Source organism: Schistocerca gregaria, chromosome 3 (assembly GCF_023897955.1).
Source record: "Schistocerca gregaria isolate iqSchGreg1 chromosome 3, iqSchGreg1.2, whole genome shotgun sequence".
NCBI lineage: Eukaryota > Metazoa > Arthropoda > Insecta > Orthoptera > Acrididae > Schistocerca > Schistocerca gregaria.
This window is the reverse complement of record NC_064922.1, coordinates 785241966-785386144: the sequence shown is the minus strand read 5'-3', so window position 1 is coordinate 785386144 and position 144179 is coordinate 785241966. Positions and strand designations below refer to the sequence as shown.

Genomic DNA, 144179 nt, shown 5'->3' with positions numbered 1-144179 from the left:
TTGTAGGTTCTAGGTAAGTTCTAGTGAGTTAGATCATGAGATGTGAGTAAGCTAGTGAGCCAGAACTGAGCTAGAGCTTACTGAATGGATCTACTTAATTATGGAGTCAGCTTCCCTCAGCCCACTTTGGCTCCTATATACAGAACACTAGGCGCTTTTGTAACTGCAAGACATCTGTTCTTCACCACACACCAATTCCCTGTGCTGCTGTGATTGCTGTAGAACTGTATACAGTGCCTGCTGGGCTGAAGCTTCCCAACTGTGAGCAGTGTTTCAAATCTGCCTCACAGAGTCTGCAAAATATCAACATTGCCCACACCTGTACTCCAATGTGCCAATTGATCCTTTAACTACTACATTTCAGCTGCAGCTGCGCAAAATTTACAGAAATTCCCCAAATTCATAGTGAGGACGATCTTCTCAATTCACCATACAGGACTTCTGCTCACTCTTTACTATTATCAGGTAAGCCTTATAATACCATTATACACTATTTAAGACCTGAACACAAATTGCTTCCCTGACCAGTGACGGTCAGCAATTCTATTGGTAAATGGTGTGTTTGCAAATCCACAGCCTATGCCCTCTTGGGCGTTACCCAAAAGGAAAGTTGACAAAGGCTTGCTAGAAATACACCACAACTGGTGGTCAATACACTGTTAATACTTCGTGCTCCTGGAAATGTTTCACATGCTGCCACATTTGCTCCATCGAAATTCCCCCTTGCCGGGACTCTATTAATCTGACCAATGACTGCAAAAGCTCTGGATCGAGTATGTTATTTAAACACATTAAATTCTGAACAGGTAATACCCTCAGAAATCCTTCTGACCAAGACATTGCATTCCACTACAATGTCATAGCAGCTGAGCATGAAAGCGTAGCTTGAAGACGAACATCAATCTCATCTACCTCACATGTTGAGCCATCAATGCTAATTTCGCTTTCCTGAACTTCTAATTTCTTTAACCCTACTGGTCTGCCTCCTTCGTGGCAATTCAACTTGACAGTTTGCAGCTTGAATATGGACTATAACCAGTGAGTACCCATCCTCTGTAGGTACGTTTGGGCTGGCAGAAGCTCCTTCCCACAACTCGTCCATTTTACCTTCCCCAGAAACAAACTCGCTCCACACGTCCGCATATCAGTCTGTACATGGCCGCCTGATAGATCACAAATTACTCTATTACTCTATCACCCATTCCCTTGTATGCATAATCCACAAAGAAACAACATCAGTAAAATGGAATGAAAACTAACAATTCTTAAAAAAAACAACAAATAGTCCTATGCCAATAAATGTATCTGCTCCTGATATACCTAATCAAAGAAGTAGTAAAAGCTAAAAAATTAGTATTATACAACTTATGTATGTGACCTTAACCTATACAGCACATCATGCACCTTATGTTGCTTACCAGTTGCAGGCTCCTTCTTAGAAACTTCTATGTCCTGGTTGGTCGTTGACAACGGTGGTATCCCCTCCACCATCCCTTTAAACGCTTTTAGGCGACTGACGTGTATAATAGACGCTTTGTTGGCAACTGTATCTTCACACTGACTGGTAAAGGCACTTCCACAACCTGTTATGGTCCCTGGTATTTTGTTAAAAATTTCTTTATTTTACCATTTGGTCTAACCTTTGGGTTCGCCTATTGCACATTCCTCCAGACCTCCATAATTCTTCTGTCAAACTTCCCCACCGACTCACCATCTGGCCCGAATTTGGGAATCAAAACATCTAAGGGAGATGGCATTTTGTTGCTGTACACCACCTCAAATGGTGACAAGTCCAACACAGTGTGAACCTTCGAATTATAAACACACTGTACATATGGTAAGTAGGTGTCCCAATCATCGTGCCTGGAAACTACAAACAGCTCAACATTTTTGAAATTGTCTTGCCCACAAATTTCGTTCGCTCACTGGTCTTCAGATGAAATAGTCTCGCCTGTAACTTCCATGTACACAACATCTGACATAGTTGCTTCGTTAAATCTGAGACAAAAGTCCTAGCTTGGTCCGTAATTACGATCTCATGCATCCAAACCTTGATATCCATTTGTTTATTAATGCCTGCACCACGGTACTAGCTCACTGGTCTGGCATCAGTACCACTGCCAAAAATCCAGAAAAATGATTGATGATGTTGATAACGTAGCTATTTCCAGCAGGTGTTCTACATCTACATCTACATTTATACTCCGCAAGCCACCCAACGGTGTGTGGCGGAGGGCACTTTACGTGCCACTGTCATTACCTCCCTTTCCCGTTCCAGTCGCGTATGGTTCGCGGGAAGAACGACTGTCTAAAAACCTCTGTGCGCGCTCTAATCTCTCTAATTTTACATTCGTGTTAAATGGCTTGAGGACATCCAGCCCTACCATAGAAAATGGACTGGATGTCTTTGGTAACTTTTGAAATGGCACTTTCAGATGTGTAAAGCCAGCCCTTTCCACACATGGTACACAGTCCTTAACATACGTCATGCTTCCTGTTCCTTCACCAAAACTACTCTGTTACATGTCTGTCTGTCGCACATCGCTGGTGAGATCACAGGTATTTTCTTTGTCTGCTAAAAGAATTTATTTAAGAGGAAATAGTGTCAAATTTAAATTTTCTTTGTTTTGTATACTTCCTGTCATACAACTGAATATTAGCGTCCCAGCAGAGCTTCGTTTTATCTGAAGTCCCGATAATTGCGACATAACCCAAAATTTTGCATGACAAAAACACAAAAATTCTATTCCAGTTTTCTTGATATCGCGAAATTCGTTAAAAAAAAAGACAGCTACCAGTTTCATCAGTGTCTATTGTCACAATAAAAGTGTAATTAAACGTTTCTAACGTATTTAACTAATACATTTCGTAGTGTTTACTAGTTAGATAGACGCCGCGATCTAGGCCTAAATCTTCCGAGTTATAAACGTTTAAAAACCTGACCAAACACGCTTTATGACGTAAATTCTCTGAAAGCAAAGTAATTACTAATTCATTCTTGTGTCATTGTATCACTAAAGCATTACAAAAACAGCAACAACTGCACATAAGACCCTTGTCTTTTTTTGTTACATACAGCCAATCTCGCGTCCTTAACAAATTTAAAACATTCTTTAAACTTATTTCTTATAAACTGACCATGAGTGAGAAATGTGGGAGCTGTTACAGAATGGTGAGTAGAGGGATTTGTTGCCAATCTTGTAGGAAGTGGGAGTGGGGGAGTGGGGGGATGCAGAGAATATGCAGTAGGAACATTTTTATTAGGGAACAGGAAAGGAAAATGTGTGTCCTTCAGGCACAGTTGGCAGAAGCAAGGAAAGAATTGGTAAGGGTCGAGGGAGTTTGGGGGATAAGAGGGTAGTTGGGAACTGGCACCTGGTAGGAGGATAGGAAGAAAGAGAACACGATCTGATAGTTTTATCATCAACACCAAAAACATGTATCTACCACTGCCAGAGGTAAGTGGAGAACAGCCTCAGGTAGAACAAGGAGCAGTAAATGTGCAGCACACTTCAACCGAGGCCAAGAAGCCTAGGAATGTACAAAGTGTTAGGAAGAAGAAAGTGGTGCTGCTAGGTAGTAACCATCGGTGAGGTGTAGGCACTCTGTTACAGGAAAGATTAGGGGCAGTCTACTAAGCCACCAGTTTCTTCAAGCCAAATGCAGGACTAAGTTACATGATAGAGAGCATAGGGTCTTCATGTAAGGGCTTTACAAAAGAGGACCATGTAGTGATAGTGGGTGGGGTGGGAAACAGTTCGGATAGGAATTGGGAATATGACATAGGTGGTGACCTGGACAAGATAGCTACCTTCACTCATGGCAACAACGTACGCTTTGTTGAGCTGTTCTGGCGTCCTGATCGACCACACCTTGATGGAACTGTGAGACAAATCAACGTGGGGTTATGGATGGCTCTGAGGACAGCCAACTTGCTCATGTTTCTCTGGTGCCAGTTGGGACTATCAACAGATGGGCTTTCACTAGGCATAGCCCACACCTAAACAGGACTGGAAAGGGAAGATTGGTACAGTTGATTCATGAAAGTATAGGGGGTGGGTCTCGGATCACACATGTTCAAATACCTGTTGTTATTGGTATGTAAAGTGAGACTTTATAAGGATAAATCCAGGCAAAAGGTTCCGCTTTCTAAAAAGTATCTCCAGCAGTTTAAAAAATACCAAAACAATCACTCAGGAGACAGATTTTAATATTCCAAAGATCACACATACCAGATGTCACAAAGAAAAACAAACAATTGGAAAGAGTAACATGGATTTAACAGTCCTCCATCAAAACATGTAATCAATAAAAAATAGAATAGAACTATTGGAAGTTGAGCTCTAAACTTTGAACTGCTCAGTAGTTTGTGTTGCTGAGCACTGGTGTAGAAACACAGAAATTTAACATGTAGTATTACCATTGTATGAAAGAGCAAGCTCTTACTACAGAACTGCTTCAAGGGGTGGAGGATCATTCTTTTATATCAGAAAAGGAACACATTTCAAATCAAGACTTGACATCAGTACTGTAAGTGAAGACAAACTCTTTGAAATATTAGCAATTGAATTAACAGTGCTTGATATCACGAAGTAATTAATAATTTTGTGTGATTATAGATCACCCAGTGGAAGTGTGGACACTTTTTTCAATAAATGAACAGACGTTCTAGATAAAGTCTCAAGTACAAAGTTCAACATAATTCTGAGTGGGGACATTCACATTAATACGAATATCATAAATGAATCTAGGAGCACCCTCACAAATGTCCTTTAAAGTTTTGGAATGTCCCTATTGGTCAATAGTGCAACAAGGATTACTACAATGACTGCATCAGTAATTAACTATGCGGCCACAAATATGGACAGGGAAAAATGTGATGTAGTTGTAAAAGATCTCGGACTATCAGACCACCTGTATCAAATAACAACAGTTAAATCAATCGAATCATTCCCTAAACTACAAGCCTACAAATGACATCTACCAGAAATTAAAATAAAGATTTTTCAAGAGAGCTAGCAAAACAAATCTGGGATGAAGTGTATAAGGAAGCCAATATGAATATGAAATTCTCTAAATTCTCCACATCATTTAAATTGAAGTTTGAAATGACATTTCCAAAAGTATGCATGTCTGTATCAACATCTCACAAAAACAGATGGATAACAGCAGGTATTAAAAAGGCCTCCCAAACACTTAAATACCCTAGTTCCATGAAGAAGAGCCACAACGATCCAGAATTGTTAAATTTCTATCATAGATACAAAAAGATCTATAGGAAGGTACTGATTACTGCAAAAAAGTCATTTAATGACAAAATAATATACAATGCAGAGAATAAAAGCAAAGCAGTCTGGGAAGTTATAAAAAAGGAAATGGGGAGAGGCAAAGAAATGTAGAATAACATACAGCTAAGGGAGGGGGACAAGGTAATAAATGATGCACAACACTTAGCAAACTATCTAAACGAGCATTTTCAAGTACTGTAGAGAAGTTACAGCAAAAATTCCGCAAAACAAACACCTGTAAATAGTTTTGCACTAAATACAATGATGTTACTTCCACCTTTAGAGAATGAAGTCAATTAAACTGTTCAAAAACTAAAAAATAAAAAGTTAGTAGGCTTAGTGAAGTACCAATGTATGTACTGAAACAATGCATAGGGATTATACAAGGCCCCTTAAGAAATATGATAAATGAATCCTTCACATCAGTGACATTTCAAGAGGATTTAAAAGAGGCAAGAGTTGTACCTTTGCTTAAGAAAGGTAATGTTGAGGACATAGAAAATTACCAGCCCATTTCCCCGCTACCAGCATTTTCAAAAATAATAGAAGCAATTATGAAAGACAGATTTATGAATTACCTGAATAAATACAATCTTTTAAGCAAATCACAGTTTGGTTTCCGAAGTGCCAAAAATACGGAGTAAAATACGGAGTCTGCCATAGTAGAATTCACAAAAGTTGTACTGAATGCTTTTGATAAAGATGAGTGTGTCACAGGTATATTTTTGGACCTTAGGCTTTTGATACAGTCGACCAAAAGATTCTATTAAATAAATTAGAAACATTAGGAATAAGAGGGGTAGCTAATAACTGGTTTCGATCATACCTAGCAGATAGGGTACAAAGAGTAGAGATAAACATACTTCAAATAGATCTAAACATTTAGTAAAACACCTATCAGAGACAAAATACATTAATATTGGGGTTCCACAAGGTAGCATATTAGGACCAATACTATCCCTGAAATACATCAATGGCTTTACCAGTAGAGTTAATCATGGTGAAAAAATTCTCGTCGCTGATGACAGCAATATTATAGTCACTGAGAAAAGAAGAGAACTCCTTATAGAGAAAGCAAATGAAACTCTTAAGAACGTTTATAATTGGTCAGTAAGCAATAAAGTGACGGTGAACATAAATGAAACTAATGCCATGAATTTCAGTTTGAAGAGAGAAAATGACAATGTTAAGTGTGTAACACGCAGTGTCTTTTAGTTACATGCTATTCATATGTACACCCAATTCATAGCTATGGCATTCTTGTTTAGGGAACAAATGCGCAACACATGAGCACAATTTTCAAACTCCAGAAAAAAGCCATACCAATAATAACCAAAAACAGTGGTGGGGCTCATTGTAAAGATCCGTTCAAAACACTTTGGTAATTTAACTGCACCATGTGAATACATTTACCAGTCAGATGTACACATCAAAAATAACATTGGTAATTACTGCACAAACAGCTCTGTCCATGACCATGGAACAAGAGCTAGACTCAACTTACATTTACCAGGAAAAAATATACATAAAACTCAAAACAGCGTTTTCTACCAAGGAATAAAACTGTACAATAAATTACCAAAAGAGATTAAAGAAATTACAAAAATATGCTTATTTAAAAAGGCAGCTAAATAGTACCTGTTATGTAATACATTTTATACATTGAAGGATTACTTAGACAAAACAGAGTAGGGGTTTAGCTAAGAAAAGTTATACAAGTAAATAATAATAATGACTATAAAACATCCAACATTCGACATAACACCTTCACACTATGTTTCTTTCCTTCTTTTTTCCTTTTCTAGAAAAACTTCGTTATAGAGGGATACTGACTCAGTTTTACAGGATAGCAAATGGGAAATTATGGGGCAGAAATGGCCAAGAGGTCACCAGTGTGTGTGTGTGTGTGTGTGTGTGTGTGTGTGTGTGTGTGTGTGTGTGTGTGTGTGTGTGTGTGTAGTGAGTGAAGTGTTATGAAACAATGTGTGTATAGTGCGTGTAGTGACTGGCAGTGAGATATGAGTGAACAGTGTGGCATTACATTATGTAATATGTTGTTTGGAAAAAAATGATTGTATACCAGGAATATATCTAACGATTGTCTCTACCTAGATGTCTGTAAGTGTATGTGTATTCAAATTAGTTTATTTTAAATTGGTGTAAACTTGTAAATATTTGACATGTTCTATTCCTCATAAAAAGAGATTTACAGATGAATAAAGCTACTATTACGACTACTACTACTACCGCCATCTCACAAGATTTGGTCATAGCCTGTTGCAAACCTTCCTTCCAAAAGCCCTCTGGAACCATCACATGTGGTCCACACCTCGTCATTGTACACAACAAACCCTTGTGCACAATGAAATGTGGTTGTGACTTACATGCCTGGCACTCCTTATCCCTTGCTGTGCTTGCTGCCACTATTCAACGCTTTTCCCTAGTGTACTTAACATCGCTACCCTGCAGCTTAACGAATCTGCATTTACATGTGATGTCACTGGCTTATGGGTTATCTTGTACTCGGATTCACTAAACATAGATGCTCAACGAGTTAATCTACTAGATGGATCTTTCAAATGAAGCAAACATTTCAGTGAGGTATGGTCTGTCACGACCTTAAACTTCCTGCCATACAGATAACACCGAAAATACGTAATACCATATGTGACCGCCGACATTTCTTTCTCCATTGTTGAGTAGTTACGCTCCACGTCGTTTAACTGCCTTGAAGCATAAGCTAATGGGTGCTCCTGACCGTCTACCATCTGTCCCAAAACACAACCAACTGCCTCATTTGGAGCATCACACGAAAGGGTAAACTCTTTCTCGAAATAATGAAAGCCACTACTGGATCTGAAACTAATTCCTTCCACTTTTTCATATGCCTCCTGATATTCTTGCAACCAATGGTATTTCGCCCCTTCTTCAGTAGCTTGTTCGAGGGTCCGGCTATTTCCGCAAAGTCCTTTTCGAACCATCTATAGTAATCACAGCGGGCAATGAAAGATTGTACCTGCTTAGTTGCTTGACGTATCAAATAATGTTGAACCTTGTCTTAAGATGAGGATCAGTCTGTACACCACGCTCACTTATAATGTGCCCACCCCCCATAGTTTACTGGAGTTTGTGCAAAATAGTACTTGTCCACTCTTAACGTCAAATGTGCCGATCGTAGTCTACTAAAGACATCCTCCAAACGCCTCACGCGCTCCGTTGAATCCTTTGAATAGACAGTTACGTCATCGAGATAAACTAACCACGTTTTTAGCTTTAATGCTCTCAGTAACCCATCTAACAACTGCTGAAATCTTGCCAGTGCGTTCTTTAGTCCAAGTGGCACACATTTGTAATGAAAATGTCCTCCAGGGACGGTAAACGCTGTTTCCGGCCTATCTTCAGACCTCGCCTCAAATTGATGATATATACTTCCGAGGTCGATAGTTGACGCAGATTATAGAAAGATTCCGTGTTGTTTGGAATTGGATAAGCATCCGAAATGGTTCGTGCGTTTAGATATATGTAGTCACAGCAATATATTTATTTCCGTCCCGTCCATCGACTTTTTTTGACATGGTAACAATATTGGTGCTCCAGGGACTAACACTCGTTTCTAGTTGTTGTTCAATAAATTCTCCTAGCAATGGCTGCAGCTATACGGTATGGCTTCCTATAAATTGGCACTTTATCCCCTGTCGATATAAAATGTTGCTTCTGCGGTTGCTAGTAACCCCTCATTCGCACAAAATAAATCACTAAACCTCAGCAACAAGTTTCCCTAGCCATTCGGTTCCTGCCCTTCAAATGATGTACTTTCCATCGCAACAGTTTCGTACTGATGGTTTGCTTGTGGCTTTCCACTATGCTCGACCTACCGAAGTCCACATCTTCCAAGAATTGCAGAGAGGCTATTATTGCACCCTTTGACAGTGGCTCCTCCTGTCTGGCAAAGTTATTCACACTAACCGGAATCGTCTTTTCCCCATTAACGCCACTCACAGTACTAAACCCCTGCGGATGAAACAATGCTAACTATCCAATTATTCACTGCTTGTGTAAGAGCGGATCAACCACTTATAACGTTTTCCTTGGCAAATCAGTGTCCACTGAAACACACGCTATCTTTCCCATACTGTTGGTATTTGATCTTGCTGATCGATCTTTACCGAAAATGTATGGAGTTTAGCTGGTCTCAACACAAGATAGGGGAACCTTGCGCCATTGTCTCAGATGAAACCCTTTCCCCCAGTTGAAACATAGTCCCACTGTGTGTTGCAAAGATCTCCCCAAGAATCACTGAATAACCTTTGCCTACACATGACAACACCTCCCTGTATTCGCTGAACGTAGTTTTCCTGACCGAAAATTTCAGTAGTGGTTTACCCAATGATTTCACCCTATTATCGCCAACCTCACATACCCTTTACCACCGTGGCCCCAGTCTTCTCTTTCCCATGAGATCCAAACTGACAATGGACTCATTCATACCTGTGTCCACCAACAATCTCTGTTTCCTGCGACCCACTAAGCCCACTAAGAAACGTTCTATCTGTACACTGACTTGTGCCATGTTGCGGTCTACAGGTACTGCCTCTGACAGCTGAAGTAATCCTGTTTGAGTTTAGTGGCCGGTTCCCTTGCCAGTGCTTTCCACCCTCGCTACCTCTACATTCAAATTCTAGGTGACCCATTATGCCACTTTTATAGCACTCCGACTTCTTACCCTGTTTCCTTACATACTTCCTTCTGACCACATCTATAACACTTGAATTCAGAAGTGAACACGAGATGGTTCACTCCCTTCTCGTTGGGCAAATCCGCCTTCTCTATAAGTGTTGCGACCCTAATTAAGTCCTCTGGGTTCCCCACTCCTACTCTCTATGACAATTCAGCGGGTATACCACACAAAAGACATCCACCGCTCTACTTCCTGTCTCCTGTAACAACATCCTGTTAGCTTCTGCATGCCAGGTCTGTACATAAGTGTTTGCGTTTAGCTTAAGCATTCCATTCAGAAACGTTCCACAGACTCATTGTGCTACATTGACAACATACTTAATTTCTCCAAAAATGTTGAGCACTGTTCTGTTTTTGGTACCTTTGGCACAATCCAGCAACCACTCCTGGAACAGGAGAGCTCAGTGTCTCGTGTTATACGACATATGCTTTGACATTCCCCATCAAACACATATTAGCAACATGTTACTTCATCTGGCCACACATATGCTTCGGCAGCGTCCTTTATGTCCTTAACGAAAATTGTCATGTCCTCTGTTGCCGTGCCCAAGAAGGGATTAATCAGTGCGACCACTGCTGGGTCATATGGAACAGAAGGCACTCTCAATCCAGACTTCGTCTCCTGTGACAAACCAGTTTGTTACAAATCTCTAAGCTCAGGGCTGTAGCATGTCATAACGATCGAGAGGTATGATTTGGGAAACAGGGTGACTCACGACAAAGCGTGTGAAGATACATAGGCAAGTGTGTCATTTACTTTACCACACTGAAGGTACACAACGGGACTTCTGCTGAACTCAACGAAACGCCGCATACCGGCAATGTGTGGGTCAGCACGTGTTAATGCTGAAATCTACAGTCTGCAGCATCGGTGCCCGATCGCTCAGCCTTGCAAACGTAGCGCACCAATTCACAGCTAAGTAGCTGCCGTATGTGTTGCTGCATCCAATAGCCTGGAACATGTCTGAATGCTTCCTCAAGCGCAACTCGTGGACCCCATGTAGAGTGCCGAAGGGAAACAGCCGATCACCGTCGTTGTGCTGAACCATAGCAGCTCCGTTCATCCACTAAGGGCAGCTTGCTCAGTGACTGCAGACAGCTCTGCACCAGTAACGCCGCGAATTTGCGCCCTAGACTCGCCGCTTTGGAAGGCAGCTTCCAGTTGCCAGACAGTGATACCTAGAGTGAGGAGGCCAGTAGTCCTCTCACTCCATGCAGCATTGCAGCTTCAAGGTATGGCACGCCCCGTCACAACTACGATATGTCCGTGCAACGGAGATTGGAAATAGCTTCAGCAGGCCGGTTGGCTGCCGATATCCATCACCAGAAGGTCAGTGTAATTGGCCTACAACTTAAACATTCATCATTCTAGCTGGTTCTAGATGCGGACACACTGGTGACACTACTGCCTGGTTTGAGCCTCTGGGCTTGCGTATTTATAAGTGTTTTAAGTCTTTTCCCTACACCTATGATGTAGTTCCTCTGGAAGGGACAAGTGGCGTGCTATTTAATAATTACAACGTCAGCTTTCAACAGTCCGCTTCAGTCCCAAGACACAGGTCACCAGTTGATTTTGTAACTGCAATGTATTGGTTCTTCACCAGACGTCAGTGCTCTGTGCTGCCTTGATTATTTCACAATTGTATACAGTGCTTTCTAGGCCTTGCCTTCCTGCCTGTGAGAGGTGTTGCAAACCTGCCTCACAGAACCGCTTGCAAAGCATCAACATCGCCCACGCCTGCCATCTGATGTGCCAATCTGTCCTTAACTACTACCTTCCAGACGCATCTGCGTGAAATTTACAAAAATTCCCAAATCCAGAACTTTACTTATTCTTGGCACAGCAGTACAACCGAATTCCGCCAACCTCAAATTTAACCCCTTCTCCTTCACATTTTCTCTCCTATCAGACCCTCCACTACTCCGTGCTTTAATATATTGTCTGTCTAACACATCTTCACACTCACCCTTCAACATTCACTCAAAATTCATGTTTTTGTCAAGAGCCATCTGTTCACTACCACCACCAGCTTGTATTCAAGCACACACTCCTTCCTCCGAATAAATGATAATTAAATTAAACCCTCAGCTGCCGACAGGTGTTGTTGATATACCTCAGTGGGGACAACTGAAAATGTGTGTCCCGACCAGGACTCGAACCCGGGATCTCCTGCTTACATGGCAGATGCTCTATTCATCCAAGCCACTGAGGACACAGATGAGTAGCGCGACCGCAGGGACTTATCCCTTGCACGATTCCCGTGAGATCCACATTCCCACCTGTCCACAATCTACATACGTATTGTACCTAATAGATATTTGCCCATCCACTCATTATTTGTGCATACTACGGTGATGATTCCCGTAAGAGTTCGAGCAAACCAGTGCGTATTTGCAGAGATGAAGGTCAATGGCTGGGTAGCCTTTAACTATATATACGACGATAGCAACTGTTCTCGAAAGAACAGATACCATTGATGACTGTGCAGCTTCTCTAGAATAAATGATAATTTATTGAAACCCTCAACTGCCGACAGGTGTTGTTGATATACCTCGAGATAACTCCGAAATGACTAAATCAGTAGCTTCAATCTTCACAACTTCAGAACCTAAAACCTCATCTTTATCTCCCTTTAACAATAAATAACCCAGGTCCATCGAACACATACTGTATTCTTCACCAGCTGACGAGACTGTTGCTATAGCTTCTCCACAGATACCTTCACATACTTCTGTCGATATACCAAAAACTTTGTGTCCAACTGACGAAACAATAGCTTTTCCGTGTTCACATATAGCTTCATTTACTTCCTCCAACACAAAACCATCTACATTACTTTCACTTACATTACTATACCAATTGTTAATGTCTAATACCTCATTAGAATTCGTCATACATTCCATCACCACCAAATTCTGTTCTGAATCAGCTTCTCTTCTGATCACAGGGTATTTCAACAAACATACATTCAACCCATCATTCAGTTCCCTTTCACAAAATAAATTCTCCAGCCATATCTCGTCATTATCAAATATCTCTACATCTTTTACAACATTTCTTGCGCCCTCTTCATGGTTGCATTGCTTAATATTATCCTCGATTTTAATCTCACTTCTTATAACCTCTGTCTCCAACATTTGTAGCTTCTCTGCTGAATTTTCGACACCCACAGAATTTTTGAAATAACTTGTTGTTTTTGAACTCAAGTTTATTTCACAAAGTCCGGACCTGAGATGTGCGATCTCTTATTTCCCGACCTCGTTTTCTGGCGTTGCTTTTCGTAAGGCTCCCCACCTACCCCTCTCAAATATTTGTCCTTGATTTTGGTTTCCATTGTAGGAAATTCTGTTTCTATTTCCCCTTTCAAAATTGTTATCACCATTGCGTTGAAAATTATTTTGGTGCTTATTATTTTTCCCATTCTGGTACCCTCTTCCCTATGTACTGTTCACATTATGTGGCTTGAATTTCTACATATGTTCAAGTTTCTCATAAAAATCAAATATGTGTCAGAGGAATTTCCAGAAGTCGTCTCTTGAGTGTCGTAATTTCCGTCATCAATCCCAGGAGATGATTTATATGCATCAGCTTAGCCAGTTCACACACTTAAAAATACTGCATTGACCCACTTCCATGTTCAAATTTGGTCTTTTCAGGAACTCACGCTCATGTCGTGTTTGTTTCACTTCACTACAGAATTTGTTCAGGAAACAACTCTTAAACGCTTCATAGGTGGTAAATGGAGTACTCATTAAATTTGCCCATAATCGTGCACTATCCTCAAGATGTCTTTTAGAGAACTTAATTTTTGCCTCTTCCAACATATCTCCCACAAAAACATCTCTACAAGCAGCAACAAAATCAACTAGATGACATTTTCCATCATCTGCAAAAAGTTTGTAATTCCCGAATTACCCCGTGGAACACCTGTCACACTAGTAGCCCAACTTACTGCCATATATATATATATATATATATATATATATATATATATATATATATATATATATATATATATATAATTTTATTCTGAAAATTGCAAATTTTAAAATGAGAAAAAAATCCGAAAATGTGAAAATAAATGTTTTTTGCATTCTGGCTCCCCTTGATGTAGCTACCCGACTTGTGCCATATCTGTTCGACCTTTTGCTCCGAATCTTTTTCTACTGTATCGACTCTGGTGATAACAAGACCAACTCCCTCAGATATTTTGCCTGCATCTACTACTATAATTTTTAATTTTTTATCAATAGCCCCTACAACATCTGATTTCAGTTTTCCTCCTGTGCTGTACACTTTCGATATTTGAATTGAGATCGGAATTTCCCTGTTCCATTTTTGTAGTCAATGCCCCTATTCTACCACATTCAGATTTAGGACTAACTGTTTCACTAGCATTATAAAAACTGCTCAGACAAGGTGGTTTTTCATTTGTTGTAGGCTCCACACTGATGATGACTCAGTTAGTTCACATATATTAAAATTATGGGCAAAGGACTTAACTTATCAGTCATGCTGGCTGCTGCTGCTGTACTGCTGCTGTTATATGCATAGTTGCTGCTAATGGCGAGGGAGATGAATGAAGTCTCCCCCAGTGGCCCATGTAACTGTTGCCACCTTCAGTCTCTAGTGCTACTTGTTACTGCAGACTCGAACTCAGCATGTCTCTGAATAGGCTTCCTTCTTCTTTCTTGAAGCTCTGTATCTAACTTCTCCACACCTAAATTCTGTTAGCAGTTCTCATGCATGCAACTGCTCCAAAATCTTGTGCTTAGAGCCCCAACACAGACTACCTATAATGCAATAGATTTGGGACCTGGATCACAGAATACTGTGAAATTTCAGAATTACAGCTGTAATTCTAAATGAATTAAATTCATATCACAGGTAACCCCCTCCCCCAATTGAGACAGTACATAATGGCTGCCAATTCTGTGTTGCATATCTCATATGAACAAACCATTTGTTTCTTTATTCATAGTTTTTACTCATAGTTAGGGTTTGGGCTATGCACAGATCTGTTTGAAAAGAATAGCTTGATATAGTCATGAGGTACAGCTGTACATGTTTGCTCTCATACCTCATGGCTAATTCGCTGCAAATGATAACCTGTGGCTGTGACCCCGCAGGCAAATTGCCTATGCGTTGAGTAGAATTGCGAGTTAATAAAATATCTAGAGATACAAAATAAAAGTTAAGTGAATAATTTTTGTGAACAGGGGTTCTATTCTAATGTCTGAAAGTGGTGTAGATGACAGAAAATTATATTGGATAATATTTATTCAAGAAAGGACCTCTCAAATAAACGGTAGTCCCAGAATATTCAGTTAAAATGCCGACAGAAAATACACTTATTAAATGAAATAGAGTTACACCCAGAACATTACAAGAATGGCAGCAAAATCCTCAAACTAAATAGTCATTGAGGAAGTCTATTTCATAACTGTAATACACGAAATACTCACCAGTTCAACAGTTCATCATATGATTTACAAATTATTACATGTGATACAAAGAATAGTAACTCATATTCTGCCTGTTCTCAGTTCTGTATTACAAGAGGAAAAAATAGAGCCCTGCTCTTTGGCACATTCAGATTGCTCATGAGTTTGAAGCTGTTCAAAAGTTAGAATATTGTAGCAGTCATTCACCTCCCACAATGAAGCTGTTCAAAAGTTAGAATATTGTAGCAGTCATTCACCTCCCACAATCAATCACCTATACAACTGTATCATGCATGTTATGATAGGCAGGTCTGTCTTCTTCCAGTTCTTCACACAAAGTACCCAAATTGCTCCCCTGAGGTCTTCACACAAAAAATCCCAGTCTCCACTTTACTCCTGTTGTGTTCTGCTATTATCTGTTTTCCACTGGCTGAACGCTATCCTTACCAAAACTACATTGTTGTTAAGCTCTAAAGACATGATTTTATTCAATGTGACCACTTCCCAGATTAAACTATTAGATTACAACAATATTTAAAAAAAAGAAATGTTATAAATATTCAGTCACACTATGATCATTCACAACAATTCTGTTTATAAATAAATAAACTAGTATTTTCACACCATGTGCTTATGTTAAATGAGAACGAGTTGTCGTTAACTTTTGTTTAAAAAATTATTTATATCTTTTTGCCATAAGCATCTTGTAATTCTCTTTTGAGTTGTTGTGTATACTGACACTTGTCACTGACCACTTTCAAATTAGCACAGTTATTTAATAGCACATGCAGTCAGTTTCTGAATAAAGTTACTGGCAAAATAGTAAACTGCTCATTAAATAAATACATGAGTATGACAAAATGTGAGGTATTCATGCTGTAATCATTTACTGTGTAATTGTGGGATATATGATGTTCTGACAAACTTTACATAATGAAAAAGATATGACGACGAAAATCAATAAATAAAATAGATATGTGCACGTAGCTTTCAGGGATGGTAGCTATAGTGCAAATCATCATCTGTGATATCGTATGCTTCAATGGCATGTAGCGTTTAAAAGTTGTTGATTCAGAGGTTCATTGTGAAAATGTTTATTCACTGTTAAACATTAACTTCTGTAGTTTTAAAGAAATTGAAAATATTGTTGTGTCATCAGAAGCACCTCTTTTGTTTTTGAGAACGCAGATGTGTTCAGATTCCCATTAATATTTAACTGGAGTTATTGTCGAATCTCAAAGAGCTGTAAGAAGCCATCTTTCAGTTTGTCTGACACTCTGCCATTTCTTGGACCATCGTCTCCTTCACAAATGCTGTGTAAGGTATAGCCACCCAGAATCCCTGCTTCGGGATTTATCCATTTCTGGCGATGCTACTCCTCTCTACACATGGCTGGCCAGTACCAGACACAACACACCCACAGTCCTAGGGCCACACAGCTAGTCCTTAGCTGCACAAGCGAAATTCACCTTCTCTTAATGTTAGCCCTGGGTGTATGAATAGCTCAACTACATACTCTTAATGTTACAAGTCCAATGGTATCATGTAGGGTTAGAAATTTGGCGCTGGACTGCATGGCAGTAGCTAAGACTGAGTTTGCCACCATACTAAAAGAAGACATTATCCAATCAGCAAATGTTCCATGCTGAGTGCCAGAATCTGTTTGCTAAGAAGAGTGGAGCATGTCGTCCATGTGGTGATTATAGTGTGCTTAATGCGAGAGCCATACGAAACCATTGCTCAGTTCCATTGTTATGAGATTACAGTCATTCTTTTCATGATGCAACAATCTTTAGTGTGCTGGATTGTGCCAAGGCTAATACTCAGTTCCCAGTGGCAGAAGGAGATATACCGAAGAAAGCGTTTATTGCTCCATTTGGATTGCTCAAGATCCTGTTTATGACCTATGGTTTAGCAATGTTGCCCAAACGCAGTAGCGATTTATTGATTTTATACTACAAGGCCAACCATTCTGCTTTGCCTACCCTTGTAATACCTTACTCTTTTCGACTATAAAAGAAGAACATTAACATCACCTCAGAGATGTGCTCAAATGGTTGGAACAGTATGGTGCCATTTTTAACACAGTCCAGTGAATATATGGACAACCTGAAGTCTATTTTCTCCATCATCATATATCTCCTCCAAGTCCCCTTCCCCTATAGGATAATGTAAAGCAATTCTGCGAATACAGAAGCCAAGCATGAGGAAGGATTTATGACCGTACCGTCAGGATGATAAATTTTTATCGTCGACATCTACTTCAGGCAGCATAACAAGAACCGTTAACTGCAGCACTTTATGGCCCTAAGATTAACGGAAAATCTCTGGTGAAAACGACTGAGGCAATGTACTTCACCTTTGACGCTGATAAACAATGCATGGCGAATGCTGCTTTCTTAGCGATCGTTGTTGATGTAGGTGCTGTACTACAATAGTGGACAGACTGCTCATGGTAACAGCTAGGCTTTTATCCACATGAACTGTCACAGTCACAACAAAAGTGAAGTACTTCGGCCGAGAACTCGCTGTGTATTAAGCCATCTAACATTTCCGGCCAAAGATAGAAGTGAGAGACTTCACTATCTATGCATATTGGATAAATAGCAACAACTGTTCACCATGGCAATATAAACACCTGCAGTTTATTGCCCTATTTACCACCATCAGAAACGTGCCTGGTATGGAGAACATGGTAGCTGACTGCCTTTCACAAGTCAACAGCGTTTCGAGCTACACTAACTTCAACACGCTCAGCCAAGCACAACAGACTAACCAAGAACTTCAAGCTATTCGTAACGATGACAACTTGGCATTACATCTGCAACTCGTTAGTGGCTCTGGCGCAGGTGTTGAAATATATTGCGACGTCTAGTAAGAACAATCCTGATGATTCCTGCCCACTCAGCTTTTCAAGCAAGCCTTCAACAATTTACCCAGCTCTTCTCATCCCAGAGTCATCCGATGTTCTGTGTGACGTCATAATGTTTTTTTCCGTCCAGAATGGAGGACTGCTGTGAGAGGAAGAGCACATGTCTGCCGTGCCAACTCAGTGAACTTTCTCACCACGTACCTGCAGCAGTGGGCATATTCCTCAACATCATCTCACGTTTTTAGGATGTATGTTTCGATTTCATGGGACTGTTACTGCTGTCAGATGGTCAACAGTACCTGCTGACTATGTGTGGCGCAATACCATTGGACATCTCCACGGAAAACATTAGCCTCTATCTTCATGTCCACATGGTTGTCAAGATTTGGTTACCCACTACACATTAAAACAGTTCGTGGTAGGTAGTTTGAATCAGAGTTATTCGCTAAGCCTGCAACTTTTTGTGGGTATGTCCATCACAAAACCACAAATTACCATCCACCAAGCAAGAGTCTGACAGAGCGATGGCGCCATTCACTTAAAGCTACTGTCATGTGCCATGAAACGATTTGGACGACTATTCTGCTGATCGAGTTACTTGGTCTATGAAATACTTAGACACCAGATTAAGGCCTTTCATTGGCAGAACTGGATTTCGGCGAAGTGATACGTCTTCTGGGCGAATTCGTCAAAACCGATTCTCTGCAGTCGGCCAAGCAAAATCAGCCACACTTTCTATGTCACTTGTATAGGCGCTCGCTTGATTTTGTCTACATCAAGGTTCGAGATGTGGCACACCTGTTACATGTATCATGATGTGGCAAGCTGCTCACAAATAATGCCACAAAAGGATGGTGTGAAATCTTATCTGCAAGCTCTGTACACAGCCTCACACCATCTTTTACGAAGACATACTTGGACATTAGATATTTCCGTTAATGACAAGATGATGACTGTCTCCACTGACCGCATCAAACTCCATACATCTTTCACGATGAATGGACGGCCGATGCTTCAAGAGGACGACATTATCGCTCTATTCCAGCACCGTCATCGCAAACATGGCCTCTAACTCAACTGAAACTGCAAGCACAACAACCATCTTACTCAGTTACAAATCCAGTGCACACGACTCGCTCTGGTTGGTATGTGAATTTTCCTGCACATTTCTGGCATGATGCTCCACTTCCACGACGAGGGCTGAGACAGCGACGGGACACCATCATCTGCCGTCGTCTACTGTGTATTGTCGCGTATCTCACGTGGAATTGCGTACATTGCCACAGATCGTCTTGCAGGAGCAGTGCTCTTTTATTCCTTGCTTTTCGCTAGGACTGTACTTGAACATGACTCGAACTGTTCGACAGTTTGCCGGCAGCGGTGGTCTCGCGGTTCTAGGCGCGCAGTCCGGAACTGTGCGACTGCTACGGTCGCAGGTTCGAATCCTGCCTCGGGCATGGATGTGTGTGATGTCCTTAGGTTAGTTAGGTTTAAGTAGTTCTAAGTTCTAGGGGACTAATGACCACAGCAGTTGAGTCCCATAGTGCTCAGAGCAATTTTTTTTGTTCGACAGTTTACTTCACAGTTCGATGAATCCACAGACATACATTACTGGACTGGCAAAGATGCATTTCCTACTGAAGCCTGGTCTTTGGTCAGGTAAGATGGCAGCGTCAGCAACCAAGATTTTCTGAAACCAAATGATGTTGTAGCCTTTATGAGGTGATCTAATAAAGTTCTGCAGCTGAGTTAATATTTGTGCACTAGTTAAATAATACATTGTAGAATTGTGTTATGAGAAGAACATCAAGTTGCATATACATGCCTTTAAAGCAGATGGTAGTTTTCAAAAGAACAGTCAAATGAATAAAGACACTTGTTCTCAAAGACAAATAACATGTTCTACTTATAGGAGCACTTTCATAAGGAGCATACTATTCGAAGAAAAGTCAAAGTTGATGAAAACTTGTTAAAGGCATATCATTAAGCTATGTCTGTTAATACAAGATTTACGTAACCCCCTAAAATGGACATAAACTATTTAATAATCACCAATATTTCAGATAAGACAAAATGTAATGTAATTATTTAGGATCACACGCAACACAAAAGCAAAATAGGGAAGATGTTTCTAGTTATTCTTACATTGTGACATGTTCCTTTCCTTGTATCTTCCATCTGCTGTATAAGAAATTACAACCAAACACGACACATGTAATAAGCACTTTGTCAAAACTCTTAAGGTAACATAGTTATATCAGTTTATCCCCATTTCTTACAACTATTTTATGAGTAAATAAAAAGATTTTTAAGCGTCCTTTAAGCCCGCCGCCATATTGTTGTAACACCTATGATACAATATGCAGTATTGCCAGTCTATTAATGTATGTATGTGGAGAAATCTGAGGTTCTGTTCGATCTTTTGACTGGCATGCAATCCAATGACTTTTGTTAGTACTATCAATGACCTGTCTTAGCGCTTTTAATGCACTATGGATTTCAATGATAAAAATAACTGAGAAAGATGGACTGAAATATCTTCTAGGGTGCAGATCCTATATAATAACACCAACTAATAAATAAATAAAAGATAGCCATCAATGCTCTGTCCAATTCTCGAACTTCCGCTCGTCCTGCGGTCTAGTAACTTATGACATTGCTATTTCCAAGTTGGATCTTGCTGCTGTAATTCATTCTCACGAAAAAAATTGCAGTACTTTATTACTATATATTTCGTTCAGTTAGCATTTGATTCTTGTTCAGTTTTCCAGATTCTTTCAGCTAGATGCTGCCATCTTGTTTCAGTCCAATTAAAATATGATAACGTTCCTAACTGTTGTTTTAGTATGCAAAAAGTAACTTAACTGCTTACAGGTAACCTGCTTTGTAAATCATTAGAGTCTCTCATATACAAATAATATATTGTCCTGGGTTCAGTCAAGTTAAAAATTTTGGTGGACAACTTTCTCATCTTTGTATTTTACCTTCATGTAAATATCAGCATGAATGTTTAGCCTACATGTTAATACCTACCGATGATGTAAGAACCCTTAAATTTGTTCAGACCCAACAGTTGTGCTGTAGTAGAATATAATGCGATTTCGTCCAGTGGTTCATGAAATAGCTAAATTTTAAACAGAGCTATAGAACAGTGTTGCTCTAGTTTGTAGCTTCTTGTGTATCCGTTATATTCGCGGTGTATGAGTCAAATGTCATGTGATTGTTTGAACAAGTTCGATATTGTATCGAACGCTGTGGTGTATCGGTAAATCTCGAGGCCATTCAAACACAAATATCATTTGCTCAGCCCTACTTTTCGCTTACTCTCAGAGAGACGGCTATAGATACATGCAGTTTGACTACTGATTCATTGTCAACAGTTTCAGCCTCTTAAAAGAGGATTCTACATTCATGTAAAAGTCTCTCAACTTTTCATAGTGAGTTGAATGCAACTGTACACCTGTTCTATAAATAAAGTTACTGTTCTACATAATTCAGAAAGTGGCTAATTTACACACTGTAGCAGGCTTGAAAGATACAAACATGCCTAACAAAGTCGAGCATTCCCAATCCAACTCTTTTAATCAATGCAATTATTTCTTTGCTAGTGGTATTTAAAAAACATTTCAAGCATGAACACTCAAATCATCGGCAGTACTGGGACCCATATACTGAATACGTTTTGTAGCACTTGAAACTCGCCCATGAACATTCCTCTTCTTCGAACTAGTTACAGGTCTTGCAGTAGAATTTTCACCACAAATACCTGCTTGAAATTGAGTAAATTTTCGATCACATCTGAACATGCAATTACAGCACAACTAACAGTGCCTTGACAATGTTATTCTAAGTCTATGTTTCCTACAGTGGAAAACAATAAGGAACTATTAACGTCTGAAAGTGTGGACTCTGATCAGCCTTCCAAAGGAAGAATGTGACTTTGATCATTCTTCCAAAGTACACAACTATGAGCCTGAATTAAGTGAGCATCGGTCATTTCTGCAAAGCTGCAGTTTTACAGTCAGGAAGTTCCTCATTCCTACTACAAAATTCAGGGAAAGCTAAAATTCGATCTGGGATTGACTTTTATCATTATTCCCATGAACTCTTCATATATGACTGTAATGAAAATTAAATAAAGTTATTGTTTTACCCTATGTACACTGGTACAATCTACTATGGGACGTACTCTCTGCCACACATCTCACAGTTGCTTGCAGAGTATAGATGTAATTGTAGAAATGGAGATGAACACTTTGCATGGCCATATGAATACAAGTCAGGACCAACGAACTACCACATTCTAATAAATACAGTCACGACACTCTCTGGTGCGAAAGTTGGTACAGTTTGACAGCTGGAGCGACAGTAGTGCTCCAAGCAGTAAGAAATTAGATAATCGCCTGTGTTGTAAGTATAACGTTTGTTTTTAATTATTTTCTGCTTAATAAGCTCAATAGTTGTTATATTTTTGGGTTCCAAGTGTCAGTAAGTTACCAAGAGATATGAGTTATCGTGAAATACATCTAAACCAGTCGAATAACAATGATACAGTGAAATATGCTACCACTCATTCGTGAAGAAATACTTTATATGTATCTACACTCATGGAAATTGAAATAAGAACACCATGAATTCATTGTCCCAGGAAGGGGAAACTTTATTGACACATTCCTGGGATCAGATACATCACATGATCACACTGACAGAACCACAGGCACATAGACACAGGCAACAGAGCATGCACAATGTCGGCACTAGTACAGTGTCTATCCACCTTTCGCAGCAATGCAGGCTGCTATTCTCCCATGGAGACGATCGTAGAGATGCTGGATGTAGTCCTGTGGAACGGCTTGCCATGCCATTTCCAACTGGCGCCTCAGTTGGACCAGCGTTCGTGCTGGACGTGCAGACCGCGTGAGACGACGCTTCATCCAGTCCCAAACATACTCAATGGGGGACAGATCCGGAGATCTTGCTGGCCGGGGTAGTTGACTTACACCTTCTAGAGCACGTTGGGTGGCACGGGATACATGCGGACGTGCATTGTCCTGTTGGAACAGCAAGTTCCCTTGCCGGTCTAGGAATGGTAGAACGATGGGTTCGATGACAGTTTGGATGTACCGTGCACTATTCAGTGTCTCCTCAATGATCACCAGAGGTGTACGGCCAGTGTAGGAGATCGCTCCTCACACCATGATGCCGTGTGTTGGCCCTGTGTGCCTCGGTCGTATGCAGTCCTGATTGTGGCGTTCACCTGCACGGCGCCAAACACGCATACGACCATCATTGGCACCAAGGCAGAAGCGACTCTCATCGCTGAAGACGACACGTCTCCATTCGTCCCTCCATTCACGCCTGTCGCGACACCACTGGAGGCAGGCTGCACGATGTTGGGGCGTGAGCGGAAGACGGCCTAACGGTGTGCGGGACCGTAGCCCAGCTTCATGGAGACGGTTGCGAATGGTTCTCGCTGATATCCCAGGAGCAACAGTGTCCCTAATTTGCTGGGAAGTGGCGGTGCGGTCCCCTACGGCACTGCGTAGGATCCTACGGTCTTGGCGTGCATCCGTGCGTCGCTGCGGTCTGGTCCCAGGTCGACGGGCACGTGCACCTTCCGCCGACCACTGGCGACAACATCAATGTACTGTGGAGACCTCACCCCCCCACGTGTTGAGCAATTCGGCGGTACGTCCACCCGGCCTCCCGCATGCCCACTATACGCCCTCGCTCAAAGTCCGTCAACTGCACATACGGTTCGCGTCCACGCTGTCGCGGCATGCTACCAGTGTTAAAGACTGCGATGGAGCTCAGTATGCCACGGCAAACTGGCTGACACTGACGGCGGCGGTGCACAAATGCTGCGCAGCTAGCGCCATTCGATGGCCAACACCGCGGTTCCTGGTGTGTCCGCTGTGCCGTGCGTGTGATCATTGCTTGTACAGCCCTCTCGCAGTGTCCGGAGCAAGTATGGTGGGTCTGACACACCGGTGTCAATGTGTTCTTTTTTCCATTTCCAGGAGTGTATATTTGCAGTTTGTTCCTCTGAAGCATGAGAAACATATATTTATGTTATTGTCGGTTGTTAGTATCATAGGCCCTTTCCATTTCGTTTCAAATTTGTTTCATGGAGTACAGTGAATCCCTGTTTCTTACACTTCATTCAACTTTTTTAATAGACCAATGTTTCAGTGAATGTAATTACTTTTGCTTAAAAAAGTGAAGATTTTTGGCGTTTTTGGTTCAGGTTTAGCATCAATTGTAGGATTAGTTTCTCCTTTTTTATTTTTGTTTTACACATCTAGTTCTGTAGAACCAAATTGAGGAGCAAATCTCTAGGGCCATGGAATTGTCAGTACTTGAAATTACAACATAAAAGCAATAACAGATAAAATAAAATGTTTATGAAACCAAAAAAAGACAAGCCATAAGTTTATGTAGGCGCAATCAACAAAATAATACAGGAACCATCTTAATTTTTCAAGGAACTCCTCAACAGAATATAAGGAGTTGAAAGAAAGAATATCATTAATGAAGTAAAGGATCCACACAGTGGACTCTAAGTGAAAACGCTACTCCTTATGTTTCAGAGCTAGACTGCCATAATAAAATGGGAAGGAACTGTTAACTAGAACTTGGGGAGAAGTTGTAGTCTAATTGACAATCGATTTATTGATCTTAAACATGACAAGACAACAAATTATTAAATATGCATCACAAAAACAATTTTATTTAACAAACGCCTTACTAACAAGGGATCTATAGTGGGCAAAGTGGTCTGCTGGGGATCGATACACAACACTAACTAGAACACCATTCGCTTATGTGACTTCATACACATGAAGCCAGATTATGGTATCAAGCTACACCACCACCAAGCATCTATATTCAACTATACAAAAAATGGTTCGAAATAACAGGGTGCTAAGAAATATATATTATTGACCTATGTCACAACAGCGACTGTAGTCGTGGACAGTGGCAATCTGTTATTAAATACGCAGTCCCGAAAAATGCAAGTACACAGTTTCGCGTTTGGTTAATTCAGAACACAGGTACTTCCATATGAGCCTCTGAAACCCCGATGGATTCCAGTGTGCATTTGGACCCGTTTGCTGGTCTGCCAAACCAACTTGACTCTGTGGCACGAATGTGTGTGTCAGAATACGTTAAATGTTTAGACGGCCGACTCAAGACAAATCAGTACATGCACATGTCACTTGTTGTGACCATGATGATATAAGCAGTACCTCTGATGGTTCAGAAGGTGACTGGCACAGGCTCTAAGTCGCACTCTAGCAAAGGACACAAGTCTCACCGTTTAGGCAGAGACCTGAAGTTCTTTACTAGCGAAGCACCAGTGCAAGAGACTTGTACAAGAGTGATCATTCTTCCTTTCTCACCACTTCCTCCTCAGCTCGGTTCCTAAAGCACATTTCTCATTTTTGACTTCACCCACTTTCACACAAACCAATCACGAACTGGAGCCCAGCATTCTAAGTTGGGAGAATGGTCTTTGTACTGCAAACCGAATTGACCAATCAGAGACGTTAAAGTAAATTGGCAGAAAACGGAAAAAAGATTCAGCTTCACGGCCTCTTTCCTGGGTGGAAGAACAGCCCTCCATAAGCAGCTAGTTATCTCTCCTGTTGCATCCATTTCATAGTTTCCAAGGAATGGCCATAAACTCTTAAAAACATCTTTTGAAACAGAGTCTGGACGTCTGGACGCCAGTTTCCCTGTTCCACGGACATTTGCAGAACGTTTACATTTCTATTGGCAGCTTGCTCCCTAACAAGGTCCATCCTCTGCTTTATTCCCTGCCTACAGTGCGCTGTCGGCGACTTTTCGTGGCTACGTCGTATACCTGGACGTCAGCCTCCGGTCCAGCCAAGTTAAAGTGTATTGCACAATGCGACCAAGGCATGCAGCTGTCTGGAAATGTCTCCTCATAGTTCCCTAGAAAAACGCGCTTTGTCGGCTCACCAACGCCGTGCTTTTACGGCAGTCGTTTAAGTTGGCACCCTGTTCCTTTGAATACAGGTAAATCTACCGTATTTCATTCCCTAGAGCACGCAAACAAGACCATAAACTACTGCCCACCATATCATCAATATGTATGAAGTCAAATCACAGTAAAGATCGTATTTCCTAAGAACATGAAGAGGCATAACACTGAATCAGAAGTGAGAGTGCCCTGCAATCTGACAGAGTGAGCCATGAAGAGAATCTTCAGTTTCGATTTGAAAGCGCGTGAATTACTTCTAAGATTTTTGAAATCTTGTAGTAGTGTATTGAAAATGGATGCAGCAGTATACTGCATGCCTTTTTGTAGAAGAGTCAAAGAAGTGCAATCCAAATGCAGATTGGACGTCTGCCTAGTATTAACTGAGTGAAAGCTGCTAATTCTTGGACATAAGCCAATATTGTTAACAAGAAATGACAATGATATAGGACAACGCCAGTATAAAGAAACTAATGAACAGGGGTCGACAAGAGATTTGGAAACTTACACCACTTATTGCCCTAACTGCCTGTTTCTGAGCCAAAAATATGCTTTGAGACCGAGCGAGGTGGCGCAGTGATTAGCACACTGGACTCGCATTAGGGTGGACAACGGTTCAATCCCGTCTCCGGCAATCCTAATTTAGGTTTTCTGTGATTTCCCTAAATCGCTTCAGGCAAATGCCAGGATGGTTCCTTTGAAAGGGCATGGCCGATTTCCTTCCCAATCCTTCCCTAACCCGAGCTTGCGCTCCGTCTCTAAAGACCTCGTTGTCGACGGGACGTTAACCACTAACCACCACCACCACCACTATCCTTTGAGAATGGGAAGAGTTACTCCAAAATATAATACCTAACATCATGAGCGAATGAAAATAAGCAGAGTATATTACTTTCCATGTCGAACTATCACTTACATCAGATAGTGTTCGAATAGTAAAAATGGCAGCATGAAGTCTCTGAACAAGAGACTGAACATGGGGTTTCCACGACAGTTTGCTATCTATCTGAACACCTAGAAATTTGAACTGTTCAGTTTCAGTAATCATACACCCATTCTGTGAAATTAAAACATCAGGTTTTGTTAAATTATGTTAGAGACTGTAAAAACTGAGTCTTACTGTGATTTAGCTTTAGTCACTTGTAATACTAGAGAGCATATGATTTATAAAAATAAGGAACAAGTGTGGCCGCAGCACTGATCCCTGGGGCACCCCCATTTAACTGTGCCCCTCTCAGACCCTACATCATAGCCATTCTCGACATTCTGGAGAATGTCCTTTTGCTGTCTGTTATTGAAGTAAGAGGTGAACCGATGTTGGGAAACAGTTTTATTGCTTTTGATGGTTTATTATTACGTTTGTGTGTTTTTCCCTTAAGCTAAAGTTATCGTGGCTGATTCGATATGTTAAATAATGTTGGCACCAGTATTATATTCCACATAGATTTCCACATTCACGGATTAGGCTGAAAGTGTAACGAACCAAACTCTGCTTTGTTGGTTTGATATACGACGTATTTCGGTAAAAGGTCGGTACACCTGGTGTTTACTAGCAATTTAGTGTTCTTAAAGGAAAACGACATTATTCAGTAAATGTCTACGTTACAAGAGAATCGTAAATAAACTGTCCTGGCGTGCACCGTTTCGTATCTCCTAGGGTCCTTAGGAAACTAAATACTCACAAATACATTGTAATTTTTTAGTTTTTGTCGATTTTATGGCACTACCTGCATTCCCTATCATAAAAAATTGATGTTACAAATCAATCTAAACATTAGGTTCGCCCTCATTCGATCTCATATTCTGAAATGTTGCTTGCTGGCCGCTTGGAGCGCTGCTATCGCTTGGGTAAAACGAGACGTGTTGCGACTGTTTGTTAGACTGTGGATTGTGTGGAAGTACTTCATTTGATCCAAAGAGAAACGAGAAAAACGAGCCGACGTGATAGTAGACTATTGGCAATATGCATTTTAAAAAAATGTACATCAGCAACATAATGTTAGTCCTGGAGATGAAGAAATTTATGTATGAGAAAGTTTAAAGCTGTCGTATAACCAACATTGGATGTAAGATTGCTGAAGATGCTTGTAAACTGATTTTTTTCCGCAACCTAGAAAATACTTGTCTGTGTTAATATAGGAATCTCTAACAAAATTGTGTTGGCAATCTTGATGGTTGGATGCTATTGCCTGCAATTGTTTTCACATGTTTACATTGTGTAATGTGTTTGTAAATAAAAGTATGATGTGACAGAGTATGTTGTCGGCAACTTTTCCCCCTTCCGTGTAATTCGTTGCTGATTGTAAGTCATTTTCATGCTTGCAGTTTTTTAAAAAAACTTTTGTGTAAGGTGCAATTGCGAAGTCACAATTGCAGTATATTCATATGGAAAATGAGAAGAAATGGCCTCACAAATCTATGAAAGATTCTATTAATCTTTTCTGTTTCAAATGTTAATTATATTTTTTTCATTGCTTGACTGCTTAAAGTTCTTGGTAGCATGACAGGCATAAACGATAGATAGTTTACCGAGAACAAAATAAGGTAGTTGCACGTTTTACCCCAATACGAGCGCCTAGCAAATATGAATTTCCAGTTTGAGCCGACGCTTTTCTGCCCAGTTTTACAATTGCGACATTTCATTGAAAACTGGTTTCACAGTGTATCTGAAACAATAAATTTATTATGTCTGGCCGATCAAGACTCTTGACCGAAATAGAAATATAAATAAATCAATTGAAGTACTTGGATTGTAGTGAAGGGATTGACATAGACCATACGAAAACTCTAATTTGCTAATTATATGTGCGAAATGAATATTTATTTTGCTATCGTTAGTTAGACGGATCTGTTCCAATACAGTAAGCGTTCAACACCAGCGAAAATATAAAGCGCTTGATTTAACAGATGAATAGCACAGAATATTTTGAACTGACTGCAAAATCATTAAGTATATTTAATATTCCCAAAACTTTGATAGCTTGTATGTATAATTTTACTCAGATATGTTTTGAATACTGTGTAACTACGGCATGTTTCGTCATATTGCCTTTATTTAACTTTTCCGTATCTTCAGCTGTACATATTGATTAGACACTGTAAAGGCTTTCTAGTGTTGTTACTAGACTTGTTTGTCATTTGCTCAGACTTTTAAAACGAAAACATTTTATTGCCCAACAGACTTTGAGCCCCATTAACAGTCTGCCTAATGACAATTTGCTGTTGATGAATCCAATGTTCTTTGTAACTGTGCATCAGACAGGTGGTTTGGTAGTGGGTAGTTTATCCAATATGTTATTATCTTGTCGTGTGGTATTAAATTTCTTTTTTGGTAGTTCTATATTTTACATTCAGCATTCCGTTCTCTAACTTGCTTCACGTTTCTTATTGTGTCTAAAATTATAATAGCTTCCTAAACTGAAAGTTCATCAGCAGAAAGGGAAAAATGTAAGCAGTGATTCTAAATTCAAAGACGTCACCACAGAATAGAAAAATGCTGTGTGTATATGAAAGGAGTAGGTACTCCCTCATTGACACATGCATGAGAGCCATAGAAATATAAAACATTGCATTAGGGCGATTGTAACTCATCGTTCATTGTAAACACAGTTTCCTCTCCCAATGAAACTTACAATGTAATGCAATAGAAACAAAATGTTTACCGCATATTACAGGTAAAAGTTTTGGATTTCCTTGTTTCAGCAATATTGAATGTGACATGTAATACCGTTTCAAGATTTTGTTCACAGTTCTGAGACACAGAAAACGTTTGTTGTAGTCCAATACAGGACTGACCAAAAATTTACATTCCACAGCTAGTACAAAATCTAATTTTAACTGCTTAATGAAATTGAATTATGTTTCCAAGTTCTTTAACAGCAGTGTGTAAAAGTGCTTCAACAATTGCCATCTTCCAGTTGCAATCAAATTCTGAACATCTTTCTCCAGAAGGCAAATGTCAGCTGCATGGAAAAGCCTGTGCTGATATGAATCCAACTGAACTTGATTAGGACCAGCTGAAACTGGCATTGGTAAATTGCATGAACCTTCCTCACATGCTGGATGCCTTCAGTGGGGCTGATATTCTCATTGAGCAGCAACATCATGTTTAGTAAAAAATTTTCTCATTCTGGAATCTTGTTTAGTAGCTACTTATGGAAAGCAAACCTAGCAACATGTTATTGAATTTACATAACAACAGCTGGTTCTGATTTCACAGATGTATGCTATTGAATGGACTGCTTTCATATTTTCTTGTTGTTTCATTTTTATATCACATTTTTTTAAAAAAATATTTATTTATTTATAGTTTCCTAAAGCTTTTTCTTTCATTTCCAGTTTGCCTTGAAGTGAAACCCCTATCACTTATTGATATGCATGTGGCACAACATTCTCCTCCTCCTTTTTTGTATAAATTTGTTGGTAGAAAAGCTACTATTTAGTTACTTAATTATTCGTATATTATACCTATAGATTTATTTATTCCTATTCAAAAATTCCTCTACATTATTGGAGGAACTGTGAAGGAGATATGATTTCAATTTATTTGTAAAACTATTACTGCTGTCTGTCTGTCAGACATTTTATTTCATCTGGTAATTTATCAAAAAGTTGTACAGCGGCATATTTTACCCCTTTCTGTGTCAAAGATAGGTTAAGTAGAAGATAGTGTAAGTCTTTCTTTCCCATGGTATTATAATCATAAATGTCATGTTGTTTTTAAAACTGGTCCATGTTGTTGAGAACAAATTTCATTACTGCGTAAGTGTACTGTGAGGCTGTTATAAGAATCCCTAACCTTTTAAACAGATGCCTACAAGATGTGTGATTATGAGCCCCACACGTTATTCTAACCATTCTCTTTTGATGAGTGAACACTTTTCGCCTAAGTGTTGAGATACCTCAAAATATTATTTGATATGACATCAGAGCGTAAAAATATGCAAAGTATGTTAGCTTGCTAATTTCTATATCCTCAAAATTGGCAATTATTCTGATTGTGAAAGTTGCTGAACCTAGTTGCTTTAGGAGATCCAAGATATGAATTTTCCAATTAAGATTCTCATCTATATGCTCATCCAAAAACTTAGTACGCTCTACCCTGGCTACCGACTTCTGTTGATGTGTTATGTTTATTGAAGGAACTGTACTCCTTGTAGTAGAAAATTGGATGTACCATGTTCTTTCAAAGTCCAGAGCAAGGTCATTCACAGAAAACTAATCAATAATTTTTCCAAAGACATTATTTGTGTCATTTTTTATTGGAGTTTCTTTGACTGGATTAATAATGATGTTGGTATCGTCACCAGATAGAAGACAAAGAAGAAGAACAGAAAGAAAAAAAAAGTCATCTTCACATCCTCTGTATCTACTCAACTGCCATTATCATCTTATATTTTAAACTAAGCATGTATGCAACTTTACCCAGATGACTATCAGTTACAACCTGTTCAATATGAAAATTAGCATTAACTGAAAGTTACATCTTCATGTCTGAGTGTTCTGATGAATTATAGATAGTTGGTTAATAAGACACTTATTTTATTTTGTTCCTAAATATCTGAGGATTTTAAATTGCCTGTCTGATGTCTATCAACAGCTAGCTAAAACATGCATAATCTGATGGAAAACAAGCACGCCACTACATGGCACTGACTGGACCAATGCTGTATTTCGGCAGGTGGACTGGCTGTGGTGGCACTTGTGTTGGATGGGGTGAGTAGAGGGAGGCAGGGAGAGGGACTGGAGATGAGTGGCTAAGAGGGAGGCAGCCAGTTTGCAAGCTAGGAGTGTGGGAGTGAGTTGTAGCAGCTATATGGGTCCGGCATGTTGTGTATGATTGTAGTGGCCGGCGGGGAGCAATGCACACTGAAGGGTGTGGGGGCATGAATTGGGAGGGTCTAACAGGATGGAGGAAGGGGAAACTGTTGGCTGGAGGGTGCAGGAACAGTAGATTACATGAGATTAGGCCAGAACAATTACAAAAGTGGAGAATGTGTTGTGAAAATAACTTCCATCTACACAGTTGAGAGAAACTGGTGGTGGAGGGAAAGATCCAGATGGTCTGGTTTTAAAGCAGCCATTGAAACTGAGCATGTTGTGCTCAGCTGCATCTAGCATTACCAGGTCATCAGTTTTGTTCTTGGCAACAATTTGGAAGTAAGTGGCCGGTCATACTGCTGGACAGCTGGTTGGTGTCATAGTTTGCAGTGTTCTCAGTAGCTGCTTTAACAAGTGAGTGCGATAAGCCTGTGACAGGACTGGTGTAGAAGGTGCTGAGTGGGTGAATTGGGCAGATCTTACACCTCGTACCCATGTGGCAAGAGTCTGGGAGAGGATGTGTCATAGGGATGGATTAGGATGTTGGGTGGGCAGCAGAACACCACTTTAGAAGAGTTGAGAAGGATCTTGAGTAGAACGTCCATCATTTCAGGGTAGGATGAGAAGCAATCAAAGCTCTGGCGAAGAATATGTTGCAGTTTTACCAGTCCAGGGTGATACTGGGTGACAAGGGATCACTCCTTTGTTTCTGATTCTTGGCGGTGGTGGGAAGGTTGGGGGTGTGTGAGGATATAGCACAGGACTAGGTTTGGGGGTATTGCCTGTGTGTGAAGGCCTGGGCAAGGGAGTTCTCATCACTGCATATATACCGTACACTGTTCGCTAGGCTGTATTGGAGGGATTTTGTGATGTGCGAGGGATGGCAGCTGTTGAAATGCGGGTACTGTTGGTGGTTACCAGTATATGCCCAATGAGGCGATAAGAATTCATCATGTTGTTGCAGTTGACACTCAGACTTGATGTCTAGTTGTAAACCACCAAAACTTTCCAAATCTACTTGCATCCAGGATCCATTGTAAGTAATCCTGTATTTGTCTTCACAACCAGAGCTTCTGTGAGTCTTTGTATACTGAAAGAACATTTTGGCTGTTTTTAAAAAGGTCATTCAATTTTGTATAATTCCCTGTTGAACAGCAATGATTTGGTAAGGCCTTGGATTCTATCCTGTGGTTGGAAAAGCATTTACTTAGTCTTTTGGTAACTCTGCAGTAGTCTTCTTTTTATCAAACCAAAGTGTTTACCACTTTACATGTAAGGGTGTCCTCAAATTAGAAATACGATTTTCATGCTATCTGATCCTGAGCTTGACTCGCAGATTTAAAAAAGAAATAAAGGAATAAAGATCCATTCATTCCTTTCTTCCCTTCCAGTGTAAGTGTAAAAATATTACACCACTGCTGAATATAACAATGGAGGAAAAGATAGATAACTACTTATTGTAAAAAAGACACGTCAAGTTGCAGACAGGCATGATTAAAAAGAGACTCGCATGTAGCTTTCAGCCACAGCCTTACACACACACACACACACACACACACACACACACACACACACACACACACACACACACAAAACTGCCAACTCCAGCATCTCGGGCCGGAATGCAACATCACATGGAATGCAAGCAGTAATCTGGAGGGGGTGGGGATGTTTGATGAATTTTGAAACTGTAAAATGATAATTGACACTTGTAATAAATATCATTAGTGCTGGTATTTTACAGGGGTAGGGTTTTCTGATAATTTATCCATACTGCTTCATTTTCTACTATCTTTTTACTTTCTTACCTACTTTTTTGCTTCCTTGAATAAAACGTAAAGGCTTTTAGTTTGTGGACCTGGCCTTCCGTACTAATTATTTTAATTTTATTTGTAATTTCTTTTCTCTTTCGGAGATATTTTGTGAAAGATTTACATTAAAACTTTTTAATACTACTTGAAATTTTCTGTTGGCATTAAAAGTGACTTGCCACATCATTTGACAGTCTTATTAACTGCCTTGTAGTACCAACAGCTGGCTATCAGAATGTGTTACAATTCATAATTCATTTCCTAATTGAATGGACTTGCCCCGGTTTTTACTTGGAGTCTTCAATTTCTTTTTGATTCAGTAATTGTGTTGCAATTTGTCTTAAACTGTAGGTACATAAAATTGTTTACACTATTGTAACAATTTTCTATCAAAAAGATTTTGGGATAGTTTTTGAAAATATTTTTATTGTCTCTCTCTCTCAAATATGAAGAGAGTTTTTGCAGGGCTTTTGGTTCTGCATATGATGGCTTTGATTTGTATTCCATGGTGTTGCGTATGGGCACAATGAAGAGGTTCCATTTCTTTGTGTCATGATTGTGTTGTGTCTTATCTTGATTTGTAGGTAGCATACTTGAAGTTTGTCCATCATAGGAGTTTGTATAGGTATATGTTGGATAGTGTTAATATCCTGTTAGCTTTTAATGATTTTCTACAGAGAAAGCCAAATAGGACCTGTGAAGTGTTGTCCTAATAGAGGCTAACATGAAAATTATTTTGTTGGTATTGTGTGATTTTGAATTATATAGGAAGAATAAAAATATTATAGTGTTAGTTCCACTTCCTTACATGATGGGATGATAGCTCCACAATATAAAGCAGAAAAGGACCTGCTGAACCTTCTGCACAAAACAATTGTGAAAATAAACTCAGAATAACAGAACATAAAATATTCCAGTCTATTAAGTTTGACTCTTTGTTTTCTACTAATCCTTTGTTTCATAAATGAGGTATTCAAAGGGAAAATTAATATACATTCCTGCTGCTATGTAACATTTTCACTTCACCTGCTGGACCTCCTGCACAAAACAATTGTGAAAATAAACTCAGAATAACAGAACATAAAATATTCCAGTCTATTAAGTTTGACTCTTTGTTTTCTACTAATCCTTTGTTTCATAAATGAGGTATTCAAAGGGAAAATTAATATACATTCCTGCTGCTATGTAACATTTTCACTTTTTTCAAAGGAAGGAACCTACAACTTTTGAGACTGTTGTACTTGCAACAATTTCTGTACATCATTCTTCATCAAATGAGAAATGTCCCCACTAATAAAGATTTATTTATTTGTTTATTATTGTTATTATTATTATTATTCTCATTCCCAGTTTTACAGTGTGTCTATATCCTGAACTCAAGATCATATGGCAAATTTAATTTTCATCCTCTATTTCTGCCTATTTGTCCATAAAGCTTCTTCAGTACTTCTGAAGATTTATGTGTATTGTTTACAGCAAATGAACTGGGGGCATTATTTGCCTACAGTGTGACACCACACTGATTTATACCCTTAAGCATCATTTGAATTCTACTGACTTGGGGCATGTGTTACATGAAGCACCAGTTTCAATGCCCAATTCAGAAGTTGTGTTTGTTGTATGTCAACTGCTAACACAAAAAATGGGGTTTGTTTGTTACTTTGATCCTCAAAGCACATATTATGTACTGGCTTTATATGATACTTGTGTTGCATAGAAATGTCACTTTGCTGTATGTAAGATTACATATGCAACAAAAAAGGTGCTGACAAAATATTTGGTACTAATACTGATGGTCAGAACACCTGCAGCTGTGCAAAGTTCACACTAACTTTTGATCCCTCCCTAGATATAAGGGGTGTTTAAAAAGAAACGAGTACCTGTGTGTTAGAAATATTGACCCTGGCTGTTGATACACTTGTGACACAAGGTAGTTTAATGGCTGTCTCATAAAATTCCTGGGTCTGCAGTGTTAACCAGTTACACACATACAGCTGGATGTCGTCATCCGAGGTGATTCATTTGCCCCTCAGAGCCTTCAAAAATGGCGTAATCACAGGGAGAGAGGTCCAGACTGGGTGAAGGGTGGCCTAGAACCTCCCATTTGAATTTCTGCAGGAGGGCCATGACTGTGTTGGCCGTATGAGGCTTTGCATTGTCATGGAGCAGAATGATCCCATAGGTGAGATTTCCTGGTCATTTTGATTTGCTCGCGTGGTGAAGGGTGGTTTTGTGAGTAATGCTGGGCATTCACTGTTGTTCTGTGCTGCAGGAAGTGAATCAGAAGGGGGGCCATCTTGCTCAAAGAAGGTCAGCATAACCTTTCCTGCACTCATGTGGATAGCGACATACAGCTGTAAGTTCGGAACTGGTTAACATCGCAGCCCTGGGAATTTTATGAGATAGCCATTCACTGCCTTGTGTCTCAGTGGGACAAGTGTCTCAAGAGCCAGGGTCAATACCTCCAACATATAGGTACTCGTTTCTGTAATTATGCCTCCAGCTCGTTTCTTTTTGAATGCCCCTTATACATTGTTTGTGATTCCCTGTTCTTACATGTCAGAATTCTAAGGAGACAAATGAAATTTTTGCTTGATGGTCTCCGTGTTCCATGCTGAAAACATTAGAACTTTGTCACACCAATCTGGAGCATGTTAACATTGCCCTACACTTAAAACTCATAGTTCTAAGTTTATGTATTCCCAAACTCATTCGGATTTGCCTGAAACAGAAGTGCATCACTGAATTCACAGTGTAAGGACAAAGTATAGTTACTCAAGACAACTGACAACTGTAACTCACCAGTATGATATGCTTTGGGACATTGTTGCTTAAAGTGTGCAGGAGGCTTTGTATCCTTATTTTACAACAGTCTAGATTTGGAACAGCATTGTAGCATCAGAACCATGGCAACCAAAGTTGGAATCATCAGACACATGAACACAGTGGAAATTGTCTGGTTTGTTGGTGATGGGTCCCTGGTGAAGAAAAGTTTCGAGATGGGTGTTACTACAACCAAATATGTGACTTCAAAGCTGCAAGTGATCCAGAATACATTTTGCTGGGTGATAATGTCCATCCACATTGAGATGATGGGATGGATCAATTTCTTGCAGGTGCTGCAGTACTGGCAAACTGGGTCTCAGTATCTGAATTCTATAAAGCATATCTGGACTGCATATGGTAGACAAACTGTGACCCACCAGCCGGGACTGTTCCAGACCTCCAGATCTATTTCTCACTTGTATACAGTACTTTGTGCTAATAGATTTCTTGGGACCACCTTATAGAGAGCATACACTTATTAATAGGTATTTTTATACCAACATATCAATTGTATAGTGTACACAAAGCTTTGGTCGTACTCCTTTATCACCCTACAGACAGCTATATATGCATGTGTACCTGGAAAATGTCGGCAAAATCAGCACATGAGCTCAATGTTTGTCACCAGTGATGCATGGTGAGAATTTTGAAGATTGACTATCATGACCATTTCAGATGATGAAGTGCTGAAAGAAATGGTCTACACAGTCTATATAAAAACATTGCTGAAAGAAGAATAAAGTTTGCTGGACATCATCTCTGCATAAAGAATGGAAGAGTACCCAAGTCAGCACTGTTGTGGAAACCAATGGATGGATATAGAAGTAGAGGAAGACCTCATAACACCTGCAAATGAATTTTTTCAAATGAAATTCTATGCATTGATGTGAAATGGGAGGCATGCTGTAGTAAATGATGATTTTCACACTGAAGTAAGACCCTCCAAACTAACTCTACTATTCGTTGTGATATGAAAGCAAACAGCCTCCAGTTATCAGTTCCTGAAGATTGCCTGCTGGAGGCTGGTATGTAGGTGTATGCCTTTCTGTCACATATGCTGTAAGGGTGACAGATCAGGGGACTGGACAGGCCTGTCAAGGACCTATACGTTCCTCCAGGCATTTATGATATGAACAGCAGGGCAGGGTCTCGCATTATCCATCTGGGCTGTGCCATTTGGTACCTTGCTCATAAAGTGTATGACAACAGGTGTACCATTCTTGCCACATACTGATGAACATTCAGCTTTCTTTCAACAATTACCAAATCAGTTCTGAGTTGTCAAGTCCAATAGCTCCCTAGACCATGGTTCCCAGATTTGGAGAGGTATGGGTCCCAAGAAATGCTACTTCCTGTGACCTTTTAGCCACATTGCCATGGTCATATTAGTAGCAATCTGACCACCACAAACAGAAGTGAGACTCGTTGCTAAGTACCACAGAATCTCACAATGACCTTGTTGTCTCCAGCTCTACACTGTGCAAATTTCTGTTGCCTGTGATAGTGTACAAATGGTCGACGATTCATGGGAACTTGAGATCTCAGCCCAACTTTCAAGTATTTGTTCTCAAGGGTGTGTGGTGATTTGCCTGTAACTTTTTCTTGGGTTTTAGCTGTTTACATCCACCTGTTCATGAGAGCCAGTCATATGATTCTACCTTCTTCTCGTGGTGTACTCCTTATGGAAGAACCTTTGCCTATTCTTCTTATCAACTCCTTCTGGAAGAACCTTTGCCTATTCTTCTTATCACCACCATTTGTTCAGTAGTCATTGTACTGCAATGAACTGTTTGTGTGGTCAGTCGATATGACAACCCCATGTACCTCATACTGTGATTTGACCTTTCTCAAAGTTTGGAAGGTGGTGATTAGCTGCACATTCATGTTCTCTGGGCCTACTGTGTTGTGAACTCTACCTTATAATGGTCAATAATGTTAAGTGCATCCAGTAGCCGTGAAGTATTCATACCATTGAGCAACTGTAGGGATGATTAATTTTCTATGCTGAAAATAAACTCACATTAGGGTGAAATCTTAATCAACATGTCCAACAGACATGGAAAGACTGGAGTATTAGCTTAATAGCATTCTATCAAGATATTCATGATGTAATACTTTCTGTCAGTGTGAGAGAAGAGATTGTGATACACTACTCAATGGCTGGCTATACTTTTACCAGTAAACAGCGAGCCACATATGTCTGTGGTATTGTTTTTTGGACTTAAATTATGTCTGTAAGCTTCAATTGAAATTGTAGCTACTTAATTTTAAAATTGAGCTGGAGCTGGGGTGGGGGTGGGGGGGGGGGGGGGAGGGAGAGAGAGAGAGAGAGAGAGAGAGAGAGAGTTTCCATGCATATATGAATATTAAATTATCCTTTCGAGAATGTTAATTACTCTCAGATATGACTGTTTAATCATTCTCACATATGATTATTTCATGTAATTGTGCTGAGCATCGAGTTTTCAATATCGAGGAACAGTAATCTAGCTGCCTAACTTCTTGTTGATGAAGGCTCTACTGTTGCTCAAAATTCAGAATGAAGAACAACATTTTTATCTTTTTTCCTTTGCTTTGGTGCTACTGAGGGATTGACAGTGACATAATCATGGGATACATTTTTGTTGAAAAAGTAGACATGGTATACATTAAATTCTAGTTTCATATTACATCTCTTCTTAACAGTAGCAATTACAAGGAGGAAAAATAATGTTTACATGAAAGCTTTTATTTACAGAAAGCCACGCTACACAGCTGTTTGATGAACTAAAATGGTTCTCTCATCTTAGGCCAGTCGTGATAAAGGTAGAATTACTAAATACTTAAATATTATAGGTGCAAATGTAAGGAGTAAGTAGATGTTTTATGTAGGAACAAAAGAAAACAAATGGTCATGAAAGAGAGACAGTTTATTGGGTCACAGAGTGACATCAACGATGAAAGTAATTTACACGTCTCAAACACATTTACCGACTAAGGACCATGAGACCCATGCATGCCCTTACAAAGACACCTTTCCATTGTGCTAGCAGCCAACAGACTTTTTCACTCCAGTGAATGAGGTGACACAGTAGTTAAAACTCATATTTGGAGGGTAGTGTTCAAATACACATCTGTTTTTAGGTTTCCCAAATCAGTTGAGATGAATGCTAGGGCAATTCTTTACACACACACACACACACACACACACACACACACACACACACACACACACACACACACCTCCATCACCACGTCTGCCATGCACATACAACACTACACCAATGACCTTTGATGTGGATGGTGTCTTTGTAAAGGCATGCATGGGTCTCATGGTCCTTAGTTGGTAAATATGTTTGAGATGTATAAATTACTTTCATCGTTGATGTCACTCTGTGACCCAATAAACTGTCTCTCTTTCATGACCATTTGTTTCCTTTTGTTCCCACCTAAAACACGGGTGCTGATTTTTTTGACATTTGTGTGTTCTTGCACTGTAACATAATCTGGTGCAGGGCATTTGGATAGTGCCCTCATTGAATTCCAGCCATTGTCCACAGCCAGCACAGTTGCGAAGTCTTCACAGTTCACAGTGAAGATCAACTCTTGGCATGCCATCAGAACCAGTTCTGTCCCAGGATGGGTGTAGGGCCCCTTCTTGGGCTGTGAGATTGACACCTCATTCTTCGTTACCTTGGGTACTCCAGGGCTCAAGCATGCCTGGTCGTGCCTGCCTACCCCAGCAGTCAGGCCTTTGTTGGCACTGACAGCGAGTTTGCTTCCTGTGGCAGTGTCAGTGCCTTCCATTGCACTGAGCAAGTGCTACTGTCAGAGGGTGTGGAAGCTGGATCTCCATCACCAGAGCCTCTCCTCTTGGGTCCGCCGTCATTGCTGCCCGTGTTGGTGCCCCCTTGTTGTGGGCTCTGACATCTGGATGGCTCCGGCCCCTTCGTGTAAGGTCCTGTCCACTGGCCATCCTGGTGTTAGCAGACAATGGTGTTGCTCTCATCCTTCTCAAATTTGTCCATACCTACCACCCACACTGTACATAGGTTGGACCACTAAGGCAAGTTTAGTGCGTGCAGCTGCTAGGGGCAGCCAGGTCACTGACCACCATCACCAGGTCTGCCATGTGCGCACAGCATTACACCCGTGACTCCTGATATGGATAGTGTCTTTATAAGAGCATGTAAGGACCTCTGGGCCCTCAGTTGTTAAAAGTGTTTGAGATGTGTAATTTACTTTCATTGTTGATGTCACTGTGCAGTCAGTAAATTATTTCTTTTTCATGGCTGTGTGTTTTCTTATGTTCCTAGCTAGAACATCTATTTAGCCTTTCCATTTGCACCTATGATACTTAACTGTTTAGTAATTCTGTAGTTAACTTCAAAGCAGAAATTCTAAAGACTGTCAGAAAATGCTTTGAGAGATAAATATGTTATGCAACTGGAGAGGACCTATATTCAGTATTTTATGTTATATTTCAGTAAATACTTTATCTTAATCATTGTTACACTGAGGTTCTCCATCTTTATAAAACATTCTGTAACACAACTGACAAACCCTTTGTATCCATTAAATTGTTTTCTTCTTGGTTCAGAGAAAAAAAATCTGTGACCCTTCGGAGTAATTGATCCTCTTTATCAAGAACAAATGGTATGGTTTTTAAAATATTTATTATAACAGTCTCAGTTGCAATTGGTGACACGTGATAACTAGTTTTTAATCACATTTTATGATCATAATATGTGACATAAGCTAAATGTGAGATGACATGCTCGTGTTGCAATAAAATCTTCTGAAGTATCTTTCCAGGTCAGTTTGCAGTGAGTCCATGATGTTTTGGAAGGCATGTGTGTACTCTCCTTCCATCTTTGGATGAAGTACCAGTGTCTCACAATCTGTTTCATTATATAGTAACTGGCAATGGTTGACCTTTAAATCTCCACTGTGATTGCTCCACAACAATTAAACCATCAAGTGGCAATTGTTTACATTGCTGGCAGCTCTGTGTCCATTACTGCCCCATTAAAGGCAACATGTTGCCCCTGTATTAATGCTTCCAATGCTAGTTGTCAGTTATTACTGATGGTGAAACCCTTATCACCAATCACAAGATTTGTTATCACGCTTATTTCCTTTTCAGACTGAGTTTTACGTTGTGTATATGTTCAGTGTGACATATGGAGACCCAACATTGTGTCTGACCAAAATAAGACTTGCCACAGACCATGGACTGTGGTAGGCCCCAGATGTATAAAGCCCAAGATTATCTTGTGTGCTCCTTGAAGAATTTCTTATTTTTGCACTTGTTTAGAAGATGGGCCTGATTCATGTTATGTTTAGAGTTTTACCGTTTCTTTTGGAGGCTTCACCGGCAAATGATAGGAATGGTGTGTTTCTTAGTTTTTGTCTCTATGTCTTATAATATCTTCCTTATTGTAACTGTCGGAAGGAAAGGTCTTTTCCACATGTTCAAGCTCAGCAAGTAGGTTCTCGTCGTCATATATAGTCTTCATTCAACCTGTGCATCAGCATCAACACTCACAAAACTCACTTTAGTGTATGATGGTAGCTTGTTACAGATCTGTGTGAATGGGTTTTGTACATATCCATTGCCCAGAAGGCCATCGGGTTTCTTCTGCACATGGACCTTCACAAACACGAGACAACTGTTCTCATCAGCCTTCACAATGAATCTGATGTTTTTATGGATATTATTAAAGTGGTTGAGGAATTTCTCGAGAAAGACCTCCGATGCTGCCGCACCACAAGTGTGTCATTGTTATATCTGTAGACATACTGTGATAGATATTTCAGTGTATTTAAAGTGATTTCTTCAAATAGCTCCATATAGAAGTTGTTATAAAAATGAACCTGTTGGGATTCCATCAACTTGCTCATAGCTGTTCCTATCATGAAAGAAGTATGTGCTTGGTAAGCACAGTCTTGACAGTGGTGATGCAGGGGGCCAGGATTATATGTGATGGAGCCAGTACAGCTGATTAAAACCTCTGCTTCCATTCGGTATAGGAAGGGATGACATCACAATGTTGTTGAGGGCACTGAGATGTGGAGACAAGAGTGAAGAAAAAGACTGGCACAGCCTCGACAAAGAACTGGCAAAGGTTTAAACAAGAAAGGACTCAACCTCTCTTCTGACATGCAAATATAAGAAATCTTTTGGGCTGTGTGGAAGACAACTTTGGGGTTGGTACACCTAGGGTCTATCACATTCCCTTTGAATGGAGCAATTCTTACACTGAACATATAATGTAACTGGATAGATTAAAAATTTATTCACCAAGCAGTGGCAGGAGAACAAACACATGAAAGGTATTACAAGTGCAAGCTTTTGAAACCATTTGCTCCTTCTTCTGGCAGAAGGGTTGAAGGGGGAGGAAGAGGGGCGAAGAAAAAGGACTGGTGAGGTTTTGGAAACTGGTAGAGTTTGGACATTGGACAGATATAGTGCTGTACCTCCTTATGTTGCATTGAACATATGCATACTGTAAGACTTACCCAGGGAGGTAAGTTTGCCCTGATTGAGCACAGCATAATGGAGTAGCACATATTAGATTTTGAAAAGATGTCTTGTCAACTGTCCAGCAAGTGGTTGTAGTTTGAAAAGATGTCTGTTACCTGTCCAGCATGTGGATACTGGGACAGTGTTATTGAGGTGGCAATGAAATATGTGAGACAACAGATCTCATGAATTATGAGGGGAGTTTTTCCGTCGGTGCATCTTCGCAACCTACATTGTAAACAATGAGATGGGTGCAACATGCTGCCTTTCTGGAGCAGTAGTGGGCCATGAGCTACCAGCTGTATAAGCACATGGTCAAGTGATGGCTAAATTGTTGTGAGTGGCCATTTGGGGGATTTAAAAATCAACTACCACCCATTACTAACTAAGGAGTCAGACTGTAAGACATTGGCACTTCATCAGAAGATGGAAGGAGAGTATCTGTTTTATGAAACATTGTAAACATCCTGTGAAATGAAGTGGTAAGAAAATTTGTGTGGAAACCTTCATTTACACATCAGGGTCTTGTTCATTAAGAAGATAACCAGGCAATAGAATAGTCATCTGAAACGTGTTGATATCATTGTGGTGCTCTTTTTGTCTGATGGTTTGCTGTTTTAGAGTTCAGTGGACATACTTTGTGTATTCATCATTTTTATTTGAGGTTAAAAATATTAAAAAATGAAGTATGTGGTTTCTTTGTGTTACAGAATTCTGTGTTGCTTAAGTAAAACCATTATGCCAACAAGAGAAGAACTGCCAAGATCAGAGCCTTTTCGTAGCTGGACTGATGATTTACCAGTGTGCCGACTTTCAGGTAAAATACTGAATTTGCAGTGTATTGTGCAAAAAATTATACTTATTAGTTAAAAGATGTATTGGTTTTTCTGTAGTAACCATTATAGTGGATAACCTGTGAGCAAAATACGTCTTCCCTTTGTTCTTTGTGTTGTGATTTGGAACGCTAGCAATCCAATGAAGGCTATGAAGGCTTCACTCATAATACTAATAATGCATCTCTAGCATAATCTAGAGTGATTTTTAAAGTCCAGCAGGCTTTGTCTTGAGAATAACACCAAATAACTGCATGTCATCCATGCTGTCAACTTGTACTCTTACAAGTAGATATAGTATGTGGTATAATAGGTCTCTGAACAAATGAAAGAGTGATTTCAGGTGTGCCGCAGGGGAGTGGCGTAGGACCGTTGCTATTCACAATACACATAAATGACGTTTTGGATAACATTGGAAGTCCAATGAGGCTTTTTGCAGATGATGCTGTGGTATACCGAAAGGTTGTAACAATGGAAAATTGTACTGAAATGCAGGAGGATCTGCAGTGAATTGACGCATGGTGCAGGGAATGGCAATTGAATCTCAATGTAGACAAGTGTAATGCGCTGCGAATACGTAGAAAGAAAGATCCTTTATCATTTAGCTACAATATAGCAGGTCAGCAACTGGAAGCAGTTAATTCCATAAATTATCTGGGAGTACGCATTAAGAGTGATTTAAAATGGAATGAGACACAATCATAATCCAAGTACACATGCCAACTACGAGGCACGAGGATGATGAAATCGACATGATGTATGACCATCTTGAAGAAGTAATTGGCAGAATTAAAGGAGCTGAAAACCTTGACATCATGGGAGATATGAATGCCGTTGTTGGGGAAGGTAAAGAAGAGGATGTGGCAGGGAATTTTGGATTAGGATTAAGAAATGAAAGAGGGGATAAACTTGTAGAATTCTGCCAAAGAAATAAACTTTGCATTACAGATACCTTCTTTAATCATCATCCGAGAAGAAGATATACTTGGAAAATGCCTGGTGACATTAACAGATATCAAATTGACTTCATATTAGTGAAGCAAAGATTTAAAAACCAAGTTAAGGACAGCAGATCATATCCAGGCTGTGATGTGGAAAGTTGACCACATACTCGTTATGATGAAGACTGAACTAAAATTCAAGAACATTTAAAAATGAAGTACATGTAAATGGGATTAGACAAATCTGAAAAACGAAAATACACTGAAGCACTATCAACTAGAAACAGACAAGAAAACAAATACACAGGGATGCAATGACATTCAAAGCAGCTGGGAAAAAAGAAAAACTGGTATTTTAGAAGCAGGAGAAGAAGTAATAGGAAAAGAAAGTCCAGAGAAAAGGAATGATTGGTTCACTAATGACCTACTAAATATGATGGAAGAAAGAAGGAAATTAAAAAATTCTGTGGAGAAGGAAGACCAAGAGAAATACAAGAGTCTGAAAAATAGAATCAACAGAGAGGCAAAACAAGCAAGAGAAAAATACCTTGATGATCTCTGTATTTCAGTTGAGGACAACATGAGCAAGGGAAATATTGACAAGGCCTATAAATGTGTGAGACATTGCTTTGGAGACAGAAGAAACAAGTGTAGGGCTGTGATGGATGAAAATGGCAATATGTTGGATGACGATGATGAAGTTGCAAGAAGATGGAAACAATATATAGGAAAACTGTACAGCGGACCAGACCTGTCTGAAAACATCTTGGAAGAAGAAACAGAAGTAGATGCACACAACATAGGTGAACCTATATTAAAGGAAGAGTTTGAACTAGCTCTGAAAAAATTGAAAAACAACAAATTGCCTGGTATAGACAATATCCCAGCCGAACTTCTGAAATCTGGAGGACCAAAACTGAATCAGGAGTTGTATAGTCTTGTTTTCAACATGTACAAGCAGGATAAAATTCCTACAAACTTCGAGAAAAACATTATGATCCCCATTCCAAAGAAGGAAAATTATAGGACGCTTAGCCTAGTAACTCATGCCTATAAAATATTAACCTCAATTATCCTAAAATGCATAGAACAAAAAGTCGAAGCTACATTCTCCGAAGACCAGTTGGGAGTCCGGAAAGATAGAGGAACCAGAGAAGCAATATTTGCTCTAAAACTAATAATAGAGAAACGACTAGATGAGAACCTGAAAAAATACATAGCTTTCGTAGATGTAGAGAAAGCCTTTGATAACGTTAAATGGGATAAGATGTTTGAGGTACTCAAAAAAAGTAGGAATAGACCATAAAGATAGAAAAATGGTATGGAACTGTACAAAAACGAGACAGCAGTTATCCGTGGATGGACAAAACAAGAAGAGGTGCAGATACGGAAAGTTGTCCGACAAGGTTGCTCGCTATCCCCTGTTATCTTTAACGTATACATTGAAGAGGCGCTGAAAGAAGTAAGGGAAAATTCACAGACAGGAGTAATAATTCATGACCAACAAATAGATATAAGATATGCCAATGATATAGCTGTCCTGGCTGAAAATGAAGAAGATCTTGTAGTCCTACTGAATAGAATGGTTATGGGTGAAGAATATAATATGAGGATTAATAAAGCAAAAACAAAAGTAATGGCATGTGACAAAGAAGATCAAGTGAAAGTCCAAGTTCATGTAGGCAATGAACTGCTTGAACAAGTTGATAAATTTACTTATCTGGGCAGTAATATTACCAGGGATGGAAGGAGCAAGGCAGAAGTGAGAAGTAGAATAGCTCAAGCAAAGGCTGCTTTTAACAAGAAGAAAAACATTTTAACATTTAAGAGCATCAGCCTTGAAATCAGGAAAAGATTTTTGAAATCATATGAGTGGAGTGTGGCATGCTATGGGTGGAAAACATGGACTCTCGGGAAAGAGGAAGACCAGAAGCTAAATTCTTTTGAAATGTGGTGCTATAGACGCATGCTCAAAATAAAATGTATCGACAAAGTCACAAACGAAGTGGTTCTGGAAAGATCAGGTGAGAAGAGAAGCTTCTGGAATTTCTTTGTTAAAAGAAGAGTGCAATTTACTGGCCATCTATTAAGACATAAAGGACTCCTGAACACAATCATAGAGGGATATGTCGAGGGAAAAAGACCAAGAGGAAGACCACGACTGAGGTACATGGATCAAATCGTGAAAGATGCGGGGTGTAACACCTATAATGAAATGAAGAGAAAAGCTGAAAGATGCACAGAATGGAGACAAGCTGCCATTGTAGCTGTTGCAAACCAATCCTTGGATTGACCACTACAGAAGAAGAAGATCATATAAAGTTGATTGTCGATAAAGCAGATGTCAGACTGAGATTCATTGGAAGAGTCCTGAGGAAATGCAATCCGAAAACAAAGGAAGTAGGTTACAGTACACTTGTTCACCCACTGCTTGAATACTGCTCAGCAGTGTGGGATCCGTACCAGATAGGGTTGATAGAAGAGATGGAGAAGATCCAACGGAGAGCATGGCGCTTCATTACAGGATCATTTAGTAATCGCAAAAGCGTTACGGAGATGATAGATAAACTCCAGTGGAAGACTCTGCAGGAGAGACGCTCAGTAGCTCGGTATGGCCTTTTGTTGAAGGTTTGGGACATAACTTCACCGAGGAGTCAAGCAGTATATTGCTCCCTCCTATGTATATCTCTTGAAGAGACCATGAGGATAAAATGAGAGAGATTAGAGCCCACACTGAGGCATACCAACAGTCCTTCTTTTCACGAACTATACAAGACTGGAATAGAAGAGAGAACTGATAGAGGTACTCAAGGTACCCTCCTCCACACACCGTCAGGTGGCATGCGGAGTATGGATGTAGAAGTAGATGTATAAATGGTTATAGTAACAAAAATGGTCACCATGTTTGGATATGCAGCATATATAAGTTAAATGAAGCATCCTAATATGTAAGTTTATGAGGAACAAGCTAAAAAGGTGATGTATCTCTTTAGCAACCTTCTAAGGTTATTGTACCAGAAACCTTTCCTTATGCTATGGCTATTGTAGTCACGTAAGATACTTTACAACTGTCTAGAAATATTACATCCATTTTGAATTGCTGAAGTAAGTAAGTCAGTCAGTCAGTCAAGCAAAAATTGGTCTGTTAGATACAGCAGTGGCATTGAGAGTGTTACATGTAAGAAGAACACTATTAAGAGTTACAATAATTATTGGCTATTAACTCTTATTCCTTGCTGTACAAGATATTAATATATTTAATGTTATCCATTTTAGAGAGTTGAGATGGCAGTTCTTATATTTTAACAGTAATAACTGATAGCATTGAACTGTATAAATGCAGAGTCTCGCAGCAATAACATTGAATAAATTGTTTTCGGGTTTCCAACAGTGTCAATTGCTTAAAACTACACGAGCTATCGGTCAAGCACTCCTTGGCCATTGTCAACTGGTATGACTGCCAGTGGGCTGTTGGTGCGCCCTTATATACGCTAACTGCCGGCTATGACGTCACTGGTGCCCGTGACATTGCCATATATGGGCATGTTTTGAGTCAGTGTTCGATGTGCCCTCTTCAACCGCGCGATCGCTGGATCCCATGCAGCGCTGAGTTCCAAGCCACCTTCTCTATTCACGGTGTTTGCGGTAATTTTTATTTCAATAGCTTCCTTTATTTAACTGTCTCAGAAGCCATTAGTGCAAGCCATGGCAGAGGTAGCATCAAATTTTATCTGGTGACCGTTCTCTAACGCTTGCTCAGCTAATGCAGATTTCTCTGGATAACATAGGCAATAATACCTCTCATGTTCTTTTCTGCGTTGATCCACAGTGCGCACTGTTTGTCTGATGTACTTCTGGCCACACTCACAAGGTATTTCATAGACTCCAGGTGTTCTGAGACCTACTGCGTCTTTAACTGATCTCAGTAATTGATGGATGTTCGTTGGAGGCCTTTAGACTTATTTGATCTTGTGTCTTTTCAACAGGTGGCTTATCTTGCCCAACACAGAGCCACAGAATGGCAACAAAGCAAGTTTCTTTTCCTGCTCTTCATCAGTGGTCTTATTATGATATTTCCCAGAAATATGCACTAACAGCTTCTTGGACAGTTTAATAAAGGAAGCTATTGAAATAAAAATTTCCACAAACGCCCTGAATATAGACAGTGGCTTGCAGCTCAGCGTTGCATGGGATCAAACGATTGCGCGGTTGAAGAGGGCACATCGTATGCCGACTCAAAACGTGCCCATGTATGGCAATGTCATGGGCACCTGTGATGTCACAGCTGGCAGCTAGCATATGTAAGGGCGCACCAACAGCCCACTGGCAGTCATACCACTTGACAATAGCCAAGGACTGTTTGGCCGAAAGCTCGTGTAGTTTTAAGCAATTGACGTGGTTGGAAACCCGAGAACATTTTATTCAGCATTGAACTGTTTTTATGTGCTACACTCAACTCAACACCACGTTTTGGAAGACAATACTCTGATCACCAGGTTGTCAAACTCAGCTCATGAAGTTAAAACACTAAAAGTATCCAACACAGTTGTGGCGTTCTTAAAAAACAGCAGGATAAAAATATATTGGACTGTGGGTCTTCATCTTACATTCAAATCTTTGACTTTTGCCCGTAGTTGGTCCATTTCCACACTATGCCATACACCAGACTGCATACTCATGATTCACAGTGGGCTCCAAGAATGTCAAGTTGACTCTTCTGCAGTCAGAAAGTTTTCAGTAGTGCTGAACCACAGTTAAAAATATTTTTGAAGGAATACACTGCCATTTGGCTGTATATTTCCTGTGTACAATCTAGATTTTGGCCTTCACACTGATCTTAGATCATTAACGTATTTTGTTGTGCAACATGCAGGATGACATATTATTTCATGCCATTATTGAGTATCTGTCATCTGTCATCCTGCACAGTACACAGCAAAATGTTGTTTGTAATCTAAGAACATTGTACTCGGTAATGGCATGAAAGCTGAGATCTAGACTGTACACGGTAAATGTACAATATACAATCAAATAGTGGTGTGTATATAAATATATAAAAAAAGAAATGTTGCAGTGTGTGTTGGACATAAAACAATTGAACACTACTAGTTATTACTGAGATGATGATAAATCTGACTTTTCTGTATGATAAGTAGTACTTTAATCTTGCAGACAATATTTAATTTTTGTTTCTGTCTTTAACAAAATATTTTGTTAAATAATGTGTTTGGTGTTCATGACTAAATGTACAGCTGTTCCATCTATGTCTTTAAAATGGAACTGGTTCACATTTGAGAAATATTTATGATTTCAGGTGTTGGATTTTCAACAAACCAGATATACAGAGAAGATGGCTACCGTCAAGAAGAACACCCATTTGAAGACCGTAGTTTCCGCTGGCGTGTGGATGATTCAACATCATTATATGGAGTATTTGACGGACATGAAGGTGTGCAGGCTGCAACATTCGCTCTTCAGAGAATGGCTGCTGAAATATTATTTGGAGAGTTACCAGGAAAAACCACAGATGAAGAAGTGAAAGAGTTTCTGAGGTTTGTAAGACTACCACATTTACTTTAAAACACTACAGTAATTTCAGTAGGTGAAATGTATATGTTGCCCTCCCCTGCATTATCATCAGCTTTAGTACCTAACTAACTTTTCTTGGAACAAGTGCTACCCACAACTCCTTCTTAGAAAAGAAAGCTAACTATCCACAGTGAGGGTACACACTTGGTACAAAACATGCATTACTCCTCTCCATTTTGCCACTTGCTTGATGTGCACACTGCAACCCCATTTAAAATAAATAAAACAAGTTCCCACTATACTTAATGTTCGTAAATCACTTCATTGCTGCACTCCTTAATTCTGAACTGGCAGAAATTGGACAACTTCAGGCTATTAATGCTTTGTGTCTAACCACTCTAATAATAATAATAATAATAATAATAATAATAAAACTGTGTGCAGCACTAAGGTAGCTCTTATGAAGTTACTGCTGTGTTGTGCTGTCAGTTAATTCATTTATCTGTTTCAAAGCAAGTAATGAATCAATTTCTGAACTACTGCAGGTACTAACTACAACTTGGTGAAGACATTTTCTTGAGATATTTAGCATTTGTTAAGTATATGTTTCACTTCTATCATTAGCGATGTATGGGACATAGCACAACATGTGTGTGTGTAGTGGGTGGACTATGTAAGGAACGTGTAACCTCCACTGCATTAATGCTATTATTTGAGAAAAAGTAATAATTGATGACTTATAGTCAGTAATAGAGTCTTACAAAATTGTGATAGTAGTACTGATCTTTTGAAAATAATTTAGTTTTGTGACTAAAACAGAATCGAATTGTTTAGTTTTTACCCCTCTGAAAATTTAATTTTACCACTCAGGGAGTAATTATCTCCAGGTTGGGAACCACAGCCTTAGTGGGAGTAGGCAGTTGTAGGGTCAGCTTCTGTCAGTTCTGTCACTCTCATTTTAAAACTCTGATTTCTTCAAAATAATAAAACAACAAAGCTTTTTATGAGAGATACCAGTAACACTTATAAAAGAACCACTTTGTATTCCATTAAAAAAAGGTTTATGTATTGTTTCTTAGCTAATACTTGATTGATTTCTGGGTTTTTCCACATTTAAAACTGATATCTACTTCAGAAGATTCTGCAAATTCCTCCTAACAATTGAATGAGCAAATTTTATAGTTTGGCAGAAAGCCAAATAGCATTACTATGCCTTGCCGTTCGCTCCCCCCCTCTCCCCCATCCCAACACACACACACACACACACACACACACACACACACACACACACACACACACACACACACACACGAGAGAGAGAGAGAGAGAGAGAGAGAGAGAGAGAGAGAGAGAGAGAGATCTATATAGTACATAAACTGCAGTGGTGGCTCGTGTAGTGTGATTACAGTGCATTAACTTAAAGATTTGGTTAGAATTCACTAGCCATGTCTTACACATATTGTGAAAGAGTGCTAACCTATACAGTCCAGATTACCAGAAACCAAATACTTTAATAAATGGTATGAAATATGTGTATAACTGATGATAAACTCCTGCTGTCATCAAAGTGGTTAAAAAGAATAATGGGAGACTAAAACAGAAATGAAATTATATGTATAATACTCGTATTAGTGCCAATATTTTTATGTGGCATCTGGTGAAGTTAAAAATAAAACGGTATGGCCTGAGAACACAGATTGTTAATGAAAGAGGTATTGTATCCCATGATACCATATTGACATGGAAGTACATATGTCAAATGTGGAAGAGGGGCTTGCCAAAGAAAATAGTTGGTTGGATAATGCCAACAAAAATTTGTGGGCAGCAAAAAGTAAAAAAAGTAAGCTCCATTTTTTTTGATGCAGCAATATGGAAATCACTTCATTGGTCATTTGAGTACCTCATTTATATCTCTTGTCTCTCTTTTTCTGAGATGTAAGTGCTGCAGTGCTGCCACTGTGATGAGAAAATCAGTTTGTTTTAGGTAATACAGGACTGCAGGCTGCACTGGACTGAATCACAGACTATTTATTAATAAGGGCTTCTGCCATGTTGACCTGTACCTCTTCTTTGACAATATAATCCCAGAAGTAGGAGGCAGTGGAGATGACTTTTGTCCTGCTGTCTAGTGCCATTTTATGTCTTTTACTGAAGCAGTGCTAGGCTGGTGCATATTTCTGTGTGTTCACAGAAGCCTTGTAGGATGCTTAACTTCAATATATGATTACTCTTATTATTGTAACCATTACTTAGGACCAAAAATGTTTATTGAGCACAGTTAAACTTCTCCAACAACAAATTATAATTGTCTGCCTGTTCACACAATCAAACAGTGATAGTAGTGGTAGTAGTAGTTGTTGTTGTTCTTCTTGGCAGGAGCTTATATGAGCCAAAATAGAAATTAATGTGAGATAGTTCCTGATTAAGTTTGAGTAATGCCCAAGCACTATTTATTCATTGTGTGTGTGTTTAATAAATGTACAAACAAAGTTGTATTAAGCCTGGTGGTTGTGAAAATACGACATTCATAAATGCAATTACTGCATACTTAGATTATCATGACTGTCGGAGCTTGCTGGAAGAGGTGAGGTGAAAGACAGCAAATGAGAAAGAGATCTCTCACTGGACAGCCTTATATTTCCCTGCTACAGAAATTTACATCACTGGTCGGCAACATCGGGAGTGCTCCAGCCACCAGTGCTCTCTCCGGGCATCTATGCAGCTGTCTTCCAATATCATGTCCAGCATGGTTACTAAATTTATTGACATGAAATCTTGTAGCAGTGTGATTTCTAATGCTAAGGTTATCTCTACATGGTAAAGCGAATTTGTTAATCTCACAGGAGCACATAAAAGACGTTAACAGTAATAATTTTAAGAATTCTTCTAATTTAAGAAAAGCACTGATAAAGTATTGGAAGGAAGTCGTTCTTAAGGGAACCACAATCTTGTCTTGTTGGTTGTCTTTGTAGTCCAATTCTAATTAAAATGTCCTGCACGTTCCAGATATGATGGTTGCACTTGCTCACTGAAGTACCAAATTGTGCTGTATTATATTTCGTATGGTATTACTTGAGTGACCCATTATCTTATCTTCAGCCTTATGTACCTTCAGGAGGCTGTAAGGTATTGACAAAACCATGAAAATATTTGGTGAAGCAGAGCACTCTTGTAGCATATGCGCTGAGTATTTCTGTGATTTTTACATGTCATGTTCCCTTCTCCAGTGAGTTAGTGGCTAGAATAATTGGAGGACATCAGCAGTTGTTAAGTAGTGCTTCATTGCAGGTTAATGCATGCTGTTTGATAGGACAGTTTTCTTCTACTCATCTTCCTCCTTCAGGGACTGTGTTGTTGTTGTTGTTGTTGTGGTTGTTGTAGTCTTCAGTGCAAAGACTGGTTTTGATGCAGCTGTTCACTCCAGTCAATTCTGCGCAAGCTTCTTCATCTCTGTGTAACTACTGCAACCTATCTCCATATGAACTGTCTAGGCCTACATCATCAATTTTTATCCTCCCCCAACCCCTCCCCATATTCCTGCTCCCTCCTCCTCCCACACACAGACACACATTTCCTTCTGTTATCAAAGTGATTGTTCCTTGATGCTTCGGGATGAGTCTTACCTACCAGTTCCTTATTTTATAGGGGACATGCTGGAAAGTAATGCTTCCAATTTTTTATTCTATTCTCAATATTGGTTGAGGAATTACATGTTATGCATATTAGTAGACTTTCCCACTTCGCTGATGAAAGTTGCAACCCTCCATTGCTAGAGGGTTCTAAATTGTAGCATGTAACATGGCAGTGTGTAATGTAACTGTATTAGCGCATGAGAAACAGTGTGCTATAATTGAGTTTCTGACCATACAATATGTGCCTCCAATTGAAATCCATAGAAGAATGAAAGTTGTGAACAATGTTGATGTTAGTATGGAGGAAACAGTGGTGCTAAACTCAAGAGTGTGTGGCAGAGCTCAGAGTAGACAACCACATATGGCAACCAACGAGACTCATGGGAATTGGTTGATGAACTCCTCAGAGAAAATCATCAGATGACACAGACACTGCTCTCAGGTAAGTGTGGCCCATCCTGAGAATGTGTACAGGTCACCATTGCAGAACTGCAGTACAGAAAACTGTGTGTATGGTGGGTGCCTCGAATGCTCACTCCTGACATGAAACAGAGGAGAGTGGACATCTGTCAACAACCTCTTTTGTGTCATGAATGCGAGGGTGATGGGTTCCTTAACAACATACCGACAGGTAAAGAAAGCAAAGTTCACCATTTTGACCCTGAAAACAAGAGAGCGCTAATGGAGTTTCATCACTAAGAGTCACCAACACCAAAGAGTTCAAGGCCATGCCATTAGAAGGCCAAGTCATTTTCACAGTGTTCTGGAATGTTCAAAGTGTGTTGCATTTGGAATTCATGCCTAAAGACAACACCATAAACTCTGCAAAGTAATATTAAACTTTTATAAAACTGAAAGCAGGAATTTTAAGAGTTCATCCACACATGGAGCACCCCTTCCTTCAGCATGACAGTACTGGACCAAACTCAAGTGCTACAACAGTATGATGTCTTGGGTTCTCTGTCATCATTCGCCCTCCATTCAGTCCCAACTTGGCCCTATCCAATTCATCTGTTTCCAAAACTTAAAGAACTCCTTGGAGAACTTCACTTTAATAATGATGAAGCATAGCAAGCAGAGGTGAGGTTGTGGCTTCATCAACAAAGTCAAACATGTTACCTTATTGGGCTTTGGGTTCTACTAGTGATTTGCATCTTCTCAAAATGATATTTTGATGCCGTAACTCGATGTCTTCATCAGGAGTTCTCTGAGACTGGAATACGTGATGAAGCGATCGAGTTATGGCATCAAAGTATTGGGTTGGGAGGATGTAGATGACTGGCAGAAGACTCAGTCTTAATTAGGTGACAAGGAATTGCAGGAAAGTATAAGAGATTAAAAAGTCAAACATTGAGTTTTCACATAAAAAATGTGGAGGTGCTGCCTCTCAGCATGCCCTAATAGTTAGTTTGTGTCATCAGTTGTTTTCACCGCAGTTTAATTCAGTACATCTTCATTAGTTATTTGATCTACTCATCTAATCTTCAGAATTCTTCTGTACCACTACAACCAAAAGATTCTATTCTTTTCTTACCTAAACTGCGTATCATCCAATTTTGTCTTCCTTACAAGGCCACATTCCACGTAACTACTTTAAGAAAAGACTTCCTAACTCTTAAATTTATTTTCATTGTTAACAAATTTCTCTTTTTCAGATTTTTTCCCCCTTGCTATAGTCATTCTCCATTTGATATCTTCTCTACTTTAGCCATCATCATTTGTTTTACTGCCCAGGTAGCAAATCTCATCCATATAAATCTGAACTACTTTAATGAGTCATAACAACCCATAAAGGGACACATTTGCAATTTTTGGAGATGATAACACCCAACCGGGAGATTACATACATACAAACATACATACATACATACATACAAAGTCCTCACAGCAAATGTTGGAAGCACACTCCACCAGCACTAATGTACAACTGTACTTCTTACACCATATTCCATGATGTTCTGTGAAGTGTATCCTTACTAATGTTGCTTATTTCGTGTGTAATGGCCTCACAGGTTTCTGTAGTTGTTGTTGGTCTATTCTTGTACATTCAGCTCTTAAGGTACGCCCACCAGAAAAAAATCCATGGCTAGCTGATCAGGGTCCACAATCTTTTTTTAGGTTACTCAGTCATCAAAGAAACTGGTTACAAGTTGCATGGAAGCATAACACATTTGTCACATTGCTACATCTTGTTGGAAATAGCCTTCTGTAAGTTCAGCATCATCCAGCTGCTCCACAAATGTATTGAAGATGCCCATATAAACTGTAGTGCCTATGGTCGATTGCCGTATCAAAGAAAATGGGGCAGCATTCCTGGGAGCTGACACTGTGCACCTTACTCAAACCTTTTCATCATGCAGTGGTATTTCGTGGCTTATATTGGGTTTTACACCAGCCCAGTACTGCTATTTTGTGTGTTGATGTAACGTGACAAATGGAACTATGCCTTATCTGTAAACTCAGTTATGGAGAGAATGTCTGGATGTTGAATAAGAAACACCCAAAACCATTGACAGTAACTCATTCTTTTCTCGTGATGTGTTTCTTACGATGCTTGCATCATGTGCTCTCTGTATGGTCAGAATGCCAATTTCTTCACAGCTCTCTGAAATGTGTGCCACATGAAAGGCCTGTCTCCTTGCTAAATCAGGGCCAATGATTACCTTGGAGAGTTCCCCAATCATCTTTGAACATTATCAATAACCTCTGCATTTGTCTGGATTTCCACTGTCAGTGTTTAGTACAACAGTTGTCTTGAGCATCCTTACAGTCAATAAAATTGTTACTTTCCATGGAACATCATGCACATCGGATTCTCTCTGGAATGCCCATTGGGTTGTAATCAACGAGTCTGTTTTCCAATCTGTTTTCGCAGTAAAAGTCACTCTCAAAGCGAATATTGCATGTTTCTGCCAGATAAAAACTGTGAACGAATCACTAATTTGTTCAGTATTGTTACACACCCGAAATTACACACTCACATATTTCACAAACATTGACTGACTAGGCTATGAATGAGCGAACACAAGCCGAGCAAGCATGGCATTATACCAGACAAAAGATCTCTTGTGCAGAAACAAAAATCAACTTGCCAATAACAAGCAGTACTTTTGATTCCCCTAGAGCTATTGGGCTCATGAAAACAACTTTCCCATTTCTACAAGTTTTTATAAAGAAATTATGACCCATTGTAGTAGTTCAGGTATATGTGGATCACCCTGCACTTTGTTACATATACATACACACATACATACATGCATACATACATACATCATGAATATAACATTTCGTAACTATGTGGAACATGTCACTTTAACATAAGTTGTCTTTATATATATAATAGAGGGAAACATTCCACGTGGGAAAAATATATCTAAAAACAAAGATGATGTAACTTACCAAACGAAACTGCTGGCATGTTGATAGACACACAAACAAACACAAACATACACACAAAATTCAAGCTTTCGCAACCAATGGTTGCTTCATCAGGAAAGAGGGAAAGACAAAAGGATGTGGGTTTTAAGGGAGTCAATTAGAAATTCTTTTATTTTACTTTTAAATGTTGGTTGGCTGTCTGTCAGACTTTTAGTACTATTTGGCAAATGATCAAAGACTTTTGTGGCAGCATAATTCATCCCTTTCTGTACCAAAGTGATATTTGATCCAGACTAGTGAAGATCATCCTTTTTTCTAGTGTTGTAGCTATGCACTTCACTGTTTTTGAATTGGAATGGGTTATTAATGACAAATTTCATAAGTGAATGTATGTATTGTGAAGGTACTGTGAATATCCCGAGTTCCTTAAATAAATGTCTGCAAGGTGATCTTGCGTGGGCTCCAACTATTATTCTGGTTATATTGTTTTGTACAGTGAATACTTTCTCTGTTAATGACAAATTGCCCAAGCCATATGAAAGCAGTGAATGAAAATATGCATAATAGGCTAATTTACTGATATGTTTATCACCAAAATTTGCAATAACCCTAATAGCATAAGTAGATGAACCTAACCATTTCAGCAGATCATAGATGTGTTTCTTCCAATTCAATTTCTCATCAATGCACATGCCCAGAAATTTGGAGTATTCTGCCTTAGCAACAGACTTCTGTTCATAGTCTCTATCTGTCAATGGTGTTATGTGATTTACTGTACAGATTTGTATAAACTATGTTGTCTCAAAATTTAGTGAGAGTCCATTTGCAGAGAACCACTTAATAATTTTCCGAAAGATATTATTTGCCATTTCCTCATCTGATGCTTGCTTGTTGGGTGTGTTTACTGTACTTGCATCATCAGCAAAAAGAACTAGCTTTGCGTCTTCATGAATATAGAATGGCAACTCGTTAATATATATTAAGAACATTGAGGTTCCCAAGAGTGGAACTTGTGGGACACCATTCTTGATATGTCCCGAGTTAGAGGACTCTGCTGGTTTTTGCAGACTATATCAAAAGCCTTTGAGAGATCACAAAATATCCCAATGGGTGTTGTTTGGTTATTCATTTAATATTTGATCAGTGAAAGCATACATAGCATTTTATGTTGAAAAGCCTTTCGGAAAACCAGATTGACATTTTGTTAGTAGGGGAACCCGGGGTGGAACAGGGGAGAAAGTTGAAAACATTGATTAAAAGTACAAAAGTGTTAAATAAGAAAGTTGCCAATTTTTATATGAACGCTTTATGATGTATTAATCACAAAAATGCAAGAACTTTGCCATAAAATAAAAGAACAATATTTTTTTCACTCAACAACAGAAAGGTATTTCATTTGCCCCATTCTGCCCCGTGCACGAGGCAGATTGGGATGGTAAGCACAAATGACTATAAAATTGTATAAGATTATTGGAAATGCAGAAAATATCGGCTTGCTCAGTATTTATTTAGTTTAAAGTGAATGTTAATGTCAAACTACAGTTTCGTGTATCGTATCCTTTTCTTATACTAAAAACAAAGATTCCAAGACTTACCAAGCGGGAAAGCGCCGGCAGACAGGCACATGAACAAAACACACAAACACACACACAGAATTACTAGCTTTCGCAACCTATGGTTGCTTCTTCAGGAAGGAGAGGGAAAGACGAAAGGATGTGGGTTTTAAGGGAGAGGGTAAGGAGTCATTCCAATACCGGGAGCGGAAAGACTTCCCTTAGGGGAAAAAATGGACAGGTGTACACTCGCGCGCGCACACACACACACACACACACACACACACACACACACACACACACACATATCCATCCGCACATACACAGACACAAGCAGACATATTTAAAGGCAAAGAGTAAGGGCAGAGGTGTCAGTCGAGGCGGAAGTACAGAGGCAAAGAAGTTGTTGAAAGACAGGTGAGGTATGAGCGGCGGCAACTTGAAATTAGCGGAGGTTGAGGCCTGGCGGATATCGAGAAGAGAGGATATACTGAAGGGTGAGTTCCCATCTCCGGAGTTCGGATAGGTTGGTGTTTGTGGAAAGTATCCAGATAACTCGGATGGTGTAACACTGTGCCAAGATGTGCTGGCCGTGCATCAAGGCATGTTTAGCCACAGGGTGATCCTCATTACCAACAAACACTGTCTGCCTGTGTCCATTCATGCGAATGGACAGTTTGTTGCTGGTCATTCCCACATAGAAAGTGTCACAGTGCAGGCAGGTCAGTTGGTAAATCACGTGGGTGCTTTCACACGTGGCTCTCCCTTTGATCGTGTACAACTTCCGGGTTACAGGACTGGAGTATCCTCCTACAGGCCAACCGCAAATTAGAACAACTTGCCACCCTCCACCTCAAAAAACTATCCAATCTCCTGGTTTCCCACCTCCGGAAAGGCAACTCACTCACCCTCCACAACCTTTCCAACAAACCTCAACCTCCTCTCTTTGCACACAGACTCAGTCTCTCCCATCTACTCAATCTCCCACTTCCAGCTCCACTCCCCCCAACACCTCAAAATTCTAGTCAACACAATCTGGAACCACAACACCCCAATTCAGTAGTTAACCTTTCCTCCAAACCCCTCTCCCAATCCGAAACCTCTGTCCTATCCAAAGGCCTCACCTTCAGCCCCACTCCCAGGTTCAACCAAACTGCCCTTGTCATAGATTTATTGTCCTACACTCGTAGTCTCTGCTGGAAATATAACTTTGCCACGAAGAAAAATAATCCTGATCCCAATCCTAATGATCCAACTCCCCAAGACACCATCCAAATTGAACCCTGCCTGCAACAGTTCCATCCTCCATCACAGCGGGACCCATCTCCTCTTCCTCAAAATCACCCTCTCCAAACCTTCCAGGAATTTCTCACTTCCAGCCTTGCCTCTCAATCTTTCTTGAAAAACCTTAATCCTACTCCCAACATCACCACAGCCGAAGCCCAGGCTATCCGTGATCTGAAAGCTGACCGATCCATCATCATTCTTCCGGCTGACAAGGGTTCCACGACCGTGGAACTTGATCGTCGGGAGTATGTGGCTGAGGGACTGCGTCAGCTTTCAGACAACTCTACATACAAAGTTTGCCAAGGTAATCCCATTCCTGATGTCCAGGCGGAGCTTCAAGGAATCCTCAGAACCTTAGGCCCCCTACAAAACCTTTCACCTGACTCCATCAAACTCCTGACCCCACCGACACCTCGCACTCCTACCTTCTACCTACTTCCTAAAATTCACAAACCCAAACATCCTGGCCGCCCCATTGTAGCTGGTTACCAAGCCCCCACAGAACGTATCTCTGCCTATGTAGATCAACACCTTCAACCCATTACATGCAGTCTCCCATCCTTCATAAAAGACACCAACCACTTTCTCTTGAACGCCTGGAATCCTTACCCAATCTGTTACCACCGGAAACCATCTTTGTTACCATTGATGCCACTTCCTTATACACAAATATCCCGCACGTCCATGGCCTCGCTGCGATGGAGCACTTCCTTTCACGCCGATCACCTGCCACCCTACCTAAAACCTCTTTCCTCGTTACCTTAGCCAGCTTCATCCTGACCCACAACTTCTTCACTTTTGAAGGCCAGACATACCAACAATTAAAGGGAACAGCCATGGGTACCAGGATGGTCCCCTCGTACGCCAACCTATTCATGGATCGCTTAGAGGAAGCCTTCTTGGTTACCCAGACCTGCCAACCCAAAGTATGGTACAGATTTATTGATGACATCTTTATGATCTGGACTCACAGTGAAAAACTCCAGAATTTCCTCTCCAACCTCAACTCCTTTGGTTCCATCAGATTCGCCTGGTCCTACTCCAAAACCCATGCCACTTTCCTTGACATTGACCTCCATGTGTCCAATGGCCAGCTTCACACATCCGTCCACATCAAACCCACCAACAAGCAACAGTACCTCCATTATGACAGCTGCCAACCATTCCATATCAAACGGTCCCTTCCCTACAGCCTAGGCCTTCGTGGCAAACGAATCTGCTCCAGTCCTGAATCCCTCGACCATTACACCAACAACCTGAAAACAGCTTTCGCATCCCGCAACTACCCTCCCAACCTGGTACAGAAGCAGATAACCAGAGCCACTTCCTCATCCCCTCAAACCCAGAACCTCTCACAGAAGAACACCAAAAGTGCCCCACTTGTGACAGAATACTTCCCGGGACTGGATCAGACCTTGAATTTGGCTCTCCAGCAGGGATACGACTTCCTAAAATCCTGCCCCGAATTGAGATCCATCCTTCATGAAATCCTCCCCACTCCACCAAGAGTGTCTTTCCGCCGTCCACCTAACCTTCGTAACCTCTTGGTTCATCCCTATGAAATCCCCAAACCACCTTCCCTATCCTCTGGCTCCTACCCTTGTAACCGCCCCCGGTGTAAAACCTGTCCTATGCACCCTCCCACCACCACCTACTCCAGTCCTGTAACCCGGAAGTTGTACACGATCAAAGGGAGAGCCACGTGTGAAAGCACCCACGTGATTTACCAACTGACCTGCCTGTACTGTGACGCTTTCTATGTGGGAATGACCAGCAACAAACTGTCCATTCGCGTGAATGGACACAGACAGACAGTGTTTGTTGGTAATGAGGATCACCCTGTGGCTAAACATGCCTTGATGCACGGCCAGCACATCCTGGCACAGTGTTACACAGTCCGAGTTATCTGGATACTTCCCACCAACACCAACCTATCCGAACTCTGGAGATGGGAACTCGCCCTTCAGTATATCCTCTCTTCTCGATATCCGCCAGGCCTCAACCTCCGCTAATTTCAAGTTGCCGCCGCTCATACCTCACCTGTCTTTCAACAACTTCTTTGCCTCTGTACTTCCACCTCGACTGACATCTCTGCCCTTACTCTTTGCCTTTAAATATGTCTGCTTGTGTCTGTGTATGTGCAGATGGATATGTGTGTGTGTGTGTGTGTGTGTGTGTGTGCGAGTGTACACCTGTCCATTTTTTCCCCTAAGGGAAGTCTTTCCGCTCCCGGGATTGGAATGACTCCTTACCCTCTCCCTTAAAACCCACATCCTTTCGTCTTTCCCTCTCCTTCCTGAAGAAGCAACCATCGGTTGCGAAAGCTAGTAATTCTGTGTGTGTGTTTGTGTGTTTTGTTCATGTGCCTGTCTGCCGGCGCTTTCCCGCTTGGTAAGTCTTGGAATCTTTGTTTTTAATATATTTTTCCCATGTTGAAGTTTCTTTCTATTTTATTTGTATCCTTTTCTTAAGGCTATTTACAAAATTCACACATGAGGAGAGACTCATCATCTTCACTATCTATTCCTGCACAAGAATCGTGCCCATTTTTTGCACATGAACAAGCGACCCAACCTTCAGCTGATTTTGAATAAAACTCACCACAATATAAAAATTCACAGTCAGAACTTTCCTCATAATCACTCTCGTTCATATTGGATGCTCTCTCCTTTTCTCCATTTTTCTTCAGGCCCTTTCCTTTCTTTTTTGGATTCTTAATTTTATTCTCTTTCACAAACAGTTTTTTCTTTGCTGTTTCTTCTTTGGCAAAGTTCTTTTCCTCTTTTCCTTAATAATGGCTTCTAACTCTAATTTGTACGGTAAATCAGTTAAAGCAATGGTCTTCCCCCTCTTCCATTTCACCCTTTTCATGCTTTCATTAACTTTTGGCAAGGGCATCAGAATTTCAGGTGAAATATTGCCAGCTTGATCATCCAACTTGTTGGCGTTGCCTTTTTTAGCTGGTAGCACTAGGTGAAGGCAATTCCAATTGTTCAGCTCCAGATATAATAACCTCTTTATCTGATGGCCTTTCAAGTCCGATGTCAGTTATATCTACTGGGAAGAAATCTGCATCGGTGAATATGGATGGGTTTGTGGGCCATATTCCAGTAACTTTGAAACCTTTAATAGTGGTTTTCAGTCTTGAACTTTTGATGAAAGCTAAACCAAAAAACGTTGAAAGTTATGACTTTCGCTGGGTTGCTTCATAGCCATTTTTGAAGCTCATCACTATAATGAAGACTTAAAGGCTCCATAAAAGAAACATCAAGTGGCTGAAGTTTGTGAGAGCAATGTGGTGGTAAACATACCAATGAAACACCACTTCCCCTCATGCAGTCTATAATGTCAATGTTCTTGGTATGTGTTGATTGGCCATCTGATATAAGAAGCACTTGGAAGTCTATTTATGCCTTAGAAAATCCCACAAATTTTTGAAACCATACAAAGAATGACTCTGTGGTGATCCATCCGGTGCTGTGGACCTCAGTCCAACCTCCTGGTGGCAGTTCTCACTCATATTCTTTCTGCTTCTTCTTTCATGGAAAAATAAGGATTGGAGGCATGTAAGCTCCACTTTCTGACATGCAAATGAGGCAGGTTACAGTTTTGCCCCTTTCTGCAGATGTTAATGATCCTACTTGACATTTCCCCTTGCAAGCTATGATCTTTGATTGGTTTTTAGGGTTAACCAAAACGCCTGCTTCATCACAATTAAATATTTGAGAAGCCACTAGTCTGTGTTTGCCAATTACATTTCTTAGTAACGAAAAAAAAAAAGAGAAACAAAACACCTACGACAGCTACTTTATGAAAACCCTTGCTCTTCCACCAGATGTTGCTTCAGGCTTGCAAACAGGTAAAGTAGGATGTCTTTTAAGGAACCTGTTGACCCAATCTTTGCCTGAAATTTCATTTTTCAATCTATGAACAATGCCATTTCTTACAGCCAAAAGATAAGCTAGGTTACACAAATCATTGATTGTTAAGCCGAATAACCTAGCCTCTATACTTTTTAAGTACTTAACGAGCTCAAGTTCCTGTTCTTCTGTAAATACATTTTTAAACTTTCCAGCCATTTTGTCAATTTTGTAGTCAGGGTTTTCCCTTCTGTTTTTAAAAGTATCTTTCCAGAGTAGTCTAGGGAATGTCAAATTGGTTTGAAGCCTTCAAATACCCACAAAGGCTAGAATTAACTGCCTCCACAGCATTGTTCATGGCCTCAGTAGACCATGACTGCTTATTTGTTTTTCTCTTATATATTCGAACCATCTGAAATCGAAAGCAAAATAGATTAGGAGCCTAATGGTTTAGGTTATGGAGGTAAGGCCACAAAAAAAAAAAAAAAAAAAAAAAAAAAAAAAAAAAAAAAAAAAAAAAAAAAAAAAAAAAAAAAAAAAAATAGTGGCATGAAACTAAATATTATAAACATATTTTAAGCATCTACTAACAATAGTTGTATAGTAAATAAGTAGGTATACCTTTTCTTGCTTCCAATTCTCCAGAAGTTACAAGGCAGGAGCAAAAATTAGCATAATGAAAACTTCACAATCCAATGCTTATGGAAACCAAACAGACATGGCTACCAAGGTTGAGCAGTAACTGTCTGAACTAGTTCTACTTACTGCAGATCATTGGCAGCACCGCCTTGGCATGAAAATACATACATTCTCATTCTACCCTGGTACCCCATTCTACCCAGGGTTCCTCTACTTCATTTTTACAAATATGTGATGCTACTCTTGAATACAGTAGTTTTTCAAGAATTTTGGATAAAGATGTCAGAAGTGAGATTGGGCGGTAGTTGTTAGCATCAGATCTATCCCCTTTTTGTATGCAATGGTTTAACAATAGTGTATTTCAGTCTGTCTGGAAAAATGCCCTGTTTCAGAGAGTTACTACATATGTGGTTGAGAATCCTACTTATTTGTTGGGAACAAGCTTTTAGTACTCTGTTGAAAATGCCATCAATTCCATGTGAGCTTTTACTTTTGAGTGAATTTATTATTTTCTTAATTTCAGTAGGAGAAGTGGGTTGGATTTCAGTTTTATCAGATTGCATAGGTACTGCTTCTTCAATATACTGCCTTGCATTTTCTAATGAATAGCTGGGTCCTATTTTCTCTACAACACTTAAAACATGATTATTAAAAAGTTTTTCTACTTCTGACTTCTTGTTAACAAACTTTTCGTTGTGTTTGATAGAAATGCAGTCTTTCTGTGCTCTTGGTTGTCCTTTTTCCTAATCTCACTCCATATATTTTACTCTTGCTATCTTCCAAATTTCAAACATTGTAGTCCAGTGAACATTGTCAAAAACTTTCTCTAAATCTACAAATTATGCTATAAACATAGGTTTACGTTTCTTCAGTCTACTTCCTATGATAACCCAGAGTCAGTGTTGTCTTTTGTGTTCCAAACTAATCTTTCGTGAGGTCAGATTTTACCAGTCTTTCCAGTGACTTATTAAACTTACGTTTCTGTAACATTCACACCTCTCAGTGCCTTCCTACTTTAGAATTGAGATTATTACATTCTTCTAGATGTCTAAGGGTACATCACCAGTTTCATATATTTTATATATCTGACTTGCTGTCCCAAAGATCTCAATAATTCAGAGGGAATGTTGCCTTTCTATGGGCATTGTTTTGACTTAGGTCTTTCAGGGCTACATCAAATTCACCTCACAATTTGATATCTCCCATCTCATCTTCACCTACTTTTCCTTCCCATTGATAATACTATCTTCAAATTTGTTTACCTTTTTAAAGCCATTTTTGTACAGAGTGTTTCACAGTTCATGTTACACACATGTAGAAGTTGTAGAGGGGATGTAGTAGGTCAAGTTTTACATAGAAAGCCATGTCTAGGAATGTCACCCAACAGCACTACAAAGCATCAATATCACAGGTGCTGTTACCTGTAAATGCATGTATATACAGGGAAATTCCATGATGATGATACAAACTTTCTATGATGAAGAAGAAAGATGAAGTTATCAGTCTGACGTAAGACAAGAAATGAGTAAGTCAAAAATTATAAGTGAAAACAGTTCTGATACCTCTGACATGGAATACATGTGCTGGTACTGTTGCTGCTAAGACTGTTAGGACTATTAGAGGTAGTAGTATGGAACAAAACAAGGAAAAAATGTCACTAAACATGGGCTCCAAAATGCCAACCTTAAAGGTTTTGAGCACTTGTTCGGTAGAGGAGATGTGTTTCACAGTAGCAAAGGTGAACAAGTGGCCATAGCTCCTCAGGTATGCTTTTTAGAGCCCATGTTTGCTGGACATATTTTCCTTTTTCTCCTTACCACCTATGCAAGTTGCCTGTCCTACAGCCTTAGCAACAACTGTATCAGTACATGTATTCCACTATCAGAGCTCTCTGAACAGTTTTTGCTAATAACTTTCGACATTTATTATTCTCCATCATGCTAGAATGTTTGTAAGATCATCACAGAATCACCCTGTATATACAAACATGTACAGGAATTGGCACATGTAACTTTGATCTTCTGTAATTAGTTAGTTAGTTGGTTAGTCAATTAGATGTTCCATGGGATCATTTTGCATGATAGATTGTAATGATGTGGAATGAGTCATCTTACATTCACATCATAAATTAATTTGTACATGCGGTAGGTTGCATTCATTTTTTAACAAAAAGAAGAAAGCTATACAAATGAGAGTTAGTAATTCCTATTCGCCTCCTTTTACACATTACAGTAACAGAAATTCTTTATGGAATAGAAGGAGTTGTCAAAATTTTTGTTGCAGCATTGTGCACATGTTCTTGTACTAAAGACAATGTTAATTTGGAGTAATGACTGCCATTTTTCCTTTTGGTGTTGTAATTATGTACTTCATTGTTTATAGTGGATTATTTACAACAAAATTCATGAGGGAATAAATATACTGTGAAGCAGTAGTCAGAATGCCCAATGCCTTAAACAGATGTATACAGATGATTGTGGGTGAGTACGACGTATTATACTCACAGCATTTTTCTGCACAGTGAAGACTGAGAAGAATGAGTTACTGCGGAATATTATTCCATATGGCATTATTGAATCAAGATATGCAGAACAGTAACTCTGATAATAAAATTAAAGCAACTTGGAATATTATTGAAAGGGAAACAGGGCAACCAAGAGCACAGGAAGACTTTAGTGCCATAAAACTGAATGACAAGTGTACTAACAAACAATCAGAAATTGAAAATATTTTCAATAATCATTTTTTAAATGTTGTGGAGAAAATAGGATCTAGATCTTCACTAGAAGAGGCAAGGCTACTAATAGAAGAGGCCATACCTGTGCAGTTTGAAACAACTGTAATTGCGCCAACCTCTCCCTCTAAAATCAGTAAAATAATAAAATCACTGAAAAGTAAAAGCTCTTTCGGAATTGATGGCATTTCCAGCAAGGTACTTAAAGCTTGTTCCCCACAGATAAGTAGGATTCTCAGCCAAGTATGTAATAGCTCTTTGGAGCAGGGTGTTTTCCCCGATAGACTGAAATATGCCATTGTAAAACCATTTCATAAAAAGGGGGATACGTTGGATGTCAACAACTACCGCCCAATCTCTCTTCTGACAGCTCTATCAAAAATTTTTGAGAAAGTAATGTATTCAAGAGTAGCCTCCCATATTTGTAAAAATAAAGTACTAACAAAATGTCAGTTCGGTTTTCAGAAAGGCTTTTCAACAGAAAATGCTATATATGCTTTCACTGATCAAATATTAAATGCTCTGAATAACCGGACATCAATGATTGTTATTTTTTGTGATCTCTCAAAGGCCTTTGATTGTGTAAATCATGGAATTCTTTTAGATAAGCTAAATCATTATGGTTTGGGGGGGGGGGGGGCAGTGCACAAATGGTTTAATTCATACTTAACTGGAAGAATGCAAAAAGTTGAAATAAGTGGTTCATGTAATGTTAAAACAACAGCTGATTCCTCAGACTGGGGGGGCTATCAAGTACGGGGTCCCACAGCGTTCGGTCTTAGGTCCTTTACTGTTCTTGATATACATTAATGACTTACCATTCCACATTGATGAAGATGCAAAGTTAGTTCTTTTTGCTGATGATACAAGTATAGTAATAACATCCAAAAACCAAGAACTAAGTGATGTAATTGTAAATTACGTTTTTTCACAAAATTATTTAGTGGTTCTCAGCAAACGGACTCTCTTTAAATTTTGATAAAACACAGTATATACAGTTCCGTACAGTAAATGGCACAACTCCAGTAATAAATATAGACTTTGAACAGAAATCTGTAGCTAAGGTAGAATTTTCAAAATTTTTAGGTGTGTGCATTGATGAGAAGTTAAACTGGAAGCAACACATTGATGGTCTGCTGAAACGTCTTGAGTTCAGCTACGTATGCTATTAGGCTCATTGCAAATTTTGGTGATAAGAATCTCAGTAAATGAGCTTACTGTGCCTACTTTCATTCACTGCTTTCGTATCGCATCATATTCTGGAGTAATTCATCGTTGAGTAGAAAAGTATTCATAGCTCAAAAATGTGTAATCAGAATAATTGCTGGAGCCCACCCACGATCATCCTGCAGACATCTATTTAAGGATCTAGGGATCCTCACAGTATATATATTCACTAATGAAATTTGTTGTTAACAATCCAGCCCAATTCAAAAGTAATAGCAGTGTTCATAGCTATAACACCAGGAGAAAGGATGATATTCACTATGCAGGGTTAAATCTGACATTGGCACAGAAAGGGGTAAATTATGCTGCCACAAAAGTCTTTAGTCACCTACCAAACAGCATCAAAAGCCTGACAGATAGCCAACTAACATTTAAAAATAAGTTAAAAGAATTTCTAGATGACAATTCCTTCTACTCATTGGCTGAATTTTTAGATATAAATTAAGGGGGGGGGGGGGGGGGGGGGAATTAGTGTCATGCAATATTTTGTGTAATGTAATATCTTGTACAGACATCTTTTATTAATTGGCACGTTCCACATCATTACGAAGTGTCGTATTCATGATCTATGGTACAAGTATTAATCTAATCTAACTTACTTATTTGTCTCTCCCCAAGATTTTCAATGATTCTAGCTGCAAACATTGTTGAACTCAGTTGTTTTACAAAACTAATGTCATCTGAAAAAAGAAATAATTCTATTTGTTGTATACTAGATGGAAGACAGAAGATCGTTTACTATATATAAGGAACGGTAGTGGACCCAAGATTGAACTTGGGGGGAACCCCATGTATGATTTTTCCCCAGTCAGAATGATGTCCCTGGACTATTTTGCTTGAGTTACTAAGTACAACCTTCTGCATTCTTTTGGTTAGATATGCCATTATCCATTGTTTGGCTATACTATCAGTCCTCCCATAAAACGGTAGTTTATCTAGGAGAATACTGTGATTCACAGTCAAATGCCTTGTAGAAAATACCAGCAGGTGTTATTTTATTATTTAATGCTTGTAAAATCTGGTGAGTGAATGTGTAAATGGCATTCTCAGTAGAGTAACCCTCCTGAAACACAAACTGTGGTTTGCTAAGAATACTATTGTAGCTAAGTTGAGATACTATTCTAGAATACATGATCGTCTAAAAATTTTGGAGAATGATCTCAGCAGTGTAACAGGTCAGTAGTCATCGGCATCTCTCTTATCACCTTAAGTAGGGATTTAGCAATGGCATATTTTAGTCTCTTTGGAGAAACGCCTTTAGTAAATGATGCATTACATATTTCAGATAAGACTCGGCTTATTGCATGGGAACAAATTTTTAGTACTCTATTGGAAATACCATCAAAACCAGATGAACCTTTATTTCTGAGAGAATATATAATTTTCTTAATTACAGAAGGGGAATTTGGTGATACATTCATATGATTGAATTTTATGAAAATTACATTTTCAAGGTACTGCTGTGATGTTTCTATTGAACTGTTTGTCCCTATACTTTCTGCTGTATTTAAAAAATGATTGTTGAATGCATTTGGTACCTGTGATGCATCATTCATAGCTGTTCAATTCAGCTCAGTAGTGACATTGTCTTGTTCTGTGGCTGGTTGCCCTGCCACTCATTTCACTACATTCCATATAGTTTTAAGTCTGTTGTTGGAAATACTGGTTTCTGAAAATATGTGCATGTTCTTTTATTTTTAATAACTTTTCTTAGTAATTTTGAGTAGTTTTTGTAGTGTTCAACTACTACAGGATCCCAACTTGTTCTTCACAAAAGATGCACTCCCTTTTCCATTCACAAGAGACTTTAATCCATCTAGTGAGCCAGGTTTTTTAAATTGCTGTTTAGTGTTCTTTCTGATTTGCTTTGCTGAAAGCTGTTACAAATGATAATATAATTTATCATGGAATAGATTATGTTAGCATTTAGTTCATTATAAATTACATCCCATATAATCTCCTGTAAACCATTCTTAGAAACATTTGTCCCAGACTCATTAATTATTCTAACTGATTTCCACTGAGTGGTATTAATACTGTAAGGCTGTGCATCATGATCAGGGAGAGCATTTGTTACTGGGTGAACAGTTATTTTCTTACTTTGAGCTTCATCAAAGACAACATTATAAATTAGGGTCATACTGTCTTTCACCACCTGTGTTATAAAGTTAATTACTGAGCCCAAATTGTAGATCTAAATAAGGTTTCGAGACCATTTTTCCTATCAGAATCCTTCAGAAAATCTACACTGAAGTCACCACAGACTGCTTGCTGCTGTCTGACAGATCCCTCATAAATAGTTTAAAACTTCCCATTGGGGAACTGTATACAGTTACAATCAAAAGTGAACTATTTTTCTGCATTAGTTCACAAGCACATATTTCTATGTGCCGATCTTGACAAAATATTGTCTCAGTCTTTTTGAACTTGTATTTTATCTTCACATATGTAGCAACTCCTCCTTTTCCTATGTTATTTCTTCATGCATAATCTGCAATAGTGTAATCTTTTACATGTAACTTATCTAACCCTGTTGTTATATGGTGCTCAGACAGGTAAAGGATGTCTATCAGAGCTATCTAAATTTTTGAGACAAGAAACTCTTTTGTCTGATGACTCAATCCTCTAGTATTTTGATGAAATAAGCTAACATTACTTTTCTGTGCATTATTGAGTATTTTGTGGAGCTCTTCTGTTATTTTCACTTCCTTCAAAACAGGGTGCCTGAACCCTTATTCTAACCTAAAAAAGGTGCCCCTCTGACACCAGTAACCACAGGGATCTTGCTATGTGTGATGGTGGCCCCAGCCAGCCCATCTTTCCATTTCCTCTTCAGGTGTAGGCCATGTCTAGTATATTCCCAACTCCCAGGTGTAGCAACTGGCACTTCAGTCTTATGAGGTTCCATTTCATTCAGCAGCAGCCTTCTCAACTTGGTGTTCACACAATTCACAGTGGTGTCATTGGATGACATGGGGTCCTATATAAAACTTGAACTACTAAGTCCCCTCTACAACCTCTGGAAGTGCGTTACATGAATTGTGAAGCACCCTGTATATTCCTATTACCTTCTGTCTTTCCTTCTTTGGATAGTATTGACTTGCCATCTGAGCTCTATGTTTTCTTACAGTTGCTTTTCTTTTCTCAAGGATGTCATTAATTATCATACAGGTGGCATCTATTGTTGGATTTCTGTTCAAACCATTTATGATTTACCATTTTGCACTTTCTGTCACATTTGTTAGATGTCTGTAATTCCTTTTGCTTGCTTCATTCATTGAACATTTACATGTTTTTGTTTCATTATATTCAATATGATTAGATTAGATTAGATTAGATTAGTACTTGTTCCATAGATCACTTACTATATCCAAAAATTCATCTGATGAGTAGAAGGAGTTGCCATTCAGAAATTCTTTTAATTTCCTTTTTAATGCTATATGGCTATGTGTCAGACTTTTGATGCTTTTAGGTAAGTGACCAAAGACTTTTGTGGCAGCATAATTTACCCCTTTCTGGGACAAAGTTAGATTTAACCTTGAGTAGTGAAGATCATCCTTTCTCCTAGTGTTGTTGCCTTGTACACTGCTATTACTTCTGAATTCGTTCGGATTGTTAATAACAGATTTCATAAGTGAATATCTATATTGTGAGGCTACAGTGAAGATCCCCAGCTCTTCAAATAAGTGTCTGCAGGATGATCTTGGATGAGCTCCAGCAATTATTCTGATTACACGCTTTTGTGCAGTGAACACTCTTTTACTCAGTGATGAGTTACCCCAAAATATGATGCCATATGAAAGCAGAGAATGAAAATAGGCATGGTAAGCTAATTTACTGAGATGTATATCACCAAAATTTAGTAGCTGAACTCAAACGTTTCAGCAGATATTCAGTGTATTTTTTCCAGTTCAACCCCTCATCAATGCATACACCTAGAAATTTTGAATATTCTACCTTAGCTACCGATTTCTGATTATTCTGGTGTCATTCCATTTACTCTGTGGAACTGTATATATTATGTTGTGTCAAAGTTGTTGAATGTTATCCATGGAATTCTACTGGACCATGTCTTTTTGCCTATTTGAACCTCTTATACCTTTACTATATCATCTCTCAAAGCTACCCATTTGTCTTCTATTGTGTTCCTTTCCCCTGCTTCAGGAAGTAGTTGCCAAATGCTCCATTTGAAACTCTGCTGAAGCAATATAGATCACAGAGTTGACATTTCTTAATCGGTAGTGTTTTCTGTCTCTACAGCAGAGAATGTGGCAATTTTGGCATGGTCAATATTTTATTTCAGCCTTATCACAGTATAATGTAGGATATCCATTACACTTAGTTTGGGTTCTGGCTGCAGTTATACACTGAAGACACACTGACAATCAGATGCATATATAGTCTGTTCTCCAAGAGGAAGCTCAGACACACGAGAACAATTGTATGTTTTTGATAAGGATAGAAGCTGAAGCAGTGAATTAAAATTTGTGCGACAGCCAAACCTGAACCTGTATCTCCAGCTTTCTGGGCAGATGTGCTTAGTTGGCAGGAGACCTGGGTTCAAGTCCCAGCCATGGCACAAATTCATTGCTTCAGCTTCTGTCCTGATATAGATAAAGTTGAGACTAATATGTCTCCGGGAAAATGTAATTCCATATCAATTAAAAGTTTCTTTGCGCTCTCAAACACACTAATAATCAATGCAGCCTGTCAGTGTGTGATCTGAAAATGTTATGCAGCTACCTCAGAGAAGTATTATGGAACTTACATAATCAAAACTCATTGCAAACAAATGAGCCGTTTGTATTTTGTGTTGTAACTTAGTGAGGATTGCGTTTTCAGTGCAGTGAATGTATTGTGTGCCACTTGGACTGCATCTTTCAAAATATAAGGAATATTTGTGCTCAGAGAAATGTAATGACTGTGTGGGAGTTATGGATTAAAGAGAGAGAAACAAAGTAAACACAAAATTTTATGAGTGCTGTTCTTCCACAAATTTTGGTTGATTTCCTGTGAATAATGAAAGCTTTATAGTGAACAATTTGCATTTAATTTGCTGCATCTTTTTTAAAATAATTTTCATCCAAGAGTAAAGGACGTAATTTTAAAAGTGTTTTCATTAGATGTTGTAAATGCTAGAATGAATAACAGTAAATATGCAACATCCACTGTTTTGTACCATTTGTTACAGGCAAGCATTTTTTGCAGTTGAAAAGGGTTACTTCGACTCCATAGATGAGCGTTTAGCTGTCCGAACAAGTTTACAGTATGAAATTCCAGAAGGAATGTCATCTTATGAAGCCTACCAGAAATTTCCACATGTGGTTTGTACTTAATATTAGCTCATTGATTACTATACATAAATGACCTTGTGGATAACATCGGAAGTTCACTGAGACTTTTTGCGGATGATGCTGTGGCATATCGAGAGGTTGTAACAATGGAAAATTATACCAAAATGCAGGAGGATCTGCTACGAATTGACACATGGTGCAGGGAATGGAAATTGAATCTCAATGTAGACAAGTGTAATGTGCTGCGAATACATAGAAAGGAAGATCCTTTATCATTTATCTACAATATAGCAGGTCAGCAACTGGAAGCAGTTAATTCCATAAATTATCTGGGAGTAGGCATTAGGAGTGATTTAAAATGGAATGATCATATAAAGTTGATCGTCGGTAAAGCAGATGCTAGACTGAGATTCATTAGAAGAATCCTAAGGAAATGCAATCCGAAAACAGAGGAAGTAGGTTACGGTACACTTGTTTGCCCATTGCTTAAATATTGCAACCAGTGTGGGATCCATACCAGATAGGGTTGATAGATCAAACATAAACATAGAGGAAACATAAACATAGCCAAAGCCTTGCAGACAAACAAAAATTATGTGAAGTGAAATGTAGTGTGAGGAGGGCTATGCGAGAGGCGTTCAATGAATTCGAAAGTAAAGTTCTATGTACTGACTTGGCAGAAAATCCTAAGAAATTTTGGTCTTACGTCAAAGCAGTAGGTGGATCAAAACAAAATGTCCAGACACTCTGTGACCAAAATGCTACTGAAACAGAGGATGACAGACTAAACGCCTAAATACTAAATGTATTTTTCCAAAGCTGTTTTACAGATGAAGACTGCACTGTAGTTCCTTCTCTAGATTGTTGCACAGATGACAAAATGGTAGATATCGAAATAGACGACAGAGGGATAGAGAAACAATTAAAATCGCTCAAAAGAGGAAAGGCCGCTGGACGTGATGGGATACCAGTTCTATTTTACACAGGGTATGCGAAGGAACTTGCCCCCTTCTTCCAGTGGTGTACCGTAGGTCTCTAGAAAAGTGTAGCGTTCCAAAGGATTGCAAAAGGGCACAGGTCATCCCTGTTTTCAAGAAGGGACGTCGAACAGATGTGCAGATCTATAGACCTATATCTCTAACATCTATCAGTTGTAGAATTTTGGAACACGTGTTATGTTAGAGTATCATGACTTTTCTGGAGACTAGAAATCTACTCTGTAGGAATCAGCACAGGTTTCGAAAAAGATGATCGTGTGAAACCCAGCTAGTGCTATTCACCCATGAGACTCAGAGGGCCATAGACACGGGTTCCCAGGTAGATGCCGTGTTTCTTGACTTCCGCAAGACATTCAATACTGTTCCCCACAGACATTTAATGAACAAAGTAAGAGCATATGGACTATCAGACCAATTGTGTGATTGGATTGAAGAGTTCTGAGATAACAGAACGCAGCATGTCCATTCTCAATGGAGAGAAGTCTTCCGAAGTAAGAGTGATTTCAGGTGTGCCACAGGGGAGTGTCATAGGACCGTTGCTGTTCACAATATACATAAATGACCTTGTGGATGACATCGGAATTTCATTGAGGCTTTTTGCGGGTGATGCTGTGGTATATCGAGAGGTTGTAACAATGGAAAATTGTACTGAAATGCAGGAGGATCTGCAGCGAATTGATGCATGGTGCAGGGAATGGCAATTGAATCTCAATGTAGACAAGTGTAATGTGCTGCGAATACATAGAAAGAAAGATCCTTTATCATTTGTCTACAATATAGCAGGTCAGAATTGGAAGCAGTTAATTCCATAAATTATCTGGGAGTATGCATTAGGAGTGATTTAAAATGGAATGATCATATAAAGTTGATCATCGGTAAAGCAGATGCCAGCCTGAGATTCATTGGTAGAATCCTAAGGAAATGCAATCCAAAAACAAAGGAAGTAGGTTACAGTATGCTTGTTCGCCCACTGCTTGAATACTGCTCAGCAGTGTGGGATCCATACCAGATAGGAGTGATAGAAGTGATAGAGAAGATCCAACGGAGAGCAGCGCACTTCGTTACAGGGTCATTTAGTAATCACGAAAGCGTTACGCAGATGATAGATAAACTCCAGTGGAAGACTCTACAGGAGAGACGCTCAGTAGCTCGGTACAGACTTTTGTTGAAGTTTCGAGAACATACTCTCACTGAGGAGTCAAACAGTATATTGCTCCCTCCTATGTATATCTCATGAAGAGACCATGAGGATAAAATGAGAGAGATGAGAGCCCACACTGAGGCATACCGACAATCCTTCTTTCCACGAACAATACCAGACTGGAACAGAAGGGAGAACCAATAGATGTAGTCAATGTACCCTCCATCACACACCGTCAGGTGGCTTGTGGAGTATGGATGTAGATGTAGATGTAGAAGTTACTTTATTTATATATGTATTTTGAAAATCAATTACAAAGAGCATGAGGAAGTTTTGCACAGTCAGCTAAGCAGACAAGTCACAACAAACTTTTACATCTACACGCAGAATGTCAAAATAAACTACTTATACAAAATTTTAGAGTGTTTAGAGGTGATACAAAGAAACACGTCAGTATGTGACAAGTATGTAACACGCACCATTTCCCCGCTAGGGGCCCTCAAGTTTTTGATGTTAGCAGTGTTTGGATATGGTGTTCAGACTGCCTTGTCATGAATATTGTAAGAGAGATGTTGCTGAAAATATTGTAAATTTACATCAGTTTAATCAGAGCATCCAGGGAAAACTTGGGGAATTATTTCATGTTCTGGAAAACTCAGGGAATTTTAGCATTTTGTGTAGAAACCAAGGGAAAGGCTTGATACCTGATTTGATTTTGGGCAGATGCATTTGCTAGCCATCTGCGTGTCTCGATGTAGTGCTGTGCTCACCCTACCTCATATCTCCACCCTGAACACCTTCTGTCCCATCCGCTTCATGTGGTCCTCCTCAACCCAAAATGCCACCTTCCTGCACATTGACCTCCACCTCTCTGATGGCTTCATACACACCTCTGTCTACATAAAACCTACTAACCACCAACGTTATCTGTATTTCTACAGCTGTCACACCCTCCACAGCAAAAAGACACTCCCATGCAGCCTGTACACCTGAGGGCAATGTATTTGCAGTGAGGAGAACTCCCTTGCCCAGTATGCTGAATGTCTTATTAGTAGTATACTTCTTAAATTCCATTAATGATTTTCTATTTAAGATGTGTAATCTTGCTTTTTATAACTTTAAAGTGCAAATTGAGGCAGTTTGTAGCACAGTTGTTATTCATTTGTTAGTTTTGAAGGGCCAGCAACTGTTGGTTTCAGCTCAGTCATTCAGTAATGTCCCAAGTGTCACATGTACCATCTGCAATAACAGGAAATGACATACTTAGCTTTTTCTATGTTTTCTAGTACTGCTGGAATTGATAGGATGTCTGCATGTCATGTGTACAGCAGAGTCCCGGTGATCCAAACGTTTTGTTAATCCGAACATGAAAAATGTTCTTCTAACTATGTAAAACTGTGTGTTAAACTGCTGTACATACACACTATTTTAATTTACGCAGTGCAGTAAACATGTATTAGAAAAATTGGCTAGAAAACATTAGGTTTAAACAATGCATTACAATGAAAGAAAAGCTGTCAAATTTACTAAAATACTGTGGACATTTTATCCCTAACCTCAGTCATTGTTTTTTGGAGTAATGAAGTCAGTCTGTTATATAATGCATAGTTGCACCATCGTCTCATAAACATCATAATAACAGGGGTAGCCTTGGGCTGTTGCTCCAAATAACGTGGCACAAGGTCAAGGGTTTCTGCTGTGTCACTGTGTGGCACCAGCTCTCCTTTGTTGCTTTCAGGCTCATTGTCACTTCCGTCACAGCAGTGCACTTCTTCCTGGGTATTGACTCACAGCGGCTACTAAATCACCATCATTAAGGTTCTCCACATAAGCCCCATCCGCTGCCACCTACTCATCTACGTCTCTTTCACTAGCTTCTTCACATCCAAGGATTGCCTGTATCATTTGTAGTAGATTTTCCTCTTCATTTTCAACTAGGTTGTCCTGAAATTCAAGAGATGTCCAGAGTGTTCTCCAGATTTTCTCAAAGTATTTTCTGAAATATTCTGCCATGCCTCAGTGGCGCAATAAACAACATCCCTCATATTGGTCTTTTTTATTTTGTCCATCAAAGGAATGCTATCATCTTGGATCAGCATTCTTAAAAATTGTTTTCTTTAAATCAGTTTTAATGTTTGCAGTATGCCCTGGGCCATTGGCTGTAGAAGTGATGTAACATTTGGAGGCAATAATTTCACCACAATTTCTCCATCACATAATTCCTCAGTGCTGGGGTGAGATGGCGCGTTATCAGTCAAAAGGATTGCACGGGGAGACAAATGACTTTCCTTACAAAACCGTCAAACAGGGGGAACAAACTGGGTGTGTAACCACTTTTTGAACAGCATACCATCCATTCATGCTTTTTTCTGGTTGCGATAATATATGGGCAGGGTCTTCATGTTGCTCTGGGCCTAGCAGAATTGCCGATCAGCATTAAAGGGAGCTTGTGATTACCAGCCGTATTGCTGCACAGTAATGAAGTCACTATCTTTGCACATTTTAAAACCAGTTGCATGGTCTTCTGCTTTTGATGCCAGGTTTTTTATTGGCAACACCCTAAAATTAAGGCCAGTCTCATCAGCATTATAAATTTGTTGGGGAGATACTTTCCCTCTCTTATCATTTTTTCAAACTCACCCAGGTATTCCTTTGCTGCTTCATGGTCAAAAGAGAGCTTCTCTGCAGTAATTGTTAGCTGACGGATTCCATGACATTTTTTGAATCCGTCCAACCAACCTGTACTCGCACTAAAAGGATCATCATCATTCATTAACTTGTTCAGGTAAACAGCCTTCTCCTGAACCACTGCTCCACTCAGAGGAGTTCCACTATCTCTTTCCTTCCTGCCGAATTTCGAGTGTTTTTCCTGAAGACGTTGCACAGGACTGTTCAAGCTTCACTCAGTTGTTCTTCCAATCACAAATGGTTGCTGTACCAACACCCAGTTCCATTGCCAGTTTAGATACATTCTCACCATTGTCTATCTGTTTCAAAGTATTCAGTTTTTGTTTGAGAGTTAACGTTGTATGTTTCCATTTACTCATGACGAAAATACATACACCACTACACCTGAATGAATACAATACAATACAACTGTTACATGTGCCAGGGGCTATAACACTACCTTGGAGAACGCCAGAAATCACTTCTGTTTTACTCAATAACTTTCCCTCAGTTACTACGAACTGTGACCTCTCTGATAGGAAATCACAAATCTAGTCACATAACTGAGATGACAACACAGTTCTCATCCTACATTTGTATTAACATGTGAACATTATGATGCCCAGTTTAAAAACAATTCCAGCAAACATTATGAGCAAGTTCATAGTGCGAAGTGTTTATGAAGTAAAGTATAACTACAGGGAAGCTATTAGAACTGAAGCTAAACTTCCGTTATTCCTCAATTAACAATTTTTGTTCCAATTTGAAGTTTGTTAACATTTCCGAACATTTAAAATTTAAGGTAGTGTAGAGGGTCGGGCAACCACAGCTAAAAAACTTATACATAATGTGAAGGACAATCAAACAATTTAAAATCAGAGATGGTAAAATAGTCTGTAATAAAATTAAGTGAAAGTCCAAATCTGCAATAGCTGTTTATTGTGTTTTCAGTGTATGACAACTGGTTTCATACCATGGGGGTATATCTTCAGGTCATATAAAACTAATACTTCATGTGCCACGAATTCCAAGTCCAAATGCATTCCTTGATAAAACCTTGGATGAAACGGCAGCTGGAGATCTGATTCTGTCATACATGGACTGTTATGTGCTGTTCGGGCTCACCTGTTGACTGTGATATGGAGATGTATTAATGATCATGCATGGTTTGGATGGGATGGCCATCTGCAGTTTCATCCAAGGTTTTACCAAGGAGTGACATGTTTTCACACACACCTGTACCTTGGAATTCATAGTACATGAAGTATTAGTTTTGTATGGCCTGAAGATATATCTCCAGGGTATGAAACAGGTCATCATACAGTGAAAACACAATAAACAGCTATTGCAGATTTGAACTTTCACTCCATTTTAATATAAGTTATTCTACCATCTCCAATTTTAACCCAACACTTTTAGTGAGCTTGGAGAAATTTGAGTGACCATTGTGACCATTAATCTGTTCATAAAGAAGCTAATGAAAATTCACATCTGGTTTTCATATCTCCACAAACTGCAGAACAGTTTTTCTATTTTTACTTCTCTGTTCATTTCTGAGACAACTTCACAGTTTCATCCAACTTTTTCTAATGCTCATGTTAGATATGAATGTTTTTAAGGGTGCACAGCATCCAGTTATTTGTACAAAAGTATGGGTTACAGTTACAGAATGAATGGACAAACTGTTCAGAGAATTGTGAATCATAACACACTTGGATCATCAGCCTTTTGATTGGTTGGTTGCAGCATGCCCATGTTTTTCTCCTGTACCTTTGTCTTCCCCCCCCATGAACCATGGACCTTGCCGTTGGTGGGGAGGCTTGCGTGCCTCAGCGATACAGATGGCCGTACCGTAGGTGCAACCACAACGGAGGGGTATCTGTTGAGAGGCCAGACAAACGTGTGGTTCCTGAAGAGGGGCAGCAGCCTTTTCAGTAGTTGCAGGGGCAACAGTCTGCATGATTGACTGATCTGGCCTTGCAACATTAACCAAAACGGCCTTGCTGTGCTGGTACTGCGAACGGCTGAAAGCAAGGGGAAACTACAGCCGTAATTTTTCCCGAGGACATGCAGCTTTACTGTATGATTAAATGATGATGGCATCCTCTTGGGTAAAATATTCCGGAGGTAAAATAGTCCCCCATTCGGATCTCCGGGCGGGGACTACTCAGGAGGATGTCGTTATCAGGAGAAAGAAAACTGGCGTTCTACGGATCGGAGCGTGGAATGTCAGATCCCTTAATCGGGCAGGTAGGTTAGAAAATTTAAAAAGGGAAATTAATAGGTTAAAGTTAGATATAGTGGGAATTAGTGAAGTTCGGTGGCAGGAGGAACAAGACTTCTGGTCAGGTGATTACAGGGTTATAAACACAAAATCAAATAGGGGTAATGCAGGAGTAGGTTTAATAATGAATAGGAAAATAGGAATGCGGGTAAGCTACTACAAACAGCATAGTGAACGCATTATTGTGGCCAAGATAGATACGAAGCCCACACCTACTACAGTAGTACAAGTTTATATGCCAACTAGCTCTGCAGATGACGAAGAAATTGAAGAAATGTACGATGAAATAAAAGAAATTATTCAGATAGTGAAGGGAGACGAAAATTTAATAGTAATGGGTGACTGGAATTCGAGTGTAGGAAAAGGGAGAGAAGGAAACATAGTAGGTGAATATGGATTGGGGCTAAGAAATGAAAGAGGAAGCCGCCTAGTAGAATTTTGTACAGAGCACAACTTAGTCATAGGTAACACTTGGTCTAAGAATCATGAAAGAAGGTTGTATACGTGGAAGAACCCTGGAGATACTAAAAGGTATCAGATAGATTATATAATGGTAAGACAGAGATTTAGAAACCAGGTTTTAAATTGTAAGACATTTCCAGGGGCAGATGTGGACTCTGACCACAATCTATTGGTTATGACCTGTAGATTAAAACTGAAGAAACTGCAAAAATGTGGGAAATTAAGGAGATGGGACCTGGATAAACTGAAAGAACCAGAGGTTGTACAGAGTTTCAGGGAGAGCATAAGGGAACAAATGACAGGAATACAGGAAAGAAATACAGTAGAAGAAGAATGGGTAGCTCTGAGGGATGAAGTAGTGAAGGCAGCAGAGGATAAAGTAGGTAAAAAGACGAGGGCTGCTAGAAATCCTTGGGTAACAGAAGAAATATTGAATTTAATTGATGAAAGGAGAAAATATAAAAATGCAGTAAATGAAGCAGGCAAAAAGGAATACAAACGTCTCAAAAATGAGATCGAGAGGAAGTGCAAAATGGCTAAACAGGGATGGCTAGAGGATAAATGTAAGGATGTAGAGGCTTATCTCACTAGGGGTAAGATAGATACTGCCTACAGGAAAATTAAAGAGACCTTTGGAGAGAAGAGAACCACGTGTATGAATATCAAGAGCTCAGATGGCAACCCAGTTCTAAGCAAAGAAGGGAAGGCAGAAAGGTGGAAGGAGTATATAGAAGGTTTATACAAGGGTGATGTACTTGAGGACAATATTATGGAAATGGAAGAGGATGTAGATGAAGACGAAATGGGTGATACGATATTGCGTGAAGAGTTTGACAGAGCACTGAAAGACCTGAGTCGGAACAAGGCCCCCGGAGCAGACAACATTCCATTAGAACTACTGACGGCCTTGGGAGAGCCAGTCATGACAAAACTCTACCAGCTGGTGAGCAAGATGTATGAGACAGGCGAAATACCATCAGACTTCAAGAAGAATATAATAATTCCAATCCCAAAGAAAGCAGGTGCTAACAGATGTGAAAATTACCGAACTATCAGTTTAATAAGTCACAGCTGCAAAATACTAACGCGAATTCTTTACAGACGAATGGAAAAACTGATTGATGCGGACCTCGGGGAGGATCAGTTTGGATTCCGTCGAAATGTTGGAACACGTGAGGCAATACTGACCTTATGACTTATCTTAGAAGAAAGATTAAGAAAAGGCAAACCTACGTTTCTAGCATTTGTAGACTTAGAGAAAGCTTTTGACAATGTTGACTGGAATACTCTTTTTCAAATTCTAAAGGTGGCAGGGGTAAAATACAGGGAGCGAAAGGCTATTTACAATTTGTACAGAAACCAGATGGCAGTCATAAGAGTCGAGGGGCATGAAAGGGAAGCAGTGGTTGGGAAAGGAGTGAGACAGGGTTGTAGCCTCTCCCCGATGTTATTCAATCTGTATATTGAGCAAGCAGTAAAGGAAACAAAAGAAAAATTTGGAGTAGGTATTAAAATTCATGGAGACGAAGTAAAAACTTTGAGGTTCGCCGATGACATTCTAATTCTGTCACAGACGGCAAAGGACTTGGAAGAGCAGTTGAACGGAATGGATAGTGTCTTGAAAGGAGGATATAAGATGAACATTAACAAAAGCAAAACGAGGATAATGGAATGTAGTCCAATTAAATCGGGTGATGCTGAGGGAATTAGATTAGGAAATGAGACACTTAAAGTAGTAAAGGAGTTTTGCTATTTGGGGAGCAAAATAACTGATGATGGTCGAAGTAGAGAGGATATAAAATGTAGACTGGCAATGGCAAGGAAAGCGTTTCTGAAGAAGAGAAATTTGTTAACATCGAATATAGATTTAAGTGTCAGGAAGTCATTTCTGAAAATATTTGTTTGGAGTGTAGCCATGTATGGAAGTGAAACATGGACGATAACTAGTTTGGACAAGAAGAGAATAGAAGCTTTCGAAATGTGGTGCTACAGAAGAATACTGAAGATAAGGTGGATAGATCACGTAACTAATGAGGAGGTGTTGAATAGGATTGGGGAGAAGAGAAGTTTGTGGCACAACTTGACTAGAAGAAGGGATCGGTTGGTAGGACATGTTTTGAGGCATCAAGGGATCACAAATTTAGCATTGGAGGGCAGTGTGGAGGGTAAAAAATCGTAGAGGGAGACCGAGAGATGAGTACACTAAGCAGATTCAGAAGGATGTAGGTTGCAGTAGGTACTGGGAGATGAAGAAGCTTGCACAGGATAGAGTAGCATGGAGAGCTGCATCAAACCAGTCTCAGGACTGAAGACCACAACAACAACAACCTTTGTCTTCATCTCGTAATATTACTTACACTTGATATCCTTATTTATCTGCTGTATACAGGGTGGGCCGAAAGTCACTGCTCATCGTAACCTAACTGAATACAAAAGATCAGTTCGAATTCAGATATAACTAAACACTATATTGAACAAAAGTGCTGGCATGTTGATAGACACACAAACAAACACAAACATACACACAAAATTCAAGCTTTCACAACCAATGGTTGCTTCATCAAGAAAGAGGGAAGGAGAGGGAAAGACAAAAGGATGTGGGTTTTAAGGGAGCGGAAAGACACCTTTGGGGGAAAAAAGGACAGGTATACACACGCGCGCCCACACACACACACACACACACACACACACACACACACACACACACACACACACACACACATACATCCGCACGTACACAGACACAAGCAGACATTTGTAAAGGCAAAGAGTTTGGGCAGAGATGACAGTTGAGGTGGAAGTACAGAGGCAAAGATGTTGTTGAGTGACAGGTGAGGTATGAGTGGCGGCAACATGGAATTAGTGGAGGTTGAGGCCTGGTGGGGAACGAGAAGAGAGGGTATACTGAAGGGCAAGTTCCCATCTCCAGAGTTCTGACACGTTGGTGTTAGTGGGAAGTATACAGGTAACCCGGACGGTGTAACACTGTGCCAAGATGTGCTGGCCGTGCACCAAGGCATATTTAGCCACAGGGTGATCCTCATTACCAACAAACACTGTCTGCCTGTGTCCATTCATGCAAATGGACAGTTTGTTGCTGGTCATTCCCACTTAGACAGTGTAGGCAGGTCAGTTGGTAAATCATGTGGGTACTTTCACACGTGGCTCTGCCTTTGATCGTGTACACCTACCAGGTTACAGGACTGGAGTAGGTGGTGGTGGGAGGGTGCATGGGACAGGTTTTACACCGGGAGTGGTTACGAGGGTAGGAGCCAGAGGGTAGGGAAGGTGGTTTGGGGATTTCATAGGGATGAACTGAGAGGTTACGAAGGTTAGGTGGACGGCGGAAAGACACTCTTGGTGGAGTGGGGAGGATTTCATAAATGATGGATCTCATTTCAGGGCAGCATTTGAGGAAGTCGTAACCCTGCTGGAGAACCACATTCAGAGTCTGATCCAGTCCCGGAAAGTATCCTGTCACAAGTGGGGGTGCTTTTGGGGTTCTTCTGTGGGAGGTTCTGGGTTTGAGGGGATGAGGAAGTGGCTCTGGTTATTTGCTTCTGTACCAGGTCGGGAGGGTAGTTGCGGGATGCGAAAGCTGTTTTCAGGTTGTTGGTGTAATGGTTCAGGGATTCCGGACTGGAGCAGATTTGTTTGTCACGAAGACCTAGGCTGTAGGGAAGGGACCGTTTGATGTGGAATGGGTGACAGCTGTCATAATGGAGGTACTGTTGCTTGTTGGTGGGTTTGACGTGGACGGACATGGTGGGTAATGTGAAGAGAGGATATACTGAAGGGCAAGTTCCCATCTCCAGAGTTCTGACAGGTTGGTGTTAGTGGGAAGTATCCGGATAACCCGAACGGTGTAACACTGCACCTATGGAAATTGGTATTTGACTTCTTGTTTAGAAATAAAAAATACATTTTCCAGTGTTTTTGGAAATTCAACCCCCTGCAGACATTGAGCCGAGCAGACGCATCAACAGGGGCAGCAGCAGCAGCAACAGTTGTCTGATACACAGTAATTTAGTTTTTTTCCACATGCTTCTGCAAATAAGTGAACTATACTTGTGTATTTTACTGTGTAGACTAGTGGTAAGCAAATTACTCTTAAGTTTTTGGTTTTTCTGTAAATCTTGGTCCATATCCTTGTGTAACGCAGCCTCCAAATGTAATTTTCCCCTTGCCAGAAGCTCCAAGTCATGCCACTAAGTTTAAATCTCATGCTGATACACAGCAAACTCAGTAGCACCATTTGAGAGCTTGTATTTATTTTGTGCACACTACGATATGGCTAAGGGTTTATGCTTGTTGTGAGCAGACACAATGCATTCTAGTTTGCATACTTATCTCATGCAGAACTTTTGGGTTAGCAGAATTTTTAGTAACAGGTAACTGTGAATACATCCACTTCAGTATTTTTTTTTCTTTTTAAGAGCTTGCAGAGCAGTGTTGGTGTTTCTTTATGCTTCTCCATTATATTTTGCATACATTCCAAACTCAGTAGCACCATTTGAGAGTTTATATCTATTTTGTGCACACTACGATATGCCTGGGGTCTATGCTTGTTCTGAGCAGACACAAGGAGAATTGTCTGCTGTCCGTAAACAGGTGGAAGCTGTGTTGGTTACCATCAATATGGCTAACGCTCAAAGTTGCAGTGACAGTGGGGCACTGGTGATGTGACCCGTGATACCTTTGGTGCCATTCGAATCCCACAGTGAGCTGAGTGTCACTGCATCTTCTGATTTGCAACTTCTGTCTGGCCTGTCCTCATTCGAGAGTGGGTGGCAGACAATGGTGGGCCTGGATGTCACTGGGCAGAAGATGAAAGAGGGAGCAAGTCATGTGGCTGGCTACACCCTTCAACAAGTATGGGGTGATGCCCAGTGTTGATGATAACTCTAAGCCAGCATGGGATGCCTCTCCTATTCGGCTAGTGGCTGATTTTCCTGCCCAGACTGGAGAACTGATTTTCCTGCCCAGACTGGAGAAGCACAGAGGGTTGTTATTCTTGTCATTGGGAGCTCCAATGTTAGATGGGTGATGCCTGCCCCCCCCCCCCCCCCTCCAAGGGAACTAGCAGACAAGGCAGGAAAGAATGCCTTTGGGTACTCGGTTTCTCTGTCGGGGGTCTCATCCGTGGTGAGATGGAGGAGGCCCTACCGGTGGCTATTGAGTGCACTGGTTGCAATTGGCTGCATGTAGTGGCACATGTTGGGTTCTGCTGCTTGGATTCACATGACATCCTTGGCTCCTTGCGGCAGATAGCTGAATTGGTGAAGGCAACTAACATCACACGTGTGGTGCATGCTAAGCTGTCTATTTGTAGCATCACACGCAGGGCTGATGATAGTCCTCTGGTTCGGAGCAGAGTGGAAGGTCTAAACCAGTGGCTCAGATGACTCTGCAATGTATTGGATGCGAATTTCTTGCCTCCACTATTGGTTGCAGAATTCTAGGCTTCACCTTAATAGGTCAGGCATGCACTGCACACAGGAAGCAGTTACTATGGTAGCGGAGAACGTGTGGTGTGCACATGAGGTGTTTATAGGTTAGAGGAACCCTCCCTTGGGATCAAAGATGATTTGCCTCATAAATTAGCCACAGTGACCTCAGAGGATGTTTGCTTGGAAATTACTTTCAGCAGATAGTTAGAGAACCAACTCCTAAGGGTAACGTCTTAGACCTCCTGGCAACAAACACCTGAACTCATCGAATCAGTTAAACCATACTGGCACCAAAACAGAAGATAATGTCAATGTACTGAATTCGGTCTTCTGAAACTGTTTCACCGTGGAGAATAGTAACACAGTCTCTCCTTTCACTCATTGTATGAATTTTGAAATGACAGAAATTGAGATGAATGATCACGTAATAGAAAAACAGCCACAGTCGGTTAATAGTGGAAAGGCATAAGGGCCAGATGATGAGATACCTATAACATTTTACAAAGATTATGTGAAAGACCTTTCACCCCTTCTAACAATTATGATATTTTTGGAGAATGAAAATCTCCTCTATGAAAATCGGCAGTGACATGGTTCGTAACAATGCTTTAGCGTTGAGAGGGACACTTTTGACGTAGCTAAGATGTTACTATCTCTGGTGTCAAAGGTAAAATCCTTAGAGGTAACTGAAGTAACTATCCAGAAATGTTCAGCAATCTGAGATTTTCTCAGAAATACAATGCGTAAATCCTCTGGATGAGATGGTTCCACTAAGCAGTCAAGTCTAGTATATAGATGGTGGATGACAAACACTAGTCTGTATGTTCTAAGAAATGCGACCCACACAACTAAACTCAGAATCTCATGGCTACTGCTTATTTGCCCATGAGCTCCTGGTGCTAACTCTACAATGAATTTTGGTTCTCCCAGCTGCCTGTCTGCAGCACCTCACATCATACACCCTCAACTTCTCTCTACCACTCTCCTACTGATCTCCTCCTCTCCCTCGGAGCATTCTGCTGCCAATTTTTGTTCTATTTTCCCCTTTGACCCCACCACTTATTTCCATGACGGAATGTTGATTGGCTTCTCACGATGTAGTGCTGTCCACACCAGAAGGCCATCTTTCTTCCGCCCTCTTGTCCCTCGCTCTCTCTAACCAGAATTGCGGTTTTCCTATCAACTTTAATTCCAATCTTAATCAAGGACACACAGCCCCATTTGTGCATTTATAGCTTATAGGTTTTAGCTTGTTGTCAAGCATGTCAGTATGGTCAGCCAGCCTGCTTCCAGGTCTGTGGCTCCTCTTGCCATGCCGAAAGACATTGCTGTTGCTTGTTTTGTTATTAACAGTTGCCCGTTTTGTTATTAGCAATGTAGTTCAGACTTGGCTTTACTCATGGATGTAACAGTAGGGGTCTACAGCTTCCAAACATGGCTGTGGTAATATTTGCTATCCAAGTTACCTGCTTTGGAAACCTGAATTGTTTGTGTTGTGTACCCAGTGGTACACCATATCATTACGCCAAGTGCTGGGCCTGTATGATGATGACGAATGCCGTCTGGCAACATTTGTTCTTCTTGTAGCCTCCACACGTGGATGCATTTGGTCATTGTGATGTTGAACACAGAACTGGAACTTGTCTGAAAAGACAATGTGGGGCTCTTCCTGCTTGAAGTGTTTCATTGAGCTCACTACTGTCAGTGTGCCTTTCTCTGCTGCCATGTAAGGAAAGCCACAGGACTGCTCACTGTGTTGACAGTCTGTGGTGCTTCGGAAATTGTTGCACTGTCCATATGGATGCATGCCGAGCTGCAAAACAGCCCATTTCCTGAGTCAAGGTACGTGTTGTGGCTGAGCAAACAGTATAGCTGTCCTCTTGGTGCTAGTTGTGTGGGGCCACTCAGATCCTGCATGATGTCGAGTATGACCCTGATTCCATATTCTTATGACAGTAATTGGCTCCTGACCAATGTGAGCAACAGTATCACGGAATGATAAATCACAATCTCAATATAGCACGATGCTGCTACTCTCTAATTCTAATTTGTGCTGGTATGCACTTCTCCTCCTTATGTGAGATATAACACAATCTTGTCCCCAATAACCAGCATTCAGATGTGATTTCTGAATGAGAATGACAATGAGATTCTTTCATTGTATAAAGAATGTAGATGGCATTACTCCTCTCTACTTTGTAAGGTTGTGATGAAATGCTAATCATTTGCATATCCAAGCATTGTAGTGTAACCTGATGGTCAAAGGTGGTCATGTTCTTTGTTAACTTGGTGTAACATAAGTGAGTGGGGGGAGAGGGGGAGATGCTGCAGACAATATATGGACACATGGTGGCCAAAATCTGCAACAAAGTATGAAAATTCTCACTGGCTGTTGATGACGAGTGGTGCTTTGTTGGTGTCTGTGAAAGGTGCGGTGAACTTCTCAGAGCAAGAGGGTTACTGACATTGTCAAGGGCCAGAACAGATTAAGATTGTCTTTGAACTGACTTACTTTGATGGTAGACATTGCCTGAAATGTGTCGAAATGTATTGAGTTTCGTAATTGTCAGTATATTATTAAAAATGGATCTGATGTTTGTTTGACTTGAGTTGTTCAGGTATAGAAGAATCATTGAAGAAAGGAGTAAACTGATTATTTCATCAGTGCTAAATAGTGAAGAGATTTCTTTCTGCACCACCCTGCAGGAAGAAGAAGTCCAATGAAATTATGTTCACACATGGCTGTAGTACAAAATAGCTGGATGGCAGGAACTTTAAGGATAATGACCATAATTATGTACAAGAATTAGCAAAAAGATAACATTGACTTTGAGTGATGGATCCAACATGGATGTAAATGCATAAATATTATTGTTTTGATTGGTAATGTAACTTTATTCCTAATTCCTATTGGACTCAAAATAAATGTAATTTTTGCTGTCTTCACTGTATCTTATAGGTCGACAAGTTGAATGCCCTCAACTGTGAAATATCATCTGGGACAACAGCACTTATTGCACTTGTGCACGCTGGCAAACTTTATGTGGCGAATGTAGGAGATAGCCGTGCTCTGTTATGCCGAACAGATGGTAATGGTGTGCTGCGTGTTGTACAACTGAGTGCTGACCACGATTTGCGGAATGAAGATGAATTGTTGCGACTTAAAAGGCTGGGACTTGATGTTGACCGCATAAGACAAGGTTTGTTTGAATTTAAACTGAACCTTCTTCTTATACTGCCATAATACATAAAAGTGATACCTCAGACAAAATAAAAATATGCCATCTCCAGCACTGTGCTTAGGAGAGTTCTTCTGTACTGTTGAATGAGGAAATAGTGACTGTTTATATAGCCCATACGTGGCCTATCACCTCTTCTATAGTGCTTGTGTTTCTTATTTGAAACATGTATGAAAAGAATATAACCATTTTACAGTATATCTCAACTGGGCCCTTGTAACCTATTCACAAGCATTCACTGATGTTTCACAGATTCCACATGTAAGATTACTGAGATTTTTCTGAACTCCATAGACTGATCTGGCTGACAATAGCTTCACTGTTATGCTTCAGAATTACTTTAAAATTTTCCCCTTTATTGATGTGACAGGAGTCTCAGATTTCAGTATTTAACTTTTGTTTCTATTTGCATATTTTTTCCACTAATTTGTCTCCTGTCTTAATCCTCTTGCTTATCAAGGTCTCATATCGATAGTGATGTGGAATTCAAATGTCAGGCGTTGTTTACTGTACTATATGTATTTTCTGATCTCCCCCCCCCCCACCCCCCCCCCCACCCCCACCCACCCCCTAATCTCTCTCTCTCTCTCTCTCTCTCTCTCTCTCTCTCTCTCTCTCTCTCTCTCTCTCTGTGTGTGTGTGTGTGTGTGTGTGTGTGTGTGTGTGTGTTGCAGTTTCTCCTTGTCTGGCAGTTGGTGAACAGATGCCCCTAGCATCACACACAGGTTTGGTTAGTATAGCATTTGTTTTCATTTTGAATGTATTTTATTAAGAAGATAGCTTACAGTTTTTCTGCTCATTTGTGAAAATGGTGGAAATTACATTTCTTCTTTAATGGGGTCATATCATCATAGAGCACTACATTTTTGCCTTGTAGTTGACTCTTTTAGTAAACATGAAGGACAATTAAATTGGGGACTTCTTCCTAAATATATCTTCAATGTTTGCTGTGTTATGACAGCATATCATAAACCTTCTGTCAATTCCAATTTTCAAAAATTTGTGTTTATTACTGGTATTCTGTTACACATTAGAGTTACTGAAGTATGAAACTGTATTTAGGATCCCGTTTGGGTAACCAAGAAAATACACGATGCCTGGGTAATTATCTGGTGAAAGGTGGTTACAAGGAATTCGAAGAGTTGGCCTGTGCAGTGGCAGAACCAGTGATAGCTGTGCCAGAAATCCATGGAGGAATAGTTTTGGATGAATCATGCAGGTAGGTTTAATTTGATTCACTTATATCAGTTTTTTTTATAACAAGTCAAAGGCATGAGAGTGCAGAACCAATGGAAAAGAGGGGACTTGCACGGGATAGACTAGTAAGGACAACAGCATTAAACAAGTCTTTGGACCGAAGACCACAAAAACAAAGGACTAAACCACTGGGAAGTTCTAGGGAGCTGACGTAAAATGGCTGCAGGTAAATAGTGAGGAAGTTGAAAAGGAAATGGTCATCAACAGGACAGATTCATCATATAGAAAAGTCTAAATAGTGTGAAATTTAAAGGAAAGGTGGCACCTTCAAGAATGCAAAAGCTGCGGTGAGAGCAAATAGGTGGAAAGACTATATTTTGGGCTCGTACAGGAAAAAGGGGAGAGGGGAGTATATTTTATTGCTGATGTGATATAAGAAGAAATGGGTGTCAGTTTGTTCGGAGAACATATTTGACCCAGTAGTATAGGTGGAGTTTCACTGAGTGTTGGATGACTTGCAATGAAACAAGGCAGAAGGTATAGATAATACTCTTTCTGAATTTCTAAAATAATTGAGGGAAGTGACAGCTAAATGATTACACAAGTTAGAGTGAAGAATCTATTATGCTAGAGACAAAGCACCAAACTTTGAGAAAATGTAATGTAATTGGATAGATAAAAAAATCTACTCATCAAGTGGTGGGAGAACACGCTCATAAAAGAAGGTTATAATTATGCAAGTGTTTGGAGCCAGTGGCTCCTTCTTCCAGCAGAAGGGTTGAAGGGGAAGGAAGAGGGGTGAACTACTCTTTCTTTCTCTTCACACCTCTTCCTTCCACTGCAACTCTTCTGCCAGAAGAAGGAGCCACTGGCTCTGAAAGCTTGCATAATTATAACCTCCTTTTATGAGTGTGTCTGCCGCCACATGGTGAGTGATTTTTTTATCCATCCAATTACATTATACTGCAAAAATTGATTGTTTTTGGTGTTTTAAACTTTGAGAAAGAGCTTCATCCAAAGAGTCACAAAGCTAGCTAAGGCAGATAAATACAAAAACAGTCACTCAGTCAGCTTAACACCTTATGAACCCAACTTGCTGACAAAAATAACATATAGAAGAATGAAAAAGAAATTAAGGATCTGTAATATGATGATTGGTTTAGCTTTAAAGACATTGCAGTTGGTAATGATGGAGACAGGACTTAAGAAAAATCGAGATATCTTCATAGGATTTATTAATGGATTAGTGTTTGATATTGGAAAATTGTGGAAGATGTTTGAAATTTTCAGAAAATTTGATATTGGCTGTAGAGAAAGATGGGTAATGTACAGCATGTATAGAAATCAAGAGGGAACAATAAGAATGGAAGACCAAGAGGGAATTGTGTGAATTAAAAAGGGCAGAAGGCTGCAATGCAGCCTTTCTTCCCTACTGTGCAACCTATACATTGAAGAATTAATGACAGAAATAAAACAAAGGATTGAGGAGTGGGGTTAGAATTCAAGGTGAAAGGTTATCAGTGACAACACTTTCATGTGAAATTGCTATCCTCCATAAAAATTGGGAAGAATTACAGCACCTGTTAATTGGGGTGAACATTCTAAATAACATAGAATATGGAATAAGATGAAACCAAAGAAAGATAAAAATAATGAGTAGTAGTAAATATGAGGTTAACATTATGTTGCAACACATCCTTTGGTCCCGTAATCCTTCTAGTGTTGATCTCTGCTAACCGTTGCCCCACACTCACTTTCACCTGTGCCCTGTGGCTCTAACCTCACTCATCCTACACCCACGCCCTATTCCCCAATCTCCCCTTCCTCTGTTCTACCTCCCTCTCCTCCCTCTCCAAATCCACTTCTCAACATCATAGTGTGTTTGCATGCGTTTTTTCCTATTTGCATACATCTTTCCCCTGCCTGTGACCAACACAAGCTCACTGGTGCTAATCCTGTCCTTGCAACTCTTGCCTCTCCTTCCCAGTTGTCAGCCACTCTTCCCAAATCCTCCAATCGACGTAACCTGTGCCCTGAGTTGAGCTGCAGTGCTGACATGGTGTAACCTAGCCACACATGCATATGCTTTGGAAAGCTAGCAAAGTTTTCAGTCTTGTTTATGTGGTTTTTGATGACACAGTGCCTCTATTATTTATTGTACTTTCATAAGCACATTTTAATATGAATAAAATTAACAATTTTACTTTTCATATGACTGGGAGTGTTCGGTTGATATCGTAATTGGATTTAAATTTTGTGCATTTTTATTATTTTAATCATTTTGACTTTATTTTTTCCTTTGTGATTCTCTGTTTCCTACAATTAGAGTACCACTTAATTGCAATTCGAGTAATACTTTCCAGTAATACATAAGAGTAGATGTCACTTTTATTTTTGTTTATTCTTAGTTGTGAGGCTTTGTGTAAAGATTTTTATTTGCTCTACATTTAATTGAAATAATTGTGTTATCTGTTCAAGGTTTCTTCTGTTGATGTCAGATGGCTTATATAAATCCCTTGAAGAAGCAACAGGAACGGATCAAGTTAATAAAGAAATTGCTCAAATGGCTGTTGAACAGGTATATTATCAACATTTATTGTGATCTTGTAAATATTCAAATTCAGTTATTTTTTGCTTATTTTTGTTAGTCTTTAAATTATTAAATCGTGTGTGTAGTAAAGTTAATGTTAAATAAAACTGAGAAGACACAAAGAGCAGTGCCAACAGTATTGGTTTAACTGCATACCTTCATCTACAAATGTACTCTGCCACCCACTGCCAGATGTAAATGTAGACTACTCTGATATATCATGTGTGTTTGCATAGATACTCATATGCACATCCACTTAATTCCAGGAAATACTTGAAGGGAATGAAAGAAACAAATGTTAATGTTAATTAAAGTGAGGGGTTTTCAGCATTTTTATGTGCATTTTTGGAAAAGCTTTGTCATTAAGGAAGCATGTCACTTAAGCTGTATATAGCCGTATCAATATCATAGGTTCCCACTCATTGTAAATACAGTATATAATTGCATCTGTCAACATTGTTCAGGATAGTCTAATACCATACTGGAGAAAAATTCTTCTTGTTATCCCCTTATATTAATTGTAAATAATTAGTTCTTGTTTTCTAAAACATTTATGATTTTTTTTTCACAGTTTCGTATTCAGTCAACACTGACTGGTGTAGCACAGGCAGTTGTGGACAAGATTGTCAGAATTCATCATGATGTTTATATGAGTGGCTCTACAGCTTCAAATGGACAGTCAAGAGTTGGTGGCAAGAGAGATGATATCACACTACTTGTCAGAAACTTTAATTTTCCTCTTCCAAATGCATTAAGTTCACCAACAAATGCTGTTGTTCGTTTCAATCCAGTTGTTACTACAGTACCGATGCCCTCATTTGGTGTGTGTGAGGAAACAACAACAACAAATGAAAATTCACTAACTGATGCAACAGAGACAACAGATGACCAGCAGAATGATACCTCCACCACTGAATCATCTGATGTATTTCCTCCAACTCGAAATCCACCAGACAGGAGACGTCGTATAAAGCCATATGTTGACTTCTCTGATTTTTATAAAAATGTTGAAAAAGCACGTCAGGAAGGTGCTCTACCACCAGACATAGAGCTATAATTTTTTATTGTCATCCTACAAGTCACATACACATTATACAATATTTTTGTAGAACATTTACCTGAATGTATATTACATGTACTAAATGGATATATTCACTTTATAGTGTTCAAGCATAGCACCAAATAACCTCATATAATAGATAACAGATAACATTATAAATACTGTGTACTTGGTGCTCCACAGCTTATGAGTATTTGTTGAAGGACATAATGCTGTACACAGTGAGCTGCATGTAAAAATAATTAGTTGTCAGACAGTTTACTGGACGTGTAGCCCATTACCAGTGGCATATTAGGTATGTTCATGTCAAATAACATACTTGTCAAGTATGAAATACTTGTGATGTTAAAATTGATGCGGATCTTTGTGGTACAAAATTTGTTGTGCATACGTATTATAGCTGTCAAATGCCAAATAGCAATACTTATTGATCTTAGTGGACACCACTGTCTAGTGATAGAAAACATGGAACTGGTGATCAGGCATGACCAAGAGGTGTGGCCTATTAATGTTTCACAAAAATAACATGTATACCTGACAGCCTGTGACCCACAGATATCCAAATCATTTTTAACATCATAAAGATGTCATACTTGATGCACATGTCAGTTGATATAGATGTACACAATATATGCAACTGTTAGGCTATGTACCCGATAATGGTCTGGAAACTAAATATTTTTTTATGCAGTTCATGGTTGTGAGGAAGATGTGTTTTAAAAAAAAATGTATATGCAGTCCTAAAATAATCAACCATCTCTTGTCTTGGAGCTGAAAAATTTGTGTTCCTCAAAGTGGAGGACAGTTTTTCAATCCTGCATTATTGCACCATCCATCTCACGACTGAAGCATCTCCACCTGACAGCCTTTCAGTAGTGAAACTAAGATTATTTTATGTCCCTGTTACTTTACACACAAACTGCAAGTCATATTTGCATATTTGGATGGCACTCTATAGCCTGTTTTATAGGAGGACAATGCATGTGCTATTGACTCGCTCCCTGTCCAACATATTGACAACAGTGAAATATTAATTTGTGCTGCTCTGTCAGTGACTTTCACAATATCTACCAGATTCCTGGCATAAAACAATTCCTAACTGAGCAGTGTATAATGTAGTATATCGATCATCCATTTGTCACAGTGAAAACATGACAACAGCCTTTATTTACACACATTTTTATTTGAAACAGATTTCATGAAGCCAACAGACAGTCTACAGAAATGAAAAGCAGTACCATCAGCTGAATGAGCACTTTCATCCATGTCCACTTGAGTTCATTTGTCTCACGTGTTAAAGCTGGTAGTAACTTTGGGCACCTGGAGGTAATATGAAATGTGGTTGAGCAGTGGGACACTAGCTTAAGTAGTGTAGAATAATGCTCAAAATGTCCATGACATTGACACAGTTATCTGATGGGTATAATCACATACAGTCCTATGGTGGGTTTATTGGGAGAGATAAATAGTTCATTCTGCGAGGAATTCACATGAGTATTGCATCCGAAAGATGATCATGATACGCTGGGAAATATAGCAGTTGTCTCCACAGGTGTCAAAAAATTGTCTTTAATTGATTATTTTAATTAAAAAATTATCTTTCTATGAAACAAGAATTTCTGAAGGACATCAGTGTTGCTCTTTTGTGACACATTTTCACATGAACATTCAGGAGATAATTCTATCAAATGGATGTTTGGAGCATGTTTGATGCAAAATACTGTAGGGGAGTCATACTAACAAAGTGACTCCAATCACACTGGGAAAAGGACACAATCAGTAGCTGTGGAGAATTGGAAAGTTGCTCTTTGTACAGAAACACCATAATTCAGTTTGCCTGCAAATAATCTACTTGTATATCTACATACATACTCCTCAAGCCACATTATGGTGCCTGGTGGAGGGCACCCTTTACTACAACTAGTCATTTCCTTATCTGTTCCGCTCACAGACAGAACGAGGGAAAAATGACTGTCTGTATATCTCTGTACGGGCCCTAATTACTCATATCTTATTTTTGTGGTACCTATGGGAAATGTACATTGGCAGCAACAGGATCATTCTGCAGTCAGCTTCAAAGCCAGTTCTCTGAACTTTCCCAGAAGCGTTCTTCAAAATGAGTGTCTTCTTCCCTCCAGGGATTCCCACTTGAATTCCTGAAACAAATCCACAACAATTGCTTGCTGATCAGACCTACCGGTAACAAATCTATCAGATTGCCTCTGGACTGCTTCGAAGTCTTGTTTCAACCTGACCTGGTGCGGATCCGAAACACTCAATCAGTACTCAAGAATAGGTCACACTAGTATCCTCTGTGTAGTCACCTTTATAGATGAACCATGCTTTCCTAAAATTCTCACTATAAACTGAAGTCAACAATTTGCCTTCCTTACCACAATTCTCACATGCTTGTTACATTTCATATTGCTTTCCAACGTTATGCCCTGATATTTAACCAACATGACTGTGTCAAGTAGGACACTACTAATACTGTAGACGAACATTAGGGGTTTGTTTTTACTACTCATTTGCATTAAATTCCATTTTTAACATAAAGAGCCAGCTACCACTCATCACACCAACTAGATATTTTGTCTATGTTATCTTGTACTGATGTACAGTCACTTATCTCTGACATCTTCCTGTACACCACAGCATCATCAGCAAAAAATCACAGATTGCTGCCCACCCTGTCTGTCTGATCATTTATGTGTATAGAAAATACACACTTGCTTGGGACACTCCTGATGTTACCCCTGTCTCTGATTAACAACTGCCATCGAGGACATCATACTGGGTTCTACTACTTAAGAAGTCTTCGATCCAGTAACATATCTGGGAGCCTATTCTGTATGCACGTACCTTTGTTAACAGTTTGCAGTGGAGTACCTTGTCAAATGCTTTTCAGAAATCTAGATATATGGAATCTGCCTGTTGCCCTTCATTTTTAGTTCACAGTATGTCATGAGAGACAAGAGCAAATTGGGTTTTGCACGAGTGATGTTTTCTAAAACCAAGCTGATTCGTAGACACGAGCTTTACTGATCTCTAGGAAATCTATTATATTCAGACTCAGAATATGCTCTAGAATTCTGCAACAAACTGATGTTAAGGATATTGTCTGTAACTTTCGTTCTTTTACCCTTCTTGTATACAGAAGTCACCCGCAGTTTTTTCCAGTCACTTGACACTTTGCACTGGTCAAGAGATTCATGATAAATTAAATCTAAGGGCCAATGACGTAGAGTAGCCTTTGTAAAACTGGACTGGGATTCCTTCTGGACCTGGCGACTTATTTGTCTTCAACTGTTTTAGGTGTTTCTCTGTGTCAGCAATGCTTTTTGCTATGTCATCCATATGGGACACTGTGTGATAGTCAAAGGCGATGGTATATTTGTATGATTTTCCAGTGTGGATGATTTCTTAAATGTGGAATTTAAAATTTCAGCATTCCTTTTGCTATCTTCTACTGCCGAACCAGACTAGTCAATGAGTGACTGGATGGAAGCCTTAGACCCACTTAGAGATGTTATGTAGGACCAGAATTTTTTCAGATTCTCCACCAGATCTTTAGCCAAAGTATGACAGCGGTAGCCATTGCTTCACACTTAGATCTCTTTACAGATGCACGAATCTGTACTTATCTCCTGTCATAATTTGTGCATCTTCTTTTGAACTGAGAGTGCAACAGTCTTTGCTTTCTCAGCATTTCCCAGATTTCATTATCAAACCACGGTGGTTTTTTTCCGTCCGTAACCCACTTATTAGGCATATAATGTGATTAGGTGTATTCATTGTAGAGTTCAGGAAGCCTTCTGGGATGGCTGTATTTAATAAGTGGTGCAAAGTGGAGTAGTTTTATGACATGAATGGCCTTAATTGCAGTGAGTGGGTGCCTTAGCTTAGGACTGGACCTTCATCTGTCTTGTCTTAAAAGATGGCAATTCTTGCATCCAACAAGCCAACTGTTATACCACATGAAGCGAGGAACAATCAGAAACACTACTCTCACATCTGGATACCATGCAAAATTTTCAGATTTGAAGCCCATTACAAACCACTGGAACCCTCTGAAGAAACATACTGAACATCAAAAAGTGTGGCAGACATGGAAGAGTTCTTATAATAGAGATGATTGGAAACAAGTGTTTCTTATATCCATATTTGGTTCAGACCACACGTCTGCAAATCTTGGCTGTTATCAAAGCTCGTTTGGAAGATACGTACTGTTAGCCAGCAAAGCAAAGCTCCGCGTTCTGGTTCCAGTTGGCAGATGGGGACCAACCGACCAGTGTGTCATACTCTGCCAATGGTGTCATTGGATGCTGTCTGGAGTGGTGTGGGGGTCAGCAAATAGCTTTTCTGGCCATTGTCAGCTTTCTTGACCTTAGAGATGCTGCTTCTCACTCAAGTAGCTCCTCCACTGGGATCACGGGGATGAGTGCACCCCGTTCCAGTCATCCCACCATATAAACATCTCTGGCGGTACTGGGTATCAGACCTGGTCCTCTGCATGGCAGCCAGACACACTGACCACTGAGCAGTGGAGTCATTTACTCATATTGTTAGGACAGTCCCCACTATTTGCATATTTGTAACCATTGGTGATACAGCATTGCTTGTAAGCAGTGGAGGTTGCTATGATGACCTGTAGATGTGTGGTTCTTGGTGTGCTTATATGCCTAATAATAATAATAATGTGCAGTGGACCACAGCCTCTCATGTCACAAAGTTATACAAAGTCTTGTGAAGCAGTGTATTAACAAATTACTTTGTTTGCAAAATGTTTGTTTATGACAGATATCAGCAATTGGTTTTGTAAGATGGGTTTAAAAATTGCCCAAAATCTGCTGATAGGTTGTTCAGATTGGATGTCATTCTGTTCAAAAAAACTCATTACTTTTGAGCTCAGGATATGTTTTAAGATTTTACAAGAAATGGCTGTCTACAATAACTGGGCTGTAGTTTTGTAGATCACACTTGCTACCATTTATGTAGATGGGTGTGACCGGTGCTTCCTTCTAACTATAGGGAACCGTTTTTGTTTATGGGATGTTTAAAAGAGGTACTAACTCAGCTGCAAATTGGGTTCAATTTTAATGATTGTTCAATTTTAATGATTGGAAATCTTTCTCAGCACTACTGACGCTAATATCTGTAACACCCATCTATGTGGTGATGCAAGAATTAAATTGGTATTTTCCTTTGTAAAAGAACGTTTGAAAATAGGGTTCAGCATTTCTGCTTTTGCTTTGCTGCCTTCAATTTCAGTTCCTGTCTCTCCCATGAGTGTCTTTACACGAACTGTGGCACCAAAAAGGTCCTTCACAACGAGTTGCTTTAGATTTTGTGAGAAATCTTTTGATAATATTCTGCTTCAGAAGTTGTTGAGGGCTTCATATGTTGATGGCTAAATGTCTTTCAGCCATCATCCCTCTATCTATAGCTCTACACTTTGTTTTTCACCTGCTGTTTCTTTAAAAATTTCTTTACTCTGACTATATACCATCAAGGATCCTTCCCATCATGAACTATTCTACTAGGCACATACCTATCAATTGCATGATCACCTTATTCTTTTAAAACTGAGCCACAGTTCTTCTACATGTTTCTCTCTAGAGCTAAATGTTTCAACCTCATTCTTGAGATACAACACTACTGACACTTTATTTAATTTGCTCAACATATAAACCCTTCCACTTGTTTTAGTTGTCCTTTGTAATCTCGTAATCATTGTTGCTACAACTGCTTCATAGTCACTGATACTAGTTTTAGTGTGGGAATCTTTAAAGAAGTTAGGTCTATTTGTTGCCTGTTGCCATTAGATGTAATGTATCTCAAGCATGAGTGGGCTTTCTTTGTAGTTTTCTACTTTCAACCACCCTCACAGGGAAAAATCTGCAGAGTGTAAGTTTTAGGTGATTAGTCACCTAACTACTAGAATGTGCAGCAGCCCCATCATGGAACTACTTCAAATAATGTTGGAAGCTAGTTTCCAAGAAAGTCTAGAAACAGGGCCCTGTAAGATGATGCGCTTACACAACTGGCCCAATAAACTGATTGATTATTTTTCATACAACACCACACTTAATGGAGAAGCAGTCTTGAAACTTGACAACTTTAACTTCAGTGTCAATCAATAAGTAAACCCATAGCAACTGGAGTACCAACACTCGAAATGAAAACTATATAACCAGAAGAATATCTCGGAGAAAGTTTGCTATTTCACTCAAGACACTAGAAATTTTTTCTCGTGAACTTTTGTTTCACCAAGTTTACATTCACCAACAAACGTGAAAGTAGTGGCAATCGAGGCTGGTGCAAAAAATACAGTATACACAGTTGTTGAAAGGAAAGTAAATAGAACATGATACGACAGTTATGTGGAGAACACAGTATTACTCCACAGCAGTCGACTTCATAAGAACTACATTTATAATGCTCAGTGAGTGAAAAAAGGTGAAAATATTGCACTATTTACATAAAGATCTACACTGATATTGGGGGGAAATGATTTTCCAAACCAGATATTATTGCCACAATTTGCAGCTTGCAATCTTTGATTTATGTGTGACACACTTAATCTTTCTAAAATTCTAAAAAATATGCTTTTAATTATACTGATATACACTGAAATTAGATGGAATGAGTGTATGAATGAGAGTGTTGCTGCCAAAATTTGACAAAAGCACAAACGTGGTTTACAGCTGATGGTATAGTATGAATTACATTTTCATAGCACTCGTTTTCATAGCATACGTTCAAAAAATATACAATTCGAACAATCTGCTCCAGCTTCATGTGCGTAGCACTAAGTATCTATGGCTCGACAAATAGTACAGTAGAGCAGTAATTTTGTTTATGGGTCACTGCTTAGATTTATGATTAAATTTATAGCATAAACTACAGCCACTTCCCAGTCACCTGACTCCTATCGCCAGTCTGGCGAGAGCTACATTTTCTATGAGACCTTTTTCCACATTTCCCAACATAACATCCCTAAGAAGCACTTTGTGCCATGCAACATCGATAGGATGCACCATCTTCCGTCAAAACATTAATATGAAATGCACTTGACATGCATTATTGGTACAAAATGCACTCTGCCATGGGACATTTGTACAACGCATCCTCTGCCATGCAACTTTGATTCGAAACACCATCTGCCACCTACCATCAGTATGAAGCACTCTGGATCACGTAAAATTGGTAAAAGGCACCTATGTCATACCATGTTGCTACAGTGCAGCTTGTGCCACACAACACTGGTACAGTACAGCCAGTGTCACACAACATTGGTATGAAGCCCCCTTTTGCATGTAGCATTGGTATATGCACACAGTGACATGCAACAATAACGTGTGTGAATGATTCCGAGGAGTTGTGCCATTCATAACTAGACACAATATTCATCATTTTCACAGCAGCATTGGACAATTTGCATGAAAAACCGGGTGGTCTAATAAATGTGCAGCTACTCAGAAAGGCCCAATGTAGGCTGTAATTATCATACGGCAGCAAAACTTGGTAGCTTCACTAATGCATTAATGCAGGACAGGTTCACACTGGAATGAATTGATTCCCATTTTGGCCACCAGGTACAAACCTGTGCTGTGAATGCAAGAAAGAAGAAGAGAAAATGTTTCCTAATGTAATGGATTAGAAAAGGGACATGGGCAGAAAAGGTCAGACAAATGAGAAAGGCATAATGTCGATTTTATTCACTGTCACTTACAAAATTTGTACAACACAAGCACTGGAGACATTGAAGATATGCTGAATCCATAAAATGACGTGATCAGCAGTTGCTCGCAGTAGGTCCAGTGGAATCTGAGCACCGTTTTCCTGTATACTAGCCTTCATTTCAGGTAGAGACTGAACGTATCCTTGGTAAATGAGTCCTTTTAGATATTCCCAGAGCCAGAAGTTTCTTGGATTCAGATCAGGTGATCTTGCAGGCCATGCATCTGGTAAACTTCTGGAGATAACACATTCATGGAAGGTTACGTTAAGCAGATCTTTCACTGGTTGAGCAACATGAGGTGTAGCCTCATCTTGCATGAAAACAGTGGTTTCAGCACAATTGCACTCTTCCAAGCTCTACATGCTGCACAATGAGGTCTCAATAATGTGCAGAAGTTACTGTACATGTGACTGGCCCTTTGGGTGTATTCACTTCAAGAAAGAATGGACCTAGAACAAATGTTCTTGTGAATCCACATGACAGAGCCACATAAATTGAGTGCAGTGGCTCTTCATGCAAAACACACAATTTAACAGTATTGCACATATGGGAGTTCTGTGTGTTCACTACATCCTAAAGGGTAAAATGTACCATATCACTCCATAGAATGTTACCCTGCCACAAGCCATCAATGTTGATCCATGCCAGAAACTGAAGAGAAAATTCAGAATGTTGCTGCAGATCATGAGGTTTCAGTTGCTGCACTGACTGTATCTTGTACAAATACCAATGTCAAATGGACCACAAAACTTTCCATGCAGTTGACCATGGGATGGACAGTTCAAGTGACACTGCATGGGCACTAGTACTCCTCGGGAGCATGTGCTGCATATTCAGTTGCAGCAAAGGCAACCTTGTCAATAACTTCCACTGGGATACAGCACCTTCCTCATCCAGGTGCCAACCAAGCTCATCAGTGTTTTTGATTTTCATTGTCATCATCTTTCAACTGTTTAATGACATCAAGCTTGTCCTCAGATATTTCAGTTGGCGTCACTTAATGGAGCACTGTAATTACTGACGTTCATATAAACAGTTTGTTGACAGCACGTGGCCTTTCTTCTCGATATCCATACTGTTCACTCACGTTAAGTTTATCAAATGACATCATGGACGTCATACCATCATCCAAACAGTTCAGCACTGGATTTGCACTTGGTGTCCACAATTGGAACTAATATGTTTTCCAGCAAAAATCAGTACCACATTAATTCATTTGCATATCTATCAAGTTTCACTGCCATACAATAATAAAAGTCCACAATGGACCTCCATGTGTAGCTACATTTTTATAATAAGCACCTGGTTTTTATAAATATACATACAAACCTTCTTTGTGAATCAGTCTATAACCATATCAGAATCCCTACAGTAGTTCGTGAGAACAGCCAGAACATACAGACAGAAGCTGCTGTGAGGGACTTCAGTTTATATGTGTAGAGACAGACAATAGACAGAAAAGGATAGATGTTGCAACATATACATAACTATAGATACAGAAGTGGAAGATAATGGGGAAACAGCAAGAACTGTAAATTTAGTTTGTAAGTAAATGTTATGATTTAGAATTTTGACGTGAATTTATCTGACACACATTTCTCACTCATGTACACAGGAAAAACAAGAAGTGGTGCGTAGTATGCATTACAATTCTTTCTTAAATTTATGGAACTTTTTATTGAGAAATTATTGTTTTCCTTATTAACAGTATCTCTGGTAGTGCATGGTATAGTTGCAGTGTTGTACAACTTCCAATAATTTTACACTTCATATATCCCCTTTTTCCTTTGGTTCGGGAAGCCTAATGTACAGGGTGTTTCAAAAAGAATGACCTGATTTTGTATTGTAATAATTACAAAACATGGGACGTGTCGGCAAGGAAATTTGTGTTGTTTGAATGGACGTGGTCTAGAGTTTCAGGATATCGCCTTTTAGAGGTCACCCAATGCTTCTTCTCAGTTTGCAATCAGTCAGAAGTAAGATGGTGTCCACTCAACAGAAGGCATTTGTAATGCTGCAGTTTGCAAAGAGACTGATTTCGATTGAGCATGCTTTTTGTCAGCATTTTGGTATCGATGTGACTGCACCCAAAGCATTCATCATTGGTATCAGCAAGGTGAAGAGAAAAGATGCTTGTGCAAAAGTAAAAGTCCAAGTCGAACTCACACTTCTGATAACACAGTGGACAGAATACAGCAAACTTTTAATCAGAGCCCACAAAAGTTTACTCAACATGCAAGCAGAGATTTGGCAACTCTGTCACACAGGCACAACAATGTTGATCAGTTTCTTAATGCCACACTGTATCAACGTTGAATAGGATGCACGGGACCCTGAGACACTGTCCTCCAAGATTGCCAAACATTACTGTATGCAATTTTTTCTCATGAGGATATGAGGAGAAGAGTGAATAAAAGTAGTGAAGAACAGAATAATAGCTATGATAACTTCTGTAAAAGCAGATACAATGTGGAAAGTCTATAATAAATTTAGCTATTGTCTAGATGTTTTTCATGCTGTTACCAGTGGACATAAAGAGCATTAGTAATACCATAGCTAAAACTTTAAGATTTTGTGAGTATTTTGGATTTCATTCCATGTTTGTAGTATATTTTTATCAATAAATATGGAGTTTTGAAATCAGGTTGTTCTTTTTGAAACACCCTATACATTACGAAATGTGCTACAGCCAACTACCTTTGAGCATCCAATATCATATTGCCTCATAATGGACACAAAAACGCTGCTGGGTTGAAGCAAACACAGGGGATTTGCACTCCTATGGGAACTCACCTAGCAGACAGCATGGCTCATTGTGCTTCGAGCAGGGACGAGTGGAAGTTTGTCTGTACCAACAGATAGAATACTCGCATGTTATATCACAGGGTGCTGTAGCTGGTGTGCATATTCTCTGACTGCAAACAGTTCCGAATGCCCCATTAGATAGCATCACTGTACAGTGGATGTTTTCCTGAGCTTTCTCTTCTCCCACAATGTTTATTTGTTACCCAAGCCATTAGGGTATGCCATTTTGTCACCCACAATATTACAATATTAATTTTTCATTAGGAACCATAACAATTTTCTTTTTATTCAAACATTTGTTTTGAAGGTAGAATTTGGAGGAAACGTTTTCTCATCAGCATGAATACATTATTTTTGTGTTGTCTTGCCCTATGTAATGCCAATGGCTTTGCCATGTTGGTAACACCTGTTCTCATGTGATCACCAAAGTTAAGCAATGTTTGGCCCGCCTAGCACTTGGATGGGAGACCATCCGGGGAACACTGGATGCCATTGATATCAACTCTCACAATACCAAGCCTTTTTCAGTAATGTGTATTACCAAGGGGGGTACTTTGTGCCCACTGTAAAAAAAAAATTAAAAAATAAATAAAATTCCTTAATAGTTCTTGAATTATATTAATAACATACTTTTGAAAGATCTATTCAGCATAATCAGGTTCCACAACCTGAATATTTCTTTTAAAACCTTTCACTTACTTCGTCATTTAAGATTACTAAGTCTAATTATCTTGAGAAAAATTAGTAGTAAAATCGTTATAATACTATTGAAGTACACTTTACTGTTGTTGTTGTTGTGGTTGTTGTGGTCTTCAGTCCTGAGACTGGTTTGATGCAGCTCTCCATGCTACTCTATCCTGTGCAAGCTTCTTCATCTCCCAGTACCTACCGCAACCTACATCCTTTTGAATCTGCTTAGTGTATTCATCTATTGGCCTCCCTCTATGATTTTTACCCTCCACACAGCCCTCCAATGCTAAATTGGTGATCCCTTGATGCCTCAACACATGTCCTACCAAACGATCCCTTCTTCTAGTCAAGTTGTGCCACAAACTTCTCTTCTCCCCAATCCTATTCAATACCTCCTCATTAGTTACGTGCTCTATCCACCTTATCTTCAGTATTCTTCTGTAGCACCACATTTCGAAAGCTTCTATCTTCTTCTTGTCCAAACTAGTTATCGTCCATGTTTCACTTCCATACATGGCTACACTCCAAACAAATACTTTCAGAAACGACTTCCTGATACATAAATCTATATTCGATGTTAACAAATTTCTGCTTGCTCAATATACAGATTGAATAACATCGGGGAGAGGCTACAACCCTGTCTCACTCCTTTCCCAACCACTGCTTCCCTTTCATGCCCCTCGACTTTTATGACTGCCATCTGGTTTCTGTACAAATTGTAAATAGCCTTTCGCTCCCTGTATTTTACCCCTGCCACCTTTAGAATTTGAAAAAGAGTATTCCAGTCAACATTGTCAAAAGCTTTCTCTAAGTCTACAAATGCTAGAAACGTAGGTTTGCCTTTTCTTAATCTTTCTTCTAAGATAAGTCTTAAGGTCAGTATTGCCTCACGTGTTCCAACATTTCGACGGAATCCAAATTGATCTTCCCCGAGGTCGGCTTCTACTAGTTTTTCCATTCGTCTGTAAAGAATTCGCGTTAGTATTTTGCAGCTGTGACTTATTAAACTGACAGTTAGGTAATTTTCACATCTGTCAACACCTGCTTTCTTTGGAATTGGAATTTGAAGTCTGAGGGTATTTCGCCTGTTTCATACATCTTGCTCACCAGATGGTAGAGTTTTGTCAGGACTGGCTCTCCCAAGGGTGTCGGTAGTTCTAATGGAATGTTGTCTACGTCCGGGGCCTTGTTTTGACTTAGATCTTTCAGTGCTCTGTCAAACTCTTCATGTAGTATCGGACCTCCCATTTCATCTTCATCTGCATCCTCTTCCATTTCCATAATATTGGCCTCAAGTACATCGCTGTTGTATAGACCCTCTATATACTCCTTCCACCTTCCTGCTTTCCCTTCTTTGCTTAGAACTGGGTCTCTGTCTGAGCTCTTGATATTCATATAAGTGGTTCTCTTTTCTCCAAAGGCGTCTTTAATTTTCCTGTAGGCCGTATCTATCTTACCCTAGTGAGATAAGCCTCTACATCCTTACATTTATCCTCTAGCCATCCCTGCTTAGCCATTTTGCTCTTCCTGTCGATCTCATTTTTGAGATGTTTGTATTCCTTTTTGCCTGCTTCATTTACTGCATTTTTATATTTTCTCCTTTCATCAATTAAGTTCAGTATTTCTTCTGTTACCCAAGGATTTCTACTAGCCCTCGTCTTTTTACCTACTTGATCCTCTGCTGCGTTCACTATTTCATTCTTCAAAGCTACCCATTCTTCTTCTACTGTAATTCTTTCCCCCATTCCTGCCGTTTGTTCCCTTACGCCCTCCCTGAAACTCTGTACAACCTCTGCTTTAATCAGTTTATCCAGGCCCCATCTCCTTAAATTCCCAACTTTTTGCAGTTTCTTCAGTTTTAATCTACAGTTCATAAGCAATAGATTGTGGTCAGAGTCCACATCTGCCCCTGGAAATGTCTTACAATTTAAAACCTGGTTCCGAAATCTCTGTCGCACCATTATATACTCTATCTGAAACCTGTCAGTATCTCCAGGCTTCTTCCATGTATTCAGCCTTCTTTTACGATTGTTGAACCAAGTGTTAGCTATGATTAAGTTGTGCTCTGTGCAAAATTCTATCAGGTGGCTTCCTCTTTCATTTCTTACCCCCAATTCATATTCACCTACTAAGTTTCCTTCTCTCCCTTTTACTACTACCAAATTCCAGTCACCCATGACTATTAAATTTTCGTCTCCCTTCACTATCTGAATAATTTCTTTTATTTCATCATACATTTCTTCAATTTCTTCATCATCTGCGGAGCTAGTTGGCATATAAATTTGTACTACTGTAGTAGGCGTGGGCTTCATGTCTATCTTGGCCACAATAATGCGTTCACTATGCTGTTTGTAGTAGCTTACCCGCATTCCTATTCTTTTATTCATTATTAAACCTACTCCTGCATTACCCCTATTTGACTTTGTATTTATAACCCTGTAGTCACCTGACCAAAAGTCTTGTTCCTCCTGCCACTAAACTTCACTAATTCCCACTATATTTAACTTTAACCTATCCATTTCCCTTTTTATATTTTCTAACCTACCTGCCTGATTAAGGGATCTGACATTCCACGCTCCAATCCGTAGAATGCCAGTTTTCTTTCTCCTGATAAAGACATCCTCTTGAGAAGTCCCCGCCCGGAGATCTGAATGGGGGACTATTTTACCTCTGGAATATTTTACCCAAGAGAACGTCATCATCATTTAACCATACAGCAGAGCTGTATGCCCTCAGGAGAAATTACGGCTGTAGTTTCCCCTTGCTTTCAACCGTTTGCAGTACCAGCACAGCAAGGCCACTCTGGTTAGTGTTACAAGGCCAGATCAGTCAATCATCCAGACTGTTGCCCCTGCAACTACTGAAAAGGCTGCTGCTCCTCTTCAGGAACCACGCGTTTGTCTGGCCTCTCAACAGATACCCCTCCGTTGTGGTTGCACCTACGGTACGGCTATTTGTATCGCTGAGGCACGCAAGCCTCCCCACCAATGGCAAGGTCCATGGTTCATGGGAGGGGGGGGGGGCTATATACTACACTTTACTATAATTAAAAAATATTACAGAAATTTGAGGTAATATACAAATAGCTTAGGTACAAAACATAGTTTTGTGAGAAGAATTATTCACAACTTTCTTTGGAATCTACTTCACACTTTGAGCATACAACAGTTTTTATACTGTGTTTACCAGATGTGTATCTCTCACAATAGTTGCAGATTACTGTTGTTTTGATCACTTTGTTGTATTTTTCTGCTTCTGAACAGCTTTCACCAACACACAAATGACATCTACCTTTATCTCTATGAGCTTCCTTTGCACCTAAGTTCTGCTTGATTTTCTGTCCGAGAATACCCACCACACTTGAAACTACAGGCTTTGGTAGTCCTGAAATATTTGTAGCTCTTTCTTCAATGTGTGGTTTCGTGAGCTGTAGTCCCAGTTCTTGAAAAAAAAAAAAATCATCACGTATTAGGGTTTTTTTATTCCACTCTGGGTAGTTCAACAAAAAGAGTGTATAATTATTTACCACTGCTATGTCCACAAGAGTATAGCAGTTCAGTATTTCCTACCTTCGATCTATTGTGTCAACACCACCTTTAGTGTCTTTATAATATCAATTTATAACTGTTTTCTTCTTAGTGTCAGTAGGTGAACCAACTGCATCGTCATAATGTGAGATGATAGAAGCAACAGATTACTTTTGAGTTTTTCATGAGGGGTATAAGAAACAATTGTGATTGTAAACTTTCCAGTACTAGTAACACTGAAAGCAAATTTACTAGAATATAATTCTCGTCTTGAGATATGTTTCACTTCTTGAGGTATATGTTTCCTATTAGTCTGTAATGTTCTCATGATAGTTAGCTTTTGATTCATCCATTGATCTTTGGCAAATCAGTTGAAGTGTAATATCTGTCTGTGGTGACATTTCCCCTGAATTATGTATAGGAACCACCAGGTGTTTGACCAGGACTGCAGCAGCATTTGATTGTTGTGTACCATCATTTTTTTCCCCTGCATAAGGCTCCACGCTGATAACACATCTGGTTTTAGCGTTTGTGAGCGTGCGTATAACTATACCGTATTTACCAGGTTTTCCCTTGATGAAGCACTTGAAGGAACACATGCCATGGAACAATGACAACATTTCATGAATAACCGTGTGCATCCCAACAGAATAATATTTTGGCAGTAATTCATTCATTTTATCAAAAACTTCTCATACTGCAGCAACCTTATTACGCTTCCTGCTATCATTTCGCGACTCTCTCTCATCAAACCTTACTATTTTAGTAAGATAATGAAATCTGGTTTGGCTGATAGTAGCAGTATAAACATACCTTCCTGAAGTTTAAGACCATAAGTGTGTAACAGATGACTTACTGTCATTTTCCTTCCTCATAATAATAACTAGCCCTATATATGCCATGAATTCAAGTCTGTCTGTCTTGGATATTTTCTGCCTCGATGCCCCTTCAGTGGTATTTTTTATTATGATGTTAACAATTTCTGGAGACAAAAACTTTTCAAATGATTCTCTTATTGTTCCTACTTTACCTTCATCTCTTACGCCTTCTCTTTACATCATTATGTTTTGTGCTACCCGTCTTCTAATGTGAGGAGGTATGGAGCTACAAATTTTTCGACTGCATGTAATATACTTGTCACAAATCTCGCAAGCTGTGTCATCATCAGTTTCAGCTGCACAGAGTTCACCTTCAGCATCTGTATGTACTTTATCACTGTGCACATCTATGCACACAACACATTCCTCTTCATTTTCACTCACTATATTATCAGTTTCATCAAATTCAGTTTGAGAATCTGTAGATTTTTCCAAAATCTGTGGTATTTATGTGTTCATAAGTCACTGTTGATACATTTTCGATTACAGTTGTATCTAACACTGGACTAAGTGTCACTGAACAGGAAACAATAAAGAACCAAAGGCAAATGACCCATTGTTGAGACAATTGTTGCTGTCAATCCAGAGAAATATAATGTCCATGTGTTTTAAGGTCACGTAATTTGTGGGGTAAGATGATCTTTGTGGGAAGTCACTTCTACTACCTCCCTTAAATTTAAATTTTCCGATTAAGCTTAAACGAAAGATGTAAAACAACCATAGAATCTAGAAGAAGACTTCATCAAAGAAAATAAATATTTTCCACAAAATTTTAAAAACTTTACTACCTGAGTAGATTTTAATATTTTTAAAAGGTGGGCATCAAGTAACCTCCCCCCTGGTATTGTGAGGGTTAAGGACTAAATAGCCGAACTGGCATCTGATTGAAAGACTTGTACCAGGCTGCGCTGCGACACGACATTTACGTGTTTATTTATCCTGTATAATACATATTTTTCTTTCATACCAGTTGTACAAACTTCTGAACTGATTTGATCCATGGGGCAAATAATAAATAAATAAATTTTATATTCCTGTCAGTCATAAATACAGTTTAGACTGAATGCTTGCTCATTTGGGGAAGTTGCTAGAATACTGTGATTGTTAGCATTACTGCAACTATATTGTTTATGCGTATCATGTTTACGAATATTATTTCTAAGAACTGTGAGTAAAGCTGTGTTGTGTTTCAGGGTGATTGAGTGTTTTAGGTGTTGATGCTCCAGTTTTCTGTGTGTTGCTGTATATGATACTTTCTGGACTGTGAGAACTAGGTCGCCACATAGTTTGTAGGTTATGGAATGTGAGTGGAAATAAATAGCGTAAATAATTTACAAGGTACAGATCTTTTTCCCACAATTCTCTTGAGGAGAAGCATTCTGTAAGGAGCCTAAGAGGACCGTTACCAGTTTCAAATATTGCTAAAATATTAATCCTGGAAATAAACAGATTAGGAGAGCTTTTAAAACAGATATTTATTAAAAAAAAAAAATGGTTCGTTATGGGATCGTAAAGCTAAAAATGCCTTATTCTGTTTCCCATGCATGTCGTTTGGGTGGAAACCATTGGAAGAAAGTGAGAGTTATGGATATAAATAACCTGAATACCAAAGTGAAGAAACATGAATCTTCAGCTTGTTGCATACAAAATTGTTTAAAACTGGCACATTTTCGAACTGTCAACCTAGCTGCCATGAAGGCCTAGGCTGTAGGGAAGGGACCGTTTGATGTGGAACGGGTGGCAGCTGTCATAATGGAGGTACTGTTGCTTGTTGGTAGGTTTGATGTGGACGGATGTGTGAAGCTGGCCATTGGACAGATGGAGGTCAACGTCAAGGAAAGTGGTATGGGATTTCAACTCTGAAAAGAATAAAATCATTCTTTTGCAACTTTAAGAGGCAGGAAAGACTGGCTATCTTGACAGTGCTTTTCATGGAAAGACATCTTGTGATATTGATCACAGACTTCTGTCAGGAAGTAACTGACAAATTTGCTTCATAGCGAAACAGAAGGGTGAATTTTCAAATCAGGTGAGGTAAGATTAAGTGTATTTATAATATATAATTTGTTTCTTATTTACAATCCTTAAATGATGAATGTATTTCAGTTCTACTGGGAATGTATCTCATTACAGGAGTGAAACAGTCAACAAATGATAGCATGCTATTTGCTACAGAGATTTTTCTGTTCTAGACATATTTGTAGCTTTCCACTGGATCATAAATTGGATTTAAAAAACTGAATTTTGTGAGCTTCATACACCAAGAATGCTATTGATGTTCACATCTTAACACAGGCACCGACTCCATGGGGCCCGAGCCCCCTCAAAAATTCGTTTGGGGGAACAGAGCCCCCCAATAATTTAAGAAAATTATTAGTTATGTTTTGTAAAATCACAAAATTATGTTGGAATTTTTTTACTTTCCTTGTTTGATGATAGTTGCTTTTTAAAATACATTCAGTAATAAGTTAAAACAAATCATTATTATGGTAGTAAGCAGGTTAACTGAAAACGAGTGGTGTGGATCATGATAATGTTACGGTGCTGTGGGCACACTTAGAATTTGTCCCGATGCACGAACCTTTAGGTAAAGTCTGGCACTTGTGGGCCAGCACTGTGACCTTGACGACATCAAAAGTACTGGAGCAGAAGTGCCTGGAACCCTCTGCCTCACGTCGCCTTGACGCATCGAGACATTATGACACCGCAGCTATATAAAGCCCACCCTGCTGTCGCAGTCATTCAGTGTGGATAGTTTTGTTCAGTGCATGCTGCAGACGTGTTTAGTGTTCCCACTTTAGTGTTTAGTGGACTATTTTATATGACTATATTTTTTTTTTTTACTTTAGTCTCTTTGTGTATTGTGAATTAAGTTTGCAATTGCTAAATTTGTTACCATAAAGGTATGCTTGGAAATTGATGATGCTGCAAGTCAACCTCCAACAATTAATGTGTCATCACTTGCTTCATCATCTTCAGATGAGAACCATTCACAGCTGAAACCTGGACAGTCCGGTAATGGAAGATCATTTCAGAAGCCTTGGTTGATCAAATACACATGGCTAGAATATGAAGCAGCTACCGAAAAAGTTTTTTGAAAAACCTGTACAGAGGGAATGCTAAAAATCTAATACAATTTTCTTCAAAAAAGGAGATGCATTTACTTCTGTAGGGTTTGGAAAAATTCTGTCTTCATGAAAATGCATTTACACATAAAGAGGGTGTTCTGAAACTGGATTCTACCACTAAGCGAAGTATGGCCTCCCAATTGAATGAACAGTTAGATAGTGATATGAAGAAAGGCCTTTTAGCTCGTGAGACAACTTTTACCACCGTGCTGTTTCTATGCCGATAAAGACTGGCAATTAGAGGGCATGAAGATATAAACTCAATTTTTTTTTTCAATTGTTGGAACTCTGAAAGAATGACATACCTGAGTTTAAAGATTGGTTAGAACATTCGAGGTGTAAGTGGACATCCCATGATATTCAAAATGAGATCATTGATCTACCAGGAAAGTGTGTTGAGAAAGGTATTGGCTTCAAGCAAGAAGGCTGAACATTTTTCTATTATGGTTGACGAAACAAGTGATTCTTTGATTCACAAACAAATATCATTGTATTCACAGTGTCAATGATTCCTTAATCATCAATGAAGACTTTGTTGGCTTATACGAGACCCACAACACTAAATCACAAACTCTGTTTAGTATTTTAAAAGGCGTTTTTGCTCCTGTTGATTTGTCCATGGATAACTTAAGAGAACAGTGCTGTGACGGTGCTTCGAATATGAGAGGTAAGTTCAAAGGACTAAAAATGTTAGTCCTGGATATAGAACCAAAAGCATGTTATGTGCACTGCACTGCTCACATTTTAGACTTGGCAGTTGTAGACAGTCTCCACCATTTCATGTCTGTGAAGGATATTATGGCTTTAGCCAAGGACTTAATAAACACTGTAAGGGAATCCAACAAAAGGATGGTACTTTTCAGAAGTATACGCTGTGAGAGTGCCAACAACCAAGCTGGTCTACGACCCCTTTGCCCGACTTGATGGACTGTGTGAGCTTCTAATATCTTGAGAATACTGAAAAACTTTGAAGAACTTCTAGTGTTTTTTGAAACATTTTTTGCAGATGACAAAATAGAGGCAGGTTAGAAACGTGCAATGAGTCAATGTTACAGTTCAAAACTTACTTCTTCTTACATCTTTATTGCCATGCAATGAACCCAGTAGAGGATGTAAATGAAAAAATTCAATACCCTCATCTAAGGGTTGCTGACCTGAAAAAAATATATGATGACTTGATTTGTATATAGAATGGAAGATGTGATAGTTCTGAACACTTTTGGGAATTGTGTTTAAAAGAAAAACCTTCACAAGTTGATGATCCTTTACTTCCTCGGAATGGAAATATACCAAAGAAGTATGAAAACAAAGAAGCCAGCTCACTGCACACTTTTAAAACCCCTAAGGGATACTACAAAGCTATTTACATTGAAGTTTGTGAAACGGTGAAATCTTGTCCTACTGAGTGGTTTGCTTCAACTGGAGTGCTTTCTTTTAGTAAACAGAGGTGAAACAAATTGACCTAGACATTGAGAGACTGCACTTACACTTCAATATGTTAGCCGCTATCCCTAATAAAAAACAGCTGATCTTAAAAAAACATGCATTATGTAAGAAAGTACATTACACAAGAGCATGCGGTTGGAGAAATGTTATGTGAAGTAGTGAACTGCATTAAGCTTCTCCAAATAGTTTCAATGATGACAGCAACAGCAAAATGGTCATTTAGCGCCCTTAGACATCTGAAGTCATATCTCTGATCAACAAAGGGACAGATGTGATTGAACAAATTGGCTGTTCTTCATACCCACTGAGATGTTTTGGACGAATTGGATATCCGACCAGTCATCAACGACTTCATATTCAGTAATCCAATCAGACAGTCTACATTTGCACCTTTTGAAAGATACTCTAGTCCTAATAATGGCGTAAAGAGCAATATTTAAAATCTCTATAAAACAGAGAATTAAATACATACATAATGTTAAATTTTCAGTTTTGAAATATTAGTACTAGTTTAGTAGTGTATTATTATATTACTATAGTACTGTATTAGTTATTTTCAAATACTTAAATAGTTTTGGGGTGTAAGACCCAATTAAAACTCGCTATTTACATACTTTTTGACTAAAAGTATTAGGCATACTGTATTAACTTTGTTAACTGTTTTAAAGCATTAATTTTGAGATATTGTTTTTCTTTAATGAACCCTAAGCCTTATTCAAAGTAAGCTATTTCACTTATTAATCAATATTTTATGTTTAATTCTTTTAATGATATTTAAATAAATCATAAACTATAATTTCATTCTTTTCGGAGCTATATATTCACTGCTCTGTAATAGTTTATAAGCATGATTATCACTGTAAATTAAATTAGCTTCTTACAAAAATACCACACTTGTTTATGTTTTGTTTCTTTTTTCAAAGCTGAAAAATGTGTCAGGCTTGTTGAGTTTCCCAGAGTGTTGAGTTATCGAGAGTCCAGTTTTTGGGGTTCTAATGTTGATCATACGACTCTAAGGTGCTTAAAAAACTTTAGAACTCACTATTTTTCATCTAAAATTTAGAAAATTTCCTGGGGCAAGACACCCAGTATCCCCCCCACCCAATATTTATTATAATTTGGCATCCCTGCATCTTAAATGTTGGGAAGCCTGACATTTAGAAAAGAATTTTCTCCCTTGTCAGTATCTCATATAAAAATGCAACATTGAAGCGTAGGTCCAACACCCAGCTTCAGATACCACCAGCCACCAGTACTCATTACATTACATTACATTAATGCTTTTCCATGGATCATGAATATGACATTTTGTTATGATGAGGAATGGGTCAGTTTAACATAAGTTTTCTTTACACAATATAATTTTTTCCCAGTTACTACTTCATATCTAAAAATTCATCTACTGAGTAGAAGGAGTTGTCATTCCGAATTTTTTTAAATTTGTTTCTAAATGTTGGTTGGCTTTCTGTCAGACTTTCAATACTATTTGGCAAATGACCAAAGATTTTTGTGGCAGCAGAATTCACCCCCTTCTCTGCTAAACTCATATTTAACCCAAAGTAGTGGAGATCATTCTTTCTTCTAGTGTTGTAGCAATGCACTTCATTATTATTTTTGAATTGAGGTGGGTTATTAATAAAAAAAATTGTAAGTGAATGTATGTTTTGCAAAGGTACTGTGAATATTCCAAGTTCTGCAAGGTGATCTTGGGTGGGCCCCGGCTATTATTATGATTACATGTTTTTGTGCAACGAATACTTCTTCTTTTAACAATGAGTTATGAAAAATATGATGGCATGTTAAAGCAATAAGTGAAAATAGGCATAGTATTGCTGTATATGATACTTTCTGGACTGTGAGAACTAGGTCGCCACATAGTTTGTAGGTTATGGAATGTGAGTGGAAATAAATAGCGTAAATAATTTACAAGGTACAGATCTTTTTCCCACAATTCTCTTGAGGAGAAGCATTCTGTAAGGAGCCTAAGAGGACCGTTACCAGTTTCAAATATTGCTAAAATATTAATCCTGGAAATAAACAGATTAGGAGAGCTTTTAAAACAGATATTTATTTAAAAAAAAATGGTTCGTTATGGGATCGTAAAGCTAAAAATGCCTTATTCTGTTTCCCATGCATGTCGTTTGGGTGGAAACCATTGGAAGAAAGTGAGAGTTATGGATATAAATAACCTGAATACCAAAGTGAAGAAACATGAATCTTCAGCTTGTTGCATACAAAATTGTTTAAAACTGGCACATTTTCGAACTGTCAACCTAGCTGCCATGAAGGCCTAGGCTGTAGGGAAGGGACCGTTTGATGTGGAACGGGTGGCAGCTGTCATAATGGAGGTACTGTTGCTTGTTGGTAGGTTTGATGTGGACGGATGTGTGAAGCTGGCCATTGGACAGATGGAGGTCAACGTCAAGGAAAGTGGTATGGGATTTCAACTCTGAAAAGAATAAAATCATTCTTTTGCAACTTTAAGAGGCAGGAAAGACTGGCTATCTTGACAGTGCTTTTCATGGAAAGACATCTTGTGATATTGATCACAGACTTCTGTCAGGAAGTAACTGACAAATTTGCTTCATAGCGAAACAGAAGGGTGAATTTTCAAATCAGGTGAGGTAAGATTAAGTGTATTTATAATATATAATTTGTTTCTTATTTACAATCCTTAAATGATGAATGTATTTCAGTTCTACTGGGAATGTATCTCATTACAGGAGTGAAACAGTCAACAAATGATAGCATGCTATTTGCTACAGAGATTTTTCTGTTCTAGACATATTTGTAGCTTTCCACTGGATCATAAATTGGATTTAAAAAACTGAATTTTGTGAGCTTCATACACCAAGAATGCTATTGATGTTCACATCTTAACACAGGCACCGACTCCATGGGGCCCGAGCCCCCTCAAAAATTCGTTTGGGGGAACAGAGCCCCCCAATAATTTAAGAAAATTATTAGTTATGTTTTGTAAAATCACAAAATTATGTTGGAATTTTTTTACTTTCCTTGTTTGATGATAGTTGCTTTTTAAAATACATTCAGTAATAAGTTAAAACAAATCATTATTATGGTAGTAAGCAGGTTAACTGAAAACGAGTGGTGTGGATCATGATAATGTTACGGTGCTGTGGGCACACTTAGAATTTGTCCCGATGCACGAACCTTTAGGTAAAGTCTGGCACTTGTGGGCCAGCACTGTGACCTTGACGACATCAAAAGTACTGGAGCAGAAGTGCCTGGAACCCTCTGCCTCACGTCGCCTTGACGCATCGAGACATTATGACACCGCAGCTATATAAAGCCCACCCTGCTGTCGCAGTCATTCAGTGTGGATAGTTTTGTTCAGTGCATGCTGCAGACGTGTTTAGTGTTCCCACTTTAGTGTTTAGTGGACTATTTTATATGACTATATTTTTTTTTTTACTTTAGTCTCTTTGTGTATTGTGAATTAAGTTTGCAATTGCTAAATTTGTTACCATAAAGGTATGCTTGGAAATTGATGATGCTGCAAGTCAACCTCCAACAATTAATGTGTCATCACTTGCTTCATCATCTTCAGATGAGAACCATTCACAGCTGAAACCTGGACAGTCCGGTAATGGAAGATCATTTCAGAAGCCTTGGTTGATCAAATACACATGGCTAGAATATGAAGCAGCTACCGAAAAAGTTTTTTGAAAAACCTGTACAGAGGGAATGCTAAAAATCTAATACAATTTTCTTCAAAAAAGGAGATGCATTTACTTCTGTAGGGTTTGGAAAAATTCTGTCTTCATGAAAATGCATTTACACATAAAGAGGGTGTTCTGAAACTGGATTCTACCACTAAGCGAAGTATGGCCTCCCAATTGAATGAACAGTTAGATAGTGATATGAAGAAAGGCCTTTTAGCTCGTGAGACAACTTTTACCACCATGCTGTTTCTATGCCGATAAAGACTGGCAATTAGAGGGCATGAAGATATAAACTCAATTTTTTTTTCAATTGTTGGAACTCTGAAAGAATGACATACCTGAGTTTAAAGATTGGTTAGAACATTCGAGGTGTAAGTGGACATCCCATGATATTCAAAATGAGATCATTGATCTACCAGGAAAGTGTGTTGAGAAAGGTATTGGCTTCAAGCAAGAAGGCTGAACATTTTTCTATTATGGTTGACGAAACAAGTGATTCTTTGATTCACAAACAAATATCATTGTATTCACAGTGTCAATGATTCCTTAATCATCAATGAAGACTTTGTTGGCTTATACGAGACCCACAACACTAAATCACAAACTCTGTTTAGTATTTTAAAAGGCGTTTTTGCTCCTGTTGATTTGTCCATGGATAACTTAAGAGAACAGTGCTGTGACGGTGCTTCGAATATGAGAGGTAAGTTCAAAGGACTAAAAATGTTAGTCCTGGATATAGAACCAAAAGCATGTTATGTGCACTGCACTGCTCACATTTTAGACTTGGCAGTTGTAGACAGTCTCCACCATTTCATGTCTGTGAAGGATATTATGGCTTTAGCCAAGGACTTAATAAACACTGTAAGGGAATCCAACAAAAGGATGGTACTTTTCAGAAGTATACGCTGTGAGAGTGCCAACAACCAAGCTGGTCTACGACCCCTTTGCCCGACTTGATGGACTGTGTGAGCTTCTAATATCTTGAGAATACTGAAAAACTTTGAAGAACTTCTAGTGTTTTTTGAAACATTTTTTGCAGATGACAAAATAAAGGCAGGTTAGAAACGTGCAATGAGTCAATGTTACAGTTCAAAACTTACTTCTTCTTACATCTTTATTGCCATGCAATGAACCCAGTAGAGGATGTAAATGAAAAAATTCAATACCCTCATCTAAGGGTTGCTGACCTGAAAAAAATATATGATGACTTGATTTGTATATAGAATGGAAGATGTGATAGTTCTGAACACTTTTGGGAATTGTGTTTAAAAGAAAAACCTTCACAAGTTGATGATCCTTTACTTCCTCGGAATGGAAATATACCAAAGAAGTATGAAAACAAAGAAGCCAGCTCACTGCACACTTTTAAAACCCCTAAGGGATACTACAAAGCTATTTACATTGAAGTTTGTGAAACGGTGAAATCTTGTCCTACTGAGTGGTTTGCTTCAACTGGAGTGCTTTCTTTTAGTAAACAGAGGTGAAACAAATTGACCTAGACATTGAGAGACTGCACTTACACTTCAATATGTTAGCCGCTATCCCTAATAAAAAACAGCTGATCTTAAAAAAACATGCATTATGTAAGAAAGTACATTACACAAGAGCATGCGGTTGGAGAAATGTTATGTGAAGTAGTGAACTGCATTAAGCTTCTCCAAATAGTTTCAATGATGACAGCAACAGCAAAATGGTCATTTAGCGCCCTTAGACATCTGAAGTCATATCTCTGATCAACAAAGGGACAGATGTGATTGAACAAATTGGCTGTTCTTCATGCCCACTGAGATGTTTTGGACGAATTGGATATCCGACCAGTCATCAACGACTTCATATTCAGTAATCCAATCAGACAGTCTACATTTGCACCTTTTGAAAGATACTCTAGTCCTAATAATGGCGTAAAGAGCAATATTTAAAATCTCTATAAAACAGAGAATTAAATACATACATAATGTTAAATTTTCAGTTTTGAAATATTAGTACTAGTTTAGTAGTGTATTATTATATTACTATAGTACTGTATTAGTTATTTTCAAATACTTAAATAGTTTTGGGGTGTAAGACCCAATTAAAACTCGCTATTTACATACTTTTTGACTAAAAGTATTAGGCATACTGTATTAACTTTGTTAACTGTTTTAAAGCATTAATTTTGAGATATTGTTTTTCTTTAATGAACCCTAAGCCTTATTCAAAGTAAGCTATTTCACTTATTAATCAATATTTTATGTTTAATTCTTTTAATGATATTTAAATAAATCATAAACTATAATTTCATTCTTTTCGGAGCTATATATTCACTGCTCTGTAATAGTTTATAAGCATGATTATCACTGTAAATTAAATTAGCTTCTTACAAAAATACCACACTTGTTTATGTTTTGTTTCTTTTTTCAAAGCTGAAAAATGTGTCAGGCTTGTTGAGTTTCCCAGAGTGTTGAGTTATCGAGAGTCCAGTTTTTGGGGTTCTAATGTTGATCATACGACTCTAAGGTGCTTAAAAAACTTTAGAACTCACTATTTTTCATCTAAAATTTAGAAAATTTCCTGGGGCAAGACACCCAGTATCCCCCCCCACCCAATATTTATTATAATTTGGCATCCCTGCATCTTAAATGTTGGGAAGCCTGACATTTAGAAAAGAATTTTCTCCCTTGTCAGTATCTCATATAAAAATGCAACATTGAAGCGTAGGTCCAACACCCAGCTTCAGATACCACCAGCCACCAGTACTCATTACATTACATTACATTAATGCTTTTCCATGGATCATGAATATGACATTTTGTTATGATGAGGAATGGGTCAGTTTAACATAAGTTTTCTTTACACAATATAATTTTTTCCCAGTTACTACTTCATATCTAAAAATTCATCTACTGAGTAGAAGGAGTTGTCATTCCGAATTTTTTTAAATTTGTTTCTAAATGTTGGTTGGCTTTCTGTCAGACTTTCAATACTATTTGGCAAATGACCAAAGATTTTTGTGGCAGCAGAATTCACCCCCTTCTCTGCTAAACTCATATTTAACCCAAAGTAGTGGAGATCATTCTTTCTTCTAGTGTTGTAGCAGTGCACTTCATTATTATTTTTGAATTGAGATGGGTTATTAATAAAAAAAATTGTAAGTGAATGTATGTTTTGCAAAGGTACTGTGAATATTCCAAGTTCTGCAAGGTGATCTTGGGTGGGCCCCGGCTGTTATTATGATTACATGTTTTTGTGCAACGAATACTTCTTCTTTTAACAATGAGTTATGAAAAATATGATGGCATGTTAAAGCAATAAGTGAAAATAGGCATAGTAGGCCAATTTACTGATAGGTTTATCACCAAAATTTGCAATAGGCTAACACTAATAGCGTAAATGGCTGAACCTAACTGTTTCAGCAACAGATCATCAGCGTGTTCCCTCAGTTCGATTTCTCACCAATGCGCAACCCAGAAATATTGAATGTTCTTCCATAGTAACAGACTTCTGTTCAAAGTCTGTATTTATGAATGGTGTTAAGCCATTTACTGTACACAATTGTGTATGCTGTGTTTTCTCAATATTTAGTGAGAGTCCGTTTGCAGCGAACCAATTAATAACTTTCTGAAAAACAATGTTTACAATTTCCTCAGCTAATTCTTGTTGATGAGTGTGATTACTATACTTGTATCATCAGCAAAAAGAAATAGCTTTTCATCTTCATGAATATAAAGTAGCAAGTGGGACTGGTGGCTGGTGTTCTACAGATCGGAGGAATGTCAGATCTCATAATTGGGTAGGCAGGTTAGAAAATTTAAAAAGGGAAATGGATAGGTTAAAGTTAGATATAGTGAGAATTAGTGAAGTTTGGTGGTAGAAGGAACAAGACTTACAGTAGGTGAATATAGGGTTATAAATACAAAATCAAATAGGGGTAATGCAGAAGCAGTATTAATAATGAATAAAAAAATAAAAGCAAAGATAAACTACTATGAACAGCATAGTGAACGCATTATTGTAGCCAAGATAGACACGAAGCCCATGCCTACCACAGTAGTACAAGTTTATATGCCAACTAGCTCTGCAGATGATGAAGAGGTTGAAGAAATGTATGACGAGTTAAAAGAAATTATTCAGATAGTGAAGGGAGACAAAAATTTAAGTCATGGGGGACTGTAATTCCATAGTAGGAAAAGTAGTAGAAGGAAAAGTAGTAGATGAATATGGAATTGAATTTTATTTGATCCTGTAAGATTACATGGTGTACAGCAAATGTACGTGTAATATAGGACATGTCAAAGTAGTAACATTTATTATCACTTATTTTTCTACTCATTTAGCTTAAATTTTTACATCATTGATAATGAATAACAATATATACAAATTTAATGGCAGAACTATTCTGCAACGCTGTAAAACTGGTGGTAAGGAATGAAAGAGGAATCTGCCTGGTAGGGTTTTGCACAGAGCCTAACTTAATTATAGGAAACATTTGGTTTAAGAAACATGAAAGAAGCTTGTATATGTGGAAGAGGTCTAGAGACACTGGAAGGTTTCAGATAAATTATATAATGATAAGACAGAGATTTAGAAACCAGATTTTAAATTGTAAGACAACTCCAGGGGCAGATGTGGACTCTGACCACAATCTCTTGGTTATGGACTGTAGATTAAAACTGAAGAAACTGCAAAAAGATGGGAATTTAAGGAGATGGGACCTGGATAAACTGATAGAACCAGAGGTTTTAGAGAGTTTCAGAGAGAGCATTAGGGAATGATTGACAAGAACAGTGGAAGGGAAAATAGTAGAAGAAGAATGGGTAGCTTTGAGAGATTAAATACTGAAGGCAGCAGAGGATCAAGTAGGTAAAACGATGAGGGCTAGTAGAAATCCTTGCGTAACAGAAGAGATATTGAATTTAATTGATGAAAGAGGAATATATGAAAATAGAGCAGGCGAAAAGGAATACAAACGACTGAAAAATGGCTAAGGAGTTATGGCTAGAGGAAAAATTTAAGGATATAGAGGCAGATTTTAATGGTGGTTTTTTTCTTTTATTTTTATTTATCATGTTTTGAAATTATTATTCAATTTTGTATTTTCTGGATGTGGCAAATTGAATCTTCAATTAACTAAAAAATACTTACTTGAAAATTCATGTAAAAATATTTTTCAAAAATTGAAATTGCAATTTGAATATCACCATCATATATAAATACAGAGCTAGGATCCTCTACCGGGATTGTCCGTTGGCGAATAAAATTTTGGGACATGATTTACGCCTAAAACCTATATGATTTCATTTTGTGAACAGTGAAACTTTAGATGCAGGTTCTATCCTGAAAGCAAACCGAACGTATTGCACTGACTGGCGCCATTGAGGCTGGGCGCCATTGAGACTGTATAGCACGTGAGACGCGACACGACACGACAGCGCGACGCGGTCCATATTGAGACGCGTACACGCGCCGGTTAACGACGCTCTGCACTGACGGAAACGAAGCGCGCACTCTGTAATCTTTCTCAAAAGATTTTACAGAAAGTACTCAATAAAAATATTTCATTTTTACCTTGCTTGTAGCGTTATATGTTAGCTTCGCGGCGAAGTGCCAATCATCTCGCTAATGGCCATTCTTATTATGATATACACATTTTAGTAAGACAATACGCAACATTCGATAAGTTTGCAATGACAAATAAGGGTCGCTATGATTTTGCGTTTGGTGCGTATTACACCATACGTTGCTGCGTATGAAATTTAGCTGGCATGTTGAATTTTAGTTTAGACTTGGGAGGAGAGGTCTATCTGCCTCCGATCTCGAGAAAATGGATTCTATGTAGCGTGCTCACTTCCGATCTCACATCCGCGAGAATGAAATACTCGAACACCTCTCATATCTCCTAAACCGCTCGAGACATCGAAACGAAAGTTTGGCGGATGATAGCACACAAAGAGGAGAGTATTTTGTCATTTCGTAAACACTCGGAACTTTCTTATCAATGGCGATATATAAGTACTTCCATTTTTATTTTGTTCACTCCAGTGACTGTAATTTTTTAAGAGTTATCGACAGCTTTCCTATTATGAAAATAAACATGAAATTTATTCTCTTATGTTACTGCAAACCGACACTATGAGGTTTTCCGTAAGCTATTGAGCTCTGTGATTGCCAATTACTTGTTTGATGAGGCACTCTGTTTCAGAATTCTGTCGTAATAGCTGCTGTGAGATGAGTTTGTGCAAATTACACTGTGTTTTGACGAAGGAAGCACAATTAAACTTCTCAACAAGAGCAATGTGGCCGTTACCCATAAATGGTGATGCTTCTTCGAATGAGCAAAGGTAAACAACTCACAAAAATAAATTGGCAATTCTGTTGGAATTTTGGTTGAATCCCCATAACCTGTCGTATTTTTAACACTGAGCGACTGGAATTGAAACTTTCTTATTCCTTCTCTTGATCTGAGCAGTATTAAAATAGTGACGATCGTTCCTTCAGGCGGAATGATAGGCACATGCCAGATACTGGTTACTCACCTACGGCGTGCCAAACCGACGATGTGTGATCGCGAATAAAATAGATGTTACTGAGAAAAATAAACAAGTGTTATGTCGCACAGCACAATGGTCAGTGTATTGTCAGCAGCGGAGGATAATGGGCGTGACAAGAATGCAGCAGCTAGCCATGTGTGCCTTGTGACCTGGAGCTCGAAAAACATTGCCATGAAGGTAGATCTATCTGCCTTTGTCAGCAGTTCACTTCAACAAATTAAATATATCTAATCAGCACACTCTTTTAGGATATTCCTACTTTCGTAATAATACCGACCATTTTCTTCATTCGTGTAGCGTGTTGTATAATTAGTTTATTAATGCTGATTATGTGCGTGCAACAATTGAAATGCTTTTTCCCATCAATGTGAGCCAATTAAAAAATTGTTATTTGTGACTGCTTATCGATTGTTTCTAGCTTGCAGTGGAAATGTGATTTCCACACGTACATACAATACTGGCCATTAAAATTGCGACTCCAAGAAGAAATGCAGTTGATAAACGGGTATTCATTGGACGAATATATTGTACTATAACTGGCATGTGATTACATTTTCACGCAATTTGGGTGCATACATCCTGTGAAATCAGTTCCCAGAACAACCACCTCTGGCCATAATAACAGCCTTGATACGCCTGGGCATTGAGTCAAACAGAGCTTGGATGGCGTATACAGGTACAGCTGCCCATGCAGCTTCAACACAATACCACAGTTCACCAAGAGTAGTGCCTGGCATATTGTGACGAGCCAGTTGCTCGGCCACCATCGACAAGACGTTTTCAATTAGTGAGTGATCTGGAGAATGTGCTGGTCAGTGCAGCAGTCGAACATTTTCTGCATCCAGAAAGGCCCGTACAGGACCTGCAACATGCGGTCGTGCATTATCCTGCTGAAATGTAGGATTTTGCATTGATCGAATAAAGAGTAGAGCCACGGGTCATAACACGTCTGAAATGTAACGTCCACTGTTCAAAGTGCCGTCAATATGAACAAGAGGTGACCGAGACGTGTACCCAATGGCACTTCATACCATCACGCCGGGTGATACCGCAGTATGGCAATGACGAATACACACTTTCAATGTGCGTTCACCGCGATGTTGCCAAACACGGATGCGACCATCATGTTGCTGTAAACAGAACCTGGATTCATCCGAAAAACTGACGTTTTGCCATTCGTGCACCTAGGTTCGTCATTGAGTACACCATCGTAGGCGCTCGTTTCTGTGATGCAGCGTTAAGGGTAACTGCAGCCATGGTCTCCGAGCTGATAGTCAATGCAACTGGGAACGTCGTCGAACTGTTCGTGCAGATGGTTGTTGTCTTGCAAACGACCCCATCTGTAGACTCAGGGATCGGGACGTGGCTGCACGATCCGTTACAGCCATGCGGGTAAGATGCCTGTCATCTCGACTGCTAGTGGTGTGAGGCCGTTGGGATCCAGCACGGCGTTCCGTATTACCCTCCTGAACCCACCGATTCCATATTCTGCTAAAAGTCATTGGATCTCGAACAACGCGAGCAGCAATGTTGCGATACGATAAACCGCAATCGCGGTAGGCTACAATCCGACCTTGATCTAAGTCGGAAACGTGATGGTACGCATTTCTCCTCCTTACACGAGGCATCACAACGATGTTTCACCAGGCAATGCCGGTCAAGTGCTGTTTGTGTATGAGAAATCGGTTGGAAACTTTCCTCATGTCAGCACTATGTAGGTGTCGCCACCGGCGTCAACCTTGTGTGAATGCTCTGAAAAGCTAATCATTTGCATAACGCAGCATTTTCTTCCTGTCGGTTAAATTTCGCGTCTGTAGCACATCTTCGTGGTGTAGCAATTTTAATGGCCAGTAGTGTAGTATGATGTCTCTTATTACATCCATATTCAAGTAACGATAGTGAAACTTATGTACTTCACATCTTGGGTGCTTTTTACCAGAAGCAGAAAGGGGTCATACCTGTGGAAGTTACGTCTTTTCGACTTTTTGCAACAGATCGTAGAGATACGTCAGCATAACAGGCAGCAAGTAGATAGCTTTGTTTTACGCTCTTGCCTTGCTTCTAAATCACGTGATTTTTTAATATTCCTTAGTTCCTTATTCACTACCCTCACGATGAATTGTAAGTCTCTTCTTAAGATCTGAAAACATTGTGGAGGCCGAAGACATAATACCAGTGGCTAATGGCTCACCAGTTGCTGAACTGTGCGCTGTTTTTGACAAAAGAAGAAACAAAACAAAAGAACTGTACAGATATTTGTAATTCAAAACTATTATGTACTAACGAAACGGAGAAAAAAGAAATACTACTCACAAGGGAAAGGCCTCAGACATGGCCACCCGATTCGGCTCAAATTTGGCAGGTCGCTTGTGTACAACCTAAAACAAAGGAATCTAAGATATTTTGGGTCAACACCCCCGCGTTTTTGAGAAAATCGACCCTAAAGGTTATGACGAGCAGTCGACTCAAAATTGGCGGGATCGATAGATATTTGTAAATAGAGCACTTTTCATCATCAGGTATAAGGTCCGAAAACGCATACATTTCCAGAAATCGAGGTTAGACTCTTTTACAACTGCCGCTTCTATCAATCTGGAACGCAAGAGAAACAGAACTGCCTGCTTCCAATAGTGCACTGATAATGCATCTGTCTTGAAACACTTTTACAAACCAAAACACAGCGTCGGTAACTTCCCGCTTGCCATCGTCTGTGACAGGCTCCCAACTATATATTACATCGCTAGTCCAAGGGTGTACATCCTCCATTATTCAGATTATGCACCTGAAAGATATGACACAACAAACAATAACTAGTTACTACATCATAAACAGACGAGCTAATTACTACAAACTACATACAGTACTCGTCATATGTTACTTACAGAGAAACACTATTCATTCAAAAAAACGTATTTCATTTGGCGCATTAACGATGGAAAAATCACTACATGTAACCGCGAGGTTCGCGGCAGCCAAATGACGGAAATCAACTCTTTCCTATTGACTTCTATAAGGCTCGTGCTGGACACCTTCACTCTTCCAGGTTCACAACTATGAAATGACGAAGAGGCCACCGGGACAACATAACTCTCCCCACGTGCATTCTGTCCCGCGCCTCGCTGTAAACAAGCGTCACGCGGTTGGCTATCTGTGATCCCTCGTGAGGAATTCGCAGCACTCTTACTCGGAGTTGTTTTCATGTGACAAGGCTTAAAAGTTTAATACTTTAGTAACACACAGCGTTGGGGAAATCAGTTTGCCTATCTTATTATTATCATTCCTTATTGATTTACTTACCTTATTAACCCTCCTATCCCTATCAGTTGAGATAAGGAAAAAACAAACGAAAAGAATAACACCAGCTAGGTTTCTTCGAGATTCGAACTCTGGTTCTCCGATTCGCATCCAGTTACCTTGCCCATTGTTCTATCGATGATGACAGCGAGATGTGTTTCCCACGTGGGTATGAATTGCCCTCTCTGTTTATTGATTGTATAGCCACCGAATTGCTATTTATTTATTTAATGGGATTATAATAATTATTAAATGGTGGCAATTTTATTTAAGCACTGTTTTTACTCTTTCGATTGTTGCGAGTCAGCGATAGTGCAATGCTGCTCGCTTTGGAGAATACACATTTTATAAGAATTATTTTGTCCAGGAAACACTTTTGCGATCACGGTTGCGATTTAGACGGTATTCGCGTAATTGTACTGATTAAAAGTTATCGTTTCCGAAAGACGCAGGTTCGATTAAAGCTGTGTTCACTTTTGCGCGTATAATGAAAATATTCATAACACGTCACGTAACAAAAAGAAACATGCGAATCACAACCATGACCAAACGAAGAAAATATATGACAACATAAATGTTCTTCGCTGTTATTCAGGACAGACTCAGATTAGACCTTGCAATTTTTAGTTATAGGAAATCACAAGACGTTGCACTTTGGAGATATTTGTTTTGAATAACTTGTATTTACCTTCCCTCTCTCTCCTTTTTACAGCCTTTATACCTTCACATCGATTAAGGAACTTCTCCTTCTCTACCGACCAGTACGAGAACAAAATTCAGACACAACAAAATGTCTTACATCGAATTATTACATGCTTAACTCTTAACAATCATATACAGTTTCGTAGTACAAACAACGCTAATTTATTATGTGCACTAGAAAGTCTTTGATACACTGAGCACAGAAATGAAAATAATAAAATTATAATTACATTTTTAATATCATGAATACTTCTTTAAATCATGAAAATAAGGTTTGACATCCTCGTAATATTAATTTTCATCATTGTAGCACTACATTGCCCCCTTTGGATGCACAGTCACACTTGTTTGACTGGACATCCAAGCAGGCTTATTTTCCTTGTCTGTTCTGTTTAAAGTTCACTGTGCTCTTTCACTTGGAATCATGTGCTTTGTTTACTTTTAAGTCGCAGGGATTTTGAGTTACGCTCCCCCATTCGGGCAAAGGCTAATGGGAAAAACCCCAGAAAAAAACCACAGCGGAGCGAGCACATCTTCCATACCCTCTTTTTTAATGTTCAGCATTTGAATATTCACTTCGTATGACATTTAATAAAGGCACAATTTAGTGATAGTGCTGCTGGTGACGACGGCTGGTGACTTGGTGTACTGCAACACCGATGTCCCGCCCCATCAGGTAAGTCTGCGATGGACTGCGATGACGTGGCAGCATGCGGCAAGGGATGACGGATGATGTCACTGCAGTATGCTGCCCTCACCGACACGTGTGCTCAGCATCCTAGCATACAGTCACTTGAAATTCAAACAGCAGTATCAGTTCCTTAAATTAACATCTAAATTACATCATATTTCACACACTCTTTCACTCAACAAGAAGAATGTGTTTTTTTGTGAGTTGTTCGACTGTTTGTGAGTTTCTTTATCAAGATGCAAGTCCGTTCGTCCTTAAGTTACAACATTGATACAGTTCTGCAATGGGTTTAATGATATAGTCAGTAGCAGTTCCCAACACTGTTACGACTCATCACTGTTGCTGACTGATCGATAAAAACACTTGCTCTTGAGTTTTAGTTTGCCTGGAATGTTACGTCCACGCATGTGGTCCCAATAACACTCTGAATACTTGGCACTACTAAACACCCATAGCACAAAATTTGAAAACGAAATCATGGTAACACAACACACTCATTGAGCGTCCACTTTTGTGTTAAATTCTACTCTTTCGCTAGCAAAATAAAGTTCGTATGTGCAGAGGATAATGTTTACAGGAAGTCTTTGTTCATAGGTCATCTGTGACATGTTCACTCCACCACGTAGTCACTTGATCACAGTTATCAAGTCTGACAAGGTAAAGCCCTTGTGCTACACATAAGAATGTCTTTACACAGTCTAGTTAAATAATGATAAATAACTGAATGATTGTACATATCAAATGAAGTACATAATTGTAGCCATTTACAATATAAAAGCAAATCCTAAGTCATATATTTTCTTGAAAAGGTGCTCCTGGACTTACGAAGAATTGTGCAGTGATAAACACAAGTCTGTATAATGATCTGTTCAATCATGGACAACATCTTATTCGACCTGGTTTATAGCTCATGCAAGTCCGAGCACTAACTTATGGTGTAAAATTTGTTAAACCTATACGTAACTCATGTAAACTTTACATGTTGTAAGTGTATCCTGTACACAGTCTGAAAGAAAAGAAAAACATAACCTGCTCACCCTAGTGAGTTCAAAATAGTTAACAATCAACAAAATGAAACGCTTATTTTCTAAAGTCACTATAGCCTACTGTTGTGTGAAATATGCAGTTATGTTCAGTGTTCGTAGTTTCACACGCATAAGTTCCGGAAAGTTTAGTAAATCTCAACAAGTTTGTTTTATGTTTGATTTAGTATCTTAGGGTGGAATCGTCTTGAAGCAATTCTTCTCCTTGCTGCAGCGTGGCGTCCTTTCCTCTGTAGAACTGGAGCTGAAATTTTCTTAAAACTAATTGGTATTCTGAGAGTCTCTTCCTCCAAGCAGTACTGATGCTTCCAATGTTGTATGTTCCTATTCTCCCACACGCCACATCGCAGTGTGTCCATGAAATACAGGGTGATTAAAAAAGAATACCACAACTTTAAAAATGTGTATTTAATTAAAGAAACATAATATAACCTTCTGTTATACATCATTACAAAGAGTATTTAAAAAGGTTTTTTTCACTCAAAAACAAGTTCAGAGATGTTCAATATGGCCCCCTCCAGACACTCGAGCAATATCAACTCGATACTCCAACTCGTTCCACACTCTCTGTAGCATATCAGGCGTAACAGTTTGGATAGCTGCTGTTATTTCTCGTTTCAAATCATCAATGGTGGCTGGGAGAGGTGGCCGAAACACCATATCCTTAACATACCCCCATAAGAGAAAATCGCAGGGGTAAGATCAGGGCTTCTTGGAGGCTAGTGATGAAGTGCTCTGTCATGGGCTGCCTGGCGGCCAATCCATCGCCTCGGGTAGTTGACGTTCAGGTACTTACGGACAGATAAGTGCCAATGTGGTGGCGCTCCATCCTGCTGAAATATGAATTGTTGTGCTTCTTGTTCGAGCTGAGGGAACAGCCAATTCTCTAACATCTCCAGATACTGTAGTCCAGTTACAGTAGCACCTTTGAAGAAAAAGGGACCAAAAACTTTATTGGCTGAAATGGCACAGAAAACGTTCACCTTAGGCGAATCACGTTCATACTGAGTTGTTTCCCGCGGATTCTCAGTGCCCCATATACAGACATTGTGACGGTTGTCTTTCCCGTTAGTGTGGAAAGTTGCTTCATCACTGAACACAATCTTTGAAACGAAAGATTCACCTGTTTCCATTTGAGCAAGGATAAAATCACAGAAATCGATTCTTTTAATCTTATCAGCTGCAGACAGAGCTTGAACCAATTTCAGACGATAAGGTTTCATAACTAACCTTTCTCGTAGGACTCTCCATACAGTTGATTGTGGAATTTGCAGCTCTTTGCTAGCTCTGCGAGTCGATTTTCCTGTGCTGCGAACAAATGCTTGCTGGATGCGTGCTACATTTTCATCACTCGTTCTCGGCCGTCCAGAACTTTTCCCTTTGCACAAACACCCATTCTCTGTAAACTGTTTATACCAACGTTTAATACATCACCTATCAGGAGGTTTAACACCATACTTTGTTCGAAATGCACGCTGAACAACTGTCGTCGATTCACTTCTGCCATACTCAATAACACAAAAAGCTTTCTGTTGAGCGGTCGCCATCTTAGCATCAACTGACGCTGACGCCTAGTCAACAGCGCCTCAAGCGAACAAATGTACAACTAAATGAAACTTTATAGCTCCCTAAATTCGCCGACAGATAGTGCTTAGCTCTGCCTTTTGTCGTTGCAGAGTTTTAAATTCCTAAAGTTGTGGTATTCTTTTTGAATCACCCTGTACTTATACACTAGCCCATTAATTAATAATTGTCACTTAGCCTGCTCGCACAATACTTGAGTCTTTGATGTTTGACTTCACCTCATTACGACACACGTAAAAGGTCATCTACTGTTCTTAAGATACATATCTTTTCAAGTCTTTGTGATTGTATAGTCCTTTCTGTCTATTTGAGTTGGGATGGACCAAGAAATAACTATTTTTATGTGGTGTACCTAACATCACAAATGGTCCTGAATATAACGGAAACCACTTCCCTATTTTTCTCTTTAATAATGACGACTTCGGATAATTCCTTACTAACACCATATTTCCCACGTTAAATTGTTGAGTATTCTGTAGTCTCCGGTTGTGTGATTCTTGCCATTTCTGTGCATTCTCGTATAGTGTGACCAATGCTTGTCTAACTTTGTCCTCCCAGTCTTCCGGTTCGGTATTTAGTTTTGGAAGTGGGTTGACCCAACTATTGTTCTCTTTTGTTTTTAATGTGAGTTCTGCTGGAGTAAAACCTGTCTATAAATGTGGTATGTAGTTTACAACACTTTCAAACGGCTCTATGTATTCTACCCACTTAGCTTGTTTAGCTGAGCGGTACGTTCTCACAAAGTGATTAAACTCGCGGAACACACGTTCCGTGGGATTGCCTTGAGGGTGGAACTTCGAAACGAAAATTGGTTTTATATTATGTTTCTCTAAGAATTTCTTCCAGGTAACACTCGTAAAATTTGAGGCATTGTCAGAGAGTAATGTTTCTGGCGTTCCGAAATGAGGTATGTAATCATTTTCCAATCGATTTATTATCGTTCTCGTGGCTGTTGTTTTTCTAGCAAATAGCTTTACAAACTTGGTAAAGTTATCTAGCACTGCTACGAGGTATTTGACCCCTCCTCTGGCAGTTAGCAGAGGTCCAGCGATGTCAATACTTAAAAGTTGGCGCAAAGCAGTTGGAACAATTGACTGCATTGATGTCTGCGATGATAAAGCACACGGCTTTACGCGCTGGCAAATGTCACATGCTCGCGTCATCTGTAGAATCTTTCTATACATGTTACTAAAATGACAATACATTCTTAGTTTCACCAGGCACTTCCTTGAACCGAAATGACCCCAAACATTATGTGTATACATTATTAACTTTTGCTCACATTGCTTGCGAATACATACTAGCCAGTTTCGTGAATCCTCATGTCTTCTAAAGAATAACACATCCTCATGTAACATGTAATATTTATGCAATTTCGAAGTAGGATCCGTCCTCAATTGATCCTTTATCTCGTGCCAAATATTATCTATATCCTGTTTTTGTGCCATATGTTTACACATGTCTAGAAAATATTTACGATTAACATTGTCCGCCATTAGTAACATTTTAAATTCCGATGCTTGCTCTGTGAGTTCACTAAATTGAGGTAAGCCTTGGGGTAGCCTAGACAAAGCATCTTCCACAATATTATTACCTCATTTGATGTAAATAATCCGGAAATAACACTCCTGCAACGCTAATGTCCATCTTGCCAAACGTGCAAGGAGAAGTTTACAGGTCAGCAGGAAACTCAAAGCCTGATGATCACAGTATACCCGAACGTGTCTACCATAAACATAATGAAATTTGCGAAACGGCCATACCGCTGCCAATGCTTCAAGCTCTGTAGTGGAATATGCGCGTTCGCATTCCGATAATACACGACTTGCGAAAGATATTATTTTTATTTGCTCGTGTCCGTCTACTGTTTCTGTTTGAAATAAACACGCACCTAACCCAGTACATGAAGCATCTGAGGCTATGCAAAAATCCTTACTGAGATCTGGATGGTGCAAGATTTCAGCATTTAACAGCAATGCTTGATCGTGTCGAAATCATGTGCACACAGGTCAGTCCACACCCACGGCGCATTCTTTTTCAGAAGCCCCAATAGATGTTCGCTGTTAAGCCATTGATTAGGCTCGAACTTTCAGAAAAAGGATACAAGACCCATATATGCCTTTAATTGTCTTTTGTTGGCCGGATATGGACAATTTCTGATAGCCTCGAGTTTCGTACTATCCGGGAAGATTCCTTCTGATGATACTATATTTCCCAGAAACTTTATCTCCGTCTTTCCAAACTTGGACTTCTTAAGGTTAACCGTAACACCTGCAAGTTCAGATTTGTGTAACACGAAGCTAATTAGTTTGATATGCTCGTCCCACGTCGGTGAAGCAATCAATAAATCGTCCACATAGAGAGTAACTTGCTGTAACAAATCCGGGCCTAGGACAGTGTTAAGCGCATTAATAAAGACTCCGGCACTGACATTCAGTCCGAATGGCAATACTCTGAATCGATAGCTTCTTCCTCTATAAATAAATGCTGTATATTTCCTAGATGTTGGCGTTAAGACCACCTGCCAGTATGACGCGCGGAGGTCGAGGCTTGATAGATACTTTATCCCATGGAACTTCTGTAATAGTTCTTCTAGAGTCTCAAGCCGTGTCCTGACAGTCATAATAATTTGATTAATCCGGCGAGCGTCGAGAACCAACCTTACGCTTCCATCGGATTTCATTACCGGTAAAAGTGGGTTACTATATGGTGATAACGAGGTCTCAAAAATTCCCCATTCCAGCATTCGTCTAATTTCTTTTGTTACTGCTTCCCTTTTCGCGCTGGGTATTGAGTACGTTTGATGACAGTAAATTTCATGGGGAAACACTTGCATGTCGTACACGTAACCTTTAATTGGTACAGGTTTTTTCAAAAATACTTTACGATAATTAGTAAGTGTGTCTAATAATTGCTTTTGTTGTAGACTGTTAAGACCGGAGGATTGTTGTACTTTTTCTACTGTTTCAGAGAGGTGGATATTCTCCTCGTCCTTCACATCTTCCATGACCGGGAATGCACTGCAATTGAAACTATCTTGAAGCCGTCATAAATGTGCGCGAATCGGTTCTATCTATAAAATTTGACAATATTTGCCATGCAATTCTTTGGTCTTTACCAAGTCTAACCTGCTTCTCGTGTCACCGAAACACATGCTGCATTCACCCTTTGTGAGATCGATTATAGTTTCCGTCTCTCGCAAAATATCTAATCCGAGGAGACGGTTCACGGCTAAATTCTTTACAATAAGGAAGGTGCACTCTTTGGCTCCCATTCCAAAATTAATACAAATCCGTGTCTGTTCCCGAACTAGTTGGGCTTTCTGACTAATGAATCCTGTAACGCGACAATTAGTGACTGGAAAAACCGGAATCTTTCTAATCTTCTTTAAGTGAAGAAAGAACGATTCATTCAGCACAGAAACAGATGCTCCAGTATCTAAAATCACCGTAGTTTGAATACCATAAATATCACAAACTATAGCTGCTTTTCGGACCGGCAATACTTCCACTGCCCATATGCGCCACGCCGAAGTGAGCATATGGCAAGACCGCCTTCCCGCTCCCCTCTTCACCCCTCCCGCAGTGCTCGCGCGGTGCGAGAAACTGTGCCGCAACCACAATGCCTCGCGACCCGGCACAGACGCGTGTCGCGTCCCAGTCGCGTCTCGTCCCAATTTGGGCACTCCCATTTGAACCAGTGAAGTTACAAAAACGCGCGCTGCGCTGCGTCGCGCCACACGCGCTGTACGCGTCTCAATTTGCGCCTAGCCTAATAGGCAATCATTCACTAACAGACATCCTCACACAAAGTAAGCCACATTTAATTATCAAATTCATGAACAAAGCTGAGGAAAAAAAGGTATGCTTAGTCGTAATAACAAACACAGTGAAATTAAATAGTTATTGTTATGCAAAATGAGCATAAATAACAATCTCTACATAAAATTGAGCAAGCAATAATTTTTTTTTTTTTTTTTTTTTTTTTGACCGTACCAGACAATGGCTGCCCAGGGAGAGAGAGAACAAAAAGTTGCGAGTCTTTGTTCGCTTAAATTACGTAGATAATACAATTACAAAGATATTAATTTCACTGTAATCGCAGTGTCTACTAAACAGCGATAAAATCGTCTCAATGCTACTGTGCGAAAACACAGTCACGAAATCCGCTAACACGTGAACATTACACATCTTCCTAAATTTTTAAAAGTTTGTCAAGTCTTTGTAAAAAGTTTTAAAAATTTACATCGTTTCATTAACTTTTAGTCTTTAGATTGTCCTTTGTTTTCATAATTTTATTCATTTGAGCTGGAGCCCGTTCTAGCTTTGCCAGGAATGTAATTTGCCTTCCCATTCGGAGGCGATTCTGCCGGAACCTGGCGAAACGACAAGAAGGCATGGGCATCCAGTTTCTTTTTCGGATGCAATCATTTCTCATAACACATTGACAAAATCAGAACTTTTAGTACAATTATTCAGGATGAAACAATTACATAGTTAGAAAAAACATTAAGGTAGGAAATTAGCACTTTCGGCAGTTATTGGTCGTTGTGATTTTAGTTTGAGTTTTGAAATGTTCATATTAAACACTTAGGCATCATCGTATGGGTTTTGTTACAGAAATACGTGTGGTTTTTGAAACAGTTTACAATAAGCACTCAGTTGCTCATTATTCATTCTTGCTCGACTGTTGTAAAAGCGACGCATTGTAGGCGAAGTTAGTCGTGCTGCAGCATTCGCCGTTGCTGTGGTGTAGAGTGGTCACGGCGGTGTGCTCGTGATCTTGACAAATCTGTATACGTGTGAACCACGACGATCTGCGTTGCCTGCGATGGAGCAAGAAGGTTGCTGACTTCTGGACCGGTTTTGCCCGACGGGATCCGGCCAGCTCAGGATTCAGGGATTACACGAAACATTTGTAGATTGGGGTCAGTAACACAATTTTTAATACACATTGTACAAAGAGTCATCCCGTGAAGTGCAAATTTACGTGCATTACGTCACCACTGACAGTTCTGTTTGCCATTGACAACTTATTACTCATCCCCTGTCGGTACGTGTCATGTTACGTACAAATGTGCTCAAAGAAAAATTCCACAGCTTATGTACTATGTTGTAGGTACTAACTGTATGATTTACACAGTGTTTGTGTTCTGTAACTTTCTAACGGTTTCCTCTTACAATTCTTCGTGGCATTAATTTTGTTGTGTGGCTGTTTCCAGTAGTGAAGCCTAGCTTTATAGTGTTTTTCAGTATGTAATCCGAGTTTAGTCATTACTACTGGAGCCAAGGACATCACTGACTGTTTTTTACCTCACACAAACTGCTGTGTACCGTTGAAACTAGTCGAGAAAATTAGTGCAGAATACGAATCTGCTTACGGCACAATGTTGCCATTTCATTTCTATCGGACTAAAATCTCAGTAGTTTTATTACTTCACTTTCTGTTTATGTTTGCAAACTACATGCTGGGCATAAACAGAAAATTATTTTACTCTACAAATCATATAGCTAACACTTGGTTCAAGAATCATAAAAGAAGGCTGTATACATGGAAGAAGCCTGGAGATACTGACAACATTCAGATAGATTATGTAATGGTACGACAGAGATTTAGGAACCAGGTTTTAAATTGTAAGACCTTTCCAGCGGCAGATGTGGACTCTGACCACAATCTATTGGTTATGACCTGTGGATTAAAACTGAAGAAACTGCAAAAAGGTGGGAATTTAAGGAGATGGGACCTTGCTAAACTAAAAGAACCAGAGGTTGTACGAAGTTTCAAGGAGAGCATAAGGGAGCAATTGACAGGATTGGGGGAAAGAAATACAATAGAAGAAAAATGGGTAGCTTTGAGGGATGAAGTAGTGAAGGCAGCAGAGGATCAACTAGGTAAAAAGACGAGGGCCAGTAGAAATCCTTGGGTAACAGAAGAAATATTGAATTTAATTCATGAAAGGAGAAAATATAAAAATGCAGTAAATGAAGCAGGCAAAAAAGAATACAAACGTCTCAAAAATGAAATCGACAGGAAGTGCAAAATGGCTAAGCAGGGATGGCTAGAGGACAAATGTAAGGATGCAGAGGCTTCTCTCACTAGGGGTAAGATAGATACTGCCTACAGGAAAATGAAAGAGACCTTTGGAGAAAAGAGGACCACTTGTATGAATATCAAGTGCTCAGACAGAGACCCAGTTCTAAGCAAAGAAGGGAAAGCAGGAAGGTGGAAGGAGTATATAGAGGGTCTATACAACAGCGATGTACTTGAGGCCAATATTATGGAAATGGAAGAGGATGCAGATGAAGATGAAATGGGAGGTCCGATACTACATGAAGAGTTTGACAGAGCAGTGAAAGACCTGAGTCGAAACAAGGCTCCCGGAGTAGACAACATTCCATTAGAACTACTGACGGCATTGGGAGAGCCAGTCCTGACAAAACTCTACCGCCTGGTGAGCAAGATGTATGAGATGGACGAAATACCCTCAGACTTCAAGAAGAATATAATAATTCCAATCCCAAAGAAAGCAGGTGTTGACAGATGTGAAAATTACCTAACTATCAGTTTAATAAGTCACAGCTGCAAAATACTAACGCGAATTCTTTACAGACGAATGGAAAAACTAGTAGAAGCCGACCTCGGGGAAGATCAATTTGGATTCTGTATAAATGTTGGAACACGTGAGCTAGATTAAGGAAGGACAAACCTACGTTTCTAGCATTTGTAGACTTAGAGAAAGCTTTTGACAATGTTGACTGGAATACTCTCTTTCAAATTCTGAAGGTGGCAGGGGTAAAATACAGGGAGCGAAGGGCTATTTACAATTTGTACAGAAACCAGATGGCAGTTATAAGAGTCGAGGGACATGAAAGGGAAGCAGTGGTTGGGAAGGGAGTGAGAGAGGGCTGTAGTCTCTCCCAGATGTTATTCAATCTGTATATTGAGCAAGCAGTGAAGGAAACAAAAGAAAAATTCGGAGTAGGTATTAAAGTCCATGGAGAAGGAATAAAAACTTTGAGGTTCGCCGATGACATCGTAATTCTGTCAGAGACAGCAAAGGACTTGGAAGAGCGTTTGAACGGAATGGATAGTGTCTTGAAAGGAAGATATAAGATGATCATCAACAAAAGCAAAACGAGGATAATGGAATGTAGTCGAATTAAGTCGGGATATGCTGAGGGAATTAGATTAGGAAGTGAGACACTTATAGTAGTAAGGGAGTTTTGATATTTGGGGAGCAAAATAACTGATGATGGTCGAAGTAGAGAGGATATAAAATGCAGACTGGCAATGGGAAGGAAAGCGTTTCTGAAGAAGAGAAATTTGTTAACATCGAGTATAGATTTAAGTGTCAGGAAGTCATTTCTGAAAGTATTTGTATGGAGTGTAGCCATGTATGGAAGTGAATCATGGACGATAAATAGTTTGGACAAGAAGAGAATAGAAGCTTTCGAAATGTGGTGCTACAGAAGAATGCTAAAGATTAGATGGGTAGATCAGATAACTAATGCGGAAGTATTGAATCGGATTGGGGAGAAGAGAAGTTTGTGGCACAACTTGACCAGAAGAACGGATCGGTTGGTAGGACATGTTCTCAGGCATCAAGGGATCACCTATTTCGTATTGGAGGGCAGCGTGGAGGGTAAAAATCGTAGAGGGAGACCTAGAGATCACTACACTAAGCAGATTTAGAAGGATGTAGGTTGCAGTAGGTACTGGGAGATGAAGAAGCTTGCACAGGATAGAGTAGCATGGAGAGCTGCATCAAACCAGTCTCAGGACTGAAGACAACAACAACAACAACTACAAATCATTACATTTGCACAAAACTTAAAATATACTGATAGAAAACTTTATCATCTGCATGACTTCTGCCTCACTTTTTTTACTTAGAATAGCATAGCAAAAGAAATGGAATAATTGCATCCATGAAAATGTTACTAACAAGGGAACCTCCCCATGGCAACCCCTTCAGATTTAGTTATAAGTTGGCACAGTGGACAGGCTTTGAAGAACTGAACACAAATCAATCGAGAAAACAGGAAGAAGTTGTGTGGAACTATGAAAAAAAAGCAAAATATACAAACTGAGTAGTCAATGTGCAAGATAAGCAACATCAGGTTATCTATGAGCTCAGGATCGCTGTGGTCCCGTGGTTAGCGTGAGCAGCTGCAAAACGAGAGGTCCTTGGTTCAAGTCTTCTCTCGAGCGAAAAGCTTAATGTTTTATTTTCAGACAATTATCAAAGTTCAGGCCCTCACACATAATCAACTTCGCTCTCCAAAATTCCAGGACATTTTCAGATTTGCTTGGACATATGCTCGATTTGACGGTCTACACACGGAAAAATTTGAAAACGTAAAAAACATGTTTTGACCGAGCACAAGGAAAACTGTGCGACTGTGAAACTGTTGCATTACTTTGTTGCAGTTTATGTGACAAACTCTTATGTTTTCATCACTTTTTTGGGAGTGATTAACATCCACAAGAAAAACTAAATCGGGCAAGGTAGAAGAAACTTTTTACCCATTCGCGAAGGGTACAAGTTAGGTGGGTCGACAACATATTCCTGTCATGTGACGCACATCCCGTCACCAGTGTCGTATAGAATACACTCCTGGAAATTGAAATAAGAACACCGTGAATTCATTGTCCCAGGAAGGGGAAACTTTATTGACACATTCCTGGGGTCAGATACATCACATGATCACACTGACAGAACCACAGGCACATAGACACAGGCAACAGAGCATGCACCATGTCGCCACTAGTACAGTGTATATCCACCTTTCGCAGCAATGCAGGCTGCTATTCTCCCATGGAGACGATCGTAGAGATGCTGGATGTAGTCCTGTGGAACGGCTTGCCATGCCATTTCCACCTGGCGCCTCAGTTGGACCAGCGTTCGTGCTGGACGTGCAGACCGCGTGAGACGACGCTTCATCCAGTCCCCAACATGCTCAATGGGGGACAGATCCGGAGATCTTGCTGGCCAGGGTAGTTGACTTACACCTTCTAGAGCACGTTGGGTGGCACGGGATACATGCGGACGTGCATTGTCCTGTTGGAACAGCAAGTTCCCTTGCCGGTCTAGGAATGGTAGTACTATGGGTTCGATGATGGTTTGGATGTACCGCGCACTATTCAGTGTCCCCTCGACGATTACCAGCGGTGTACGGCCAGTGTAGGAGATCGCTCCCCACACCATGATGCCGGGTGTTGGCCCTGTGTGCCTCGGTCGTATGCAGTCCCGATTGTGGCGCTCACCTGCACGGCGCCAAACACGCATACGACCATCATTGGCACCAAGGCAGAAGCGACTCTCATCGCTGAAGACAACACGTCTCCATTCGTCCCTCCATTCACGCCTGTCGCGACACCACTGGAGGCGGGCTGCACGATGTTGGGGCGTGAGCGGAAGACGGCCTAACGGTGTGCGGGACCGTAGCCCAGCTTCATGGAGACGGTTGCGAATGGTCCTCGCCGATACCCCAGGAGCAACAGTGTCCCTAATTTGCTGGGAAGTGGCGGTGCGGTCCCCTACGGCACTGCGTAGGATCCTACGGTCTTGGCGTGCATCCGTGCGTCGCTGCGGTCCGGTCCCAGGTCGACGGGCACGTGCACCTTCCGCCGACCACTGGCGACAACATCGATGTACTGTGGAGACCTCACGCCCCACGTGTTGAGCAATTCGGCGGTACGTCCACCCGGCCTCCCGCATGTCCACTGTACGCCCTCGCTCAAAGTCCGTCAACTGCACATACGGTTCACGTCCACGCTGTCGCGACATGCTACCAGTGTTAAAGACTGCGATGGAGCTCCGTATGCCACGGCAAACTGGCTGACACTGACGGCGGCGGTGCACAAATGCTGCGCAGCTAGCGCCATTCGACGGCCAACACCGCGGTTCTTGGTGTGTCCGCTGTGCCGTGCGTGTGATCATTGCTTGTACAGCCCTCTCGCAGTGTCCGGAGCAAGTATGGTGGGTCTGACACACCGGTGTCAATGTGTTCTTTTTTCCATTTCCAGGAGTGTATATCAGACGTTTTCCTGTGGAGGAATCGGTTGACCTTGCGATCAAATGTTTTCGGTTCCCATTGGAGAGGTACGGTTATGCCGCGCGGTCGCAAAACACAGACACTAAACTTATTACAGTTAACAGAGACGTCAATGAACGAACGGACAGATCATAAGTATGACGATAATCTATTACTTCAATTGTCTATAAGGTTCCATCACCTTGAATATAGGTAGTGACAAACTGTATTTTCTGTTTACCATTCCATGATTTTGGTAGTATATCATGAAAGCTTTTGATAAAAATGACAGGGTGTGGTATTTGGCCATCCGGTGCAAAACTTTGGAATTGTCTGTATGTTAGTAAACTCACTTCCACAACTATGTTAGAAAGAGAACTGGCCGCCCCCTATTCATGAGCTACGTGCAGGGGTTGCGGGCCAGGCACTGTTGCCGAACAGCTGATTGGTGTCGCTGCTCGAGATGTCGCAGTCTGCGTCCCTGGCAACTTATTGACACGTAAATCAAACTCGCCTGCTGCGTTTTTTTATCGCTGCAAGCTCCTTTTTTTTAACGTGTCTACTTCTTGTGTAAGTGTCTGTTTCCACTCAGAAGCCTGTTCGGTGTTTCCACCTAACATATTTGCTAGGAGCAACGCTTCGTGTGTTGCTTTCTTTACGGTTACAGGCAGTTCGTTCCATAAACATTCTTGAAATTGGTCATTTTTCATGTTCAACCAGTTTACAAAGTCAAGAGTATACTGACTGCCTTTCTCTACCAACTTCACTTCTACAGATTTCACTTGTTCCTTACGGATGTACCAGTGCAGCTATTTGCTGCACAGAATTTTCTAATGTACTTTGTGCTGCATTAGCTTGCGCGACCCGCTTGATTACATCATTGACATCTTCGAACATGTGCTATGTTTTTCGCATTTCGTCAAATTCATCACTAATATTTTTGAAGTTAGTTGCAATTTTACTGAATTTTCTATCAAGGTCGTCACGAATTTGTGTGGCACCATTAGCTTCTATCTTATGGACTATGGCGTTCAAATTTTCTTTTACTAATTTAGTTATACTATTTTGAATTTCAGTCGCCGCAGTGTGAAGTTTT

The 144179-nt window shown here is 39.5% G+C and overlaps 1 protein-coding gene across 1 annotated transcript; it reads left to right on the top strand.

Moving 5' to 3' along the window:
- The first annotated feature begins 28238 nt into the window (after window positions 1-28238).
- On the top strand, window positions 28239-95395 carry LOC126354227 (TGF-beta-activated kinase 1 and MAP3K7-binding protein 1-like). The gene is made up of 8 exons (XM_050003714.1): window positions 28239-28649; window positions 44020-44126; window positions 50398-50635; window positions 74114-74246; window positions 90178-90418; window positions 91520-91676; window positions 94133-94232; window positions 94816-95395. Exons 2-8 carry the CDS (start codon window positions 44048-44050, stop codon window positions 95299-95301), a joined length of 1434 nt encoding a protein of 477 aa, XP_049859671.1. The 5' UTR covers window positions 28239-28649; window positions 44020-44047; the 3' UTR covers window positions 95302-95395.
- Window positions 95396-144179: the final 48784 nt, after the last annotated feature.

Bases quoted from the DNA above. Each gene is read 5' to 3' on its own strand.
- LOC126354227 (XM_050003714.1), top strand. From the start codon at position 44,048: ATGCCAACAAGAGAAGAACTGCCAAGATCAGAGCCTTTTCGTAGCTGG. The intron at 44,127-50,397 runs GTAAAATACTGA...TTATGATTTCAG, and splicing joins ACCAGTGTGCCGACTTTCAG to GTGTTGGATTTTCAACAAAC. The intron at 90,419-91,519 runs GTTTGTTTGAAT...AACTGTATTTAG, and splicing joins TGTTGACCGCATAAGACAAG to GATCCCGTTTGGGTAACCAA.